Source organism: Arvicola amphibius, chromosome 3, assembly GCF_903992535.2.
Source record: "Arvicola amphibius chromosome 3, mArvAmp1.2, whole genome shotgun sequence".
In the NCBI taxonomy this organism is placed as follows: Eukaryota; Metazoa; Chordata; class Mammalia; order Rodentia; family Cricetidae; genus Arvicola; species Arvicola amphibius.
Genome location: NC_052049.1, coordinates 103,630,252 through 103,761,886, shown reverse-complemented (window position 1 = coordinate 103,761,886; position 131,635 = coordinate 103,630,252). Strand labels below are relative to the sequence as shown.

General features: G+C 43.8%; 2 protein-coding genes and 1 non-coding gene across 4 annotated transcripts; 1 reads left to right on the top strand and 2 right to left on the bottom strand.

Moving 5' to 3' along the window:
* Positions 1-21,444: 21,444 nt before the first annotated feature.
* On the top strand, positions 21,445-30,422 carry Vsig10l2 (V-set and immunoglobulin domain containing 10 like 2). Its single transcript, XM_038322157.1, has 12 exons — positions 21,445-21,526; positions 22,515-22,865; positions 23,091-23,366; positions 24,893-25,168; positions 25,685-25,933; positions 26,511-26,771; positions 28,082-28,372; positions 28,713-29,009; positions 29,620-29,742; positions 30,001-30,025; positions 30,133-30,185; positions 30,316-30,422. The coding sequence occupies exons 1-12, from the start codon at positions 21,445-21,447 to the stop codon at positions 30,420-30,422; spliced, it is 2,391 nt and encodes a 796-aa protein (XP_038178085.1).
* An 880-nt stretch (positions 30,423-31,302) lies between these two features.
* On the bottom strand, positions 31,303-119,517 carry Cdon (cell adhesion associated, oncogene regulated). Of its 2 annotated transcripts, none has more exons than XM_038323213.2 (20): positions 119,487-119,517; positions 89,418-89,550; positions 88,759-89,031; positions 87,024-87,170; positions 86,082-86,225; positions 85,124-85,414; positions 83,114-83,383; positions 77,315-77,668; positions 71,155-71,444; positions 70,224-70,398; positions 67,392-67,523; positions 64,269-64,472; positions 63,337-63,518; positions 62,742-62,847; positions 58,255-58,377; positions 54,746-54,967; positions 52,677-52,942; positions 50,140-50,219; positions 35,942-36,201; positions 31,303-35,368 (listed from the first exon to the last, which is right to left on the bottom strand). In XM_038323213.2, exons 2-20 carry the CDS (start codon positions 89,488-89,490, stop codon positions 35,208-35,210), a joined length of 3,753 nt encoding a protein of 1,250 aa, XP_038179141.1. In that variant the 5' UTR covers positions 89,491-89,550; positions 119,487-119,517; the 3' UTR covers positions 31,303-35,207. The 2 variants fall into 2 exon arrangements, with proteins under 2 accessions (XP_038179141.1, XP_038179140.1); XM_038323212.2 differs by lacking the exon at positions 119,487-119,517 and adding an exon at positions 119,277-119,439.
* On the bottom strand, positions 66,197-66,355 carry LOC119810965. The gene has a single exon (XR_005284895.1). It is a non-coding gene; the product is annotated as a U1 spliceosomal RNA (small nuclear RNA).
* Positions 119,518-131,635: the final 12,118 nt, after the last annotated feature.

Here is a 131,635-nt window from a genome sequence, read left to right as displayed (position 1 = left end):
ATGTTTCTGCGACCACACAAAGAAGCAACACACATGACGAATATAAGCTATGGAGGCTTTGTACAGACCGTTGCTTACAAATGAGAGGGGCATTGGCTTCTATGCTCTCAGATCCGCTGGATTCTTCCTCAAGTGGTCATGCCTTTACACCGTGCTCCCTCAGCTTATGCAGAATATGGGCTATTTTAGTTTGATATTTCTATTATAAAAGCAATAAAAAGCAAGCGCTGGTAACGAAACTCTCCCCCGCTGTAGCAGTTGCTGCCTTGATGTACCCTTCTCGTCTTGACATAAGCACAGTTCACCATAGTGCATGTCTGATAGTAAAATAATGAAGTGTGTCTTTGCCTGTTGTTACCAGTCTTTGGGATTGTTATTTAATCAAATAATTGACTAGATTATCTTGTCTGGAAATATGCACATAAATCTTTGCTCATGATCATGTAGTACCCAGCTTTCCAACATTATAAGTAATACTGTACTGTAAGTAATACTGTCTGGATTATTTCTTAGGATTTAAGATGTTAAGTTTGAATGCCAAGCTGAAGGATTCTTATGACTGTAAACAGACGGCAGCAAGCTGCTTCCCGAGAGCAAAGTCTACCATCGGTCTAGCCTCAGCTTGCTGTCAGGGGAGAGTTTCATTTTCAAACTACAGGCTCACTGGGTTTGATTGACATTTTCTCCGTGCAAATGGGATTACTTATTTGTATGTGATTTACCATTTGGAAAGCATCTGTAGTACCATTTGTCTTGTAAGATCATGCTATCAAGTTGTATGAAATACCTGCGTGATTTTTTTTCCCCAGATACAATAAAGATACTAACCTTATTATTGAGAATATATTTACCCCCCCCATGCCTGCCTTTTTAAATTTTAGGTTACAGTCCAATATAAAATGATGTGGCTCAGAGGTTAAGAGCATAGACTGCTCTTGCAGAGGACCTAAGTTCGACTCTCAGCACCCACATCAGGTAATTCCTAACTGCCTGTGACTTCAGTTCCTAGGGTTTCAAAGCCTCTGGCCTCCTCAGGCACTTGCACTGAAATATATAAACTCACATTTGTGCACGCACGCACGCACGCACACGCGCACGCACACACATACCACACAATTAAAAATAACTTTTAATCTTGTAATGAAATAGGTTCATAATCCTGTAATATGTTTTTTATTTATTGGTGCTAAATGTTAATAATACTCTAGAAACATTTCAATTTTATGCTACGCTATTTTGTGGTTTTAATATTTGATTCCACCTATTTGTTTAGTGTCTGTGTGTTTTCCATGCCATGGTATGGACGAGGAGGTCAGAAGAGAATCTTCAGGAGTCAGTTCTCCCCGTCAACCATGTGGGAGCCAAACTAAGTTTACCAGCTTGGCAGCCAGTGCCTGCACTCCTCTTTAACCCACCAGAAGCATCTTCCCACCTTTTTCTGCTTAAGAAACAGTGACTGTGGGGCTCTAGGCTTAGCCCAGTGGTAGAGCACTTGCCTAGCGTGTGTGAAGCCCTTGAGCCACTGTCCTGCAGCTAGGGTGGGACAAGTCTAACCTCTTCGGTGGAGAAATCTGTTCTGCATTTTCTTCTGCTATCTCCTTTTGTCATAATACATTTCTATATCCTGAACACATAGGATTCTGGGATTTGGTTTTTTTTTTCTAGTACCAGTTGAAAGATTAACCATTACAGATTGTATTTTGAATATGTATTTTTCCCTCTAGGTTACTCTGTTTCATTTTTTTTAAACAAAATCCTCACCCATTCTTCAAGATTAACTTTAGAATTTATTAATCAAACCCTCTGGGTTTTGGCTGCACCATTTGGCTCTAATAATTAATGTAATCCATATATCACTCTACAGAGAATCTGTTTCTTGTTGCGTCTGGGTTTTGTTTTGTGTTTTGAGACAAAGTCTCATTACATAGATACAGTTGGTCTCACACCTGTAATCCTGCCACAGCCTCCGAGGCTGTTGAGGTTACAGCCAGGCACCACCACATTTTGATTTCTTTACACGTTTTGACCAAGTGCTGCATACGTCAGTCCTGTCTTAAGGAAAACACCAAGAGCCATGCTGGGTATAAAGATTCACAGACACCAGCTCAAGAACCCGTGGCTGTTGATCGGACAGGTTCAGGGATGAGGTAGTCCTCAGAGGGCCATGCTCAAGTAGAGGCCCCAGCAGAAGCTCCAGGCTTGATGAAGGCTCTTTACCGGTCCTGTCCATCTCTGCGTTCCTTTTCATTAGTGATGCCTCTGTGCCCTGAGCTTCAACCTCTGCTTCAGCTTCCCTGGCTTAGAGACAGCAGAGCCATGTCTCCTGTATTTCCTCCTCTTTGGGACCAATGACCTTCCCAGGGCTGGGCACCCAACATGTGTTCCCCAGACATGGGGAGAGAGTAGAAAGTGGAGAGGGAAAGTAGGCAGCCCCTGCGTGGAGAAGAGGTTCGTGTGGGTCACTGCATTTTGCAGCACTGACTCCAGTATAAAATCAGGTCTCTTGGGGGTTGGGTAAGCTTCTGGACCACAGGTTCAGTTTCAGAATGTTTGCCTAGGTAATACTGCCAAAGAGAGAAGGAGCTTGCTGATGGAGGATTCTCATTGGCTAATAAACAAACTGCCGTGGCTTTTTGATAGGGCAAGATTTAGATAGGTGGAGTAGACAGAACAGGAAAAAGGAAGTGAGGTAGATGGCTCAGACAATTGCCCCACCTCTCCTCTGAGACAATCGCCATGACTCTCCTCAGTGAGTGAGACGCCATGGAACCAGCTACCAGGTCAGACATGCTGAATCTTTCCCGGTAAGACACCGCTCGTGGTGTTACACAGATTATTAGATATGGGTTAGTCACGATGTGAGTAAGAGGCTGAAACTAATGGGCCAGGCAGTGTTTAAAAGAATATAATTTGTGTGTTGTTATTTCGGGGCATAAGCTAGCCAGTCAGCTGAAAGCCAGGCGGCGGGAATGCAGCCCGCTCCCATCACTACAGCTTGCTTCAGTATTGGTCACAACTATACTTGAAGCCTATATAAATCTGGGTGTGGACAAGCTTAGAAACATAAAACTACTTGACACATTATGGAAGTTGTAAGGCTATGGGTGACTTCCTGTATGTTTGTTGCTGTCTACTGCAAAGAACAGAAATGTTGAAGAAAGAGCTTTGTCAAAGGGGAGGAAACAGTAGCTCCTACAGCGTCATGAAGCCTGTGTGACATAGCACTCTCCAGCCTGTTCTGAGCTGCTCTGTGCACCCAGGGGAAAGCCTCTCTTGATCTATGAAGTTTCAAAATGTTTGCGAATAGTATGCTTGACTTTTACTACAGTTTGGAAGCACTGTCGGGCGATGGCAGTGCACACCTTCAATTCCAGTACTTGGGAGGCAGAGGCAGGCAAATCTCTGTGAGCTCGAGGTCAACATGGTCTATGTTAATGAGTTCCAGGATACTCAGGGCTACACAGACCCTGTCTCAAACAAAACAACAAACAAACAAACACAAAAGAATATGATCATAGCCCAGAGGGTGACATATGACACGCTGTCCCAGTAGTAGAAGAAGCCATGAAGAAAGAAAAAAAGTTGCCAGAGCAGCTGACCAGTACTGCCTCGATACCTTTCAAGGGCATCATTTTTAAAGATCTGACTACTGGGCCTACGTTCACGCAGGCCTGCAATCCTACCTACTCAAGAGCACAAGGCAGGAGGAGCACAAGTTCAATGCCAACCTTGGCAGTTAGTGAGACCTTATCCCAAAGAAAAAGGAGAACCAGAGATTAGCTCAGGAGTAGAGCCTACCATGTCCGATGCCCTACCTTCAATATCCAGGAGCACACCAGTGTCTACACACACACACACACACACACAGACACACAGACACACACACACACAGACACACACACACACGCACGCGTGAGCGCGCGCGCGTGCGTGCCTCTAAATTGAGCATGGTAGCACACACTTGTAATCCTAACACTCAGGATGTTGAGGCAGGAGGATCATGAATTTAAGGCCAGCCTGGGCTCCATAGAGAGACCTTGTCAAAAAGAGAGAATGCCCCTGAGGAGTAGGATTCAGTGGTTGAGCCCCGGGTCGATCCTCAGCACCATGAGGAAAGTTTTGTTTTTCCTTTCTTACTAGAAGAATCTTTACGAGACTAAAGTGTTGACAACTGTGTTATTCCCAGAACCTGCTAGCACCGCCGCTCCACCCCATCCCCACGGCCTTAGAGTTTTAGCATTTTTCCCTCCTCACTTTTAAGGGGGTGGGAAAACTGTCTTGAGCAAGCAGAAAGTTTTACCCAAGGTGTTTGGCAACGAAGCTGGGTTCTAGGAAAGATTTATGTCTTGGTCTTTTGGCACTGCTTCGTGTTAGCTCACTTAAAATAACTGAATAAATGAGTTCACTTTATCCTGTCGAAGTGGAGCCTAGGGCGGCTTGGTACCCAGCTGGGGTCCGCGGGGACCTGAGGCAATGTTCATGTCTCAGTCACTTACTCTGAGCTCAGCCGGTTTTATGTCTATCTGAGGTCATTAAATCGAGGTGGGCAGGGGGCAGAGAGACCCAGGACCAAATGGCGTGATGGAAACTCCAACTGAAGTCAAGGGGACACAGCCAAGAGCTTGGATATGGGGGTTCACTTAGAAGGCTGTTTGCCTCTACCCTGTCTCTCCCTGTCACGAGTCTTTAGGACATGAGCAAGGATGGTTGCTTTGAGTTTTAGCTAAGGGATAGCTCTTCCAGAAAGTTCTTGCTAGCTGGGCACTGTGGCACACATTTGTAGTAACAGCACATGAGATGCAGAAGCAGGGGGATGGTCACAAGTTCCAGGGTAGCTACACAGGGTAACTTAAGAGTAGCTTACTGTCTACACAGTAAGCTGCAAACTGGCCTAGTCTTCATCATGTGATCTACCTCAGGAAGAAAACAAAACGAGGAAGTTCTCTTTGTTTGCTAATCTTTAGAATATGTGAATATTCCTTTCTGTGTAAGCTTTATCTTTTCTCCTTTCCCCTGACCTGTTACCTTTGTATCACTGAATGCTGGGACAACGTCAGTCTCTCCAGAAAAAGGAATACGAATTCCTCCTGGATGGACTTTTGGGGCCTCACCAAGCCCCATCCCTCTCATGCCGGTTGGCAAGCTGGCTCAGGAAGAAAAGGTGCCTGTCACCAATTCTGATGGTCTGAGGTCCATCCCCGGAACCTACAAGGTAGGAGAGAAATGACTCCTGCAAGTTGTCCTCTGACTCTCGCTTGCTGCCAGTGGCACTGGTGAATTCATGTGCACACACAGACACACACAAGAAATAAATTAAAATGTAAAATAAGCAGAAAAGGACTAGCCAGGCAGCTTTGCTGTCTGTCATCTGAAGGGAGCAGAACTAGAAAAACAGAGAGATGGGGTCGGAGAGATGACTCAGCCCTTGAGTCCTGTCTACTCTTCCAGAGCCGGGGTGGGTTCCCAGTACCCACATGGTAGACCTCAACCATCTGTAACTCTAGTTCCTGGGGGATCTGACACCCTCTTCTGGCATCAGAGGGCACTGGGTATGGATATAGTACACAGGCATAGGCAAAGGCACATTAGAACAAAGAGCAAGTTGGAGGTCAGGTTCTATACCTGCCCATTCAAGGACACACCTGAATAACCTTCCATTCTTCCCCCATGCTGAGCCTGGTTCCCCTTTACAGAATCTTCCGTGGAGGCTTGCCGGGGGAGGAGGTCCTGGTACTGTTACAGTTGCTAGCATTTGGGTAACTGAGCATGTGCCCATGACTGTGAGAAGGGTCCAAGAGAAAGAATGGTGCCAGTTTAGAAGAAAATGAGTTTTGAGAAGCACTATGGGCACATTGTGCCACCTTACAAATGAAGTTGGGGCAATGAGTGTCCCTCATGTGGACTGTGGCCCACTCAGGTCTCTCCTGCATCAGTACTACCCAAACCTCCATCACTCCTCAGCTGCTTGGCCATATTTGCTGGTCTTCCTACTGCGTGTCCAGGTAAACGTATCCACACACCAGCATGCATTAAATCCGTAAGAGATAGAACTTCTTTTTTGAGTGACCTGGTCTCTGAACACAGGTCAGACTCTGGCAGTGGCTTTCCGTGTGGACTCCAGAGCAGAGCTCCAGAGCCAGGAAACAGAAATTCTGGAACTGGAAGATGGCTCGGTGGTTAAGTGCTTGTTGGTGCTTGCCTCTCCAACATGAAGATCTGAGTTCAGCTCTCCAAGGACCCAAACAAAAGCTAGGCGTGGCTCCCAGCCTCTGGAGTCCCAACAACAAAGGGCAGAAACTTGTCCTAGAGACTGAGGGTGGGGGTGGGGAGCTCATTTACCTAGCCAGTTTAAAGGGTGAACTGCTGGTTCGCTGAAAAGATGATGACGTCACTAAATTCATCTTCTGGCCTCCATGTGTATACAAGTGCGCACACACAGCAGATATGCATACACACAAGGAAATACAAAACCATGGACCTCAGCACATACCACCTCAATCAGAAACCTTGGGTGAGGGCTAACCGTCTTTTCTCTCAAACCCTACAGCTGATCGGTGTACCTACTGAGAACCTCTTAGCCAGTACTGACCGCTTTAGAGAGACTGGGTGTTTTCTCTGTGTGTGCCAGCAGCTCCAGCCTCCTCTGCTGATCCTCTCTCTGAGTGTTTGTCAACGCTGTTGACCTTTTCCTGCACAGCTCAGGCCCCTGCCCCTTCTCTCGGGGTCATCAAGCTCATGAAATCAGACGCAGCCTTTTATTGTTTGAATGAGAAAGAGAAAGCACATGTAATGGCCTCTTCATCAGGGCAAACATCCTGCAGCCTACGCACGGCAGGGCATAATACCTGCTTACTTTTCCTACTTACCTGTGACTTCTTGGGCCAGAACTCAGAGGTGAGAGGAGAATGCAAAAACTAAATGAGCTCCCCACACCTACATCAGTGCTCTCAAGAACATTCTACAATGATGGAAAAGCTCTAAACCTGCACTGTGTTGAGGAACAATTCTCTACAGGTCTCTTACATACCTATAATTTTCTAAAAGCAGAAGCCCTGACTGTATTCTGAATGCCTGAAGGAGAATTACTGTAACTGGCAGCCTTAGAAGACAAATTTTCCATTTTTTTAGTTTGCAATTGGGGTAAAACAAAAGACCCTTCCTATTTCTCTTTTTGTGTGTGTTGATTTTTCAAAACTGGTTCTTACTGTATAGCTCTGACTGTCCTAGAACTCACTATGTAGACCAGGCTGGGCCTCAAACTCACAAATATCCACTTGCCTCTGCCTTCTGAGTGCTGGATTAAAAGTATGCACCACCATTCCCTGCTTGCATCCGTAGACAGACATTTCTGTCCCACCTGGCCTCGCAGCCATTCAGTCCCAAAGAAACACACAGAGGCTTATATTAATTACAAACTGTTTGCCCTAATTAGCTCAGGCTTATTATTAACTAGCTCTTACAACTTAGATTAACCAATATTCTTGTCTATGTTTAGCCACGTGACTTGGTACCTTTTTGCAATAAGGCATTCTCATCTTTTTTCCTCTGCATCTGGCTGGTGACTGCATCTCTGCCTTTCCTCTTCCCAGAATTCTCCTTGTCTGGTGGCCCTGCCTCTGGCTACTGGCCAAACCAGCATTTTATTGAGCCAATACGAGTGACAGATCTTTACAGTAAACAAGGACAGTATCCCACAGCATGCATCTGTTTCTTGACTCATCACTACACTGCAGCAACTGAGCATTTGAAATGTGCTGATCATTTGGAGAGGATCTACCATTTACAACAGCATGGTATGGAACGCCCTTGCATAAATGAGAGTAGCCACTGGTCAGGGACACTGATCAGGGAACAGCCACTTTGAGATGTAAGGATGCATTGTTAGAATACAGCCCGTGCTCAGGCCACAGTCCCTCCACAGCAGTCTTTTGCCTTCCACAGATACTGTGATGGACATGAATCTGGCTAACAGACATCCATGTGCCAAGGTTTCTCACCAGGGGAAGTGAGTTACATCAAAGGCAGCATTGGTGCTTACACCCTGTAACATGAGGGCCTGCTTGTTGGGGTTTCTGTCCTACCCATTTCCCACAGTCAGCAAGTCCCAAAGAAAATCACACAGAAGTCTCCATAAGATTATAAACTGATTGGCCCATTAGCTCAGGCTTCTTATTAGCTCTTGTAGCTTATATTAACCCATTATTCTTATCTATGTTAGTCACATGGCTCAGTACCTTTTTCAGTGAGGCAGGTCACATCCTGCTTTTTTGGTATATGGGCCAGGACTGGGAGGAATGGGCTTCCTCCTTCCCAGAATTCTCCTGTTCTCATTGCCCCACCTCTGCTTCCTATCTGGTTGGCCTGCCTATACTTCCTGCCTAGCCAATCAGCATTTCTTTAAAACATGATTGACAGAATACAGACAATTCGCCTGCATCAACACCCTCCTGCTCCCATCTTACCTGCTTCCTGCCTGGGAAGCGGAGAACCTGGCTACAGGATTCTTTTGTGAAACTACCCCCATACACAGGAAGATATAAGAAATCCCCCTACTTCTGCCACATGGGTCCTAATCTCCTCCCTTAAGTGCCCCCTATATGTCGTCTGTCTGTGCCATTGATAACTCTTCCAATGAACTCTATACTCTCAACAATCTGCCCCAGTGTCCCCTAGAACATATCCTTTGATTTTCTAGGTTATTTTCAGCATTTGAGTGGAATCCTGGAGAGGCCAAACAGAGAAATATATCCTTCCTTATATGTCCATGAAGGAGGTCTGGCAGAGCATCGCACTGAAGGCAAAGAGTAGGCAACACTGTCTGGAAGTGGAAGATGCTGCTGACATAGGAAATGCCTTTTGAAAGAGGTTAGGAGGCCAGTAAGGAAAAACATGGCCAGAGAGGAGAAGCCACCATGCTGTGCCCCTTAATTGCCTCAACCCCACCATGTCTTTCTCCCCTCAGTCTGAGAATCACCCATCCTTCCCTGGCTGCCTGGGAACCCCTTTGGGTCCTCCTCAACTCCCCAGACTTCTGCCCCTCTCACCTCCAGGCTCAGAACAATCTCCTCTTTGATGGCTGGCTCCACCCACTGCTTGTCCGGTCATCTGCACCTAATCAGGAGGAGCTGGGCCTGAGGGATGATAAACGGGGCTTCTCATTTCAATAAAGTTTGTGTAGAATATTGGAAACAGCTGTGGGCCTCCACTGGCCCTGTAGAGCCTGTGGGGGCCTAGCGTGGGGGGGAGGGATTTGAGATGAAGGTAGGAGACTGTTTAAAAAGGTGCTTAGCCACCAAAGCTGACAGAGCTATCAGCAAGCTCAGGTCAGCTTCAGCTTCTGCCTGGAGCACCAGGCTGTGAGGGGAGTAGAGAGGACATCTTCAAGGCTGGCGGGTCTCTATTAGCCTGCAGGCATTTCATTACACTTATTGTCAGTTATTTAATCAATGCCACATAGTTGGTTTCTCACCAAAAAAAAAAAAAAAAAAAAAAAAAAAAACACTTCAATTTGCTCTTTTAAAAAATTGTGATATGCATATAAAGTAAAATTTGCTGTCTTGCACAGACTTTTTGGAGACAGGATTGTTGCAAGTATAGTCACATGGCTGTATAACCCATCTCTAGACTGTTTCCTTGTTGCAAAACTGAAATTCTCTCTCAGTTAAACAATTCCCTGCTGCCTCTTCTTCCTAGCCCTGGCAAGCGCCGCTCTATTTTCCACATCTGTGATTGTGACTGCCCCAGGGACTTCATATCAGGGAATCCATACAGCACTTTCCTTTCTGTGACGACTTATTGTTTTCATAACTGCCCAATAGTATTTTCTATGGAGTTAGAGAGATAGCTTAGTCAGCAAAACGCTTGTGGCACAAACACAAGAACCTGAGTTTGGAATGCCCAGAATCCACGGGAAAAGCTGCACTTTTAATCCACCTCTGGGGATGCAGTCACGACACAGATCCTTGGAGCTCTGACACTAGACAGTCCAACCTCCTCTGTGAGTCTCAGGTCAGCAAGAAACAATGCTTCAGAAAACAAGGGGCTCTCACATCTACATGCATGTGCTCACACATGGACACATGCACACACATGTGTATGCCCATGTGAACATGCATACACATATCATTCTGCCATTACTATTCTGTGAAATCACACACACACATACATATTATTTTGCTTTTTTTTCTCCGTATGGCTTAATTTCCAGACTGTGTAAATGGCCAAAGAGATTCATATTCTCAGTTTTCACATTCCTTTCTCAAAAGGTTGAGACACTACCCATAACTTCTAAGAGTGCTGTTTCTCCCTCAGCTTCCCCAGCACCACATATGACCATTCTGAAGTTTCAGCCTACTTGCAGATGAGAAGCAGTTCACATTTTTAAAAAATTTGCATTGACTATTCATGAGGTAGAGCATCTTTTCATAAATTCATTGGCCATTTGGGTTTTCTTTTCTTTAAATCACCTATTTGTGTCTGTTGCCCTTCTTCCCTGCTAGGTTATAGCTTTTCTTACTGATGTGTCCGGGGACTGCTTGGTGTGGTGCAGATGCTCACCCTTTACTCACGATACACAATGGATATTTCCTCTCTCCTTTTTTAAAAATATATATTATTATGTATACAATATTCTGTCTGTGTGTATGCCTGAAGGCCAGAAGAGGGCACCAGACCTCATGACAGATGGTTGTGAGCCGCCATGTGGTTGCTGGGAATTGAACTCAGGACCTTTGGAAGAGCAGGCAATGCTCTTAACCTCTAAGCCATCTCTCCAGCCCTCCTCTCTCCTCTTTATATCTGCTATCTGGATTTTGCTCTATAGATCCCAGATTTTCTAGTTTGTTTAGGAAAAAAAATCTCAAACTCTAGTTTATATAGTCGCCTACCATCATTTTCTCATGAAAATGCCTTAAATGTTACATTTAAATCTTGCATCTCTTTAAAATAAGGTGAGGTAGAAGGCTCAACTGTTTTTTCATTGCAGACATAGTAAATTGTGTTTGCATACATTTTTAATAAACTGTGGTTGAAATATCACCTTTATTGTTCCCTATGATCTATATGCATTGGTATGTACTTCTGGACTTGGTTCTATTTCTATCCTGAGTTGTTATTTATTTTATCTTTTCCTTTTTTCCTTTACTTTTAATGTATGATTTGTTCAAAGTGATTTTATTGTTTTCCTAAGGCCATTCTTGCCTCGGGGAGAGTATCTGGCTGCTGTTATTTTTTATCATTACTATTAAAAAAAATTCTTGGACCGGCAAGATAACTCAGAGGATAAACTCGCGACCAAGCCTGATAACCAGACTCACAAAAATCCTCTTAACTTCACACACCGTAGTGCAGGCATGTGTGAACACATAGACACATAGACACAGAAACACACACATGTGGTGTGTACAGGTGGGGCTCCACAAACTTCTTGCTCTTCCATGGGACTCAGGTTCAGTTTCCAGCACCCACGGGAGGCAGCTCACAATTCCTTATAGCTCCAGTTCCAGGCGAAGCTCATACCTCTAATCTTTGAGGGCACCTGTAGGCAGGCTCTCTCTCTCTCTCTCTCTCCCTTCCTCCCTCCCCCCCCCCCCCTTCCTTTCTCTCTGTCTCTCTGTCTCTCCGTCTCTCTCTCCGTCTCTCTCTCTCTCTCTCTCTCTCTCTCTCTCTCTCTCTCTCTCTCTCTCTCTCACACACACACACACACACACACACACACACACAATTTAAAATAAATTTTTAAAAAATGTAAAGACAGCATAAATTCTTCCCAGCTTTCAGAGCCTGTGAATGCCAGTAACCCTTCAAAACAATCCAGGCTGGACAGGGCTGCCCACACTTCACGTGGTTCCTCAGGAATCAACACCTACAAAGCACAGCATTGCTCTTTCTATAAGCAACAAGGCTGGAAGATCCAACTTTCCCGGCCATGATCCATAATAGCTCAAGCTTATATTCTTCCACACTCAGCTTTGTAACACAGGCCTCGGGCCCTGAAAATCTATTTCTGCTTTGCCACGGCTCCTTACTCGTCTCAGCCACTAGAGGGAGTGTGTAGGCTGGAGCGGAAGGCAGGACGAGCTCCTACTAGTGCTGGCAGCAAATAGGACGCAAACGGTGCCTTCTTTACCCCAGCAGCTCAGGCCCACCTAACAGAGTCAGGTGAACCCAGTTTGCAGATTTTCCACATTTGTGTCTTCATCATCTACCTCACCGCCCACGACCACCCTATCCGCCTACCCAAGAGACCCCAGCACCAGCTGGCAGCTACTCAAAGGTCTGGGCATGCAAGCCCTTCCTTCCCAGACCCCACCACCAACCGGGTAGAGCCCCCTCTTCAGACACCCCTTTCTTGAGAACTTCTCCTCTGGTTTTCCCAGCCCTGAGAGGGAGGCCCGCTTGCAGGTGTGGCTTCCCTATACCCTAGTCTTTTCTTGTTACCCTCCCCTTACCTAATTAACCTTAGGCCTCGTTATCAGTTCCTTATGTTAAATGTTCTTTTTCAGCGAATGCATGGTTTCTGTCTCCCGACAGGACCCAATTGGCACAAGTAATGAGGAATTGAAGTTTTCTGGGGCTGAGGGCTGCTTCTCTTGGCTGCCCTGCACACAGCTCCCCTCCCTCCTCCATTCCCAGAATTATTTGGCTGCTAGTTGCCAAGGAGACGGCTGACAATTTCCAGTTGCCAAGCCTCCCCCTGAAGCCTGCAGAGACATTCTGGGAACTCCCTAGTCCTTCCTGAACCCCAGCCAGAAAACTTGGAACACCGGGCCAGGTTGGGGTGGACGGCTTTGGAAGGAGGCAAGGGAAGCCAGCCAGTACTGAAAGATGGAGAGAGACGGGAGGTTTATGTGGTCTCTGGTTTTCTCCACAGATCCCAGGTGCCTGGCTTGCAGTCAAAGGCAAAGGGCTGGCCTTGATGGATGCCCTCTGTTTTGTGTGGACACATATTTGTCAGAATCTGTTCAGGTGTCAACTGTGTCCTCTAGACAGGTCTCTTACCACACACACAAACAGTCCCTACACTGTCACCTCAGGTCTAAGAGAAGCCCCTGCCGCTTCTTTCTAGGGAAAATCCAGGGAAGAGTCTGGCAACTGAAGGCTGGAGAGGGAAACTTGAACATTTTGTTGGCACCAAACAGCATTTAACACCCTTTGAGACCTAATGTCACAGCCCATGCTGTTTGACGGTAATGACAGCAGTGCCAATCACAACAATGAAGAATCTTACTCTAAAAACTTATATGCACGAAAATGCACATTCCTTTCTTTCATTAGAATCAGAGTTGATGGCAGGGGCTTCCTCTCCCTTCCCATGGCCACCAGAATCCAGGAGGTGTATTGCTATACTTTGAAGAGGTCTGCAAAACTTACGTGTTTCTGGGGCAACGTCATTAGGAGGTGGGCTTATCAGAAGCAGTTAGACTCCTTCACTGGGAATGGGTTGGGTGCCCTTATAAAGGGGCTTGGTACACGGAGTTTATTCCTTTTTGCCCTTCTGCCTTCTGCCACATTAGGACACGGCGCTCATCTCCTCCAGAGACATAGCATCAGGCACAGTCTTAGAAAGCAGAGAGCAGCCCTCACCAGACAACCAAGCCACCCAGCACCTGATCTTAAACATCCCTGAACTGCTCCTTCTAAATTACCAACTCTGTTCTTCTGTGATAACAGACACCACAGACGATTGAGAGACACCATAAACAGGAGCAGCCCTCTGCTCCCCTCATTCCAGGCCGCTGACATTGTCCTTGTCCCTGACTGGAGTGGGCCTGGGCATCAAAGGTGGCATTCATTTCTCTGCCCTGGGCCATTCTTTCCTAGGTGCCTCCTGACCTCCTCATCTCTGTTCTAACCATCCCCACAGGCCTTGCTCCTTACTGGCTCCCAACACACTTTACACACCTATTCCATAAATTCAGACTTCTAAAAAATTAGGAAAATTTTAGCTTCTGTTCATAATCTCTGTGGGGATGTGGGAGGGTCTTCTGTTTGAGTTGATTTCATTGGTTAATAAAGAAACTGCCTTGGCCCACTTGATAGGCCAGCCCTTAGGTGGGTGGAGTAGACAGAACAGAATGCTGGGAAGAGAGAAGTGAGGCAGATGCTTCAAGCAATTGTCATCGCTCTCCTCTCTGAGACAGTCACCATGAAGCCAGCCACCAGGTCAGAAGTGCTGAATCTTTCCCGGTAAGCCACCACCTTGTGGTGCTACACAGATTATTAGAAATAGGTTAAAGCAAAATGTGAGAATTAGCTAAGAGGCTAATTCTAATAAGAGGCTGAAACTAATGGGCCAGACAGTATTTAAAAGAATGCAGTTTCCGTGTAATTATTTGGGGGCATAGGCTAGCCAGGCGGCCGGGAGCTGGGCGGCAGGAACACAGCCTGCCGCATCTCACTACAGAATGGCGCCCATGTGGATAACTGGATCCACAGAAAGCCTGAGAAAGCTTGGGAAAGACTAGAGTAAAGCATGTTTTCTTGGTGGCAGCAATTTCTCGGGTTTGCTCTGCTTGCTAGAGGCAAGCAAGCGCTCTCATCTAAGAGAGGCTTCCTGACTCAGCTTTAGCTGCAAAACCTTGCAGCTCTTTTAAGAGGTCCTGCCACGAAACACTTAAACGGTGTTGATAAAAAGCTGAGCGGATGCTTTTCGGTTTTCAGCTGTAGCAGGAAAAAAGCTGTTCTGTTTTAAAATGCCGGCTTTCTGGGCCATCCTGCCAGGGAAAACTCTGACTCTTTCAGACAGGCAGTCTGAATGAGTGTGGTCTGTGAGCAGAATGTTGCAGCTTGCTTGCCGGCAGGGACCTTGAAATGCCATAGAGTTGTGGCAATAAAAATGGCTACAGCTGGTACCTCCGCCATGAGGCTGGAAAGCTAAGGAATGGGCTGGATCCAGCCGCCAAAGTCACGGCTTTAGTCCTACCGATATTGTTTCGTAAATTAAAGACTCATGTGGACACAAAAAGAGAGATTATACAGTAAAAGAAAGATTCAAAGTCGAAGAAAATGTCTAAATGGTTTACTATGTGTTAAAAATATATGCAGGCTAAAGGTTAAAGTTCTTAAAAGTAAAAAAGAAAACAAGGAAGTAGTTGGGTGTGGTAGTACACACCTTTAATCCCAACACGTGGGAGGTAGAGGTAGATTGACCTCTATGACCTGAAGGTGTGGTAGCACACACCTTTAATCCCAATGCCTGGGAGGCAGAGACAGGAGGATCTGGAAATTCAAGGACAGCCTGGTCTACAGAGTTATTCCAGGACAAAGATATACTGAAAATCTGTTTCGAAAAGTAAAAATAAAAGAAATAGAGGTTAAAACAAAGCTGCACAAAGATGGAAGATACACAGAGAATCTTGATGCTGTATGCTATTGTGCTCTCTTTGAATTGTTTGAATGCTGAGGAAGGAGCAACAACTGCTAAAAGATATTTGTTTATAAAATGCTGCTGAACTAATCCAACATAGATATTTTGAAAATACCTTGACTTCAGAATTTGGATCTAAGGATATGATACTTTGGAAAAGAGATTCTTCTTTTGTTTTTACAGAAAATGAGACCCTGTGGATTTCTTCTACCCCAATATGGCATGATAGACCATGCCCTCCAGAAAGGTTGCTGTGAACACCTTCAGAAAATTACTTCACCCAACTGATGACTGAGATGAACCTGGCACACAGGTTACACCATGAAAGATCTGATTAACAGCATCCCCATTCAGCAGGAAGCAGTTTGGAGAGATAACTATGTCCATATTCCCAAAATTGTTTATAAATGTTCTTTTACATTTAAGGGGGGGATATGATATAGATATGAATAATTTGCATTGATATGGATTTTGCTTTAGTGATTTAAATTTAAGGTCAATTTTGTTATATGTATTTCTTGATTAAGGTATTGTGATTGTGTAGTTCATTTAAAAATGTAATGTATAATCAGGAAATATAGGTTGTTAATGGATAATCAACGATAATAGTCAAGCTTGTAGTCATGTTAGTTAGATTTTCTAGATATATAGAGATATTTCAGTTAAATAGGCATTCTTCATATCTTTCAAAGACTACAGGATATGGCATTTTAAATGTTTTAATAATTTAGGGATTTTCATGACAATGAGACACATCTGCTCCTGGCAGCACCAGCTACTTCAAGAGGATGATGGGCATTGAAGAGGCTCCTTATGGAAATTGATAGCAATTTGGGCAAGAAACTGCTCTTGCCTGGACTGTTGCATAAACTGGACACAAAGAACGCACAGAAAGAGGACTGCTGAACTTGCTTAAAGGTGAGATGATCTTTCATGGTTCCTGATTCATGAAAGAGTCTGCGAGACATTCTGCAGGACACAGCAGATACTGACTGAACTGACTTTGAAATTCCCTGCTTCATGGAAATGTCTGCTGGAAACTATGGGCCTGTAGGGTGAATATGGCTGCCCCAATGGTACAGAGGAACTTTGGGTGACTGTCCAGGCAGCGAGATGTCTCTGTGATTTCTAGAGTTTTATAAGTTGCTTACTTCTCATTTACTTAGGTAATATTATATACTTCTGGTGTCTTTGATAGAGTTAAAGAATAGATGATAGTTATAGTTGTTTTCCTTTGTTATGATAAAAGATAAAATAGATATAAATATTGTAACTATAATTCTTACTTGATAACTGTTTTGTTATATGTAATTTTGCTATGTTAAAGTTGAAGCCTTCCTTTTTTTTGTTTAAACAGAAAGGGGGAAATGATGTGGGAGGGTCTTCTGTTTGAGTTGATTTCATTGGTTAATAAAGAAACTGCCTTGGCCCATTTGATAGGCCAGCCCTTAGGTGGGTGGAATAGACAGAACAGAATGCTGGGAAGAGGGAAGTGAGGCAGATGCTTCAGGCAATCGTCATCCCTCTCCTCTCTGAGACAGTCACCATGAAGCCAGCCACCAGGTCAGAAGTGCTGAATCTTTCCCGATAAGCCACCACCTTGTGGTGCTACACAGATTATTAGAAATGGGTTAAAGCAAAATGTGAGAATTAGCTAATAAGAGGCTGAAACTAATGGGCCAGACAGTATTTAAAAGAATACAGTTTCCGTGTAATATTTGGGGGCATAGGCTAGCCAGGCGGCCGGGAGCTGGGCGGCAGGAACACAGCCTGCTGCATCTCACTACACTGTGGCAGTGTAGAACTGGACACATGGTAGTTCTACACCAATTTTATTTTATTTTTTTATTTTTGCTGATGTATTTAAGGTACATAAAATACATTATTATGTTTCATCAATGAATACTTAAATATTTATTTTAAAATAGAAACACAATGCATAGTTATGAAAGTATTCATGTAATTAAATTAACAATAATTTTCTGATATTATCTAATAAATGATTAATCCCATGTTATAGAAGAAAAACTAAGACTCAAAATGAATAAGTAAAGCGTGTGTCTATGTGTGTGCATTTGTGTGTGTGTGTGTGTGTGTTTTACTGAGGACAGAACCTAAAACCTTGAATATGCTAAACATACTCTCTGACTTACCTGCCAGTTCTTTAACCACATTTTTAACCTACTAGGAAACGGGGATAGAGAAAGGAAAGGTTTTACACAAAGTGGCCCAGGAAAGGCCTGATGTGAAGAGGTCATTTCCAGACCTTTTGGCCCCAGAAACAAGACCGTCTTTCCCGTGGCCCCAGCAGGTGTGCTAGCTCCTGTCACACCCTCCACTTCTCTGTCTCTTCCTTCCTCCCCTGACACCCTCATTTCCCTTCCCCAGCTACTCCAACAGGGCTTCCTTCATTTCCTCTCCAGTCCCCAAGGTGCAGTTTACAAAGTGACTGATCGCTGACCCTAGCTGGTCCTCTGTCCCTCTTGTCCTTCTTTCCATTTTGAGCATAGCCAAGGATGCGCCGAGCGTGGAGCCTCTGACCCATGTCCTTTCCAGCTCCTCAGCTCATCTCCTGCTGGCGTCCCGAGGGGCTCATGCTGGCCTCCAAAAGGTGCATATGGAAAAGCTATTAACTTCCAGAAGCATCTGCTGCTCCAGCTCCAGCTGTCCCCATCCTTCCGCACTCCGCTTCTCTCTAAAGCCCTGATACTGCAGAGTCAAGTTCCAAAATGGTTACAACAGTCCCGTGGCTGGAACAGAGCACAGAGCTCAAAAGGCCCAGCCTGCAGTTGTCTCTAGGAAGCAGAAAGGCGAGAGTAAGACAAGAGGCAAAAGCACAAGTGTCACCTGGCTCTGAGTTTGACTAGCAGCCAGGTTGCTGTAGCTTTTGCGGGTGGAAGGGTAGGGGAGGAATGGGAGGCAGTTATAGGAAACCTGGGTGCCTGTGTCACCCGCATGGATACAGACATGGTCAAGAGACACGTGAAGCGCTGGGATGTCCTTGTAGATGGAAGAAGGTTTTCCCAGCCTTCCTCACAGGCCTGGGTAAGGGCTCAGGATGTAGGGGCCATCACTTCAACACAGGTTACCTAAGAGGAGCAACAACGGCCTCACACTGTAGATGGCCAAAAGGATTTTGAGTAGCCCCATCAGAAGAGAAGGAATTTACCACTTCTGCAGGCCCCTGGCTGGGCAGCATGAACCACTGTGTCAGAGCGAACAGAGACATACTGGAAGGTATCCAGAGCCGGAGAGCAATAGGGCCCATGGAAAACAAAAGTGGAGAGGATTGGGCATATTTAGAAAATGTGCCGGGGCTGGAGAGATGGCTCAGAGGTTAAGAGCATTGCCTGCTCTTCCAAAGGTCCTGAGTTCGATTCCCAGCAACCACTTGGTGGCTCACAACCATCTCTAATGGGGTCTGGTGCCCTCTTCTGGTGTGCAGGCATACACACAGACAGAATATTGTATACATAATAAATAAATAAACAAATAAATAAATAAATAAAAGAAAATGTGCCGAGCAGAACTTTCTCATGGTGTTGCTGCAAATTCTTACGCCATCCATCTTTTCCTGCCTTCAGATTCCCAGTGAAAAACTAGCTCTCTAGGGTACCACAACTTACCAAGCTGCAGTATCACATGAGCGGAGAGTCCTTAGAACAAACCTCTTCCTGAGGGGCTTGGGTGTGCATCAGTGCTCAGGTGCTTGCTTACCATGTGTAAGGTCCAGCACAACAAAAAGTTAAAATAAAAAAAAAAAAACTTTTGTGATATACCCATACATCCTGTTGGTTCTAGTTCCCTGGAGAAAACTAATGAATAGGCCTCTTTCCCTGACTTCCTTTCCTCCCATATCCCTTATTTAAAAAAAAAAGTGTGAACTGAGAAGCCCTCCTGAGTCTTCTGTGATCCCGCTGCCCATAGATCAGAAAGAGATATAGGGGTTAATTGCATAGAGTAACTTCTGCCACAGAGCAAACCCATCTCAAGGGCAGAAGCATCCTGTAAAAGTTTTGTAATTCACACTGCCTCGGCTCTATACTCTCTCCAGAGACAGGCTAGTGAATACCGTGAGGCAGAAGGCAGTACGAGGTTCTCCACTCAATGTCCCCAAATCTACTTGAGTTTCTTTTTCCATTTTGGTTGCATGTGTGCATCTATGGGAGCATTTGTGGGAGCACACATGTAGGAGGCAGTGCCTGTGCATGTGGAAGTCTGAGGTCTTCTACATGATCAAGAAGGAAGAACATCTCTATCAAACTTGTCTCACCAGCCGACTTGCTCTGGGGATCCCCGTCTCTGCTTTCTGAGGTTGGAATTACAGATGTAGCTGGAAGTTTTTGTTCTGCCTGGTCCCACAGTCATTCAGTCCCAAAGAAATACACAGAAGCTTATAGTAATTATAAACTATTTGCCCTATTAGCTCAGTCTTATTATTGCTTATTATTAGCTAGCTCTTACAACTTACATTAACCCATAATTCTTGTCTATGTTTAGCCACGTGGCTTGGTACCTTTTATAGATGTAGCATTCTCATCTTGCTTCATCTGTGTCTGGGTGGCAACTGTCTGGCCTTTCCTCTTCCCAGAATTCTCTTAGTCTGGTTGCCCCACCTCTACTTCCTGCCTGGCTACTGGCCAATCAGTATTTTATTAAACCAATACAAGTGACAAATCTTTGCAGTGTACAAAAACATTGTCCCACAGCATACAGGTGGACTGGCATGCCCATGTAGCATTTACATGGGTTCGGTAAATCCAAATTCCAGGCCTCAGGCTTACATGGCAGGTGCTTAGTCACTGCGCAGTCTCTTCAGCAGCATCTAATGGGGTTCTGAAGAATCCTGCTTTGAGAAACATGTCGGAGATTAAAACAAGTGATTCATACAAACTAGTCTCTAGGGTCAGGCACACTTGCCTTCACTACAAGGATGGAATCAGATTTTCAAGGACCACCTGGGCTAAGGGAGTGGGGGATAAGAAACCTTGGCTATGGGAGGAGGCAGGGTCTGTTCACAGGGCTACTCTCCTAGGGCAAAATTACAAAGGTCAGAGTATCTCTGAACCCAACTGCCTAGCAGTTGCCTCTGACAGCGATCCTGTCACCAGAACCTGACACCAGACATCAGATCTCCCTTCTCATTGGGGTCCAGAAATCTCACCCTCCCCTCAACCCTGCCATGGAGGATGGAAAAATCCGACCCCATCTCAGACTGTCATTCAAGCAGGATGGGTTAGGAGACACACAAGAGGGGGAATCAGAGAACCCTGAAGAACAAATGCTGAGTTCTACTCTAGCTCTAGACAATGGTTCACCTACTGCATGCTAGGCAGGATTCACCTGTATATGTGTACATGTATATATACATGTATATATACATACACCTGTATATGTATACAGGTGTGAATCATATCAAACATAAAGTGCATAAAATTTTAAGGCTCTGTGAACTGTGACCCTACCCAAATCAAGAAATTGGATGTTACTGGCATCCAAATGTCCACCACACACTGATATAAATTTCATGTAATATATACAATATGTTGTAACTTAGAGTGCAGCCCCATTTATCTATGAAGTTACCAAAGTTCCAAGAAGCTGGAAACGTCCTGAAATCCCATAGTCCTTCACCTCTGTTTGACTCCTCCTCCTACACCTCTAGCTTCCCACAAAATATGGGGACAACCCAGGAAGGGATGAATGGCATTCATTAACATGTTAAACCTTAGGCGTCCTTCCTTGGAAGCCCAACATGGAGCAGTTGGCAGGTTCTGAGGCTGGAGGCTTCATTCACCACCGCATTCGGTGACACTCTGGTACCACTCAGCTGGAAATGCAGGGGCCATGGGCCTCTCCGTCATGCCTGCCCCTCGCCAACCTTGCGCTATGGATAGGGTGAATTATCAGGTAAATAATTCATGGGTTATCAGGGCAGTCAGGGTAATAGGAGAGCAGGGGTATCAAGAGGGCTGAGGTTGGCAACCTGAGCCTGATCTCCATCCTCCCAGGACTCCTGTGCCCTGAAGAGAGGGATTCAAGAGTTAGGCAGGAGCTGCAAGTGGCCTGATAGGGCCATGGTGGGTTTGAGTGCCCATCACAGACCTTTCTGCTGTCAGCTCCTGGTACTCTTCTGCCTACTGCATCCAGGAGCCTCAGGTGAGTGACGCTCAGACCTTCTCCTATCCCCTTTTCACATCTCATTATTTCTTCCCTTTTGCACACACGTGGTCATTTGATGGCATTCATTCACGTCATCCATCTGCTAGACATTTAATTAACATGTACTAACTATAATCCTTAATGCGCTGCACCATGATTGGTTGACAAATTGATGGAGCTCGGTGGACTGGCAAAGGCTGCTCTCCTTTCCCTGGGCCACAGTAGGATCTGAGGAAGCTAGAGTCCTAGCCTGGAATCCTTACAGAGAAACTTCCAGACCCTGTCTAGCTCTCTTGTGTCCCCAGGATTGCCATTGCCATCAGGCTAATCAGACTGACCTTAGGATGCTTGTTGAAAACCCTGTTTTGGAGATGGAGAAATGGGTTGCTGGTTAAGCAATCATAAGCTTGAATTCTGGGGCCCATGTAACAAACTGGGCATCCCTGCCAGCATCTGTCTCTCCAACTCTGAGGGATCCAATACCCTCTTCTGGTTCCCGCATGTGCACCTGCAAACACACAAGTGCACACATATGCACACAGACACGTGTGCACACACACAAATAAATACAATAAATCTGAAAACAAACAAACAAAAAACAACCTCCTGGTCTTTGACCCCTTCTCAGACTCTGGGATTCCTACTCATTGGTCTGAGGTAGAGTCCATAAATTTGTATTTTCAACAGATGGTTTGATGGATGGATGTGAGGGTAGACAGGCTGGGAGGAAGGTCGGGGGGAGACTGCTCCAGGATGCCCCTCTATGTCAGTTAAACTCCCTTCCAAGCATCTAAACAGGGAACCCCACAGATTCCCTCAGGCACTGTCTCTTAGCTAGTAGCCCCATAAAAAGCCCCACAGTCTCCCGGAAGCCCATTGGGCTCCCTGAGCCTACAGAGCAAGAAACAGACTTCAGACAATGGGGTGGAGTACACCCTGGAATCTAGGACAACAAAGACATTATGATTGTCTCTTATGTCCCCAGACCAACCCCACTCAACCTCCAACAACCCTGGAGAGGAGGCTTTGTCTATCCAAGGAGTGCGGGGCAGCTCTGTGGAATTAGACTGCCGTCCTGGGCCCACCCCGGTGGCAGTCCTCTGGAGCTTCACTCCTCCCGGTTCCCTGGCTCTTCGACCTGTGGCGGTCACCAACGGAGCCTCTTCGAGGGTGGAGTCTGGGGCGAAAGCTCTGGGAGTCGTGAGTCTGAGGAACAGCAGCCTGGTGATAGAGGAGCTCCGAGAGGGTGCCCGTGGCCACTTCCTATGCCAGACCCTGCTTGTATCTGGTGGCCAGGTCCACACCACCTATTTGTATCTTACACTGGCCGTACTGGGTGAGGCGCCAAGGCTGTTGTCGCCAGCCTTCAGCTTCTATGCATGCACTTCTTTGCGCGTGGTGCGCTCCAGATTTAATGACTCTTCCCGTGAGTGGGGAATCCTGGGATTTGGAGGAAGGGGTGTTCCAAATCAAGTGACCAGAAAAGCCCACGGACAGCAGGGCACGGGCTGTTGGACAAGGGTCCATGTAACAAACCCAAGGTTTCTCTTTCTCTAATCAGTGCCTGTGTCCAAGCCCCGGGTGCACCTGAGTGACCCATCCCCAATAGAAGGCGTCTCCGTGGTGGCCACTTGTGCCGTGAGGGAGGGCACAGAGCCATTGACCTTCTCCTGGCGCCATCACACACCCCAAAGATCTGAGGAGGTCCTGGTGGGTCTTTCAGAGCCCAGGCTCCAGCTAGATCCAGTCAACAGGACCCACCTCGGCTGGTACAGGTGCAGCGCCAGCAATGCAATCAACCAGCTGAGCAGCGATGGGGCCTTCCTAGATGTCATCTGTGAGTAGAACTAACTTGGGACCCTGGCTGGCCCCTACCTACCCAAATTTGGCCTCTGGTCCCATGTTACAGCTTCCCAAATTCTTTCACAAGAGTGTTCCAGCCCCCACCCCTGAAGACGCCAAACATTAGAGGGTGCTTTTCCCATTGGGGCCAAATGTGTCTCTCACGTCAAGGTTGTTAACCTTTGAAAGTAATGAGTTTGTTTTTGCAGGAAAAGGGGCATCTGTTTGCATTCATGATCTTACAACTTGGGGACTGACCTGAAAAGTTGGTCTTTGTTTTGAGTGTGTGGGGCTCTAACTGATCAGCAGACCCCTGGGGGGAGCAGGGAGAAAGGCCATAGAACAAAGAGGACAGCAAGCTGGTCCACGAGCTGCCAGTCAGAAACCAGAAAGTGAAGGCCGGAGGAAAACAAAAAGCCACTTCAGTGCCTGTTTTGGTGGCCACAGGTGTCTCTGATTACTTGAGAATGTGGCCAATTTGAGCTCTAAGAATAAGGGGGAAATGCACCCAAGATTTTAAAAACCCATTTGAAGTGAGAAAATATAAAACAGCACAGTGCTAACTTTCAAATTAAGTAGATATTGAAATAATGTTCTCGATATATCTGCTTGACATAAATATTAAAGTAAAAACTGGTGTGTGGTTTGCTTGATTGAATTTGGTTGTTTTTGCTAAGATTTGATTATCATAAACCTAAATCCGCAACACAGTGACCCCCACAGCGGTGGTCTAGAGAGAGAGAGAGCTATTCATTTGTTTGCTTTTTTTTTTTTTTTTTTTTTTTTTTTGACAAGGTCTTAGTTAGTCTAGGCTTGCCTCAAACACTGTAGCCCAGGCTGGTCTTGAGCTCCTGACCCTCTTCCACTACCTCTGGAGACTGATATTCTTAAGTATGCCACCTTGCCCACTGGTCCAGAGACCTTAAGGAGTGGGGACTGATGGCATCCTTCCAGTAACCTAGATAGTGTGTGGGGATTACAGACTGAAGGCGGGGTGCAGTAGAGTGAGCAGGAGAGCTGGGAAAAGAAGTGGAAGCAGAGTGGAGGAGGCAGGCAGACTTCTTTCCCTTCTGGAAGGTGGAAAGAATGTCAGGAGTGGAGATCCCCATTTTGGAAATCCAGAGAAGGGAGGGCAGGCACTCAATGAGGTGAATAGTGTTGCCTGTAGGTTTTTTGCTCAGAATGTTGTTCCTTTGTTTCCTTCTTTCTGGAGTCTGGAGTGGTCAACCATTCCTGATCATCTGCCTAGTAGGCCCCTTGCTTCAACCCAACCCTATTGGCCAAGCTCAGTTCCTACAATATGAAGCTCCTGCCTCCAGGAGACTTGTCCCCTCTGTGCTGTACTGTGCCTATGTCCCAGTCTTCCCAGTCTCCGGAGGCTCTAACACAGGGCACCAGGCTTACAGCTAACCAGTGTGTACTACGTGCTCCCGGGATGGGTGAAGACAATCAGCAGCAACAGCATGAGCGAACGGAAGGACAAAGGATGGAGAGGTGTGACGGACCTTCCTTGTCCTCCAGATGGTCCAGACAAGCCTGTGATCACTGTGGAGCCCCTGGGATTCACTGAGGACGGGTTCTGGGCCAGTGAGAGAGAAGAGGTGACCCTGAGCTGCCTTGCTGTATCCAATCCTCCTAGTCACTACGTGTGGTTCCGCGATGACTCTCAGGTCCACCTTGGGCCCACCTACATCATTGCCAGAGCTAGCCGCACCCACACAGGCCTGTACACCTGCCTGGCCCACAACAGCCACCTAGATACCCACACCCAGTCCACTGTCCAGCTCACCATCTACTGTGAGTGTTGAGTGGGGAGGGCACCCACATCTGGAGCTTACCCAGGCTTCTGCTCAGGCAGCCTCCAGCCACCTTGGGGGGGGCATGATGTCAAAGTTATTGGAGTTGGGGAAGGTGTGTCTGGAGAAAGGCCAAGGGGGGCGATGGGAAGAGCCGGGAGACAGGAAGCTCCTAGACTTCCCTAGTCCGCTCTCCAAGTCATTACTCCCATGGTCCCAAGGCCTGGACTGAGGCACAGAGAAGGGCACTGCAATGACAGAGAAGCAAGATGCCAGGGGCAAACATGAAGACCAAAGGCCTTTCATGGAGCCTCTGGGATCTCACAGGAGCTCCTAACTGCCTACCCCTTAAACTCCTGTTCCTTGACCCAAAGGCCTATATTTTCTTTACCAACCCCCTCTTTCCAATTTCTTCCCCTTTGTCACCCCGGTTCTCCAAGCTCCCACCTGGGCCAGGCCTGCTGGGCACTAACAGGGGGAGCCATTTCAGCTCCTTCTCACCCACCTCTCTACCTAGATCCCCCCAAAGGACAGCCCTCCTGTGCTGTGCTCCCCACCCTTGGGGTTGTGACTCTGCTCTGCACCTGGTCTGGGGGTTTTCCAAAAGCGCAGCTTCACTGGGAAGGGCCGCAAGGGATTGGCCCGACTGCCCCCAGCAATGTCACCTGGAGCTATAAAGCCGCTGGACTTCCGAATGGCAGCATCTTCACCTGCATGGGACAGCACCCAACCTTGGCCATGCCCATCCTCTGCAGGGTCACTCTCTGTAAGTAGACACAGCCAACACCCACAACCCTGGTAGTGCTGGCTCCAGGAAGTGTGGCCATGAATCATAGGATACCCAGAAGGACCTGGGGTCCAGGATTAAGCTCTGGATCTCCTGCTCCCAGGCATTTCAGGGAACACGGAGATGGTAACATTCCGTTCTCAGCTTCCTGTTCATCATGTTCTCTGCCCTCCTCGATTTCTGCTTAGAGCCTCCACCTGTGACACCCTCAGTCTTACACTCTACTTCTGCCTGTTACATGTTGATCTGGAAATAGACTTCAAGGCTTTCTTTGCCAAATGTTCTATTCTGTGTCCTCCTCTGTACAACCATGCCCAAGTCAGGGTTGCAATGTGTTTCTGTCTCAAAGACCACCCATAGCCCAAGACTGTTTTCTCCCTATAATCTAGTGCTCACCAACTTTAATAGCTGCTCAGCGTCTGCTCCCACCTTTGTCCTCTCACACGGTCAGCCCTGGATAAATGACAAGGAACTCGACAGAGTAGAGGGAAAGGTGGGGAGGAGTGTGTCCACCAGGCCCTTCCCCTGCCCACAAGATCCCATCTCTCCTTTCCAGGGGAACCTCCCAGGACCCCCACCTGTGGGACCACAGCCACAGTAGGTGACCAGTTCATCATGCTGAGCTGTGAGTGGCCTGGAGGTGAACCTCCTGCCATGCTGAGCTGGCTGGACGGACATCAGCAGTCCCTGGGTGACCCCAGCTCTTCTCGGGCTGCCTACCTCCTACAGGCTCGGAGCGATCTGGCAGGCAGAGAGTTCACCTGCCAGGGCTCTCACCCTCTCAAAGTCCCCGGTTCCCACTGCCGGCTAAGGCTAGGTGAGCAGGGACGGGTCATGGTGCTGGGGTTTGGGCAGGGGGCTCTGGAGGTGCACAGTGCTGGGATGGGAAGTGAGTCAAGAGAGGGACTGGTTCACGTTCTCTCCGGGAGTTCAGACTATTTACGTGAGTGTGTGTACGTGTGTGTGTGTGTGTGTGTGTGTACCCTTGCCACTCTGTGCCTGTTGAAGACAGAGGACGATGTGTGGGAGTCAGTGTTCTCCGTCTCCCATGTGGATTCCGTGTGAACTCAGGTTTTCAGGCTTGGGGCAAGTTCCTTCACACAGAGCCATTTTTTGCCATCCCCCCTCCCTTTTTAATCCATAAAATGAGAGAACTTGGTCAAGATCAGTGTTGTCCAATAAACATATAATATGAGCTATATATAATTTTAGTTGCCACATTAAAACATTAAGAGGTAAGACATTTAATTATTTAAAATTCATTCCCATGCAATAATGTTATTTATGAGTTAATTAACATTTTTCACACTATATTGAAAATGCAGCATATTTGTAATTTACTGTACATCTGGCCTCATTTCAAGTGCTCAGTGGACATGTGTGGCTGCCGGCTATGGTTTGGGATGGGGCAGCACTGGACTAGATGGTGTGGGTCCATTGATTGCATTTCTCACTTTATCGTTTGCACAAGGGAGGTGCCTGGCCATATTCTTGACTTTCAGTGCCTCAGGCATCAAAGACCTCTCTTCTTGTGTCCCTTGCTTTATCTACAGTTTGGTCCCCCACGCCCCGTCTTCTCCCACCCCTTCCCAGTCTATGAACAAATGAAAACAAGATTTCAAAACTGAAAGATTTAAAAGGTGGGGAAAGCAAACAGGAGCTATTGCATGCATCAGGTCTCACAAAATGGTTCTCCACTTGCCCTCCAAAGTCTTTGAGACTACTGCACCTTAGGGGGCTTTAAGGAGAGCCTCAACTCAAAATATTTCCTTCCTGATGACTCGGTCTCGGAAATCCCACTCCAAGAGATCCTTTGGCACCTGACTGTCAGGGGCCTTCAGGAGCAGAATCCCTCCTATGACTCTGCACAATGCCAGCTGGGAGATGTTAGGTGTTGGGGATGGGGCTGAGTAAGCAGGACCCCTGCCTGAAGTAACAGAGGCTGGGATGGGAGGGTGGAGGATCCACTCAGGAACACTGCAATGACCAGCAGAACCCAGAGTGGACCATATCGGAAGTCTGAACAGGAGGGCCGAGATGCTTAGGAAAAGCTGCCTTCTCTATTCACTCAGGCTTCTCAACAGCTGGGGGCAGCTACTTTTTACATCATCTTCTCTGTTTCTGCAGAAGCTCCACAGCTGGCAGTGGCTGAACCCCGCGTGTCGGTGCTAGAGGGAGAAGAGGCCTGGCTGGGCTGTGCTCTCCAGCAGGGCACACCACCTGCTCAGCTCCTCTGGCTCGGACCCCAGCAACAGCCTTTGGAACAAAGTACTTATAGATTCACGCTACACCCTGAGGGTACCCACCTGCGCCTTCAAGTCCGAGATGCTGACCCAGCGCACCACAGGGGCACTTACCAGTGTGTGGCCCACAATGCCGTGGGCAATAGCAGCCAGAGTGTGCTGCTGGAGGTCCTGAGTGAGTGGAAAGGGTGTGTGTGCTCCTGTGGCAAGGGACATAGGTGACCGATGGCTGCAGAGGGCTCTGCAGGAGGCTTTGGAAATCACCTTCTCCAAAATTTAGGCAGCTTCCAGAACGTGACCAGAGTGGTTATGGGAGTATGAATCTGGTGGAATCTCAAATACAGGCACATAGAACTCCACTCATTTTACCAATGGGAGAGTGGAGATTACAGATGCCTAGGGATACACACACCATCCTGTCTCTCTTCTCTGCAGACTCTCCATCCATGGGGGAAACCCACATAGCTGTTGCTAGGCAGATGCCTGTATGTATCCCCATCTTCACTCACCTCCAGGGTATCCAGCCCCTCCCAATGTCACCATCAGCCGCCTGACCTACAGGCGACAACGGAGAGAGGTGCAGCTGCAGTGGACCATCTACGGCCCCGGAAACCTGACGGGCTTCCTGGTGCAGCAGAGGGCCAGTGTCCCCAGCTCAGAGGCTGGTGCTTGGGAGATAGCGGCTAGTGACATTGAGCCAGAGAGCAGGGGCCGGCGTCTGGGAGGGCTGGACCCCGGAGTCCTTTACGCCTTCCGCATCCTGGCTATGAACCACCACACCCCAGGACATCCTTCGGAGGTGAAGACGCCAGGTGCTGGGCTGGCAGCAGGGAGGAACTTGCCTTTTTCCCAAAGAACTGAAACTTGACCTAGCCTCCTCTTCACAGGGTACCCTGCTCCAGTCCTTTGCCTCCATCCTGACGGGTCCCTTAGCCTATGTATGCAACCATTCTTTCTTTCCTACTGTCCTTTACCATCTCTCTGGGCAGCTCAGGAGAACCCAGGCATAGGAGCAGACCTCTGCTCCAGCTTCATTCTGGAGAAACTGGAGAATGATGTTTAGTGGTTAAGAGGAGCCCATTCTGTGCCTCAGTCTTACCTCTCAAGGAGCAGGAGAGCTCAGCTTCCTGTTGCTCCCTCTGACCTGGGAATTCCTTATTTCATGGCCTATATATATTATCCCTTCAGGCCTGATGCATCAAGATAAGTAGCCTTATGTATCTTCTGCCAGAATTGGCTGGGAATCAAACCATCAGCACCAGGCAGCCAGATCACCTCTTTCAATGGGAAGGAACTGAACTCCACCACATTCCCTGGGCCTCCCACAATAGGCAGCAGAGACTTTGGGATATCCAGGGTACCATCTTTGTACCCTGTGGGTCACTGTTGCTAATTAATACAACCCATGCTCTCATCTCCTAGTGGACCCTGCCTTCAGTGCGTACCCCGCTGTACTGGGTGCTGCAGGCACAGGAATGGTGGTGGCGTTGGCGGTCTCTCTGCTGGTGTTCCAGTATGCTGCCCGGCACCCACACACTTTCCCCTGTGAGTGGGGAAAAGGAAAGGATGGGCTGTTTGACCCCATAGGGCAGCCGGGTGTAGACCTACCCAAAGGAGACTCTAGTCTCTTCCCTTGTTAGGATGTCATCCTTTGACGGTCAAGACCCCAGCCAGCCTCAAGCGCTGGGGCCATTCCCCCCAGGTTTCTGAGACTCTGCATGAAGCCCATTAGGAAGGGAAGGGCCATTCTCCCGGGGTCTACACTGCATTGGGCAAGTAACATTCTTTCATTTCTTCCCACAGGCCTCAGCCGCTTGCTTGTTCCCATGTGAGTGTAGAGCCTATCTTTTGGGGGTCTGGACTTTTCTGAATTGGGAAGGAAGGCTAGGAAGGTACAGAATCCTCTGACATTCCTCCCTCCCTTGCCCGCCGCAGGGAGCACAGGCACCATCAGAGGAGATCCAGGGAAAGCACTGAGGTACCAGCAGGTAGGCAGTGCCTGTGCCAATGGCTACACAGAGACCAGGGCTGGGTTCCACGCATGTGGTCTGTGTTGTCCCGAGAGTGGCCTCAGCACCCCTGTGCTTGCTCTTCTCTGCCCACCTGTGCTCTTTCCAGGCACCGAAACAGCAACTACCACCTCAAATTCAGACCCTGTGCAAGAATCCACAGAGGCGCCAGTGAAAGTCACCCTCACAGTGACTGCAACACCAGGAGTTCAATGACGGTGCAAACAGGCTGAGAGAAGGCAAGGAGGGTGGAATGATCCCATCAGATTGTGGTCTTAAAAGCAAGGAGGCAACTCTCCCTTCCCCATCCAACACGCAGATACCAACTACCTCCCATTCAGTATCCCAACTGGGGAAGTGGATGTGGCCCAGCTGCAGCGCCTCACGTGACAAAAGTAACCCTGAGTCGGCTTGTGACAGAGAGAGGAAACTACACAACTGAAGAAAACATGGAAGGCATCTGAGAGTAGCTGAATATGGTACAGGGAATGTCCCTGGTGCCAGGACACTAAGAGACAGCTAAGCTCTTTCTAGAAGGAAAGGAGGGAGGCACTGGATTGAGCAATTCCTAGCGCAATTATATCTATGTCTTGCAGCATCATTTCAATTACAAACTTCTGAGTTGGTTGCCTGGACCTGGTTTTACTGCTGGCAGGAAGAACCAGGTGCCTAGGTATGGGTTTCTTTGCTGAAACGCAGCTTAGGGACACCTCTGACCCAGCAGTGGTCAGACTTCTGGAATCTGCGCCAGCAGAGTGTTCCACAACACTCCAGCCACCAGGCCTGGGGGAGCTGGCTGACAGAAAGTGAGGGTTGTTCCAAAGTCACACTCTGCTAGCTGCCAGCGTGAGTCACTGGCTCCGAGTGTGTGTGTGTGTGTGTGTGTGTGTGTGTGTGTGTGTGTGTGTGTGTGAGAGAGAGAGATCTGGGTGAAACACAAGCGAGTGCTTGTTTGGCTGACTGGAAGAATCGGGACTCAGAGCTGCCTCCGCAGAGGATTCAGATGAGAAGAAAACAGCAGCGAAGCCAAGGCTGATCTGCCAGCAACAAGGAAAGTGGCGCCTGACGGGAGACAGAAAACTGGGAGAAACTTCAGTTTCTTTGGTTCTCACACACTTCGACTTTAGACTTTATTAGAAAGGGTTTCAGCTTTCCTCATAGCTCTCAGGACTGCGCCTAAGAGTAAAATGTAGTTTATTTAAGTATGGGAAATGAAGTACAAAACGGCGGCCACACCCGATGGGGAGGGTTCTGTTGTTTTTCTGGTCAGGGAAGATGAACCACTTCCACTATTCAAAGTGGTGAAGCAAGTTTATTCGGAGGCGCTGCATCCATCCTGGAGTTCACGCTCCAGGATCCTGAGGTTGCAGTAACAGATACTCCAGGGAAGAAGGGCTTCCTCTCACCTCGCTTCTCCCATCCGCCTGTCTATCTGACGCTATCTTCCCCAGCAAACAGCTGCTCATGATTCTGCTCCCTCCCAACCTCGATAGGACAAGTGAGAGGTGGCTGGGCCCTTGGGTGTTCACAGGGGATTTGCAGAGCAACAAGGTGGAGATTCTGAAAAGTCTCCGAACAGGACATTACATACCCTAGAAACAAGCCACAGGGCTACTGTGTGCACACACAAGTGCACGAGTACCCCTCTTCACAGGCTGTGTGTGAAAGCAGCATTCTCTTTTAATATAAAATCATATCAACAAAATAAAACCTGTCAAAGCTACATCACTTAAAGTATGTACAATTTCAAACATAATATCACAACTTTAAGGAAAATAAAACATTTTTTCAATATAGTACAAAACGTGCATCTCAGAGTCAAGGCTGTAAGAGCGAGCAATACAGATAAAGACAACAGTTTCTTGGCAGCACTGAAGCTGGCGGAGAGAAGGGATATGATCAGCCTGGTACGATGCCTTGGTCTTCGGAGATTCAGTCTATACAAAGAGAATCCAGCAAACCACTTGATGATGAGATCACACCAACAGTTTCAATAATGCAATTAACCTGTACCCTATACAGCACCTATCCCCAGAGTCAGCACATAACTGAAGAACACAACCAGGGAGTGGCGACATGATTCACTAGGACTCTGGTAAGTTTAATGCTAAACAGTCACCCAAAACATGAAGAGGCCCTACCAACTTCACAGCCATCAGGCCAGTTGAAGGTCAAACCTCCATGGGGGGAGGGAGAGGGACGGGGTAGGAGTGGGGTGAGGGCTAGGGCAGGATGCCAATGTGAGACTCCTGAAAATAGAGTACTTGGCTCTACTCTGCCAGTTTAGGATGAGGCTGGACCAGGGGGAAGCCCCACTAGCTGCGGCGGGTGGCGGGAGACTTGCAGAGGAAGAGCGCAGCAGGGATCCGACAGCCCACATTCTGGACTGGTCCCACGGAGAGTGTAACGCTTCCAGAGAGTGGGGGAAATGGGAACACGGGTGACGGACAGGGGAAATGGCTCCAGTGCAGGCTCTTGTTCGCGCGTGAGCTGGGAATTTCATGCCTGCTCTGCTTGTTGTAGGGGCTGGATAACACTAACGAACGGAGTCTAAAGCACAGTAGTTCCTCCACAAAGGCGTGCCACCCCCATATTTTCCTATGGCCTCTTAATTCCTGGGGGAAGTGACACTTGCTAGGACCACTTTTGGTGACTGTGCAGGGCCTGAAAGTTCAGAGAAACTCACACTGAGGAGAATTCAAACTCCTAAATATAAAAGCAATTATATAGATTTATATTTATATTTATATATCTCAATATATAAAGCCATTTTTATAAATAAAATACAATAAAACGGATAACACTTAAAACAGCGTTACTATCATAAATAAAGCAGTCCACAATGAGATTGCCCTAAAGGTAAAGTCATTTTCTCTTCATCATGGGCAAGCCCCATGTCAAATTCAATCTTTAAAAGCAGTTTCTGCCCTAAAGTTCATGCTTCACGAGTCATGATGAACTGACCGCCCACAGACATCTGCTTCCTGCTTTCCTAACCCCCCACTCCGAGACGAGACAGCTTTGTTCTAACTCGACTGGCAAGACACACAGTATGTCTCTATGTCACGTGGACTAGGACTTTGTCCTTGGCTAGTCACAGATGTAAGGGCTGCAGCTAACTATCTCCAAAACCAACTACAGATCTCATATACTACAGAAAGGAACCCCGAGATCACAGAACTTGCTTCTCTAGCAGCCCCACTACCCAGCTGTGGAATTCTAGCCGCTGCATTCTACCAGGAGTAACCTGCATAGCGCCCTTGCTGAAACAGCCCGTACCCACTAACAGCTCTGTTTATAAAAGATACAAAAGCATGAAAGGGAACACTGGCGCACCTACACAGAGCTGATTAGCACAGAGTCTGATTCTCTTCCACTGCGATTTGTGGGCAACTAGAACAAAACGTATCCTGCAATTGTTGGATTCCACAAAAGAATAATTTTCTGTCGTTTCCCCTCCCCGCCCCCCACCCCAAGGGATACACCATTCAAAAACAGAGCAGTGCTCCATCAGGGCCTGGTTTGAGCTATGAAGTGCATTTGTAGTGCCTGGGGTTTCTGCTCTACACATGGAGAAAAGCCTTCCAAAGGTAGCTGCAATGTTCTTGCCACTCAGAAAACAGTAACTGTGATGCACAGACCCTGTGGACCAAAGACTGAGTTCACAATGATGGCGGCCAGAGAAATGTCAGAAAATGCCCCTAAACCTTTTTCTCGAGCTTAGCCTTCCCTGCCATCTGCTATAGTTGGGCTCCATTTCCTGAGGCCTGGTGCCCAGGGTGGCGGTAGAGGCTTGAACAGGGGACGAGTGTGAGGGCTCCAGACCTAGAGGCACGCTCTCGGAGGGCGTGTGTCCACTCTGCTCCTCTTCCCTTTCTCCCCGTGCCGCAGGCTCATGGCATAAGCTATCTTGCTCCACCATGCATGCCCATCACAATGTGCTCCCTCAGCACTGGCCCAGAGCCACAGGTCCATTCAATCACAAACTGGAACTTCTGAAACTGTGAGCCAAGAGAACCTTTTCCTGAGTAAGATAATCATCTCAGGTAATTTGCCATAGTGGCAGAAGGCTGACCCAACATGCTTGCTGCTATCATCCAAGACACTGTGCGTGCTAGAAGTGACAGAACTGACCGTCTTCAAGTGGTGTGGCACTACGAGCACTACAGAAGAAAGAGCTCACTTTAGGTCCGTTCTTCCTGAGGCGCCTGACAGCTTTCTTTGCAAGCTATCCCTTTACAAGTCTGATTTTGCACACACCCTTGCAAACATGGCGCCCATCCTGTGAACTGGCACAATTAAAGCGATGGACCATGAAGGCGCTATGCCATTTCCCTTTTGAACTTGGCTCCCCTTCTACACAATCAAACAATCCAACCAGGTCTTATATGCGTCTATGTTCATAGCACTGGCTAATTTGCTACCCAGAAAGTTGATCATTCTTTGTACCCAGGTAGATAGAGAAACTAAGTCAGTATTAGTACTCTTCTGGAAGGCAGCCATAAAATTTGTCAGTTGGATTTGCTATTATAAAAATAAGATCACAACTATGGTTGATTTTACAAGTTCTCCGGAAGTCTGGTAACATGGGATAAGTGACAGCTTTCTATCTGGGGGCGACGGTGGCAAACTTCAAATGGTTTGGGCAATCCTCCTCCCTACAACTGAATAGGCCAGAAGATGAGACCCAGCCCAAGTTCCTACTGCCACTGAAGGTTCTGGAAAACACAATGATCTCTCTGATTCCCAATTATTGAAACTATATAAAATAGGTGGTAGTGGGGTCCTATTGAAGGGGAAGAAGAAATGAAAAGGGCATACTTAAGACATAAATAATATAAAAGGGCACACATTTTTAAGATACATTCATGACATTACTACTACAAAAAATAAATAACGGTTTTCTCTGGTTTGAATTAATGTCCTTCACGCAGTTTGTCCCCGGCCTGTGTTGTACAGTCACTGGCTTACGGTGGGAACATGAGGAGGCCTGTGTACTTCTCAGGTCTCCTGGGCTTGCCGAAGGACCACCGGCAGCCCGTTGAGAGGAAGGCCAGGAGACCATGTTGTCTTCTCCGTGCAGTCCTCCACGACAGCTGACAAGATAAGAGGGTCCCAACTTAAAACTCTGTCCTCTGCTTCTGAAGGGCCGTTGCTATCTCCTGAAAAACACGAGATTTGGGCACATTATAGACTAATAGATGTCTTCACACAGCAAGCAGTCCTGAAAACAGTAGGTTGAATAATAAAAAAACACGAAGAAGCAAGTCCCACGTAAGTGTGGTTTGAATCCAAGGAAGAATACATTAAAAAAACAATTCTCTTGAGTTACTTACTATATAAGTTATTTGAGATTAAAATGATCCTCTTAAGAGCCCCTAAAAATAGTACTTTAAAGAAAGATTATAGTTCCTTCAGCTGAGCCAGAGAAAAAGCAATGGAATGAGCAGCCTGAGCTATCTGTTGCTATCCATCCCTGAATGTGAGTGCGCTCATCTGATTCCACAAGCTAGGCAGGGTCAGTTTTGGTTAGTGCTCGGATGGAAGAGACAACACAAGCTACTGGAGGTAATAGCAGAATTTCCCAGAGTCTCTTATCCATCCTTATCTTTTCTTGAAGTTCCCAATGCTCCCACCCAGTCTTCTAAGCAAACAGTAAGCTGATGGGATGGTAGAAAACTTCCTGATAAGGTTCTCAGCCCACTGGAGACCAGAAACTAAACGCCTCCCCGTACCTCTGCTGAACTCAGCTGTATCTTCTGTGGAATCAGAATTGATGTCCCCGAGAGTGTCCTGACAGCAGGTGTGCTGGGTGGGTGCTGGTGCCACGCTGTCCTTGACGCTCTCCTCAGGTAACTGGCCACAGTCAGGAACTGTGGAAGCTGGACACACGGGTACCTTCACGGCACTGAGGGGCTTCATTTCCAGACCATCCTGAGGATAAGACGCAACCACTGGGACCACAGGAAGGGGAGCGCTGGTTTTGGTGAAACACCTGCAGAGTTTGAGTCAAAAGAAACAGAACTGAGTGTTGAGGGACATCAATAATTATAATGACTTCATTTAAAAGAATAATGAATATTTTAAATTCACAAACTCTTAAGAATTATGCTTAAAAATAACTAATCAGCTCATTACGATTTGAAATAGCAAAACTCTGAAAGCTAGCAATAGCGGACAAGGATAGGACATGCACCGAAGGCAAACCTAAGGACAGAACCTTCTGTGATGACCCAGCCTATGTACTTCCTTCCAATTCACTGCCAGCAGACATCCCCCATTTCATTAACTACTTCCCATATAAAGCACACAGGAGCAAGAAACACCAGCTACCGCAAGGAACGAGGGAGAGAAAGGAAGGATGGAAAGCTAAGACACGTGGCCACATAAGAGGGATGACCTTATGATGGTCAGCATAAAAAACGCACGGCTTTGAACGACGGTCAGAATAAAAACGCACGGCTTTGAACCCAGAAGGCGCATCAGTTCCTTTCCTCTTTGCTGTGACACACACCCAACAAAAGCGACTTAATAAGGAAAGGTTTACTCCAGCTCCGAGTCCAAGGGGACAATGCACCACGGTGTGGAAGGCGTGGCAGCAGGAGCTGGAGGCAGCTGGTCCACTGCATCTGCAACCAAGAAGCTGGTGTTTCATTTGCTTTCTCTCTTTTATTCAGCTGGGACTCCAGTCCACAGGACAGTGCTGCCCACATTCAGGGTCCTTCCACCTCCATTAACCTAAACCAGGAACTCCCTCACAGCCGCGCCTGAGAGGTTTGTCTCCTAGGTAATGCTACACCCTGTCAAGCTGACAGTCAGTATTAACCATCACAGGTGGCTTTCCTCTCCGCCTTGGAGGAAACCGGACAGAGACTAGCCACTTAGGTGCCAGGAGTTTTAAGATCGTTTTTCTCCATTGTAGAATTAAGTGGCTGGAATTTACCAGCATTGAACATTTCACTTCAATTCCACTCGACCATTATTCCCTGCCTCCAGCTAAGAAGTGTCTTTTCAAATGGGGTAGAGCCTGACTCAGCCTTTTCGTTCTTCAGTTCTTCTGTTGTTTCCTGCAATGGCTGCCATGTTCACCCTGCACATTTGCCATTCAACTTGCTGTGCCTTTTCAGCCCTGAGGTTTCCATTTGGATTTTTTTTTTTTCACAGCTGAAACATCCACACATTCATTTCCTGAGTATTTGTTCTCCTGTAAATCTTTGAACATATTTATAATATTTGCTTAATGCCATTGTTTGCTAGCGGTGATGCCCGGGCCATCTCAGGATCTGCTTCTACTGTCTAGTGTTTTCCCCAAGAAGCACCACAGCCCTGTTTCCTTAGGTGTACCCTAATTCTTCTTCATTTCCCCTTGAATTTTCTGGTTGTTTTACTGCCGTTGAACTCAGTCTTCTGACATGTTCTTTCTTGGGCCCTTACCCCAGAACTGGAGAATGCCTTCTGGAGAAGCTCAGACTGCCTTTGAAGGGTGGGTTCTAGTTCAGCTTCCGCCTGCTCCCATTACTCCCTGACAGTGGTAAATTGTCTACATTTTATCATCGCCACCTGTAAGATCAAGCTGCTCCTCTGTTCCTGGTACATTTTTCGTAATTTCTAAAATTGGGACTAAGAAGCCGGGCGGTACGAAAAGTTTGAAAACGATGGGCTTTTATGTAAGGAAAACAGAAGAAAACAGCAATGTGCTAGAAATAGGTCATTTGAAATAATAAAGGTCAGAATTCTTTATTTTCATTTTTTACACATAAGAGGGCAGGTTTCTGGGACAAAAAAATTAGGAAAGAGTCCAGTTCTGTTGGCTCAAGTCATTGGAAAGAGCAGTTCTGAGCAAGATGATGCAGACAAGCCTGAAAGAGAACAGAAGCATGTCAGTAAATCAAGTCCTTAACTTAAATAAACCCAACTTCTATTTTAAAAAAATACACTAACACTGCACAGTTAAAGGACACTAGGGATCTAATTAACTTTTGAAAATATGGCAAAAATATGAATATGACCCACATTTTCCCCTGCAGGTCTACAACTGGTCCAAATTACAAGCAGGTATAGACATGGATGTACTAGAGTCGGAACCAGAGCCCTGGCTTGGACAAGTCACCTCTCAAAAGAGTATGATATTAATTCTGATTTGCTCTCTTGGCTACTTGACTCAACTCAGAACTTTAACAGTGTCCATGTGCATGTCTTCCTCCCACAGTGCATTATGTTGTTAACCTCCAGCTCTCATACTCAGTGGACCCCAAAGTGGATTATTGAGCGGTACATGGTACATGGTACCCACAGATTCTGAATATGTTAAAACATGGGGTGATGTCGAGGGGAACAAAATCTTTCTAGCTTCAAACTACTATGAGAGAATTTAATGGGCATGAGGGTCTCCTGCAGAAGATCCCTCCAACTGTGATGCACTGTGGTAGACATTGTGAATAACAAGGTCAAAACAGCAGAGGTCCTGTTCCCAGCACAGCAGAGGAGATAAACAAGCAAACCAGAGTTGCAGCTGAATGTTGGGATGTGAAAGGAAGTGCTGCTGTTGCTGCCGCTGCTGCCGACGCTGCTGCATGTACTTCCCAGGCTGTATCTAACTCTACTGACTTCACAGCTGAGGACCTGGCATTAGGTTCAACTATGGAACCAGGGAATTTAAAAAACTCAGAAATATCTCTGGTTAGGGGAATCAGTATGGCTGCTGTGACTAATTGGAAGTATTTCTTCTCTCTCTCTCTCTCTCTCTCTCTCTCTCTCTCTCTCTCTCTCTCTCTCTCTCTCTCTCTCTCTCTCTTTCTCTCTCTCTCTCTCTCTCTCTCCAGGATTTCTCTGTATTTATTACCCTGGCCATCCTGGAACTCTCTCCGTAGACGAGGCTGCTCTTGAACTCAGAGCTCCACCTGCCTCTGCCTCCCAAAGACCAGGATTAAAGGCATGTGCCACCACCACCTGGTTTGAAAGGATTTCTTAAAATTTAAATTCTAGGCTCCCAACTCTGGCTGCTTAGTTTATATCAGAATATCTGTCCTGCTATGAACCACTAAAAGGATGAAGGAATTTTACTTTAAATCTGCTCAAGGTCTCGGGAGTTATTAAAGCATTTGTATGGCCAAGGGTAGGAGAAGTGAGTGTGAACCTGACCTTCAGCCTTCCTTTGCTCTTGAGGCACCTGCTCAACTGAGTGCAGATGAAGCTTTGCAGATCAAGAATAGAGAAGCTAAGGAGCTGAGCTGAGCTTTCAGAAGCATCGTTGGGACTAGGAAGACAATATTGGAGCTCAGAGCCTGCCAAGAAGAAAAGACCTGGAAATGCACATAGGCTTTTACATGGGATTCTCAAAGGACCATCTCCTAAAAGTAAGGGTGAATCAGGAATAGACTGGGCCTACTGTGTGTGTGTGTGTGAAACAGTGTGGTATATGTATGTGTGGTGTATGCTCCCACGTCTGTGTGGCACATATGGCCCTGCGTGCATGTGGAGACCAGAGGAGGATGTTCTGTGTCTGCTCCATCACTTTCCACCTTTTCTACTGATACAAGGTCTCTCACAGAATCTGGAGCTGGGCTGGCGGCCAGCGAACCACAGCAATCCTCCTGTCTCCACCTTCCATAGCACTGGGGTCATAAGTACACTTGCAACTGTGTCCAGCTTTTTGCATGGGTGCTTGGGGTTTGAACTCAGGTCCACACAAGCCTGTGTGGACAACACCCTTCCTTGCTGGGTCATCTCCCAGCCCTTAGACTAAGTTTTTTACAAAGCCTAAAACTTAGCATTGGATCTGATCAACCCGAGCTGGGCTTCAAGTGATTTGGCCCTCATCCAACTATATGGCCAAACATAAAAGTAAATCTTTTCTGGAAGAAAACTTTTTCTAGAGTTTATACCAGTTATATGGCATATATGAAAAAAATATTGTCAAGCATTAAACAAGAACTAGAGAAAACAAGTTGGGGTTGGAGAGATAGTGCAGCCCTTAAAAGCACTTGTTACTCTTGCAGAGGACCTGTGCTCAGTTCCCAGCGCCAACATTGTGGCCCACAACCAACCCATAACATCAATTCAAGGGGATCTGAGCCCTCTTTCCACCCTTGGCTGACAGTGACAATACAATGGTGTTGAAGGTCTCCAGGTTGAAGTAAAATGAGTGTCAACACACAGAAGAAAGAAAATGCAGAGTGGAACAAGTAGCAGCAGAAGGGTAGTGTAGCTAAAGTCATAAAGCCCAGTGCCAAGCACATGGTAAATGCAGTAAGGAAGGACTTTAAAAACGTAAAATAAATAATAATTAACATTAGAAAATTGGGCTTTTGTATATGCCTTTTCTCAAGCAAGTAAGCTCTTAAGGAACATCATCAGGCTCATTAGAAGCTGGTGCTCACAGTCCACACCTCATGAGGTAAGAAGAAATGGATATCAAGGCAGGAAGAACCCAGCACACTGATCCTCCGGCTGTTTGCATCACAATACTAATTGTCCATCCTTGTTCAACAGATAGCTATTTGTTGGCTAGATACTTTTCTACTATCTGTTGACACCAGAGTTGTCTAGAGGTCAGGCAATGACTATCCTCAAATGTCACAGGAGACAGCTACGGATAATAAGACAAAAAGCACAGCCAGGCACTTGACCTTGATTGTGTCACAGCTGCTAAGTAAACTTTAGGTTCCTGTTTCCCTTTCTCTGCAGGAATCTGAAAATTAATGAAAGGTACCAGGAACTTAGACAATAAAGAGAGATCAGAAAGAGACATTCATTTTAAAGAAGTCAAATTAAATTGAGGGAAAAAGAAAAGCCATACTTGCCAGAATCTGAAAAAACCAAGGCAGTTTCCTGTAAATAAACATTACAAATATTAATTAATTTGCAGAGCTAATGTGAATGTATTGCATCATGCTGAAGTAACAAAATGCCAGGGACTCACCAGACAATGAGAGGCCTTCTTTCTTCCTTTTGGCTTCTTTCCAGTGCTCTTCTTGAATTTAAAACAGGTTGTAGATGGGATTCTAAGGGCTTTTCCACACCATGATTTCTAAAGATGCTCTGCCAGAGTGGCAGGAAATTACACTCATAGGGCAGGACCGGGGGCCAGTGAGACAGATGAACAGGGTCAGCTTCTACAGGAACGGTCATCAATGGCAGTGTGCCGCAAGCAGGTATTAAAGAAATATTCAAAAACAAGATTCTCAGCAGGAGAAAGGTACAACTCCCTTAGCTTATGCTGTCCAGGTAAGTAACAGGAACTTACAAACTCCATCCTGAACGCTCCTTCATCAGAGGGAGTGACAGTAATATAATACACATTTGTAAAGTAGCTAGGATCCAGATTTCACCATGATAAACCACACTGACTTAAAATTTTCTAGTACATTGAATCTTAACTCAGAATCAGCAATTAGCCACTTAGCTAACCAAATGTAAGCAATTCCATCGCTTTTCCGTTAGTGTACTTCCAGATGTCTGTGTGTCGGCACAAAACCAGCTGGGACTTAGGCTAGGCAGGCGGAGATAAAAGCATATGGGCCATAGAGGGATACGACCTCTCTCCTGAATGTGATCATGAGCAGCGTGAGGAGGCGAGTCTGTCACTGAGCATGCTCTCAGACATTTTCTAATGCAATCAAAACCCAGAGTAGCTGGGAATATGTAAATTAGCAGGCCAAATCTCCATGGGGTGAAAAAGAACAGAACGTTTGCTGAGACTCTTACAAGGCACTTTATAGTTCACACAGCTCAGCAACGTTTACACTCTGAGGCTCCACAGCCTTCCAATGTAGTGCAGCCGATCGTGGAGTTGATGCTTCTGCAGAGCTGTTTCCAGCTCGTGAAACTCCGAGTCTTAATTGTATCAGCACCAAGTAAAGGGAACTCTGAGTGTCCTGTCTGTACAAAGTCTGGGTTACCCAGTAGTGCCCAGGTGGTCTAGGACTCGCCAGTTTACAAGACAACCTTTCCACCTGTCTGAGGGTTTAGGAGAAAGAAAAATGACTATTGTAGGAATCACATGAACAATGAAATACTCTGTAATCAGCCACATGAGCAGCACAGATGGAATGAAAAAAGAGAAGAGACCAGTAGCATAAGCTTGCATTTGGAAGATAAGGCATGTGAGTTAGTTAAACATAATTTGGCTATTTCTGTAAAACTATACACACAAGTATCTTCTAAAGAAGTATTTCACTTCTGATTACAAGGCTGGATATAATTAAGCATAATCATGACAGTTACTCTGGCCAGATGACAGGACAAGTTTTACATAAAGCCCTTTTCCCAAGTTCTTCGCAGTCCTGGGGATTGAACCCAGGATCTCAGGCATGCTAAGCAAGTATTCTGCCACTAAGCCAGTCAGGCACACCCTCTTGATTATCCTTGAAGGCAAGGAGTAAAGACTCATGAATCCTTGAATAGTCAACCTTTATTTCCACACCCATGCTCTGAAGACTTCCATAATAATATCTTGGTGACGGTTCGTCTCATATTTAGTTCACCTTTGCTGTTTCCTCTCGTCGCTGCGAGCTCTCTTACTTGCTGTTCTCCTCCTGGATTGTGGGAGCAGATGAGCTGCTGTACAACAGCGCTCTGATGACCTCCTCCAGGGCCATGACGCCTGTCACTCTCACTGTCTACACTGCTGGGTACTGGTGGGACGTTCCTTTAGAAGTTAATTTGTCAGCTACGTTTACACAAAAGGTGACAATAGGTGCTGGGAGACAGTAAATGATGGAGCGCACTAAAGAACAGGGCAGAGAGACTCACAAACGGCTTATAATTTAAGGACCAAGAAACAATGCAATACTCCATGACAACAGGCTCTCAGCCTCCATATTAGAAGAGGCAAAGTGGGGAGACATACAATTTTTCCAAAAAGGTATTGAGCAGTTAGAGATGTATCAGCGGTTAAGAACATTGCTGCTGTTCCATTCCCAGCATCAAATCATATGGCTCACATCTGCCTGTAACCCCAGCTCCAGGCAATCCAACACTCTCTTCTGACTTCTAAAGAAACACGTGGAGCTGGGAGGACCTTGGACTTAACATAGTGAAGGGAACCCTGATGGCTCTTTGTCTTGGAGAGGGGTGGAGTGGGGGTATGGGTGGAAGGGAGGGGAGGGAAGGGGGAGGAGGAGGAGAGGAGATGGAAATTTTTAATAAAAAAAATAAATAAAAATAAATTAAAAATCATAAAAAAGAAACACGTGGCACACATTCACAAAGACACATACACATGAATAAAAGCAAATCTTAAAGAAAATATATGACTTTTTTTTCTCCTCAAAGTGGACAGATTACCATAGGTGAAGGAAAAGCTGAATTTTGGACTTTTGTGTTTTCTTCTTTAGCATTATGGATAGTTCTCAAGTTGCTAAGTGGTCAAATATAGAAGAAGGGCTGGGTTATAAAAAATTACCCACTAAGAGGAAGAGTTTAAGTATGCTAGACAATTAACAACCACCTGGGTCCATCAAACCTCGCCGGAGACTCCTTCTATAACTTAATATCCTCGCTTCATCTCTGCATCGCATTTCCATCTGAGCACAGCTGACAGCAGTTGTGGAAGGGTACTCCCAGACCGAGAACACACAGACATTCAGGATTATCACTACATAAAAACTTGGCAGCCATCTGCAATATCTGATTTTCTAGGCATTATCCCCAGTGACTTGCTTTCTCTTGATTATCAGCCATTCAGCCTGGACTTTTTTTTTTCCCCCAGATGAATTATAGACATTTTTCCGCGCTGATTTTTTACTTCCTGCCCATTTCCAGTCTCTCTAGGACCCTTAAAGTTAATCTCTCCTTCTTTCCTGCTGGGACCTCTATTCGCTCATCTGTGGATTTCATCACTGTCTCCTCTACTCTCTCCTAAGATGATCAAGACTGATGGCAAATGGGCCCAATTTAATGTCAGTTCCTTCCCATTAAACCAGCCAAGCAGCTAACAAACCACATTTGATTGCATATCCAGAACTGTACTCTTCTGTCTGAACTGAGGAGAAGAGAAGGGCAGAAAGAATTTGATTTATTTGATTACAATCTGTTTAACTCTTGAAACGCTGAACAGCACAATGGTTTCTCAATTTTGTCTTCAGCAGAGGGGATACGAATGGCACAGTGGTTTCTCAGTTACATTTTCAGTGGAGGAAACCAGCTCCCTGTAAGGCTGCATTTAACAGGGCCTCTTTCTACACAGCACTAAAATCCAGAAAAGGTTGAGTCAAGAGAACACAGGAGAGCCAACGGTCATTTACATGCCACAGAAGCCCTGGGACAGTTTTCCCACAGATGGCAAGGGTCCCTTCCCTCTTATTTGTTCCATTGTGTTGTTGTTGTTGTTGTTATTTGTTTATTTGATACAGGGTTTCTCTATGTAGCCCTGGCTATTCTGGAATTCACTGTGTAGACCAGGTTGGCTTCAGATTCACAGAGCTCTTCCTGCCCCTGCCTCTGAGTGCAAGCATTAAAAGCATGTGTTTCTACACCTGGTTTGCTCCCAGATATTTTTCTATCGGTACTCCGGTTATGTCAATAGTGTCACCCTTGCTCCTCTGAGTCACTGCTAAAATAGAGGTTTGAGAAAAGGGACTGACTGAGGGTTACTAACAACCGGTTTCTTAAAAGCCCTTCTCTAAGAAATGCATTCAGGTTTTTAACCCTGAGAAGGCAGAGGAAAAGGAAGATTAAGCTGCAGGGCAGGTGAGATGCTACACAGAGAGACTCCGAATGAGCCCTGCCTGGTTCTTAAATGCCCGTGAAACAGAGAAGACACCACCAGGGCTAACCCCAGGTGTCCTGTAGCACACTGCCGGACAAGGAGCCTTCGTCAACGCTGTCTCCTGGGGAGATGACTGCAACTGGTGACCAAGACTCACCCGTCCCCAGCCTCTTCAACAAACTCGTGTCTCATTTATGAAGTCCCATACCCACTCTCTGCCTCTCACTTCACACACTGCGCCTACAGTGTTCCTGATGGCTGTAGGTCTAGCTGGTGACGATCTGTTTAAAAATCTTTCGCGAACCTGCTGTGGCTCTGGATGACGTGGTTTCATTAACCTTTCTCCTCTGACCCTTTTTAAAAATAGTTTCTGGGAACATCAACCTTCCTTCAGTTATGTGGAGGATGTGGGCATCCTGATTTAGAGATTCCACATAAATAGTACTCTCTGCCTGGAAAGCTTCAAACCTAACCTGTCCCCTTTACCTCATTTTGTAAGTTCTTCATCGTTAACAAAATGCTTTCCGCTTAGGGAGCTCTAATATCTCTTTCTTTTTAGAAGACCTAATTTCACTATATATTAATCTTTATGATGTCATTTTGAAAAACACCAGACCATGAGCCCTGTGTACGCAGGGATGAGCCCGTTGGCTTAGTCCTGTATCCCTGCACCTCTGGCTCACTGCAGACCTACAGCAAATGTCTACCAGATGAACACATCTTCTTTGTCCTTTCTCACTCTCCGTTCCTCATTTCTTTTATTTTTTTGACAATATTACCAAGGTGGTGAGCAAAAAAATAATAAGCAACATCTTAGAAAAAGAACGAATAATTCAATTCCAAAATAAATAAAAACAAATCAATGACTCAAGCAATGGGTTAAAATTAGCCAGTCAATGTTATTGTCTCCTTTGAAAATATCAAACTGCAACTATAGGTGCAGCTTGGAAAACTTTGCAACAGATGTTACTACATCTGTATTGCAGTCCCAGTATCTCCACCCAAACAACAGTATCCTTGCCTGTCTCTCTGGATCAGCAACCACTGGTACTAGAACCCAAATTCATCACTTTTCTCAATGAATTGCTTTATTAGGTTGCTTATTTCTACATCCATCACCCTGGCAACTACCAACAGGGTCATTCGCATTTGAAAAATGTTTACATATTTGGAATCTTCATTTAAAAAAAACTTATTAAAATGTTTGTTTAGTCGGTGTGGTATGCATACGTGGGACATGGCACATGTGTGGAGGTCAGAGGACACCTTGTGGGAGTCCGTTCTCTCCTCCTACCAAGTGGGTCCTAGTTACTGAACTCAGGTAGTTAGGCCTGGCAGCAAGTACCTTAGCCAGTGGAGCCATCTCACCAGTCCTAATTTAAATTTTTTGGGCCCTTATCAGACAACGGCAGAGTCATGATGACGGCAACTCTAGAAATTCATCCTCTGCTTCCTCATTCCTGGGACGAAAGCTAAGTTTGCTTACAACAATGTCTAACAGTCTCCCCTCTCCAACACCTTTGCACACTACTATGTGTCAAGCAGAAACCCATCCCTGAATACACGACACTCTTCAGAAACCTTCATACGAGGTAATCCACTTGCACTGTGTTTCCCAACATTTCACACTGCCTCCTCCTCTAACACATATCCTTCTGTAGTTTACACTACAGAATCAAAGGTTTGCTTCTGCTCTTTAAACAATACGGCTGTAAGATGCACAATGCTACCGCTGATACTACTACTACTACTGTGTGTGTGTGTGTGTGTGTGTGTGTGTGTTTTGCCTTAAACAAGTGGACTTTAAGCAAGCAAGAAGCACAGGTGAAGAGAATTCTCTTGTTTCCAGATAGCAGAGAAATAAACTTGAAATGCAGAAAGCTATTAACCTCAAAATTAAAAGAAATACATTATATAATTTATAATAAACCTCCTCCTAATTCTCCACAGATAAACATGCAGATGACCAAATTGAAGTTGGCAGAGGTCATTTAAGTTCTTTTAAAGAAATGGGATCTCAGCTGGGCAGTAGTGGCACATGCCTTTGATACCAGCACTTGGGAGGCAGAGGCAGTTGGATTTCTGTGAGTTCGAGGCCAGCCTGCTCTACAGAGTAAGTTCCAGGAAAGCCAAGACTACATGGAGAAACCCTGTCTTGACGAACCAAAAAGGAAGCAAGGAGGGAGGGAGAGAGGGAGAGAGGGATGAAGGGAGAGAGAGAGAGAGAGGGAGAGAGAGAGAGGGAGAGAGAGAGAGAGAGAGAGAGAAGGAAGGAAGGAAAGAAGGAAGGAAGGAAGGAAAGAAGGAAAGAAAGAAAGAAAGAAAGAAAGAAAGAAAGAAAGAAAGAAAGAAAGAAAGAAGGAGGGAGAGAGGGAGATCTATTTTGGGCATAAGATGGAATCTATCATCAAGACATTTTATTAAATTCTATATTGTATTGTGTTCAGATCAGTCTTCTACTACTGAGAATAACTCTTTACTTTTCAGGTAAGTGTGCTAACTCAGATACTATGTAAATCTCCCAAGATCACAAACCTAAGCAGTGCCAAGGCACAGGACTACTTATTCGTAGACCAATGGGCCCCTCATTACAACATTCTTAACAGTCAAGATCTGCAACGACCACAGAACCACACAAGGACAACACGAGACATAAAAACTCTCGTGACCACTTGTTAAATTAACCCAGTTTATTACTGCCAAGTGTGTGAGCCAGCTTTGTTAACTTCTTCCTCCTCCTCTGTAGTTTTTGGAGACACAGTCTTGCTCTGCAGCCCAAGCTGGCCTTAGACTTACGGCAATCTGACCACCTCAGCCTCTCAAGCACTGAAATTACTGGCAAAAGCCACAGCACCTAGGTTTTTAAGTTCCTTCCCATGTTTTCTTAACCAACTGTGATGAGAGTCTGTGGAAAATCTCTGAGCAAAAATGTGTGGCTTTGATATACGCACATTTTCAAAATGAGTGTCACAGAGTTGAAACATGTAACTCTTAGTATACAAACTAGGCGAGACAGCTCTGGCTAATACATAAGTCTTTACAAGTCAGGTAAGGAACAAAAAGCAACTATGATTTGTTGCTCTGTTCTGAGAATTGCTAAAACAATGTACTGTTTGTTTTCTGAGATAGGTCTCACTATGTAGTCCAGGCTTGCTTTCATTCCAGTACAAACCCAGCTCTCCTGCCTTGAAAAGATGTACTTTTGATTTATGGTTAGCTAGGTCTTTCTGGTGCCACTGATTCCTAGGGATAACTCTTAACCTTTTATTTCATTGAAAAGCAACAAATGAAACCCTTCTCTGTAGATGGAAGTTTCTGTCCCACCTGGTCCCACAGCCATTTATTCGGTCCCAAATAAACACACTGAGGCTTATATTAATTATAAACTATTTGCCCTATTAGCTCAGGCTTATTATTAACTAGCTCTTACAACTTAAATTAACCCATAATTGTTGTCTATGTTTAGCCATGTGGCTTGTTACCTTTTATCAGTGCAGCATTCTCATCTTGCTTCCTCTGTGTCTGGCTGGTGACTGCTACTTAGCCTTTCCTCTTCCTAGAATTCTCTTAGTCTGGTTGCCCCACTTCTATTTCCTGCCTGGCTACTTGCCAATCGGCACTTTATTAAACCAGTATGAGTCACAAATCTTTTCAGTGGACAAAATTTATCCCACAAAAAAATTATCCCACAGCGCTTCTCAATAATGCATGGTCCAAACTTCAAGCTACACTCCAGCTATCCAAGGTACTAAGTTTTCTAGTTGCAGAATTTCAGAAGTGGGATGGATTTTTTTAGTATTATGTAACTCAATACAATCATTATAGAAAAGAACTAAGATTTCTGATGTAACTTCAATAATCCTTTAGAACTGATACATACAGCAATACATGGAAGAACTAAGAGCCTCTACCCCATGTCAGGCTGGCTTTGAACCTACATTTCTCCTGCCTCAGCCTCCAAAATAGCTATGATTAAAGGCTTGTACTATCAGACCCAACTAAAATTCAAGTTTCTTAGCAAACTGTCTACTAGTTCTTTGCAATTAATATTTAATATTTAATATTTAATTAATATATATAGAAATAGTATGAAAGCTTTCTTATATTCAGTGTGTCAAAGTTGGTACATTTTGTTTGCTTGTGCTGGTCTTACCATGTAGCCCAGGCTGATCTTGAATTTGTAAGACTATACTCCCCAGTTTAGGGATTACAGGTTACCGAGGTTATAGACAGAGATGTGCCACCATGCCAGTTTCTTGTGTGTCAAGACTTAAGTATACATATTATTCTATAGAATTTTATCTTATTTAAACTATTGTACATATCACTTTTACAATTGAAAAACTGTAGATTTGAAAAACAAGGTTTGGGCAGGGGAGGGAGCTATGGACCCTGGTCTGTGGTGTGTGTCTGCAACCCCAGTGCTGGGAAGGCAGAGAGGGCAGATCCTCAGGGCTTGAAATCCAGCTCAGACTATTAGGTGTGCTCCAGGTCAACGAGAGATCTTGTCTCAACAAACAAGGCAGACCTAAGGAAGGGCATCTGAGGTCATCCTTAAGTTCCACATGCGCACATGTGTACCATACTCGTGTACACACATGTACATGCATGGACATACATATGCAAAATTTCTTGTGGTTTTTGTTTTGTTTTGAGACAGGGTCTCTCTATGTAGCCTGGCTGTCCTGGAACTCACTATGTAGACCAGGCTAGCCTCAAACTCACAGAGATCACCTGCTTCTGCCTGCTGAGTGCTAGGACTAAAGACACACACCACATAGCCCAAGTGAATATTTTCTTAAGTATCTTAAGATTTTAAGAATTAAAGAAAAAAGAGACAAGAAACATTGCATAGTCTAAAAAAAAACATTCCAGCAATATTATTGTGGAAAAGCCACTCTACAGATAGGAGATGTTTTTGTTTTGTGTGCTGCTTAAACATGATCAACTGTGTTTATACTCATTCCATCATAGACATGCAAATAAGAAATGGGAAAAGACAAAAACTGCAATATAGCGAAGAACCCTACCTTTAACAACACTCTATTCAAAAACAAAGCCTTTAATATTATCACTCCATGCCTAAAGAAACTGAGGCACAGAAACTTGAAAATTGCAGCCTTACACTAAGGACAGTGGAGTTTCGTGTTAAGTAGAGGAAAACAAGAAGGTGGCACAGAATGTGTTGGTCACAGCAATGTGGCTGGGCCCACACTAACATACCTATTGTTGTTCCGGCAATTCCGACAATTAATGCATTCCAGTGGGTCAATCTGAGGCACCGCTGTGTACACTCCTCCACCCTGGTCAGGACAACATCCAAGGAAAAAGAAAAGAAGAAGCTGAAGGGGCAGAGACCATTTGCTAAATAAACACAAATACACACCACTAACCAATGGAGGTAGTACAGTTTCACACACTGCATAGCAATGGGATGCTTGCTACTCATTCACAAGTGAGCCCTGTGCAACGGTACCGTGCACCCCTAAAGCTGAGCTGTCACATTCTTCCAGGTACTTTTGTACTGGAAAAACAGCAAATAAATGGAGGGAGGTTAGTCACTTCCTTTCAGTATTTCAAATTTACGCCTTAAAATAGATTATACATCATAAGCGCCTACTCGTGTTTTCTTTTCTAGCAGTCATGGAAAGAGCTCATGTGACGCCTCTTAGAGAGACAGGGTGTAAAGTTTGTTTGAATGATGTCACAAGATCAACCCATCTTCATTTTCCCGTAATTATTTCGATTAGGTCTGTTCACTTGACTGTACTGTTTTAAAACGTCATATTTTTCCAGATGGAGCAGACTCTCAGCCAGCAATGACTTGGAGGGAATATTAATATTTTGATGTTGCTTTTGGCGGGAACTGCTCTGCAATTAAGGAAAATGCCCAGATTAACACATACCTCATTGTAAAATGTTCACTTGACATACAGAATGGCAAACAGGAAGTTAAAGATTGACTGGCCTTAGAATCAGAGTTCTGCTTTCTGGAGAAAAACAGCGGGGCTGAACTGGGAGGGGAGGGGCTGTCACACAGCACTCAAAGCCCAGGCAGGCCTTCGAGGTTAGAGAAGGTCCAGGCAGCTTTTGCTACACTTTCCACGTCCCTATCCTAACAAGCGCCAAACAAACCAAGACTAGACATTTCTCTCAGTAACCCTAATCCACCTAACAACAGAACAACTGAGAAAGCAGAGGAAGCACATCCCTAGACTACATCGAGTCCATGAGGGCAAACTCCAGAAGTTCAGAAGAATGGTGTCGTTTCTGAGAATTGCTGAACTGTTAGAGTCAAATCAGTGATTTTCACGATCCCAGGTAAGGTTTTAATTTCTTTATGTCTGCCCTTTCAGAAGGGTAAAAAGATGAAAAGTTTACAGACACACTGACGACCTCATTTAAATGGCAAGTCGGTTCTGAAAAGCCAGAGTTCTGAGTTGGTCTTCCACAGGGCTCCTTCTAGAAACAGCCTGTGATATTCCAAGTGAAATGCTTTCTCCATCAGCTTTCTCTGCTCCTCAGCTGAGGTGAGGAGTGGACTGGGGATGGTGACTTCCTCCACAGAATAATGAAATTACTACCTTTTGGTGACGGTACACTTTGTAGAACATACAAAAATTCAGTCACACAAAAGCTATAGGTTTTTAACTTTATGGTACAAATGGACCTTCTAGCCTTTGTGTTGCAAACCTAATATTTCAGTATCTTTACTAAATTAAAGATGAAAAAGGAAAACTAACTTTTCCAGATTGTAGCAAAGGTCTTGGTAATCAGAATAATAGTAAAAATGAAATAAGTGTTTAATTTGATAAACTGAACAATTATCTGATTAAAAGGGAATATGGTTGCACAGGCCAGAAATAAATCAAACTCCCTCATACGAGAACCCGTTAAGCAGTATTACCTAAGCTGTGCCGGTCACTCCAGTCCATTCAGAAGGGAGGAAACTGTCTCAGAAATAAGGAAATTTCAAGGTTTTGCAATTGAACTCCTTGTGGCTAAAAAATGCTAATATTTTAAAACCCAAAATTCTTATATGCTACAGGGTTTAAAAAAACCACTGGGCAAAACAAAGTCCTGATGTGGCAGCCCGTGGAGCTCTCTTACACGGTCTTCATAAAGCTAGGGGTGCTGCTTGTCAGGGGAGCACTTGCCTACTAGAGGAGAAGCCCCAGGTTCCAGCTCTAGCACAGAAGGGAAAAGATCTCAGTACTGTCCTAGCATCTATATTCACAAGTGTCCTGAATGGTCAAAAAGTTAAGCAGCACCAGGTCCTGCACTGTGCACGACAACAGCAGGCAGGGAACTGAAATTGCTTCTTCAATGAGGAGCGCTGGCCACCACCTCCTTCTACCACAGCACCCCAGTGTGCTGTAGAACGTTCCTCTGTGTGCCAGGCTCCACAGCATTGCAGTTCTCAGACTCGCTCCAAGTAAATGAAATGTGAACCATCTGGCCTGGTCTTTGCTCAGCACTATTTCCATTTCGTCTCAAGAATAACCTCCCAATGTGTTCTTTCCTGCATTCCACTTTGTGGTAAATAATTTAAAGCTAGACCAAGCTGACAACTACAGCTATTATTGATGACAGAAAACTGTTGAAGATTCCTCTAATTCTGGAGCTGCTGGCGACACATGCCATGCCCACATCCAATACTTACAGGGTGCCTACGGTGAAAGAGATCGAGTGACCACCAGTCCTTGTACCCCACCACACTGAGGCGCAGAGAAGCTATTATTTATAATGAGGTCTCTTACATTCAGTAGATGGTGGGGATGCTCAAACTCGACCCGTGTCCTGGCTAACGAGTTGGTGTGTGCAGAATCAAGCCCTCTGTTGATGCTTCCATTCAGGATCCCATTGACTCCATTGGGGCCTTTATGGTGGGGATGAGAACAGCCATTGCTGAGGAAGCCTCCATGGACACTCCCATTGATCCGGGCTGTTCCTGAGAGCGTGGCATACTCTACCATCTGCCCATTAATCTCTGACCCTTGATAGAGGTATCCTGGAGGATCGTATTCTGTCGAAAAGAATAAACAAGCCCAGAAGAAAAAGCAAAGTCAGATACTGAAGGAAAAATCTTCCTGCTGAGAAATGTTATTAATGAGATCACTAAGACACTACAAACAAGGCTAAAATAAAACACATTAAACTGTTCTCACAACACTCTGGTAGAGTTGCTGCTATTGTTTCTTTAGAGTGAAGAGAAGCTTGGAATGCCGAGTTAACTCAGACTCTGCTAATAGAAGGAAAATTTTATCAGGGAGAATTACTCCCAAGGGAATAATGTGCAAAAGGAAATCATCCAAGCAACGGCAACGCTTAAGTAGAAGTGCTTAGACTCCCACGTACTGCAGAGAGCTGAAAACAACTGTCAGAATACTGAGTCAAGAACGATTTAAACAGCAGTAAGCAGCACTTTTAGGTAAAAAAGGATGATGACATGTGTCCATTTGCTGCCTATTCAATAGCTCCTCCTGTCATTGTGCATGCCAAGGGTGTGAGGTTCCAAAGGCAAAAAGGCGATTTTATTCCGTATATTAAAAACACTTGTGAAAATTCAGATTTCCAGAGGCACATCTGCCAAAAACATTTAGAAAAAGCAAAGCTATTCCTATGAATCCTAGCAATGAAACTCTACAGATCTGGTGCCAGGCTCTTGCTAGGTGCTCTCCAAGTTTCTCCTGGGCTTGCTTTCCCCACAGGTGCGCTCCCTCCTGCACTGGTAATCCTGCTCCTTCAGAGCGGGTCCTGGTCATCCTATCAGTTGATCTCCATTGTTTAGCAAAGTGTCTGACAGGCAGAAGACAATGAGTTTCTTCTGGTGGCATAAATGGCTGAATAAATACTCATGATAATTTTCCATTTTGTAAAGATATTATCATCACAAAGGAAAATGACTTCTTATCAGATCAGTCTTGCTCAGATAACCAGAACAATGCTTTCCTATTCAACACACACACAATTAGTAAAACTTTAGAACCATTTAAAAGCCCAATCAAAAGGTCACAAGCTTTGCAGCCTGATGTCATCAATCCAGTCATGCCTCTTTTAGAAGGCACTGTCCAATCAAAATAGATTATTTTTTTCCCCAAGAGTTACTAACTTCAAGGGAGAGAATCTGACAATGATCCCTGCAAGTACTTATCACTATGGGTTTCCCTTTGCTTTTCTTTTATTTCTTTATTCTTGGGCCAAACAGGAAAACCTTCCCTCCCTGATGTCTGATAACCCTGCTTGACTTGGTTTTAGTGTTTCAAAGGGTTGAGGACAGGAACAACAGTGCCATCATCAACTTAAAATCATGCCTCTTACTTGATGTATCTGGGAGGCAGTATGCAGAGTCATGCAGGTATAGCAGTTTGAGACAGGGCCACGCTATCCCCGCTCATGACACCTACTGACACCTACTGACGGTTCTAACAGGCTTCATTGTGCTCCTTTCCGTCAGGCATTCCCTGTTGACCAGACTTGCACCAGCACGAAGATGTTCCTACAGTGATTCCAGAACCGATGCTTCAAGCACTCATCCTCTTTGGTGGTCCAACAAAGTCAGGCTTTCCCAGCACCAAGACGGCTATTTACTCAGAAACCTGCTTAGCTTGGGCTTTGGTGTTTATTTCTATTGGGCAATTTAATTTGATGCTCCACTTACTTTGGCTGGCAGCATGAATGGTTCTAAAGTCACCCCCTCTGAGTGGAGAGTCTCTAACAGCTTTCATTCCAGGGCACAAATACATGCAAGTGTTAGGAATCAATATTTATTCTGACAATATTTTTCTGCCCATCTTTAGAAAAACACAAGGAAATACTTATGACTCACTCTGTATGGCACTCTGCTGGCGACTCTTCCACAAACACAGCGCAATGAAAACCATAAGAATGAGGACCATAACACCAAGCACACAGCCAACGATGAGGTACAACATATCACTGCTCCTGGCAGCGGTGCTCACAGGCCCCACATGCCCTCCGTTTCCTGAAGAACTGGGAGGGGTACTCAAGTCTCTCACGGGATACTCTGAAGCTCCAGGAACACGTTTTACTGGATGAAATATTAAAAAAAAATGAAGTCAGAGTGATACAGAGTTTATGAAATGGACTCTCCGAAGGAGGTCTGGCTGGGGAGGCAGGCTGGTCTGTTTACACTCCTCTGGGAGATGATATGACCACCAGGGAGTCACAAGGAGAGATCCAGAATTTGAAATTCTGATCAGCCAGAGTTTTAGTCCTCAAATTTTTGAGCAATGCTAAGAGCCAAGAAACATACAAATTGGGTCGACCCAACCAGCTGTATGATGATCTGCTGGGCTGGGCTCACAGAAGACTCCCCAGGTTGAACTAAAATACTTCAGCTTATGGACAGAAAACAAAACAAAAACAAAAGAAACACACAAAACAAGACTAAGTCTGTGTGATATCTTTTCCTCTAAATTAGACTTGGAGTTAGTGTTTTATTCTCCTACCACTGAAAAAAGGAACATTAGATAATTAACTTTGATATAAGATAGCAACTGCATAACCCAAAACACCTCATGTATCCTTTAAGCGCCCCCAACAAGGCCACTAGAGTCCATGTAAACACGGTCCTCTTTTCTACTTCACGGGTATTCTGGGCAACTGTGATCACAAACTTATTTAACAAATGGGACACAAACTCCATTCTCCCCATCTGCAAGTCACATGTTCTTACAGCTCTAAATGTCAGAAAAGTCCCACTCCGTCATAAGCAGAGTATAGTAGCTGACGGTCCATTCTCTGGAGCCAGGATCCCCAGGTTTAAACTCAACCCTCCCACTTATATCACGTTCACCTCCACGAACCTGTTCTGTGTTCAGAAAATGGGAGATAAAAAAGAGCTCCATCTTAAGGCTGTAACAAAAAGTGCTATGGTCTAAATTTGGCTGTCTCCAAACTCATATAGAAATGTAACCACAAGATAACAACATTAAAAAATGAAATTGGTGATTAGGTAGTAAGGACCTTATCCCCACCAATGGATCAACACCATTATTACAGGAGTGGGCTTAAATGAGGACCCTTTTTGTCTTGTCTAATCCACTTGCTCTTCCACCATGCTATGACACAGACCAGAGGCCCTGGCAGACTGTCAGCACTATGTCTGACTTCCCAGCCTCCAGTCAATAAACTCCCACTGGCTGTAACCTGCAGCTGATAATGAGGGGTCCTTTCTGAACACAGCCACATGACCATAAAACACACTATGATACCACCTCAGTCCCTTCCTTCTTTGCAGGGCTGGGGACAGAACACACCTCCACTTTGTACATGCTATGCAGGTGCCTTCTCTCTGAGCTACAACCCTAGACCAGCATTGTTTCATCTGGTGTCTGCTAAGATATATATATATATATATATATATATATATATATATATATATATATCTTTGTATGTATATATGCACATGTGTGTTCTGGCACCCTTAGAAGTCAGAAGAGCATCGGATCCTCTGGAGCTAGAGTTATGGCACGTGTGAACCACCCAGCATAGGTGCTGGGAACCAACTGCTGTGCTCTGCAAGAACAGTCAACCTCTCCAGCCCTGCCTGGCAAGATTTTTAATGTTTGGGGTAGAGATGACACACTTCATTTGATTATTCTGAGTGTCACAGCAGTCTAGAAACAAGCAAGAATTCCTAAGTGCATCACAATGCTGCCTTCAGAAAGGTACTCAGACATATAGGATCCAAATGAAATTCAAGATAAGGTCCAGGTGGACAGATGGCTAATGCAGATTTCACAGGAGAGCTTTTCAGCAGAAAGACACATGACTGAGAATTTCTAAGCAGGAACTTAGCCTTAAGCCTGGCTTTGCAATTCAATCTTGAGTCTTTGTTTCCTTGTTTCGTTCCTTTCCTCATCATCAAATAAAAACAACTGTAGCCGACACTAATGGCTAGTTGGAATATTCAACTTCCTTCTTCCACACTACCCAAGCCTTCTTAAAAAGATACTTCTTAAGGACTGGGGATGTGGCAGAACGCAAAGCCCTGGGTTTGAGCCCAACACCACATAAACTGAATATGAGGCTGTATGCCCATAATCTCAGCATTCAGGAAAGGCTGGGAGTTCAAGGCTACATAGGAAAACATGAGACACTGTGTAAAATAATGATGATAATAAACTTAATAATGATTATTATTATCTTCTAAAATAGGCACTACCAACTGTCAGCATGCCTACATGACTAGATGCAAAGCCAGATCCCTGGCTGGCTATGAGCAGTGCTGCACTCTGGGCCCCACTGACACCTACGAGAAAGCAAAGAGGAAGGAGAAGACGCAGAACTTCCTAAATGATCTCAAAGCTGGTTCCCTACTCCTCACTAAGCAATGGGACAACAGAGATCAGCAGCGGAGACATTTGTGTTACAGACCATTGAGAAGAGTCCAAAAGAGGTATAAAGACTTCCACTTCTACTTTATGAACAACCAGATTTAACCATTTCTTCTGTCCCCATGTGGTGTCTCCTCCTTTTAAAGATCCCCCTATTCTCTGTGTGCAGGCAGAGTTGAGAATGACAACTTAAAACCTGTGACTGCTATCTCAGACTTAACACAACACATTATTAAACATGTAGCTAGTACATGCATCCGTCACTCAAGACACTGCTTTCAGCAGGTTGCCATGACCTCAGTGCATCCTCCAGTCTTGGTCCCCAGTGTGGCCATGTTTTAAAGAGGTGGGGCCTAGAGGGGACTCCCAGGGTTCCTGACTCAGACGGAACTGCTTACATTCTTGTGAGGTCCTAATAGTTCTCATGGGAGAGATGTATAAAGAGGAGGCCTGCCCGTCTGACCTTCCTGGCTTTCTGTCTTGCCAGCTGACCAGTTCCTCTTGTGTGCACTCCTATCCCTGTGATGCCGCCTGTCACAGGTCCTCACAGACCTGAAGAGCTATGAGCTCAACACACCCCCTTTCCTTATGCAGTCCCCAGCCTCAGACATTGCGTTATCATAACTGTAAACACAGGTGTAGTACTTTCCCTTAACCTTCTATAGTTTTAATTATATTTCAATTTTCATAGAAAGTAGCAAATATTTCTACTCTCTTTATGAAGAATAAGAAAAAAGAAGTGATGTATATATGGTCACATGGAAAGTAATGGGCACCATTACATAGACAATATTTTACATAAGTGTTCTATCCAATGCAATGTACTTCTACGGGGGCAGTATAAATGCATGCATCTAGAAAGGTGTCCAAAGCAGAATTTGCACGTAGAAATATCCCCATAGTTCTAAGATGTGATCTAGTGTTTGGGATTCTAACACTGGCCAGGAAGGAATGCAGGCTTCCCCACGTGTCCTACCTTTGGTCTCGCAGATCATCACATTGCTGAACTCGCTCTCCCCACCTTCGTTAAAGCACTGCATCTTAATGTCATAGGAGGTTTCCGGCTGCAGGTGACCAATCGTGTGCCACTGCTTTGAACCTGGAAAAGAGATGCGAGAGGCAAGCTGAGGACACCACGCAAGCTTGTGACACAAATGTGCGCATTCCGTGTTTTCAGAATGAGATTTATCAGCAGCGCTCACCATTTCACACAGCCTGTGAGATAAAAAAAAATCCTCCATGTGAGCCCTTGTCACTGCATCAGGGATGAACAGCATTTCTACTAAGTGGCACGTAAAACAGGTGGAGAGATAAACTCAAAGGGTATCTGGGGTGTTGGTAGCAATACTGGTTGTTATTAAAAATTACTGGCAAGCCTTTAATAAAAATACATGCATGGGGGAAAAGCATCTCAAATCCTCATTTTAGTCCCGCAAGTCTGGCCACTATGCTCGCGCCCACTAAAACTCAGCAAACAGTGCATGCCCGACCCTGCGGTTGCAGAGAAGCCTTTCACAGAACCTTCGTCCATTGCCATAGACATATCACCGGCTGCCGAGGAGCCACAAAAGGCAAACAGCCGCTGTGCCCAAGACCGCTGTCCTTTTGAGTCAGAGCCCCAGAACTGCACAAGTGTCTCAACTATTAGGACTTGTTATCTGTGGCATGCAGCCAACATTTCATCTAGAAATACTACCAAACTGAGCACGCCAGTGTAAATCAGCCCCGTTCTCACTTTCATGGATCTGTGACAAACTTTCATAAACAGGGACACTTTTGCCAGATCTAATTAACTCTTCAAGTACTCTTAATCCCATTTAGAAATTGACTCTTCAAACTGTTTCCAGTGTTTCCTAGAAATTCAAGCATACCACCGACCGATTTAAGAATTAATTAAAGGGATAGGAAAAAAAACGCACCACATGCATAAGTCAAATCTGCTTGGCTGACAGGACCAGGATCACAGGCTCCTTTCTAATTCAACACAGACAAAAACACTTCAGCCCCTTTCCAAGTCACCACACAAAAACCCCTCATTCACACAGACTTGCATTTTCTAGGGGAGAAATCTGCTTGTCTAAGATCAAGTGTCTCTGAGAAGCTTTAGGAGTAGGCTCTAGACTTGTAAAGAGATAACTCCCCTCACACCCCAATTTTTTTTTTAAACGACAAACTGGTTAAAGCTGGAATGGGCCAATTTCTAAAATGCAGAAATTCCCCTAAGACTATTTTCACTCTAGCCTTTTGACTTTTCTGATTCTATGCCCAACTATAAACATCTCCTTAGACCCAGGGCACGCCCTTCAGAGAACTAGTAATGGGATTCAGCTTCTAGCAATGCTTCTACTAATTGGGTTCTGGTTTTTAGGAGAAAACATTTATAATAGACACCTTCTTGGATTTGTATTTCACCGTTATAGCCAATCTTTCCAATAGCAAAAACTATAGGTTGGCAAACAGAAGTCATTTTTATCTTTGACAAGTAAGATAGCTATGTGCACTATTGTGTCTAAACCCAACCAGTGAGTGTACACCCTCTGCTAAGCCTCACGCTTAGAACTACAGCACACAATGAGCTTTATACACGGAGATCTGGAACTCCTCTTAACAAGACAAAAGGACTCCAACAAAAACGCTGGCAGGCTGACAACATTTGTAGTTTACCCAAATGTGGCAAAGAATTTAGAAGATCTGATAATGTAAGAAATGCAATGTTCTTATTGTAGTCTGTGTCACTAAAGAGAGAAAGAGGGAAATTTTGGATCAATACACACATAAGTAGCCAAAATCTTTTTTTTTTTTTTTTTTTTTTTTTTTTTTTTTTGGTTTTTTTCGAGACAAGGTTTCCCTGTAGTTTCTAGAGCCTGTCCTGGAACTAGCTCTTGTAGACCAAGCTGGCCTCGAACTCAGAGATCCGCCTGCCTCTGCCTCCCGAGTGCTGGGATTAAAGGCGTGCGCCACCACCGCCCGGCCAGTAGCCAAAATCTTTAAAGAAAAGTGTAAGTACATATTGTAAACAAACATTTTGTTCCTGGATTTCAGAGAATAGACCAATAGCTCCAGTTGCCACAGGAAGAATTTCAAATGAATAAACTTGAAAATAAGGAATAAGCAAATTACACAGCACACTGGATCCCGCTTAAACATCCAACTGCTCAGTGTGCTACATTTATAAACAAGCTGGCCAGGAACCGGGGAACTCCATCTGCGAGCGCTGCAAGACCTGGTGTGCCGGTAAACGCTCTTCGTGTCCCAGGCTCACATCAGGTCAAAGATTCCTCTGAGAGCACAGTTAAAACCTGTTAACCCACAGGGATTCCTAGAAAGTACAAGGGGGAAGGTGAGGAAGAGGGAGAGGGACCCAGAGAGCTATTCATGCCACTTAACGCCGCCTTTGTTTAGAGCCGTCGTATGCCAAATGTTTAACCAATGTCAAAAGTTTTCAAAATAAAAATCTGATATCCCCATTCTTCTAAATCATCTAAACTAAAACAAAGACTTGGACAGAACAAAATGCAGAAGTCATAATTATCTTTCTGTTTTTTCTAACAGCCTTTTGATTGACGGAAAGTATGCAAACTCAAGAGCCACACACTATGTACGGCACACTGAATGTTCACAAGCCAAACACACCCAAGGCACGGATGTCTAGACCACCAAAGAATGCTGCTGGCTTCCCACTGTCTCCTAATGTTCCTTAGGTTCACGACTCTCCCTCAAGATGGCTACTGATGACTTCTGAGAGCAGAGAATAAAAGTGCCACTAACCTTACAGCAGAAAAGAAAGAACTGTTCCTTCATTCAAAATACAGTCATGTGCAGCTACCCTACTAAGCATAAAAATCCAGACTGCAAAGATTTTTACTATGTTACAAAAATGATTCCACTGAATAAGCACTAAAAGAAATCCTACAGGAGCTGGAAAGAGTGAGGAGCGCTTGGCTATTTTGTAGAGGACATGGTTTGGTCCCAGCACCTACATGGCTGCAGCTCCAGGAGATCTGACTCCCTCTTCTGACCTCCGAAGGCAACAGGCACACACCTGATACACATAACTACATGTGGGGAAATACTGATACATGTAAGACAAAAACATAAAATCTCAAAAGAATCTGTAATATTTGATATTATATAGCATATTTAAACTAATTTTTAAAAAACCTATGCATTTAATGGCAGGAAATGGTAAAACCTAGGCCTAGGACAATTTTCTGACAAGATTTGCTACATGTATATGTATTTATGTATACAGGGATGTATGTATGTGTACATGAGCTATAACTCACAGCCCAGCACATACTAAGAACATGTGCTACCTCTGAACTACTATACATCCAATCAAGACAGTCAGTATTTGAAAAGGTCAGAATCTGCACTGAAGACAGAGCTTGGAAGAAGTTTTCCTCTCAAATCAAGAAACCCATCTACAATACTACCAAGAATCGAGCATCTGGTTTATACCTGATGCTTCCAGACCCCAGGAACCTGTGAGGGAACCTAGACAGTTATGTCAGAAAGCTCTTCCCTATATCATTCCTTAGAACCACCCTTCTCGACTGAAGCAGCTCCCACCCCACAGGAAGGTCTGCTGTTCGCCAGCTCTCATGCTGCTCCCTGTCCCAGCCCGTGTCACCAGACACCCCACTACTCTTCCTCTGGACAAGTTCATCAATGCCAAATGCATCACCACAGAAGGTACAGGGAACACAGCAGAGGGAACAGAGATTCCATGTCCAAAGGAAGTTACTATTTGTAAGAGAAACATATAATTCCAAACACTGGTGCTCACATATCTAGACTTTGATAAAGTGTTATGAAATAAACACAAAGGGTTTATTTTGGTTAGAACTCCAGGGAAGACCTGATCTGAGGAAGAGGCATGTAAAGTCCCAACAGAGAAGAGTGAGAATACCCATGCAGAGGGTTAGGAAAAGGGGACGGTAGGAGCAGAATGGTTCCTACCACCAAAGGTTTGCAGCACACTTAAGATGTGATCACCCTAGTACAGAGATACTGAGGAGACTTTCCTTTACTATGTAGTAACAAGTTGCAGCTGATTTATACGTTCAGGTCACTGGTAACTAAAAAAAAAAAGTCAAAAATTTTTTTCAAGTCATCTTCTCTCATACTTTTATACCTGTCTGTAAAACAAAATCAGGTCACTATAATATATATTACATATAGGTGTGCATATGTAACATACACACATATGTGTAAATGTGTAAATATATGCACATATACCCACACACATGTATGTACTGTATACATACACACACACACGCGCGCGTGTATGTGTGTGTGTGTGTGTGTGTATTGAGAAATTGGGTTTCATTGAAACAAACTTAATAGCATAAACCAGATCATTTCTAACTCTCGGTCTCAGCCTGTGATGACGGGTCATGATGTTTAGCCCCTCCCCACAAAATCACTTATGCAGGGGCTCCGGCTTACCAAGGGACTCACCTTCAACAACATCCCTCTTGTAATCGCTGTCATTGTCACTGTCTGTCGGCCGATAATAGATATAAAATCCTTGAATGGGAGTGTTATTATTACTTGATGGAATATACTAGAAAACAGAAGCAAAGAGTTGTCAAAGGAAAAAATAAAAGTAACAACCAAATTTCCTTATGTGTACAGTAATGTTTCTCTAGCTTTGTTTTGCAATATATGTAGTGGCCATTTTTTAACCTGATGCAGAGATATTTAAAGTATATGAGCATTTAGCTTACTACAGAACTAGAGAAAACTAAAACAGTATACACTTCACTAGCTCCAAAAAGAAAATACCATATACTTCACTAGCTTCCAAAATAAACGTACACTTGATTCAAAAAGAATAAATCATAAAGTATCAATTAGGTTAATATCCGAATGAGAGCAGAAGAAACAATAATTTCACTTGAACCCTGTCTCTTAGAATATGTGCTTTAGGCGAACATGAGTACCCTTCCGTTTCCCCACAGTTAGGAGTCCAACAACTGGCTGCTCATAACATCACGTCACAAGGGCATTACAATGACAGGAACTGTCACTAAGAAGACATCCATCCACCTACCGTCCACTTGAGCATGATCTGAGTGTCGCTGACAGCCTCTGTGTATGCGATGTGAGGCCCAGTCACTGGGCGGTTGGAAAAGCGATTTGGGAAGCCAGCCACCTGGTAAGGACGGGACGCTGAGCTCCGGAAACTCTCACCATAATGGTTGATAGCAATGACTCGAAATTTGTACGTCGAACCTTAGAAGAATGGGCAAACACAAAACGTTTACAATAAGAACCTATAATGATATTATGTTGCATCTAAAGAATAAATTAAAATCTTAAAGCGAGTGTCCTCACCACTCAAATACAGTCACTGAATATTTTCAGCCTGGAATGTGTCACTTGGGTTCCCCATATCTAAAGCTGCTGTCTTTTCCCAACTAACTACACTGTTCCCCATGGCAGAGTTAGACACTGACACCTGCTACATCTGTGCATATTTAAAATTCCAGGAGCAGACGTGGTCATGAGCCCAAACAAAAGTATAAGTTTATTCTCACTTTTTTAAAAGTCTCAAGGTTTGGGGGTGAATGGGATTAGAATAACAACTTAAAATCCAGAAATGAAATGGTTAAGGGGTGGGGGGGATAAAGCTCAGTGGTAGAGCGCTTGCTTAGCATGGGCAAGGGGTTGACTTCTATTTCTACCACTGAAACATCAACAACAACAAAAGTAGTTAAGCAAAGCACGACACACTTAAAAAGTTAGATATAAAATGAGGGATGCAGCGCTGTATTTATACCAAGATTCCAGGGCATATAAAGACACAGAGAAGAAATATGCCAAAACATATACACTGCCTATGGATGGGTATAATTCAGACAACTTATTCTCTTCTTCATATTTACCTTCTTTTCAAATTTTTCCACAGTAAGCATTTGTTACCTCAAAAAATAGCCAATATATATATATACACACACACATATATATATATATATATATTACCTGGTTCTAAACTACGAACTTCGACAGAAAGTTTGGAAGGAGGGATATCTTCGGCGGCCACCAGCCAATCACTGGTCCTCATCCGTTTATACTCCACCTTGAAGGCAGTGATGGGCGAGCCACCATTTGCCCGGGGAATCCAAGTAACATAGACGGAGGTCTCTGACGCTGTAGAGATAGTAGGCCGATCCGGCGCCTCTGGGACTGAAAATTGAACATTCATTTCACCATCACCATGGTGTCAAGACAGGAATAAGCTAAAAACACTATGAGGGATAAAGCCCAAACCCTGTGTTAAAGGTCCCTCACCAACTTTTTTGTCATAGCTAATAATATTGCAGCCTGTTTCCCTGTCCTCTTTAAAAGCTAATGGGAAAGAAAATGTACAGGAAAGGAAATACAGGAAACTGGAAGGAAGGAAAGTTGAATGATTACAGATATAATAATTAACTCACAAAGAAAGAGCACTAATGAACATGAGAGTTTCTGGCATTCTATGTTAGAATTATGACTAAAGCCACGTACAAGCAATTATTTGATTTTGGTTATGGTATATTAACAATTTTCATAAATGTTTTCTTATTTGAAACCTTTTCAGAATTCCGTAAAAGAAACCCCAGAACCTATTGATGGTTACGCTAACTGTAACTCTTAACCCTCCTTGAATACACCTCAAGGCTTCAGGAATTGCTGCTCTGAAACAGTCTGTCAGCACATGCACAGATAAACCAGGACAAAACCAACACTGGCATGGTAATGAGGGAAGAAGAGGATGTGAGGGAGACAGGAGCAGTGCCACAGAGAGACGATGGCACTAACTAAAGTGGGCCAGAAAGCTCATGCACAACGGCTTGCTGTGGGCATGACCACGAGACACAGGTTAGGACTAGACCTTGTGGCAGATGGAAACATCGGGAGTGAGGTCTCCAGCATTTAAACCAAGGACCTAACTTCCCTTGCTGAACAAGCAAGCCAGTGGTTGTAACTGGCTTCCTTCGTGACTCCTACAAGGATGGCCCACAACAGTTACCCCGAACCCCATTAAACTGCCATTCTGCTTTCACATCAGCCGCCTGTGAATTCTGTGGACATCCGGCTTTCAAAGCCAGTGGGTCCTCTGGAGAGCTGGTAGTAAGTTGCTAAAGCTGGACACAGAAGGCTGACCTGGGCCATGGTATTGGTGCAGCCACTAAAGAAGCCTTATCTTTCTCTGAGGCCATGCTTCTCAAGCAACTTGTTACATCTCAGCGTTGATTCAACCCTCATTTCCAAGGCAAACGAAGGAAGTCACATTGAACATGGCACTTGTATGCAGAAAACCAGGGTGTTTTACAAGACAGATGGCTTGCGGGATAAACAGACGGGGGCATTAGCAGACAACTGTGGGCGGTACTTACTGTATTCCTTTCCAGTAGAAAGCAATGGAAAGAAACGGAATGAGCAGAAATGTTAATGCGGTCTTTACCGAAAACCAAGCGACTTTCTCAGGGTGACTGCGCAAGGTTCAAACTCACCAAGTGCCACAGGTCAGACAGGAAGGAGAGCCACTGAGGAGAGCATGTCTACAGGGAAGAGCACACTGTCCCTTTCACACAGCAGCTCCACTGGCCAGCACACAGAAACCTCAGAGCCTGTTACCTCCTCTGAAGAGCACACAAGCTCTCCTCCTCCAGAAGCAGCTATACACAACAAACGAATCATTTCATATGTGTATTTCAGTTTGGAGGACTCCAAACTCAGAAGCTTCACCTACAATCCTTTGAAATGGCTCCTTGTGCCCATTTCCCAACCTTCCTCCCTCTCTTTCAGCACAGACTCCATTACTCTGACCTCGGCTCCACCCTCCCTCCCTCTCCTTCATCCAGTGGTGTCATCTTCCTACTTCTCTTTTGCATTTCTTCCTCTTTAAAATCCTTTAGGGCTTTTTTGAGGGGGTAGCATGCATGCAGTCCCCTACTACCACAAATTATAAAGTTTCTAGAATTTGGGGTAATCACAGGGGTCAACACATCCCAAGTAGAGTAAAAGAACCTCGCCCTGAGAAAACCACTTCATGATCCTGGAATCTCCCTTGTCAGGTTGAGTACTAGGACTCTTCGTAGCTCCCAGGAAAAGATTAAATTTTTATAATGTCTTATTACAGTTTATTTATATATTTATTCATGTATGTATGTATGGATTGTGGAGGTCAGAGGACAATTTGCACAATCCACTTCTCGTCTTCTTTCACTGTGTATGTCGCAGAGGTCAAACTTGGGCTGTCAGGCAATAAGTGTCCTTACCCACCGGCCAAGATTATACCTTTAAGTGTATCCTAAAATACCTACCTGCTTCCTTACACTACCATCATCCCTGACAGCAATAAGCCGCACTAACAGAACACAACACGTCATCTGCCCATTTGCATAAGCTATCTTGGCCTGTCCTGCTCCTTCATCTGAGGCATCATGCTTGTCTCCTGAGGCTCAGCTCAAGTTGCCGAGCAGCCGTGTGAACCACCATGTTCCCTCCTTTGTATCGAGGTGAGTTGCGTACTCTCCTGAGGTTCCAAATCACCAGGAGTATAATAAGCACGGGCGGAATGGACAAACTGGTTGTGACTGGGGTGCCTGTGTATCTCCACTCTACTGCTATAGGCTGAGCTGTCTCTTCATTTTCTAGCAGTTTACTGGTGCGTGTGCTCTGCTGTCTGTAGCACCCACTACACTTTAAATCCTTGAAAGCAAGGATTATTTTATCTCTGCTGTACTGGCAGTCAGTAACTTCTACAGGTTGGGTTAAGTAAACAGTAAGATATTCGCCTATGAGGTGCAGTCTTAACTCTTATAAAGATGATATTCACATAAGTAGTGTGCTTAAAGTAACTGAAAAGTAGCTCTGAAGTGAAAGTCCTTGGGTAAGTAAGGTTTGACTTCAGGCCTAAACAAGCACACACACACACATGTCCCCAAATACATGCACCATGCACACATGTACATCACAAACACACACACACACACATACACACACAAGTAGCTATGCAGCATAGAACATAACCTAAATAACAAATGTCCCATTCTATCCTATTTCCCCAAGTGAAAAAGGACATTGACATTATAAACAAACAAGATGAAGATTCTTTACCTCCGCTATGCCTAGATGAATCCGTAAGCACAACTCCAAAATTGCTGTTGGAAGCCTCTGAAATAACAGGACGCTTAGGGATGCCCACAGGTAGAAAGGATGCCTGGGTGTTTTTTGACGATGTCATTTTTTCTGTAAAATATTTTTTAAAAGAAGCAATAAGCCAATAAGCTTATATATGTAAAATAAAACCAAAACAAAAAATTATGAAACATAACCAGCTATAAAGATGTCTGTGTCTGTGTCTAAACACAATACCTCCCTTTTATTTAGCTCATGTCAAGAACTGGGGCAAAATTGCTTTGTCTTTCTCTAGTATCATTAAAAGAAAACTAAATGTCTTTCTTCATGGTACTACTTGAATTGACATGTGGAAGAAACAACTGTGATGTTTGGCTTTGATGTAAGCTTTCCACAAGTTAGGGTCACCCGAGAAGAGAGCCTTGAGTGAAGAACTGCCCTGCTGTCCTCACTGGTGTGGAAGACCCACCCCAGGCCTTCCGGTAGCAGACCAGATCTGCTCGCTTGGCTTCCCTTTGCAGCCGAGTAGACTCATCCAGCTGCTGCTTCTGCTCATTCCAGTGTTTCCAGTCTCATTGCTGACTGAGGACAAACGCTCTCCAGGAATCTTCCAGGTTTTCAGCAGCCGACTGGGACTGCTGAGGCAGCAAGCCTCCTGGCTGAGAAAGTACCAGGTTGTGGGCTCTCCGGTGAGAGTCAGCCCTGTGAGGCTGCTCCAACTGCTGAGCCACTGGGCCTCCAGGACCAAGAGCCACCCGAGGTTCTCAGCCCAGAGACACTGGTGTCACCACTTAATGTGAGCTAGTTTAACACAGTCTACATCATGTCTATGTCCTTCTATGACTATATATGTCTATGTCTATGTACGTCTCTGCCTTTGTCTGTCTATGTCTATGTATATGTATGTGTATGTCTGTTTATCTATGCATGTCTATGTCCATCTTTGCAAGTTTGTCTATGTGTATGTGTATATCTATGTCTATGTACTTGTACTGGTTCTGTTCTAGAGAACCTTGACTAATACAACAACATGAGAAAGAAGCCATATAAGGACTTGAACAAAGGTTCTGACTAGCCCATTTTCCTTTTTGTTGCATGTATTCATTCCAAAATAATATTTATAATTAAGGAGCTTCTGTTGTTTTTCCACAGAAAAATGCCACACTGACTTTTAATGTTTCAACAAGTAAAAGTGAAATTGGGTTTTTGATATTTTTTAGTTTTTAAACAGGAACATCTAGCTATTCAGTGGTTATAGGCCAGACTATAAATAACTAGGACCAAGTGGTGAAAACTAACTGAAGATTCATTTAAAATGAGAAATACTCATTTCTATCCAACAGTGAATAAACAAAAGTCTTTCCCCAAAGCCACTGGATGCGTCCTTCCCAATCCTCAGAGGCCAGTTCTTTTACAGCACTGTGTTGTGAAATATTTGTTTAACTATGGAAAGATGTGTTGCTGTTTTACTTTGCCTGCGTAAGGCACCTGATGGGTCTAATAAAAAGTTGAGTGGTCAATAGCGAAAGAAGAGGTATAGGCAGGACTTCCAGGCAGGAGAGTAAGAAGGAGGAATTTAGAGTCAGGAAGAAGCAAAGATGATAAGGAGACAGCAGGGGCCAGACAGACAGACAGAGAAAGCAGAAAAGTAGGACATACAGAACAAATGGTAAAGAGCCCTGAGGCAAAATGTAGATAAATTAGGAACAGGTTAAATTAAGTTTAAAAAGCTAGTGGGACAAGCCTAAGCGAAGGCTGAGCATTCATAATTAATAATAAATCTCCATGTCTTTATTTGGGAGCTGGTTGGTGGCTCAAATTCCACCTACTACACTGGGGTAGAGCATGCTTCTTTGGGGTTCCCCTCTCTACCTCTGAATTATTTCCCTGTATTTGGGCCACTCCAGCATGGCCTCTTCTACCTGGACTCCCCTCATGAGATGCTCATCAGGACGGTCCTTCTGGAATTCTGTCATGGTGCCGTTCACATTGTCTTTTCCCCACCCTACCCTCCTCCATTACACCTGACTCCATGACTCCAGCCCCAATATTCCAGCTCCTCCTAGCTCACTGGGCATCGCCAGCAAAGACTGGTCAAGTTCCACAGAGTGCAGTGTGACTCAACCACACTGTCACACACAGGGACAGACATTGTCCCTCTTTGCTCCATCACAGTGGCCCTTCGGCCCTTTGGTATTTTTGGTATGCACACCAAGCACTTCGTTTCCCCTGATGTGTAAGGGTTTTCTACTTCCCCTTCTCTAAACAACTCACTGCGGACTAATCCTGCCCATATCCCTGGCCAACTGTTTACAATAACTGAGACACTTCCCAAGTCCATCCCCGAAGTTACTTCTTTGTCAACACCACCCCCAAAGTGCTTAGAACGTGAGCACGTGCCCCTCCCACCAAGCACGTAAACTCTGTAAGATGAGCTTTATTGATTTTCTGTACTGCCCAAGGCACGGACAGCATTTCCTAAGTCCCGGAACCACACGGGACTTTGTCTGGAACGTGAGCTGAGTGTGCGCTTCACCTTCTTCATCAGAGTGTAAGCTGCACCGGGCCGGATCTGACTACCTTTGATACACCTGCCTTGCCCATCCTAATGCTGCTGAGCATGAACTGCAAAAATGTGTGTAGACTTTTACAATGGGATAAATAATACAACCCCTTAAGTGTAGCCCCCAAAAGGTGCTGCAGCATGCATGCACAATGGATTTGTATCTTAGTATTTCTACTATCCAACAGGATTCTTCCTAAGAAACTGACATGAAGTAGCCAGTTCACTCTATGGAGGAGGACACTCACCTTTGCTGGTCCGGAAGGTAAGCATGGCAGGCTGGCCCTCACCAGCTGCACTTCTGGCCACCATCAAAACTTCATACAGACTTGAAGGCTCCAGTTCAGTTAGATGCAGCTCGTTTTCACTTCCTGGGACACGAACCGTGTGCCAGATGCCCGCTGCACCAGTGCCGTCATCCAGCTGCTCAAGAGAGACCCAGAAGAGTGAGATATGGAGAACAAGAAACCTTCTCCCTAATTGCAAAACTCTAGTATTCATTTGCAGAAGCGATGCACTGCTGTCAGCAGCAGATAAAATGCCATTTGTCTTATGAAAGGTATTACTGTCATTAAATAAGAGGAGTTGTTAGATTTTGCTTTAATACAATCCTGCCTGCAAAAAGAAAAAAATCACCCAAAGAATCAACAGATAGGGAGGGCCAAGCACTACCAAAATAAATAACCAAACCATTTAAAATTTGACTCCCAAGAGGCCAGACTGCAACACGATGGTCACAGACAAGGCCCGAGGGCCTTGCTCCAGCGGGTATCCTTTATTTGATGAGTATTCTACAGTCTTAGCAAAGGACAGAATTAAGGCCCAGTGGGTTAAAACAAGAGATTTGATAAAAGATGATTACGTGGTAAGGCTAGAGCCAGAGCTCAGTGGTAATCACTGGCCTCGAGTTCCGTCCCCAGCACAGGGTGGGAAGGAGGGAAAGACAGGGAAATGTTATGGTTACTTTGGATTCATACTTCGATTTGGGGGTATTTATACTTCATTCATACTGGTTTTCTAAGATCTGTCAATCCAGCCTGACTGGTGGAGATACCGCCAACAAACTTACTCTAGAACACTCACCTTTCTACCCTCCCACAAACGTAAAACATAAGCAAATGTCTCACACATACACAGGGTTAAGGAATGAGAAATTAAGAATGAATGGGAAGGCTTTACCTTTCGGTACTTCACAAAATAGGCATTGATGGGCAGTCCGCCATCCCTCCCTGCCCTCCACACCAGGTTGTACGTGTCTGGCATGTGGGTCTGTGGGGGGCTCAGGATGTTGGGAGCATCGGGGACAGAGGCGTTTTTCTCTGCTGGCAGTTCCACTCCACTGGAATGCACCTTCACTGGAAACAAGTGCAGCAAGCTAGACTCCGGAGCGTCTCTTAGGTCTCGTTCATCGTTCTGAGTCGCTTCAGAAGGTGTGACCGACTCTGCTTTTGTATTTGTTTCAAAAGGAACTGCATACAGGGGGAAAGGAATAAGGGAAGACGGCTTGAAGAAGTTCACTTTTCCAGCATCTTCTACAAAGTTAATATCAGTGCTTATGCTGACATTCTAAGCACAACTTGAATCCGAGACATTAAAACAAGTACCATTTCCCAGCACTCAGGAGTCAGAGGCAGGCAGAGCTCTGTGAATTCGAAGTCAACCTGATCTACAAAGTGAGAACCAGGACAGCCAGGATTGTTACAAAGAAACCTTGTCTCAAAAAAAAAAAAACAAAACAAAAAAAAAAAAAAAAACAAGCCACATTTTACTGTTTCAGAGTGACATCTAACTTCTATTATCAATCTGTCTACTCATGGGAAAGCAGAGGGATTGTCTGGGGAACCAATAGCAGGGCACAATAGTTGACTAGTGAAAATATTTTCATTTTTACTTAGCTTTGTATTAATATTCAGTTTTTTCAGTAACAATTTAGTAACTCAGTTTAAAAGAACCTAGTGAGTCCAACACAACAGATGATGCATTCTGCTGGGAACAAAGTGACCAAAAAGATCATCAGGAGAGTGAGATGACTCCATCAAAGGCACAGGCCTGACAACCTGGGTTTCATCTCTAGAACCCACATAGTAGATGAGAAACAACTCTTACAAGTTGCCCTCTGACCCCCACATGTGCACCATGGCATGCACACCCATCTCCACATACACAATAAATAAATGTGGTAGGAGTTTTCTTTGGTTTTTAATGATCAGCATTGTTCTCTCACCATCTGGGAAGCTAGCTCCCAAAGTTACTTCCCAGAATTCCCACATAAGCAGTGCCTTTCAGCCCTGAATCTCAGCTTAAGCTTTAGGGATCCCTAGCCCTTCTGTTTTTACTTTTGTTCTCAGGGTTTGGCTGCCCCACAGACACGAGCCAGCTGGTCTCGTGCAGAGATTTCACGGACAACAGAGATGGAGATGAGGGTCCACTTCCACAAAAGTCCACAGGAGAGTGAAGCTACTTTGGCTGTGTCCTCTTATAGCCAAGTTACAAATCGCTGACACCAAGCAAGGCAAAAGAAAGAACACCCCAGTTGCATCTAGCTAACTAACAGAACAGAGCAGAGTGGGAAGGAACAGCAAAGGGGCTGTGCCACTAATCAGTCAGTACTCATTAACAGGTATCGCACTTATGAGGTTTAATCTTAATGAGATCCGGAACCTTCACAGAAGTAAACCTCTGGGCATGCTCATGGGGAGTTTCCAGGCTGAATTAACTGAAGTAGGGAGACCCGTCCCCAACATGGGTAGCACCATTCTATGGGCTGGACCCATAGAATGCCAGCCGGGTACCAGCATTCCCACACACCCCTTCTTGGCTGAAGATGAAATGTGACCAGATAAAATCCCAGCACAGAGGAAGTAAGGTGGGCACAAAATCCCACCACTAGCCAGGAGCTGGAGCCAGGATAGCTGCTGGGAGAGGAAGACTCAGGTGGGTTTTTTTTTTTATGTTAATCACATAGCAGGGTGGGCCCCACTCCCAAAACTAGCGAGGCAACACAAACTGGACTCGATAGGGGGGAAAAAAATCTCAAAGTTGGGCAGAAAGTTATGGGAGGGTAGAGGGTCATCATGGGAATAGTTGGAGAAGGGAGGGTGAATATGTCCAAAAACCGTGCTATGAAAGTCTCAAAGAACTAATAAAAATATCATTTAAAAATTGACAGTCTAAAGCTTAGCGTCTACAACCAACAGAATTTGTAACATATAAAACAAGGTAAAAATAATAATTTCTATACACACAAAGGGGCATATATCCAAAACGACTGAGACCATTTTGGAGCCAAGAATTGTACAAGGTATTTAACATGAACTATCTCATTTAATTCTCAGGTAGAGAGGAGAACTCCCCCTGCTTTAGACGGGAGGAGCTGGAGTTCTGAAACCCTAGGGAAGGGCTGTGGGAAGGCTGTGGTAGGGTCCTGTGAGGAGAACAGGGGGAGTGTGAGTGCAATCTGCAGGAAAAACGGCTGTCAGTGTAATAAACCCAAGGACCGACAGCTTGGCTTCTCTCCAGTGCTGCTGATACTGACAACAAAAGATGCCGTTATTCACTCCCTTGAGAAGGGAGTGAGCAGAGGAAATAGTTACCCCTACAATGAAGTCAGAGTCCTCACCAAAGGTGGGTGTGATTTTAGAACCACACACACACAAAGAACCGAGAAAAGACACAGACTTACAGTGTTAGTATAAGAGAGAAAGGATGTCCTAGAATCATCTCCATCGGAGAAAATAAGAAGCTAGTGTGAAAGGCTGCAGAAGAAAACTGATTATGCTCACTGAGACAACTTGAAAATATTGCTCCTGGAAGGAGCATGTTTACCTAGTGAGTCAGAACGGAGTGGACATTCAGGGTGGATGTGGTGCCTGCCAGTGCAGAGAAGACGGCTCTGACGGGAGGGGATTAGCTGTGGCTTGGGTGGTGGGGAAGGACTCTTGTTTCATTAGGATCCTCCAGGCAGCTGACCACTGGGAAGTGGTACCTGGCCACAAAAGCGTTTCCCTACCACAAACCTCAGTTTATGCAGAAGCATAAGAGAAACGCTCTTCTGCAGCCTGTCCACTGCAAGAGCATCACAATTCGGTTTCTGTTACTCCAAGCGCAGTGCAGCCTGCCACGACTTTTAAAATGGGGGTGGGGGACTAACTAGCATCTACTATTGCAGAGAATATACTTTGAGTAGTTAAAAGGTTATATTAGGTATTGTCTGAAGATTAGCCATACAGACGCTTTTCATTTTATCCCAATAAACTCATCATAAATTAAAAATATTAAGTTGAAAAGGTACATGTATACTCCTACCCATCGGACACCATCACTTAGCAACAGCACACTACAGTATTCATGTCTCCCTCGCCTGGAATGGCTGACAGGGAAGAACAGTTCACTGTACTGCCCAGGGTCAGAGTACCACACTCGTCCTGCCAGCCCAGGAAAAGGCCTAAATCCAATTTTTTTTTTTTTTTTTTTTTTTTTTTTTTTTTTTTTTTGGTTTTTCAAGACAGGGTTTCTCTGTAACTTTGGAGCCTATCCTGGAACTTGCTCTTGTAGACCAGGCTGGCCTCGAACTCACAGAGCTCCACCTGCCTCTGCCTCCCAAGTGCTGGGATTAAAGGCGTGCGCCACCACCGCCTGGCAAATGTTTTTTTCTACTGAAAGTGTACCACTGTTTCTTGAAAAACTGTAGATAAAATCACTGTAAGTTAAGGACAGGTACTTGAAAGTGCTCATCGCAATTATTATCTCAGTTTATCTTCAAACAACTCTGTAAAGTGGGCAGAATTCTATTTCTGTATTTAAAAAATAATGTTTATTCTTTGTAAATTTCACACATTCATACTTTGCATTTTGATCATATCTGCCCATCACTACCTCCCTCCATTTCTCCTGAGCACCCCACCCCAGTCTCCCATTTTCATGCCCTTTTTTTGGACAGATTTGCTTTGGTTTGGTCCTTTGAGACAGGTTCTCACTCCACAGTCTGGTCTAGCCTTGAACTTGTAGCACTACTCCTGCCCCAGTTTCCCAGTTGATGATTAGAAGCATGAACCCCCTCCTCAGCTTAAAGGCAGACTGCTTTTGAATTAGGAAATTATAGGCATGTCAGTGAATTCAACGAGTCTACACAGAAACTAATGAAACACAGGACACAACCACACCTGACCAAGGCGTTCCCGTGGTGACCACTCACATTCACACCACACTGCAGGACACCCAGGCCAGCCCCCATTCCAGTTACAGATACAACTCACTCTGTAATAGTCTACATCCAAGACCTCAAAAGCTCAAGGTCTCTGGACAGAGAAGAGAGGGAGGTGTCACCTTGCTTCCAGACCCTGCATTCCCTCTCTACACTAAACAAAGTAACCGACAGTTAATGCTGGAGCTGAACGGGGCTCAGGTTTCTATGCAAAGAAGTGCGTTAACATGCAGTGTTTGAGCTTTAGGAAACTCAGCTGGGTTGTAATAATTCTCTGGGGCATGGAAAGCCCAGGTGGATGAGATGTAACTGACGGGGTTACTGCTCATTAAAATGGCATTTACCGGGACAGGATCTGGAACCAAGGAGACTGTGAAAGATCTAGTCTAAGCAAGTTAGGTTATGAAATTTAAGTGTTTCAGATTTCACATATTTAAAGTGAGAAAAACAAAATATCTAGTTCCAGTAGCTATACTCATAACATCTACATCTCCTTATGCCGCTGTACATTTACATAAAATAATCATGCCTGCCACATTCTACCCAGGCAGCTCCTGTAGACCTATCAGCAGCTAATAATTCTAAGCTGTGCCACTCTATTTTGCCCAGTGGAATATGTATATACAAATACATATACATATGTGCACATGCATACTCATATGCCCGAATGTATGTAACATTCAACTGCCTCTACTTAAGATTACTAAAATAAATAACTACCTTTTCCTGCAACAAATATCACAATGAATAACTACAATTTATGAGTAATTAGACAGCAATAACTGTAACCTGTTCTATTGTAACACTGTGGCACCTGATGTTCTATTGTAACACTGCAGCACCTGATGTTCTATTCTAACACTGCGGCACCTGATGTTCTATTCTAACACTGCGGCACCTGATGTTCTATTCTAACACTGCGGCACCTGATGTTCTATTCTAACACTGAGGCACTTGCGGCACCTGATGCTCTATTGCAACACTGAGGCACTTGCGGCACCATTCTAACAGCGTTCCTGGCCTCTTAGACTTGCATGTGAACCCTAGGAACAGGACTTCAGTGACACAGATCGGGAAGCTAGCGGAGCTGAGCAGCCAGTCCACCTCTCACAGCCATGGACAGCCATGGGAGGGAGAGTGCAGGGCCCTAGCTTTCCACACTTCTCTTCTAGCCTCCGGGTTTACCCAGAGCTGGAGATCCCGCTTACATGAGAAACAGCAATGCTAACCCCCAAACTCTAGCACCAGTGCTTTTCTGCCAGGACCACCCTAAGGTTCCTCCTCTGTCTTAAGGACATGAAAGACAAGAGAGGCAAGAACACCCATGAAAACCTGGACTGGGAACTAATTAAAACGGGGAATTCTGGAGCCCCACAGCCACTATCTGCAGAGAACACAAACTCCAGGATAAACACTGAACTGGATCCTACTTTATGACCAGAAAAGACATCAGAGGATCCAGGCAGGAAAAGGTCAAATGAAACCGTAAAAGGAGTGTGTGCCGAGGGCAGGAACCTGTGTCCCTGTAACTAGCAGTACTGGATATCCTACAGTGTCTCAGCAAACACAGCAACAACCTACTCATCTGACTTGAAGGCTTAACAAACCAACTCAGCCATCTGCTGACTGAACCCTGGGGAGCATTGCTTTACGTGCCCATTGGAGTAAGGTCAGAGTTTGAGTACTTCAAAAGTCATGTGAAACCACTAAGTCACCATCATCATGACAAACCGAGAGCACAGAAATACTATTAATCATCCCATTAGGAAAATAACTTACATAGCCACATATGGGCATTTGATAGCACCAGAAGTTTACATACAAGCCAACCCTTCATACCTTAATCTTGCTTCTCAGATCGCCTCTGAAAACTACATGAAATAACCTCCTCAGTACCTCACAACCCAAAGCCATTAGTCACAAAGACTGCATTTTGAGCTCATTCCCAAGTAAGACTTAAATAAGAAATGGAGACCCAGGCCCACCTGGTTCCTATACAGCAAAACACCCCCAAACACAGCCCTATATTTCATTGCCACAGGGAAAACACACATTCATTAAAATAACATCTCAAATCATCTTTTCCCTACTATAAAAGGCAGTGTTGTACTGGGGAAATCGCTGAAAGCGACTCACCGACTGTGAGGAATGCTTCGGACCGTGTAGCGCCGTGTTCGTTTGTGGCTTCGCAGGTGTATTTCCCAGCATGTTCCTGAGTAACTGCCTGAATAGACAGAGAGCTTGAGCCAGCTCGGGACATGATGAAGTAGACAGACTCCAGGTTCGGGTCCCTATGTCGGAGCAGGTGGGACTTTCGGGATTTGGACCTAAGGACCTGAGATGGATGGCTGGTTATCAATCCATGGCGGCCATACCAATGAATGACTGGGACAGGCACTCCAGTGGCATTGCAAGACAAGGTCACAAAGTCTCCATCCGTCACCTCTACATTTGCCGGTGCTGTGACTATAACAGGCTTCAGTCCACTGTCTATGAGAAACACAATTCACAGAATCAAAGCCAGGAACACGATAATATCTGCCCTTTAAAGTAATTTCATCCAGTCGCTAAAACGATACTGCAAAGATATTCCCTCCAATTGGCTCCCTTCTCAACTTTCACCTCGGAAAATTGACAGCAAAAAATACAATGTTTCAGAGCCAGGAGAGGCACTCACCACCAAGCCTGACAACCTGAGCTGGATCCCTGAAACCCACATGGTTGGAAGAGAGCTAACTTACACAAGCTGTCCTCTGACCTCCACGTATGTATACCGCCGCCCCCCCCCCCCTACACACACACAAATCAACACAACTGAGGAGTACAGAGGAAGCCCCAAGTAAATGTGTAAGGACAGGATGGAATCCTGAGTGAATGTGTATTATTGACAAGAACCTCCACGCCTCAAACCCATAGGAACTGGCAAAGCCTTGCTCCGGTCCCTGAGCGAAGGCTGAGTGTGTTCAAAGAACAAAGAACTGCAGCTGTGTCCTCCTGGATGCCTGCAGCCTGAGATTGCTCCCCTACAGAGCCTCCTGCTGAGAGCAGCTAACCCTCCTGCTGTGCTGTATAAATAAAGGCACTGAGTTTCTGGGTTATTGCACTTTAGGGGTCCTCTATCAGAGCACACACAGCCCATCCAATGCCAGCTTTTCTGTCTGTGTGTCCGTCTGCCCTTTCTCCATTCCCTCGCCACCCGTCAGGCTTCCAGTACCAGGTCATGCATGATGTTGTGTGTAATTTGGGGGAGAGCAGTTTAAAGACAGGTTTCTCTGTGTATCCCTGGCTGTCCTGGAACTTGCTCTGTAGACCAGGCTGGCCTCAAACTTAGAGATCCACCTTCTGAATGCTGGGATTAAAGGCATAAGCCATCACACCAGGCTTGCAGTGTATAATTTTTAAAAAGTATAAGCTTTCATAATTGTAGGTTCCTCAAATTCCCCACACAGATTCCCTGTTCCTTCTTAAAGGAATGTATATAAACAAATCTACTAAGATTCCAATAGATACACAATGCCTACTTGACTGCGGTAAAGACAGAAGAGGTGAAGCCAGAACCTCAGACCGTAATGTGAAAAAAGTAAAGAAGGATAAACTACATAATACTGCTTCAAGAAAATAGATAGTTCTGCTGAAATCCGATTAGAGAAAATCTGAGAGAGAGAAAACCTATTTTAAGTGGAAACTGGCATACTATTTATCATGGACACGAACAGCATTTTTGTTGTTTCTAAGTCTTCCCTTCTAGTTCTGGATTTTTCTGAAGAGATTTTTAAGTGAGACCACAATAAAATATTGGTCATCACAGAAGACATTTTCTCCCAGCATGCTTCTTTTTCTCCAGACTTACTTACTTACCATGTCTGACAAAACTAAAGACACCCAATCTTCACAGATTTCTGAATTTTTGCCAAGTGAATGAGTATAAGCGCTCTGACTAGCCCTAACATGCATGTCCCTGAGGACCGATGAAGCTGAACATCTCCTGGCAGGTTTATGTGCCATTCATAAATGCTTTACATGACTTGCTAAAACGTTTGACTCATAGATCATACAAATACCCTCCAACATAGTCCTCAAAAACTTTCCCTTATGAATTTATCTTTATGTACCAAGTGAGTTAGAGATTCAATTTTTGCTTTCTGTTTTCATTTTGATAATTACCGCAAGTCAAAACTTGAAGCAAATATCCCCCATGGGGTGTACAATACCAGTTCAGTCAGGTCCTTCCAAGTAAATATATTTTTGTCAGTCTCTGCCATGTCCAAGAGTCTATTTGTTCCTGTAGCAATCTAACTTTTGAAAACTGTACTGGCTTTTTATGCTTACAGCAAGTGCCCCATGCTTTTAGAGTTTTATAATCATTTTCTCAAGGGTACACACACGCACACACACGCATATATACTCTCATGTAATCCAAGGTGGACTCAAATTCCTTATGCAGTCAAGGATGACCCTGAACTCCTGATCCACCTGCCTCTCTACCTTCCAAGTGCTAGTGTTACAGGCAGATGCCATTAAAGCCCAGCTAAAGCCTTCAAACTATCCTGATAAGATTTCATTTGAAGCAGCATAAATCTACAGAAAAGTCTGAAAAGACCAGATAACTGTATAACTCCAAGTTTTGCTACCCATGACCTAGAATGTCTTTCTATGAAACTTTGTTACTAATATAAAAGTGATATTTAAATAATATTTTCTGTTTGTTGCTAGTATACAGGAAGGCAAATGATTTGTGCTTATTTAGGTCTACACCTACTTTCTTCCTAAATGTTAATATTTTAATCAGAAAATGTATAATAAGAGCTAGCAAGCACTGTGCATATTATACAATGGCAATGTTGGTTATAAATTAATAACTATTTGGATTATTTCCTTCTAATTTCTTTGTCTTGGCTTGGTTTTTGGTTTTTCAAGACAGGGTTTCTCTGTAGCTTTGAAGCCTGTCCTGGAACTCGCTCTGTAGACTATGCGGGCCTCGAACTCACAGAGTTCCGCCTGCCTCTGCCTCCCAAGTGCTGCCTGCAAGAGCACTTACTCTTTTTTTCTTTGGGGTTTTTTTTTTTGTTTTTTTTTGTTTTTTTTTTTTTTGAGACAGGGTTTCTCTTTGGAGCCTGTCCTTCTGATTTCTTTTGTTTCTTTCAGTACTGGCTGAACTCTCTTTTACACGGAGACCTAGAGTGAACATCTTCATGGTAAGAGATGTTTCTTCTGAGTCCTTGTAAGATATCTTTTTATCAAGTTCTACTCTCATTTTTCTGACTGTCAATTTCATCTAATTTTCCCTACTCTTTATGAAATAATCACGGTTTTTCTCCTTTATACAGTAAACAAGGTGAACAATACATTTTATGGTAGACTTCTGAAACAGTTGCTTCCTGGCTTGCTGATATTTTATTTATGATTCTTATACCTGTGTTCACACATAAGACCTGATTTAGCTCACTTTATTATCCCATCCTGCTGTGATTTGAGACTCAAGACTGTACTAACTGGAAGTTTTCCATTGCCCCCTTTCTCTGGGAGAGTTGTGCAATATCTGGAAAGGTCTATTCCTTGCAAATTGGTAGAATCTACAAAACCATCTGGCCTGGTGTTTTCTTTGTGGGAAGAATTTAACTCCTAATTCAATTTCTGTCATAGCTGGAGAACTACTCAGGCTTTTTATTTACTTAAAGTCAGAGCCTTGCTAAGTTCTAGTTTCCCTTAGCTTTCACCCATGTTATAGTCTGAATCCACAAAAGCCCGTGAGTTGAAAGTTTAGTCACTAGCCTGCCATGCTACTGAGTGACAATGAAATCTGAACAAGATGAGGCCTAGTTGAAAAGAAGTTAGGATGCTGAGGGTGTGTCCTTTGAGGGAAGACTGGGAACCTGCCCACGTCTGTCTCTCTGCTTCCCAGCCAGGAGGTAAGCAGGTCTGTGCCAGCACTTCCTTCAGCCATGACCTACTCACTTTGCTGCCTGCCATAAGCCCAGAGCAACAGGCCCAAGCGACCAAGTCTGCAGCTATGAGCTACCATAAAGCCTTCTTCTCTTTAAACTGATCATCTCAAGTATTCTGTCACAGTGGTAGGAAGCTAACACCACAGCTCTGCTTATATTTGTAATCTACTGCCCTAACAATTACTTTATTACTTTTAATCTCTATAGTGAGATTTACAACTCCCCCCCCCCATACTGTCCTTTTATACCTATTTTTTTACTTAGTTTTGCCAACTATTGGTCCACTTTATTAGACTTTACAAAGAACCAATTTCTATGCCTATTAATCTTGTACTTCACCTTTCTTTGATGCTTCCTGCTCTTGGCTCTGTTTCTCTCGTCCTCTGCTTTCTTTGAACCCACTCTAATGTTCCTTTGATTTACTTAATGATTTTCAACCGCACTCGTTTTCTTTGGTAAGCACACTGACTATAACAGCCCTAAGTTCCATGCTGGCCGTCTTCCCCAGGACATGATTGATTGTGCTGGCTAGGCTTACGTTAATGTGACACAAGCTAGAGTCATCTGAAAGGAGGGAACCTCAATTGAGAAAATGCCTCCAAAAGATCCAACTGTAAGGCATTTTCTTAACTAGTGATTGGTGAGGAGGGGCCCAGCTCATTGGGGGTGGTGACACCATGGGCTGGTTGTCCTGGTTCTATAAGAGGGTGGACTGAGCAAGCCATAGGGAATAAGCAGCTCCCCTCCATGGCCTTTGCATCATGAGTATGAACTCATGATGATTATGAAGGGAAATTTGGTAATATCATCTATTAAAATTTCCAACATATATATAGCCTTATTCTGCAAGCTCACTTCTAGGAATTTCTTTTAGAGATACTCACACATATGCAAAAGAATTAAGACACTCATTACACCTCAAACAGCTATCAAGAAGATGCTAGTCAAATTATTGCAACTATAAAATGGAATCGTAAGCAGCCAATTTTCTTAAAGAATAAAAATATGCTTTGATGTACCGTGTGAGAAGAAATTCAAACAATAGGTGAAAGAATTCTACTGCTATTTATGTTTTTAAAAAACAATAAAAACATATATACACACGCACACACCTGTGGTATATAACTGCTTGCATATGCACATAGAAGGCTATTCAAGAAACTAATAAAACCAGTTGATTCTAAAGAAAAGACTTACTGACCGTTAGATGCTGGTAGGAATGGGGAGAGCAAGAGAGACTGTAGGTTTTAACATATATCTTTATAAACTATGTAGAAACTATTGAAATGAGTGTTTCACAACAGTTTATTATTTAGAGCCTACGGGAACGCAGGAAATCACACATTCTACTTCATTTGAGCTAAATTTCCATCCTAGAAACAACTTTTGGGGGTTGGGCAGGGAGGCTTTTTCAAGACAGGGTTTCTGTGTAGCCCTGGCTGTCCTGGAACTCACTCTGGCCTTGAACTCACCTGCCTCTTCCTCCCTATCTTTGGGAATAAAGGGGTGTACCACCACCTGGCAGAAACAACTTTTAAATTTTTTTTATGTTTTTGGGTGTTTTGTCTGCATGTTTGTTGTTGTATCACTTGTGTGCCTGGTGCCCACATAACCCAGAAGAGGGCAGTGGATCCTCTGAGGCTGGAGTTACAAATGGTGATGATCGCTCATGGGGTGCTGAGTGCTGGGTGCTGAGTAGTGCTGGGTGCTGAGTGCTGAGTGCTGGGTGCTGAGAGCTGAGCCTGGGCCCCCTTGGAAGGGCAGCTGTTAACCAAACAATTTATTACAAAACAATTTTCTAAATGAACTTGGTTAAATAAGACAGCTTTATCATGGAAATGCCAGTCTACCACTGCAAAGATCATGGAAAACATGGCTCTTATATGGTAGCAGGACTATTTTCTTTCAATAACATAACCTCATTTCTAATTACTGAGGAAGCCTACCTATGAAGTAAAATTGCTTGTGATTACACAACCTAAAAGCACACCTTGTTCAATTTGAAGTCTTCCAGTAGACTGCATGAATCCAATCCCATTGTCTGCTACACACTGATACAGCCCAGAGTCTTCCATGGTAACCCCGGTGATCTTCAGTCCATTTCCTTCGGCTAGGTGCCGTGAGGAGGGGCGAATAGGCTGTGCGTTATGAAACCAGGTGCGGTTGGGGGCTGGGTTCCCGTGGACATCACAGGTAAAATGCACAGTGGCCCCCAGAGACACTTTCTGATCTTGTAGTCCTTTAGAAATTGAAGCATGCTCTGTAAATAAAGCAGGCAAGCTTAACTATCACACAAGTCATGGAGCACCTGTCTGTAGCACTGAGTAGTGAAATCCCTCAGTGTCCTTTACTGACATGCATTCTTCCATCTGTGTGGTCATCAAGAAACAGTGAGAAATCCACTTTAACTTTCGCCAGCAGAGTAACTATGGTGCTACTAAGTTAGAATCTTTTTTATATTGGCCCACTGCGCGCACGCACACACACACACACACACACACACACACACACACTTCTACCCTGCTTGTCTCTTAACATTTATCATTAGGTAATAGTTTCTCTAGATCGTACACCAAACAGGAGACAACAAAGCTTTATTCAAAATGAGAATCTTTTAAATGCATCAAATAATCTTTTTGTCTTAAATTCTTTTGACGGGGCTGTTGCGGCCACCACTAAAGAGCAGCAGCCGTGGCCCTGGGTTAGCCTCTATGGGTCTTAACAGGGGCCAAAATGGATAAAGAACATCAGCAAGCCAAGCTATAGCTGGTGCATCAGGGACCTCACCAAACACAACCAATTTGTAGGCCACATTATCCAGGACATGTGTGGTATCCTGTTAGCTGCATGGCCATGACATTTCCCAAGGTCCCCAAGCCAAGGCTTTCAAGTTCATTCAGAAGAGGTTAGAGGTGCATATCCCCATGAAGAGGAAGCACTAAGTGGACTAAACCTACCCCATCTCACTATATAAATACATAAATTCTGTCTGCAGTCAATTCTACTTTGAGGCTATATGAATAACAGGCAAAATACTTTAGTTTCCACGGAGCCTTGCTCTGAGACAGTGCTGCCTCTATGTGCTGGCACTTGTCATGGAGACTAGGCCAGCTTCAAGATCACCTGTCACTGGCTCCTGTGCTGAGATTAAAGGTGCGAGTTGGGACTCCCGGCTTAAAGTCACTTCTTAGTCTTGGAAGTACATCTTTCACCAACACTTTCAGTATCTGCCCCAAATAAGCAGTGATCGTATTAATCCAGTTCCGATTACCACTGGGTTTAGAGTTTTGGGGGGATTTTCTGTTTGGTTGTTTGGTCGGTTTTTCTGGCACTGGCAATCAAAGCCAAAGTCATGCATGTGTTAGGCTACTCTAACACTGAACTGTACACCCAGCCCCAGCACCAATTTTTAAAGCTCACTTGCCATATTTACATTAATCCCAGTATCACTAACCTACATCAGGCTATGAATATAAATCAAATGTAAAAAAAAATTACAAAAGTCATATTTAACAAGACCATTTCCTATTCATTTCTTTCTAGTTTTCAGAAGACTCTGTTTTGATGAAGGAAACATTTTCCACTGCTACAGGATAATGATATCAGCTGCTGACAGAAATGGTTCTAAAATAAAGACTATCTACAGAAATGGGGCGAAGATTTTATCAGCCAAACATAACAAAAAGGTAAGAAGTAAACAGCTGGATTTCTTTGTGAAGTGATACCTCTAGTCATCTTAGGTATCTTAGCTGCCACTGAAGAACCACATGCACACATGTGCATACACCCATGCACAAACACATACGTGCACACACACACACACACACACACACACACACACACGTATGCACACCAAGCTCTCCCCATGTTCCAGCTACCAGTGTAGATATTTCTTAATACGCTGTGTCTCATTTTTAGCTCACAAATATCCTTCAAACATCTATTAGACCAGGAAAATTATGTGACTTGAAATCTCTATATTGAATAAGTAAGACCTTACCCAGAACATTGACCATGTAAGTGACATGTTTTACATCTCCGGACTTGTTGCCCACCACACACGAATAGTTTCCAGAGTCTGCTGGGTCAATGCTAGCCGTGGCAAGATGAGAGTAAAGCCTCCTCCAGTTGCTTCCTGACACAGCATCCTGCCCATCCTTCAGCCAATATACTTGTGAGGCCGGGACCCCACTCACCACACACTCCAAGGTAACAGGGCTGTGAGGGAGGACAGATAATGCCTGAGAAAGAGCAGGGTGAAGAATGTGAAAACCATCTGCTGAGGAAGGGCCTGGAAAAGGAAGGGAACACAAAACGGTATTAGAAATTACTATTAGAAATCCACCTTCTCCCTTAGCTGATCTGTGAACACCCCGGGAAGCTGCTTCCATTTCAAGCAAGTACATGGGGGCTAGAGAGATGGCTCAGTAGCTAAGAGTACTTGTTACTTTTGCAGAGGACCCAGGTTCAGTTCTCAGCACACACATGGTGGCTCACAACCATCCATAAATCTAGTGCCAGGGAATCTGATATACCCCTTGGGCATCAGGCACACATGCGGTGCATATACATATTTATGTAGGCAAAACTCTCATATGCATAAAATAAATAATCTTTAAAAATAAAAGCAAGTACAGTCCTGTTAAGGGCACTGGCTGCTTTTCCAAAGGTCTCAGGTTCTATTCCTAGCACTCACATTAAGGTTTACAACCATCTATAACTTTATTTCCAGAGGATTTGATGCCCTCTTGTGGCCTCTTGAAGACCAGGTGTGCACATGGTGCACAGGCATACATGAGGGAAAACACCCATGCAATAATAATAATAATAATAATAATAATAATAATAATAAAACCAGTGTTGAAAAACATGCTGAGCTCTCCTCTTCCAAGGCTTCCTGAGCCACACTTGTGAGGACTCTTCCTTCCCTAGCCACCATCATTCTTCCAGATACTTACGACTCACAAGGAGCTTCCGGCCAATGGGTTCGACTTTCAATTCGCTGGTGACAGGATTATAAGCAGCACATTTGTACGATCCCTTATCCTTCGAGGACACATTCAAAATCTGAAGATTTCCCGAGGGGAGGATTATGTAGTTCCCTGGGGAAGGTAGAGGGATGCAGTCAGGGGCTACAGATGCAGCTCAGTTTGTAGAATCCTTGCCTGGCACAAAGCTGGGCTCAACCCCAGCGCCCATCATATAAAATCAGGCACAGTGGCACATGTCTATAATTCCAGCACGAGGGAGGTGGAGGAAGGAGGACCAGAAGGCCAAGGTCATCCTCACCTACAGAGTCCAGGCTCTGCAGACCCCTGGCACGCACCTGGAATTAGCAGAGACTGCTGAGATTCACACAGAAGACTGGCAGCCAAAGAAACATTATTACCCAAAAAAGGAAAGTCACGCCTAACCGTGCTCATACAGCAAAACCTTCAGCAGACAGAATCTGAAACACCAGAACTTCATTTGGACAGAGACACAGTAAACACATCTGGACCTATGACCACCACAGTGTTCAGTCACCAGCTACTCATCGTGCTTCTCAATAAATGCACACGGAGTAGCTATTCTGTGCCAGGCTATGCCATGGCAATGAGGAAAGCAAAATCCCTGCATTGATGCATTTGACATTCCAATAGGCAGTACGAGGTGGCAGATAAAGGGGTGAGACTAACAAACAAAGCATACCCAGTATACACCAGGTGTGGTAAGTTCTACCAAAGAAAGGGGAAGAAGGTGACAGAGCATCTTGTTTATACACATCCATGTGGGCCATCTCCTCTAAGAAGTAGGGTTTAAAAATGGCCCTAAGTGGTTGAGGAGCGAGCCTTTGGGGTCAGTTTTCTAATGTAACCACATGCCCTGGCCTCTGAGAGCACATCCCAAACAGGACTCACCTGTGGAATACTTCAGCCACTTTCCCCTGATCTTATAGCGCACCTCGGCTTTGGGGTTGCTCTCTGGTACCCTACAGCCAATGAAACCCGTGTTTTTCTCTTCTGCAGTAATAACATGCATTGTTGAGGAATCGAAGTCACCAAGAGCTGAAATAAACAAGAAAAAAAAGGAATGCAAAAATAATTTAAAGGAAACTTAAAACTTAGAGAATGGCCTTTTGCGGCAGCTGATACCAGTTCCCAAAATAGCAAGAATAGAAGGATCTTTTGTTGTTGTTGTTGTTGTTGTTGTTGTTGTTTGTTTTTCAAGACAGGGTTTCTGTGTAGCTCTGTCCTGGAACTGCTTTTGTAGATCAGGCTGGCCTCAAACTCACAGAATCTGTCTGTGCTGGGATTAATCCCAGATATCTGCATGCCTCTGCCTCCTGAGTTCTGGGACTAAAAGCATGCACCACCATGCTTTTAACCAAAAAAATCTACTTTTTGGCAGGTCTCATTATACAACACTATGCAGCTTACGCTAGCCTTGAACTTGTGATCCTCCTGCCTCAGTCTCCCAGCTGCTAGGATTACAGGTGGTGTGCACCACCACACGCAGCAATGAGAGTTTCTCCTCTGAGAAAAGTGCTGCAGCAGAGGTGAGTGGTTGAGGGACGGCAGCTAAGTCAGGGTACACAGGTTTTTCCTTCAGGGAACTGTAAGGAAAACAAACTGACCCAAAACACCAAGGAGAACTGCAGAGCACAATTACTCAGACTCTGTCAAGATGAATTCTTCCCTGTCCAGAGGGGTCTTCATCAAAACTCACTTTCCCTGCAATAAAGCGGCTTCTGGGAATGAACCCAGGGCATTATAAAACACAGAAGCCCACAGAGCCTGGATGCATCGGCTCAGTATTGATTCCTTTCAGTTTAGACAGTTCCCTGTGGACTGAGCGGGCCCTTTATTATCCCCACCGCCCAAGGACGCCAGCTGCCGGCCTCCAGGAAATCAACCCTCCAGTGTGTGTCTTGGAACTGCGCATGGGTCACAGCTCTACAAAAACATTTACTCTTCTCAGTTATGACAAACTCTCTACTCCAGGGGAATCCAGATTTGTTCTGTAAATAGGGGTGCCCTCACAAAGCCGTTTTCCATTACTGGAAGCCATCGCCACTCGAAAGGCAGATGGCTCAAACTTACTAGGGAAAACCACACGTTCCAGATTTTCCAGAAGTTCAATTCCCCACATTCCTTTCTCTACAGTCAGTGTCTCCCCTCCCCCACCCAGCTTCTTTAGCCTGGCTTCAATTACATAAATTAAAATCCCCTGGTAAGCAAGGGAAATAAAACAATTAGATGTGAAAGAAAGATAAAGGACTGTATGAAATAAATGAGTGTCAAACGTCGACTTTTTTTTTTTTTTTTTGGCCTGTACTGATATTAAGGACTTTAAAATAGATTCACAAGGATACTGCCCGTAATTCACAATAGAAAACTGCCCTGTGCTAATTTTTAAAACAAAAATCACTTCCACACTATTAATACAGATTAAGTAACAAGGCTGGGGTACAGAGGTTCCAGCATCTTTCCCCAACTATTCAAAATCAAGAGGAGGTTAGGATAAGAACTCTCAGACCCCTACATGTATGGCATCGGTGCCCAAGGTTTTCCCACTACAGAAATTGCAAGAACGAATAGAAAACCCATAGATTTCAAGACAAACAACAGGTAACAAGGTTCACTCTAAACTCACCTGCAGTGGACACTGTTGCAGGGCCACTCACAATAGCACCAATGCTGTTGTTGGCAATGCATCGATAGCAACCAGAAAGGGAAGGGTTAAGAGACAGAATTGTCAAAGTCCCCCGATGAATCTTAATCTGTTCTGTGTTTCTGTCCAATTGTTTCCCATTGTGCAACCATGAGATGCGGGCAGTAACTGGTTTAGCAGAACAATGTAGGACCACGGGTTTACCAAGCTTCTGGACCGCAGAGAGTGGTTCAGAAATAAAATAAGGTGCCAAGTCTGCAAGGGAACATTCCCATGTGCAAAAGAAAGAAGGAGAAAGGGGGAGAAAGCAGAACAAGAAAGTACATTAATACATTTCATCTGAGTCTATAACTAAGGCAGTCTCTTATCTCTATATGTGATAGGTAGTTCTTAATGCTTATTATAAAATCATAAGCCCATCTTAATCTCAAACTCACAGAGATCCTCCTACCTCTGCCTTTCAAGTGCTGGGATTAAAAGTGTGCCGCTATGCCAGGCCCCTACAGTACTTTTAATACGTAATAAATGCTACACAATGATTACAAATTACTATACATATATATCCACCATCACATAAGTATAAAGCCAAAAGATTGAGCAGAAGAAAGACTTCACCCAAAGCTCCATCATTCTCCTCTTACCTGAACTCACAGAAGAACACAGAATCACAAGAACATACAACAGTGTCCATAAGGGTTCGAGGTCTGGATGCATAGCGCCCAATTACAGAAGTATGCAGGGATGACTTCCAGAGAAAGCCCAGGCCTCAGCTCACTGGAAAACATGAAGGAAGACAATCTAACCACAAGAACCACTGAACCCTTTATCTTAGACTCTTCATGATCCATGTCTTCTCGACCCACACACACATCTAGACACTAAACTAGGGTTAGAAGCTCTGTTTTTTCTTCCAAGGGACTAGGATACTTTTTACTAGGGATGACTCAGAACTGATGGATAACACACTGGAGTGGGTCAAGATGGAAGATGAAGAGCCATCAGGAGACACTGAATCCTTGGGAGACCGATGAGGGCATGGTGAGTTGTGAACTGTGACAATGACAAGCGGATTCAGGACAGTCTGAGCACGGCCAAAGAAAGCACAGGCATGGAGATGAAGTATGAGTGTGGTGCAGATATGTCCAGGATAACACTTGGGTTGGGGTGTAGAAGAGGAAAGAATGCCTGTTTACTAAAGAAGAAAAATCCAGAGGGGGGATACAAAGTGAGGAAGGGGGGAGTCTACTGGATATCCAGCTGCTCCCAGGAGGTCCAGAGTTGCTTAAATGAGTCTGGAGTCATAGGGAGAAGTTAGAGCTGAGAATGTAGATTTCAGATGTAAGAAAGTCAGGCACGAGCTCAGACTTTTCTATGAAACATATGCTTAGAGCACAAGACATGTCCACCAAGGACCTTTAGAGCAGTGGGAGCGCTAAGCAACGAAGGGGATGGAATCTAGGAGAAAGCTCTTTCCAGTCATCGCTGTCTCAAACCAGGTGAAAAGCAGAGCAAGTCCAGCTGCCATCCGAAAGGTGCATGGCAGACGGCTCATAATGCTGATAAGAGTGGGTCGGCAGAGAAAGGCTAACTTAGCGGGAACCATAAGGGAGCAGGCAACAATGGGGAAAGAGGAGAAAGACTCCCCAAGTTTTGCCATGCAGAAGAAAAACAGGAAGAAAATAGTGGCAGACAAATGAACAGGTCTGACAGACGCCACCCGAGGGAAGGGTTGCTTCTGGCTTGTATTGTTTTTCTTTTCCCTTTCTTTTCCTTTTCTTTTCCTTTCTTTTCCTTCTCTTTCCTTTCGGCTGGAGACAGTACAGTACACTTAGAAGACGTTTAAGAAATCCATAAATCTCAGGACTGGCAAGGACATGGAGACAAATCACCATGCATATGATGAGTGGAGGAAAAAATAATGAGTTCTTTTTGGAGACAATATATATGTATGTATGCATATGTGTGTATGTATGTATGTATTATCATTTATTTATGCAACAAATATTTTTGATTATTATGCAGCAGATATCATCCTAAGGGCTAGACATGGAGCAGTTTCCATTACAAAAATAAAAATAAATAATACAGACATAAATTTAAGCTTTACATTCTAATGGGAGGAGTGGACAATGAGCAAGATAAGTTTTAAAATGTCTGTGCATCCTCCAGATATTGCTAAGTTCCTACTTTGCTCTCACTTTTCCATGTAACATTCTGTATCCTCCTTAAAAACAAGCATATTCAATAATATAAAATTCTACTTTCTAGAAACAACTCTATAATGTCCTTTAAAATGAAAGTACTACTTTAAGATAATGAAATTCCCATATGTGCAATCAGTTGATAAAAACTGACTTCTGAGCTTAGTACAATGCTAGCTACACCATTTGTTCCTTCATTTAGTCACTCATGCATCTAATTTTAAAACCGGCATAAATCTACAGACCTCTTCCCACACGCGCACCATGCTAGGTATTATGCTAGGCAAGGTTATCAGTAATCACTGCAGATCCTGCCCTACGTCCCTGCTTGGCCAGGATTGTAAACAGAGTCTACAACTCTGGAGCACAAGACATAATGACCAGCTGTATTAACAACCCATTAGGAATATAAATCAAAGCGCTGAGGCTTCTGGAGTCGGTGTCTACGTGCACTCCTCTCTGTTTCTCCTACTCTAGAGTCTAGAAGCTTACAAACCTAAGCTTGTCTAGATCCCTAGCACACTCATTGGCAAAAGGGTCAGTTGTGTGGAAACCTTTGGTTTTATTTGAATTCTCCTAGTTTAAGGCTAAGGACAGACACAGCAGCAGTATGAAAGCAAAGTAAACATTCATAAGACTTGGTAACAGGAGACACTTTGTGAAAATGTGGACACGGAGGATGGCTTCTTACTTTTGTCAAATCTTTCTCCGACTATTTATTTATTTAAAGGCAGCAACGTGGATTTTACAATGAACTTTAACCCCCACTCATGACCTAATTTCCAGCTGCTCTTTGAAGTTTCACAGCTCATTATTTCTACCTAAACACGACCACACAGAAGTCTCCCTGATAGAGCCTATGGGCTGCTCTTTTACACTTCAGAAGGGCTCTCACTGTGCACTCAGGGCTAGCTCTAACTACGTAACCCAGGCTAGTCTCAAACTTGCAGTGATCCTCTGTATCTACCTCCTTGGCGCTGGGATTACAGACAAGATCTCAGTTGATCTTGGAAGTTAGAAAGACGCTATATCCGTAAGAGGCACTTACTAAACATCGGTGGGCTTGACTTCTGTGTACACACAGCTCAGTGGTAGAGGACTGTGGTGGTGATGTCATCTATGGGTCCGGTGACTTGTACTCTGCAGCAATGGATTCTCACAACCTCATCACTACACATGTGTGTGCGCACACACACATGTATAATCTAACTAAATTACCCTTTTTGGATAGTTATTTTTAATATAGACTGTACATGTATATACACACGTATATATCCCATGAGTACATGTGCACATACATTTCATGCGTATGAATGAGTATCATCCATAAAATGTTTAGATACTCTTTTAATTATGTGTCCTGAGGTTATATTCTTGGAAGCAGAATTCCTACATCCAGGATAGAAACATTTTAAAGATTTTTACATGCATATCATCAAGGCGTTTTCTAAGAAGCCACAGAGTACAGCACCATTTCCAAAAGCCACCATCAGCACAGGAAGGTGACTCCTCCCTCAGTTTAAGGTGTACTATGTAAACCAAATGTAAATATAAAACATAACTGCTCTACTCATTAAAGTATATGACATTCCAGCCACATTAGTCACACTGTTTACCTTTGACCTTCCAATGACAAAAATATCATGGTATAAAAATTTTATTTTTACCCTAAATCCATAAAAAAAGGAGGATAAGGAGTCACTGTAGTTACTGTGTGGTTTTAATTTATAACATGTATTCCTCTAAAAATAAATTTATAAGTAAAAATTAACTGCTGGCATTTAAAATGTTAAGCTTCTGTTCAAGAATATATTCTTAGACTGGAGAGATGGCTCAGTGGTCAAGAGCACTGTTGCTCTTCCAGAGGACATAGGTTCAATCCTCAGCACCCACATGGCAGCTCACACCTATCTATAACTGTCCCAGGGTTTTTGACACACTCATACAGACATACACGCAGGCAAAACACCAATGAACATAAAATAAAAATAAAATTTTATAGCTATACATACCTATATAGAGACACATTTGTACGTATACATGTATGTGTGTGTGTATCCTCCCTCTCAGTGTTTTTTTAAGTCCATCCACCATATATGCATATACAAGAGAAGTACACAGACACGTATTTTCCTAACTTAGGGAGGTAGTAAACTAAACAAGGCTCAATTAATTAGGCAGCCGACACACACACACACACACGCACGCACACATGCACGCACGCACGCATGCAGAGATACATGCACACCCGCCAAGGCTCCTCTAACTCACTGGTCTCAGAAGGAACTGAAGGACCATGAGAAAGCCCTTCTACTGAGTTCTTTCCAGTGTAATCACATGCTTCCACTGCAATCCTGAAGAGACACTTCCCAGCCACTGTGCTCCCAGGAAAGGCTCTGGTGGTGCAGATGCTCCCACAGACGAGTGCCAGAAAGAAGGGAAAGCAGCTACAAGAAACAGGCCCATCTGTCTACAAATCAGGTTGACTCTTTCCTCCATACTGCCATCTGGCAGAGTCCTGCTCCTTGAGTCTCGAGGTCAGAGAAGAGCCGTTAGTTCCTAAGTAACCAAGACCGAAGCCTCTCCCTTCCCTGCACAGGTAACTGTGTGCGCCACACTTGGCTCAGCAGAGGTTCTGCTGGCAGCAGGAGGCTAGAGGTATGCCTCTTCTTAGCTCGGAAAGGAAACACTTCCCTAACGTTTGCTTAACTCATTGTTTGGGTTGTGAACTTACTGCTTTTATAACCCCTCTTCAACACGCTGCCAGAACAGTCCTTTGGGGAAAGCCCTTCCTGAGTTTTTAGGTTTGATTTCTTTGTTTTTGAAGCATCTTTTTTGCTTTCCTAAGGCTGATCAAGGCTCTCTTTCTGAATTACAACCCTCCCCAGCAGCCTCCATCTCCCCCAAGGCTGTTCAAGGCTCTCTTTCTGAATTACACCCTTCCCCAGCCCTCCCTTCCTCTCGTCCTCTAATTGTGAACAAAAACTTGGCTTTGGGATCAGTGTAGTTCTTCAAAATAGGGAAAGTTTTAAGCTAGTTTGCATTTTAAAGGGATCCTCTTCTTCATGAAATGTAATCTTTAAAAAAGAAAACTGATTCCCATTTTCAATCAATTTCAAAATGTGCCATTTAGCAACTGTTGGGAAAAAAATATTTTTCTGCAGTAACTAAAACCTAGGATATGCTTAGAGAAAAAAACTTAGTTATGTGATGTAAGATTAATCTAGTACTGTTACAATCATGGAAGTCAAACAGAAGACATTTGAAAAACAAAAAGAGCACATTTAAACTACCAGAATATTAATCATATACAACTTTGAGTCTCCTGTCAAGTCTTTTCTCATTCAAAATACTTAAATAGTTTAGTGAAGAAGCTAACATCGTTTCCTGTGAATCCTTCCCTCTCTTGCAGCAGCATCCTCTGAACTGTAGTCAGCACACAGGACTTTGGGTGAGACACTCTGAGAAGCACAAAGATGAGGAAGGAGTAAGCCCTGAACTGAAGCAAATCACAGCTCAACTAAGGAAAACGAACATGGACACAAGCCCAGGAAAAAATGCTTGTGCACGCAGCACAGGGATGTACTTTTCACTCAGCAGGTCCTGGATGCATGCTTACTGTTGCCAGGTGCTAGGCTACTGAGGACAGTATGGTGTCTTCCCTGTGGGCTTGGGGTGGTCAGATGGGGGACGATGGTGCAGAAGCAATTACAGCGCTGACTTCTATAACAGCCCTGTCCAGAGAGCCACTTTCTGTCAGAGCAGCTATTCAACAACTTTACACTTGGTGGATGACTTCTTTCTATGCAGTATAACTTTTCAGAGGCTAAAGAAAAACCTTCAGAAAGTTGTGTCTTGGTTCTAAAGATACAATCACCAGTTACGATTCATTTAGTCAGAAGCGTCATACTAAAAAAATTGAATTGCATGTTGATTAGATGGTTCCCCAAACAGGGGACTCTGTGGACAGATGCCAAGTAGGAAGGTGGTAAGGATGTTCTCCTAATCTGTCTAAAGCCATGGCCCCATTTCCAAGGGTGAGGAAACATTCATATTTCATCTTTATTTTGCTGTAGAGCCTTTTTTTTTCCCTGCCGGAACTTTAAGTGCACTTTGAAAACAAGACAACTAAGAGTCATTACAAAAAAAGAAAGAAAGAAAAACTTTCAAAGAACCTCTTCTTAGTTCCTATTGTCTATCGCCTCTAGAAATCTGTTTTCATTGCTCAACAGGTATTTTTTCTTATGTACAAAAGCTGGCTCGTATTGACTGGAGCCTAACCTAACGTTCCCACCACAATCAATGAAGATCACTTTCACTTAGTGACTGAGTTTTCAGAGAGTAAAGCAGTTGCGTGTGGAAGAGATGGATGAGCAACGGAATCAATATGTACAAGTCACAGGAAGGACTTATTTCGCCTAGACCTGGGGGCTAAGTTTTCTCAGAGGAAGCAGGAGAATTACTGCAAGTTCAAAGCCAGCCTAGGCTACATATATGTAAGGAGACTCTGTCTCTTCACAGAAAGAAAAGATACATAAATGAAATCAAGTTAATAAATCAGAGAATGCAAGGGAGAAAATGGTAAGGGAGAGAGAAGGAATGGAAGGGACAGATTCTAGAAAGAACGGGCAGTGTGTATAGAATCTGTAGAATCTACATACAGAGTAAGGAAGTACATGGGCTGGAGTACAATAATATATATATATATCACATTAAGGTATTCGGCTTTTATCCTGAGAGAATGACTATTTTCTACAGGAGAGGGCAAGCTCAGACCTGCACCTCTGCAAAGCCATTGGCACTGGAATGTGGAGGAAGGCTGAAGACGAGTAAGAGGCTGCTGTGCAAGAAAGAAACTCGCACTAGAGAAACTGTCAGAAATTAAAGATTTGAAATCCCCAAGGCCTGACATATTTAAGTGATGCAAACGGCAGAACTGATAGGATGCAGTCCACAGAGCTCAGGTCTGGGAGAGAACGCACTGCTCAGACATCACGGGAACCCATTTGTCTATCCACTTCCTGTTTCCTGGCTGCTCTGATTGTCAAGAAGGAACTGAAGTGACTGTCTATATTTCTGACTAAGACAAGTGACCGTCCAGGTCGTCTGCGCTTTCTCCGACAGGAAATCCATGAGAAACAGCAGGCCTTTGTGCATTGTCTGGAAGGTGCGCAGGGAACCGGGTACTTGTACAGATGCTGAGTCCGACGGAAGTGGGGGGAGTGAGAGAGAGGATGGCCCCACAGAACAGGATTTGTGGAGGCCAACAGCTAACAGAACTGCTGGCCCCACAGAGGAGGGTACCTCAGGCTGGATCCTAAAAAAGGCACCTCATTTGTAGAAGCAGGAACTCCCCACTCAAAACTATGGATCCCAACAAAGCTGCTGCTGGGAGAACTTAAAAAGGGAGGCAGAACCGATTATCCAGGGATGAGACTGAACAGGCTTGATGGAAAAATCAGTCCTGAAACGACACTAATCAATCTCAATCCCCCCACTCCAGTCTCTAATATACTTTTCAAAGGTGCTATGAGCTAGGTAATCAAATACGTCCCACACCCCCAAACTGTCACTCCTTCATAATTACTAATGGCTTTGATGGATGAGTCTCCTTGCTGTGTGCACGAGGGCTCCCAAAATGAGAGAACAGCTGGTATTCATCTTTCAGTGATTTCACAGGAGGGACTGCAAGAGGGTGAGGCAAGAAGAAGCAAAGAACATAACATCACTATGAGCCACAACAAATATGTTACCTAACAGTCTGCCATTCTGGCTCGGGGGACGCACTGACAAACTAAAGCATCCCTCAAACAGCCGTGTGCAACTGACAAGGACGTATTTATCCTCTGGCCTGCTGTGTAGCCTGAGGTGAGAGAAGGAATCTGTCGGTCTCGCCGGAGAGTGGCAAGCTATTGAACTCCCAAGTCCTGCTCCTCTCTCTAAGGAAGCCCTCCCGGTGTGAAATACAGACAGTGTCATTTGTGCACACTTATTAATAACCTTGCCATCATTCAGGTCAACCTTCTTCTTCTGAAAGGCTGGCACCCACAGATTTTTCAACCTTTCCCCCCACCTCCCTGTGTTTCAGTAGAGCCAGCCAAACATACAACCGATCCTGCTGCCTGCAAAAGTGTTTCCTTTCACTGACGACCAGCAAGAGTGGAGGAAGAAAATGGAAATGACGTGGGAGTTGTGGCACCAAAAAGGCCAAGTGAGCAAAGAAATAATCAACTCCACATGAGCCACTCCAGGACTGACACAATAGAAAGGGCCTAGGACTAACCCTAGAAAAGGTCACAGGGATCAAGGGTCACAAGAAAAAAAAGGCAACAGCCAAGGGCTGCCAGCTGCAACAGGCATCAATGTGGTCCTAATTAGACACCAAAAGAAGCTCTGAGTGCAGGGTTAGGCTCTATTCACAATATTTGTGTGCTTTTTAAAAAAGACACATCAAGAGTTCCTTTCCACTCTTCCTAACAGATGACTTCTTCCTGCTCTTGAACAAAGGAAACCAAAAATCATGGAGACCAGATAATTCTGGCAACCACCAGGAATTGTTCAGGAGGGTTATGAACATTTAAGAGCATAGCTGTATGCAAATCATGAAAAACACACAAAAAAAAATCTTGGGAAAGATTACTATAAAGATAAAATACAGCAAAGCTCAAGGAATTACTGAGCAATACTACAGAGTCAACACTTGCCACAAATGCACCACTCCATGGATTTGGGTTTATTGTTGGCAGTGACTTCGTGGGAAAAAATAACAGAATTATGGTAACCACAAAACAAATGCTCAAAGAGAAGATTTTTGTTTTTTTTTAAGTTCGCTAAAAACTAGCTAAACTAGAACAGACTGGTGTTGTAATGATGCCATCAGACACTTGGCTAGCTTTCCTTGGTGGGGGATGAGAAGAAGGAATATGGAAAGAGTTGAAAAAGAAGTGGTTAGGTAATATTATTAATATTGCTGTTTAAAAGTGCAGAGCTTCACTGAGACCAAACGATGCACTGAGCCAACAGTTTCCCTGGACAGTTACAAAACACGACCCTCACTGGGTTTAGATTTCATTTTAATAACTGGGGGAAGGGCTTAAGGAGAAACTAACGTCCATGAAGTGTATACTAATATATACAGTCAAGCACTGATGGAAGAGCAAATGAGGGGAAAACATCAGAATTCTAAGAAGAGTACCTTTGCTGCATATAAACTCAGATCAGTGCCCATTAATGATGGCTCGGTCTTGGTGACTTTTACACCTCTCTACCTGTTGAATTATAAGTTTCCTATAATCTAGAACATACTGATTTTAGTTTCAGATTATCTATTCACCTTTAAACTTACTATACAAAAGAACTGAAGAACCCTAGATTTCTTTGCTGCGTTTAGTGATGAGAATGTGGTCAGACACGGCTTCATCAAACCTGCCATTCTACCATGGATGAGCAGCTGTACACTGACAATAGGGCTCTCCAGGCTCATTCAAAAGTTGACATACAAGTCAATCACAGACTACCACCTAGTCAGCACATAGCAGGCCCAACATGACTGATAAGTCTAAATATAAATAAAAGCTCACAATGGTCCATACCAAGAAAACCTGCACTTCAGAAAACCTTACATCACCACAAGCAGTTAAAAACAAAGTAATGATCAGGCTACAATGTGCTGGTGAACAAGGAACTAGGAAAACAACCAATTAAATTCACAGTGTCTTTACACACATAGCACTTTACACCATGAAGCCTGATCTAATCAGAAAAGCCGAGAAGTCATCAATGGCATAGGACCAGTCTGTCTACAAGAAACAAGGCATAATTTGCTAGAACAACATTTTTAGGCTCAACCTAAACCAACCAAGGGCTATTGCATTGTAATAATACACTGTGTGCGAATAAGCACAGTAACCAAAGCATACAGAGACAAGATACAGGGGCCAGCATGGAAGACAAACACTCCAATGATGCTTCTTGGTGCGAAACTTTTCTAAAAAGTCTCTACTGTTTACAGCATCGATGTAGAAATGAAGTACAAAATAACTCTCATTATTATACCTCTGTTTAACCTCATAAAGTCTCAACTTCAATATCATGATCCAATATTTTCATTAATAGTTATTTCAAACACAATCAAAAAAAATAAAAAGTTTCAACATCCTATAGTCAGTAAATAGTAAACAAACCCTAAGTTTCTAGAGCAGTAACAGCAATATGAGAGTAAATCTAACTCTGAAATTATCATCCAGTACTGGATCAGGCGTGCCTTGCATTTGGAGAATATACTTCCACATGCCAGTATACGTTAAGTCTTGTGGGCTCTGACTCCTCTTGTCACTCCTGACTTTCATGTATAACATCAAGGGGTTTTGTTTTGTAGTGAGGTTTTTTTTTTTAACTCACAAAGTTTTTGTTTGTTTGTTTGTTTGTTTATAAAAGCAAGAAAGCTGTAGATTTGATTGATAATCTAACTTTTTCAATCTCTTGATGCAACCTATTATTTTAAGTACAGGTATGAATGGGGTGGCAATGTGTAGACTAAAAACCACACAGAGGGACAGAGTGAGAGAGACGGCTCTGCAGGTAAAGGGAGTCGCATCACAAGCATGACGGCTTAAGTCCAATGGACCCTGGAACCCACAGCGAGGTCCAAAGAGAGAACAGACCCATAAAGTCATCCTCTGATCCTCACATGCACACCATGACATGTGTGCCCCGGCATGAACACATAACGCGCACACATACACGCACACAAATAAACATTAAGTTGCTTTAACTCATAAAGAGTAATAATTTTCACTAACTTTTATAACAAAAAGGCTGTTTTTGCTGCTATGACAAAATACCTGAGGACTGGGTAATCGGTAAAGAGCAGGGCTCTGTTTGGCTCTCAAGGTGTTGAAGTCTAGAAGTTGAAGAGATCAGTGTGGTATCTGATGGGGTCTTTGTGCTGTATCATTCTGTGACAGAAAACAAGACAGCAGGGGAGCAACAGATGCAGTCTGCATCATTGTCTGAAACCCAAACTCGTGATAGCTCACACCTATGGTGGCATTAGTCCATCACGAAGAGAGGGCTTTCACACATCTGCCCTCCCATTAGAGAGCCCACTCTCAACACTACTGCCCTGGAAATTAAGTTCCCAGCAAGTGAGCTCTGAGCATATATTGAAGACATATCAAGCAGTCAAAGGAGCTCAGAAATAAAGGATGGGTAAAGGGTGGGGCAATAAAGTAGAAGGTAATAGAGACCCTGTTTCCTAGAATGCTACATCTCTCACATTAACACTCATAATCAATTTCAAACATTTCCAGTGTTAAACAACAACCAAAGAGACAAAATTTCATTTGTAAATATTTTTAAAACAAAATTACTGGTCAGTAATCTAAGCTGATATGATTCCCTTGCCTTAATTACGTTCAGGCAGGGACTGGCAAAATGGCTCAGAGAGGAAAGGCACCTGCTACCAAGCCTGACAACTTGAGTTCAAATCCCCAGGTCCCAGATCCCTCATAGTGGAAGTAGAGAACTGACCCTCAAAGGTTGTTCCCTGACCTAGAGGTGGACATAAAGCACATGCATATTCTCATTCTTGATAAATAACAGATAGATAGATAGATAGATAGATAGATAGATAGATAGATAGATGATAGATAGATAGATAGATAGATGATAGATAGATAGATAGATGATAGATGATAGATAAATGATAGATAGATAGATAGATAGATAGATAGATAGATAGATAGATAGATAGATAGATAGATAGATAGATAGATAGATAGGAGAGAGATGAAATAAATAATTTTATAAACAAAGCAACAAAAGAATGTTCAGACAGGGACCAGTAACATGCCCCAGTTGGTAAAGGCAGTTGCTACATGGCCAGGCCGCCTGAGTTCAATCCTGGAATCTAAGCAAAGGTGGAGGAGACAACCAACCACATACATGCCACAGCATGCACGTCCATATGCATACACCACTTACAGACATATATGATTTATTTTTTTAAAAAAAAAGACCTTTCAGAGGGAACATTGCCTAACTTAGTGTGGCGTGAGTTCTCTCCACAAGAAAAAAATTCCCAGCCTTAGAATTCTATAACAAGCATTTTACAACTGCTCTCCTTAAATGAAAAGAAGACACAGAAGTCTGCATGCACCTCTCACGTTATAGCTTGCCTCATCCTTGGCAGATGCCAGACACCACATTTACAAAAGGAAAAAGGGAGAGAAGCCAAAGCTACCATAGCCTCAGCCCTAAAACTGAAGCACAGTGCTTCCACGAACAAGAGAACGAGTATATGTGTCCACTCATGAAACAAATAATAGGCTTTGTGCCTTTTTTTTAAAGAGACATGACGTTCATGGATTCACTGCAAGAACTTAAGCGAAGGGGTTCCCTTGTTCTGCAAAAGCGCCTACCACCTCACAGTCAACCCACCCATGAGGCAGTCCCAGGATTCTGCAGACTGTCAGAAATGTGCAGGTAGTGGAAAGAAAGCTCTTTTCATGATGGGAGACTTATCATTAAAGGGGGAAATACTGAATAAAAGAACATTACCCACTCGAAAACTACTCAGGTGTGAGAAAGCAAGCTGGATTTATCCATGCATGCCACATGTGTGTATGGAAATACCACCTAGAACCACATTAATAAATGCAATGAATACAACTAACACACGCTAATAAGGGAAGTCAAAACAAATGACATTAGTTTTTGAAATGAAGGTCAGAGAGGAAAACACTGAGGTACCACGCTCTCAGGGATCTACCTTTGAAGCATCTCATCACACCACAATCACCTCCTTCCTCCCTGCTGCCTGCACTGCCAACACAAGCAGCTCAGGGGTGAAGGCCAGATGGCAGGTGTGGGTGTTCCAGAACATCAGATATTGTTTTGTTTATCTGAATTACAATCTTTGCTCAAATGGCCTGTGGGTGCAAATAAAACATACTGCTAATTAAAATAACCAGCAGCAGTACTAATAAAACATCTAAAAAGCAACTATTTTATAGAGAGAGGCTTTTTAGGAGCTTGCCTCCCAACCTCAGGATACAGAACAACCAGCACGCTGTTAAAACTAAATGAGTTGTCCCAGTTTCTGCTGGAGGATAAAAAGCAACTTAAACCTGGGGCCAGGCAGAATCAGACTTGACACTGAGGCATCATACGTTCTTGGCATGCATCTCCTATGTGGACAAACACCTAGCCTAGGTATCAGCCAAGAAACCACATCCTAACATCAACAACTATGCTCATGACCTGCTGAATTTACACAACAGCCATACATCCCAGGCTTCCGGTTGATGGTGATCGAATTTAAAAAGGAGGTGCCTGGATGTTGATACTGTAGCTGTCTTAGGACAGTCTCCTAACATGGACATGGTCATGGGTTCAGCACTGCAGGAGATAATGATAGTGGAGGAGGGAGGGAGAAATGTTTAAACCACCTGTGTCCTATGTATGACTGTCAAAATCTGCCAGGCACCAATATTAGCGTTTTTTAAATTAAGAACTGCTACCTGTGATAACTGTTCCACTCGAACCGGACAGAAAAGCCAGTGGGAAGTAATTCCACAAAGAACGGAGTTTCAGAAGCAATGTTTTACCTCTTGGCTATTTGTTTTGTTTCTCATTTTACTCCAGGTTAGTATAAAATTATCTCAATTATCTCAATGCTAAGATACAACTAAAGACTTGGTTTCTCACTGTCTTAAATTGGTGTACTTTTAACAGATCACTCTTTATGAATCAGGTTTCCCTTCTTCCCTCTAGATTCTCAGACCTTTGTCCTCATGCCAGAACCACTGCTTTCCTTGGCAGACCAGGTCTCTGCTACTCACAAAGAACCAGCCACACCAGAAGCCCACCTACACCATCATGATTACCTTGGCCAAACATTTCCCTGCAGGGATGTGTCATGCCCAAGCCTACATTCAGCTCAAGGAAGGCCCTGCTGCCCTCTTCATCTCTCTACGCACTGCTCTAAAACCTGGAGGTTTTAAACTTTCTTTCCTCAACAATGGTCTTGACTCTCATTTTAATGACTTCCCATGTGTAAAAACTGTGGCTGACAGCCAGGCAGTGATGGTGTACGACTTTAATCCCAGTACTCGAGAGGCAGAGGCAGGTGGATCTCTGAGTTCAAGGCCAGCCTGGTCTACAGAGCAAGTTCCAGAACAGTCAAGGCTACACAGAGAAACCCTGTAGCTAAACAGATGTCACAAGGGGAAAGCACAGGCCTCGCTTTACCTGCCCTGCCATACTACAAGGGAAATGAAGAACCTGAGCTAGATTATTTTCAGTCACGGGTAAGGTTAAAGATGAGAGTACATGAGAAGCCCTTATCCCTTCCACTCACCTGCACACGAACCTGTTCTAAAAACCAAAGAGTCTTTAAGAACCATTTCCTCGTGGGCCCAGTTTAACCACTTGATCAGCTCCATGCTAGAGAAGTCCCCATCTGTTTAGCTCACCACCGTGAGCCCAACGCGGGGAGCAGCTGTCACGAAGCAGGTCTTCACACACTTGACAAATGAATAAGCCCACACTGCAAGAACCCCAGCAGTATTTTCTGAAAATGGCATAGTTGACAAACTACTGAATTCCTGTGCTAAAACATTCTGCTAAGCCAGCAGAAAAAGTAAAAAAAAACGGTTGAACATTATCGGACATCTGCTTTGTGAGACCCAGCATTCATGCTCTCTGACCTGGCCACCGAACTCTGTCTTCTAGTGAGGAGCCGTATTTTCGTCTTCCCTTATTCGTATGCCAGTGCTTACTTATCTGTTTTATATCAGTCTTTAAAACTTCATACCCAGCATTTTCATTACATATAATTTAAGACAGGTTCAAGGGGATTATTAGTGAAGCACATAGTATGGAACTGAGGAAGTCCAGAAGGCAGAGTGAAAACGGCTTGAAGGGGAACTGTCTTTACAAGGTGCGTTAAGCCTGAGGAAGAGACTCAACAACAAAGCACCCGAATCGCTAGTCTAAAACGCAGTCACCAGAAGGCTAAGGGACAGTGGTGGATAAATGGACACTCAACAGTAGGATTACTCCATAAAGCCTTGCAGCCAAACACACACAGGACATGCGTGATTACCTTTATGTGGGTATTTCTGACAGAGAACATCAGTACAGGCTAAATAGCAGGATTTGATCACACATGATGGCCAGGTGTCGTATAATATATGAACTATAGTCAGAGTCCCAAAGCAGCAAGACATGGTACGTCAAGGGCTCTGGAATAGTGACACTAGTCTGTATGAGGGAGGTGAATCAGCACAGAAAATTCCAACGACAGAAAACCCTAAAATCATTAGGTGGATCTTTCTATTTCTTGCCAACACCTTGAATGTGGTAAAAATCTAAGGGAAATCAAGTACATTTATTAAGCAATCTGCTACAATGCCAAATTCACTTACAAGAGAAGAAGTAGTTATTTCCCGTCAGTGCAGGCAATATCAATTTGATGATCTGTTTACATAAACAAACTTCACCTTCATTAGTAGGTATGAAATCAGTAGTTAAAATGCTGTATTTAGATCAGAGCTAAAAAAGAAAGACTCGACTGTAGTCCATAATTATTGGTTGGTTTTTATGGCACATCCCCAGTGGTAGGTTATTGATGGAGGGGGTAGGGCTACCACACACATCTTTACAAATTTGGGTTAAGAATGGTGCTAGGAGATGAAGCAAGAATTATATTTTCAAAAATGCAAGATGTACATTCCCTAAGATTATAAACGCTAAAATAATCTTGTAAATGCTACCCAACTCCAAAGCCACAAGACCACCACCCTATGAAAACTCTATAAATGCAATACAGCCAAACTTTATCCTCTTTTTATAGGCCCCAAATGGGATATCTTAAAGCCCGTGCATTGGTAGAATTGCGGTACAATGTTTTCTCCAGAGTACAAGTTCAATACCACTACAAAAATTACCATGCTTCCCTGAAAGCCTGGATTTCTGTGTGTGGTGGGGAGGGGGAGGGGAAGCTCTTCCTTAGCTAGACCCAACTCTCTTGGCAGACAAATGCAGGTAGAACATTTGGCACATTCCGGTCACACGGTGTCAGTGGGAATGAGACATGGAACCCAGAGGCCAGCACAGAGGCCAGCAGCTACACGCCATCGTCCAGATAAGCTATTACAAAGGTCAAGTCGGTTTCTTATAATTGGAAAGCAAGGAACTGAAAATGCCTTAGAGCCAAACATTTCCAAATTGATTTAATTTCATTAGAAAATGAAGAGGATTTTTTTCTTTTTAGGCTAATCCCATTATATTAAAAAAATATATAATATCAAAGCAATCCATGTTAAAAATGTTATGCTAGGGAAGCAGGACCTCAAGTAAGAGACAGAAGATACATGGAGTGCAGAATACAAGCCTACCATGCACAGGGCACCAGAAACAGTTATTAACCTGCACGTTACCCTGCAGACAAAAACTAAGACACTATTGTTCTAAAACCATTTAACTGTCACCTAAGAAACACATGTTACTATAGAAAATTATATCAGACAGTTTATACTTGGCAAATACAAATCAGAATTATTATTCATTCTTGTTCAGTGTTTTTTTTTTCAAATTAAAAAAATAATAATAATACAAAAACCAAAAAACCTCACAGCCCAGAGTCATCAATCACCAGGAGGGTCTGGTTCTGATATTATACGAGCTCTGTCAGCCTTAATCAAATTGCCTGCCAGATCGTAGATAAGTAATGACTTGCTTAGGTTAAGCCAGGCCAGAGTTTTCCTTCTGCAGTATATACATCTCCGGAGTGAAAATAAACAACCTCACACCTCGCTCTGGGAGCCGCAGTGCAATGAGATTACAACTCAGCCTTCTCCAATAGAGGAGGAGGGCAACTTCCAGTCCAAAGGATATCTACTTTTCCCTGCTTCTCAATCTGACCACCAACTATTCTAAACCATGTCACTAAGCACTTAATGAGTATTTTGATGATCTACCCTAAATTAACACAAATTAGACATGGTAAGGTACTTCAACTCTGACTTTCGGCTTAGCCAGCATTACTGTGATAGAAAACAAAACAGGAATAGTTAACAATTGACCAAAGTAATACTGAATCACTTAAAACCCACAAAACTTGAAACCCTCCCCTCACATGAAAATAAAAAACAAAATTTGGTCTCAATATCACCAGTCACATTTCAGAAACAAGGAATACCAGAGAATAACCAGTAAGACTGGAGACAGAATGCATCAATTTGGAGATTGCATTTGTTCTATAACCAAAAACATAAAGGAAAAAGTGAACTTTACTTCTAAAATATCCCCTTCGCTTTTTGCTTTTATTATAACTAAGAAAACCTTTCAAGCTGCACATTCTGCCAAGATAACAGTGTAAAATAGTGTCGAAACATCCAAGTATTTTTCTCTGTTCCAAAGAAAAAAGTCAGAAAGCCAGGATCTAGTAACTAGGCGAGGAAATGGAATAAGACACCAGGGATTCATCTCAGTGTTTTCCATTAGGTCAATCGGCTATAGAATGTAGAAATTGTGGTTTAGAATTATCAAAGACAAAAGAAAAGCACAGAATTTAGCAATTCTCATCTATTACTAAGCACATACAAATGTGCACTTGCGACCTAAAGTAAGTCCTAAAATAAAGCTAGAAATTCCAAATAACACTTTCCCCGCACTCAACAGGGAGACTTTGAAAGGCCACCTGACTTTGAACTAGATTAAAACCTTTGCATCTGATACCAGTGCTCATAGATTCCTTGCTCACAAAAACTTTATTAGCTCATGCATTTCTTATAAGTAGAGGAGGGGAAAAAAGAGCTGTGAGACACTGTGAAAGCAGAAAGGGCTCTGCAGAGGTTATTTAAGAAACCATCAGGGCAGGAGAAATGCATTCTATATAAGGAATAAAAAGAACCACAAAACAAGAGTTTGTAATTGCTCAGCAGGGGGACCGAGGACAGGGTGTCTGTGGCTCCTCCTCAGCCTGTCTTGCATGCAAGGCCCAGACTAGGTCAGGACTTCTGTTTCCCAATCTCCTGGAGGCACCATTCTTATAAGTCTGCAGGGCACCCCAACAGACAAGAGCCTCGCTCTGCAAAGGCAATGCTTCACTCTTTTGTCAGACTCCCCAAGCGCACAGGCAGCATTCTCTCTAGGTGAATGAACACACAAAAGACGCTAGTATTTCTCGGTGAATGAGAAAGAACCTTTACAAGCAAATGGGGACCTTGTTTGCCTACTAAATGTTAAAGCCCACCCCCCCCACCCCGTCCCAAAAACTCACATTTCAACATGGAGAGAAAACAGAACTGTATTTTTACAAATGAACAGCTCAAAACAGTTTCTCACTCTGGGCTGTTGAAGAACTACAGAATTTTATACGTGGGACCTCCTGGTTTGATTTCATGCTTGCTAACATCTATAATTCCAACTAGTAAAATATGCTTTCCCTATCTCTCTCTCTCTCTCTCTCTCTCTCTCTCTCTCTCTCTCTCTCTCTCTCTCTCTCTCTCTCTCTCATGTGTGTGTGTGTGTATGTGTGTGTATACACATATATACAGCAGGCTAAGAAAACAAGAACCTAACCTATGTCCTAGTGTTTACTTACAGGGTTAACCACTTTATCTTTTCTCTAGTAATCTACTATATATTGGGAAGAAAATCTCAAACTAAGAAGCACCACACTGAACGGGCCCTTTAAATAATGTTTACGCTCATTTCCAAGGGTTGGGGAGGACACATTTGTCTGGACTTCCCCGAAGTTCACACTCAGGAAACCCACTTTGGGAGTTAACTAAAAGATTCCTATTAACATTGGTAATATGCACATAGGCAAATCCCTGAGCTAAAATTTATTTGATACCACAAAGACCAGATAGCAAACCTCTGCAAGCTGCATTATATTATTTAAAACCCCACTGTGGCTGCTGTCATAGCAACAAATGTGAAATTATTCTAAGACCTAACCACTACGACAATAGTTCTTTTTAAAATACATCCTCAAACACAAAAGAAATAACAAATCATGACAACTGTGTTTGCCAGCTTCATAGGCAACCATGGGTAACAACCAGTCTCAAAATGACTCAAAATGAACTTCAGCTAGCCAGGATAGCAGGGAAAAAGAGCTTAGCTCAAACACATGATGAAATTTATATGAAAGACCTATAGATAATGGCAATCAAAGCGAGACTAATACAACTTATTTTAAGGGAAAAATCCAACTAAAATACAAAATAATTTAAAATATGATAACTAGAGCTTGGAATCAGGACTGGGGAGAAAATGGATGTTTATTTTTGTTATAACCTTGAAAGGGACGTATGTGTCTTTTTAAAGTACTGTTTTTCAGTAAATATAAATAAAACTATACCAATTTAGAATTTAGGGTAAATCCAATCAGAATATAGCTTGAAAAAATTAAGATGTCCATGAGTAGAACTGATTTAGAAAGACAACCTATCTGCATCATCAAATGTGTGCTTCTCTACACAAAACAATGTGCATTTCCTTCTGCATGGGCTTCCTAGGCTTAAAGACTCAACAACTGCTTTGAAATGGAATCCTAGAGACCCCAGTATCGGTACCACTCGGGAGAAGATGGGAGAGCCGCTCCAAGTAAAGGCTAGCCTAGTATATAGGAAGACCCCCATCTCAAAAACAGCAGGCCAGCAGTTCAGCCAGCAGAGGTGTCTGTACACAGGCCTGAAGACCTGAGTTCAACCCTAGATCCCACAAGGTAGAAGATAATAGGCTCCTGAGAGTTGCCCTCTGCCTCCATGCATGCCACAGACATGGCTCATGCATACCTCAACACAAAGACACACACACATACACATGGCACACGCAAGCACACATACACACAGACACATGCCCACACACGCACACATGAAATTAACAAACACTGTGATAATAAAATAGGACGGCAACCACGCAGAAGGATGTACCGATGAGGTAAGTCATGGACACGGTACAGTAGTAAGCCTTCAGTGCGGTTCCACTCGAGTTTCTAAAGCTACTAAGTACTTAAAATTTTCTTTGTGGAATTTCCTGGTGCCAAGGTTGACTGAAGCTACAGCTCAGACCCTGGGATGCCAACGACTGAAGTCATTTCCGTCACTGCGCTCAGACCCCCTCAACATTGTCTCATGAGGTCACCAAATGTTTTCAAGCCCCGAGCTACAGAATGTTGAGCCATGAGGGGGAGCCCCTTTTATGAATGAGGGTTTATCACGGCTACCCTCCTGCCCTCCAATCTCCATCATGACAGGAAGTGCGCACTGACACACAGGTGAGTGGGACTTCTATTCCAGCTAAAACCGCTCGCTCCCGAGTTCCTAAGCTTGCGGCTCACTTTGTTGCTATTTTATTATACATACTCCCTGAGGCCAAAATCAGAAAGAGAAACCAAAAGAAAGGGCAGGGGAAAATGTCTCCTCCCCAGAGCATGATGCCTTTTTTTTCTTTTTATTGGACTAAAAAGGGCTGCCAAACTCTGATGTCACTTGAGTAATCTCAGGGCCTGATAAAGGTAGTATTTTACCCATTAAACATTCATTTCCCTTGCCAATTTTACCTCCAGCCAGGCGATGTGTACAATTACTCACTGTACAGATACCAAATTATTATAAAACAGAGAATACTAATTACAGTAATTCTGATACCACAAAAGCCCAATAACTGTCAGAAATTTCCCTGGCAAAGAGACAGAAGCCAGGATGTATTTTTTAGTATTTACACACTCGAGGGAACCCCTGTAATAATAGCCAGTTAAAACACAAACAAGCAAAACATGACCTCAACTCCCTAGGCACTAATGCTACACAGAACAAAAACATATTTAAAATTGCTAAACTATTCATGCATCAGAGTACCAGTGGTTGACATTTCACCGTTCTTAGCCTTAAGCTCTGTTTCATTATTTTCTGAAACTTCTTCGAGCTTCATGATTAGGAGCTATGTGATATTTCCCTGAACCTGACACTGAAAATCTATTATTTCACTTGATTTTTATAAGTAACACTGTGTGTTGAGATCACTCGAGGATCTAGAAGAAAGAGCCGAGTATCCCACTGTGCCCTGTGCTCCACCTAACTGTTTAACATTGTGTTCCTCACCAGTAAGACAAAAGACCTCAGAAAACAAGGCAGAAAGATTCACTTCGGCACGTTGACTTCAGAAGTTTCAGACCATAGTGCCAGCTCAACCTCCACAGGCCTGCGGTGAGGGAGGACATCATGACAGTGGACGCCCATGGCTCAAGAGGGTACTGACCTCCTAGCGACCAGGAAGCAGGGAAAGAGAGACAAGTAGACGCCAAGAACTCCATTCTTCAAAGGCATGTCCCAGCAACCCCCTTTCCTCCAACTAGGCCCCGCCTCCTCATAGCCTATAGGAACCCATTATGAATTAACCCATTATAATAAAGTTAGCTTCCTCACAATCCCATCAAGCCTTCAACTCATGAATTTACGGTGGAGAGCACACTCCAGATCCCAACCATAACAAGCATGTAGAAGTTTGTTAGAAAGGAAAAAATGTTGACTTCTGCCCATCCTAAACACTTGAACATTCTCCCAAGAATTCAAACGTCCATCAGGGTCCTCAAGGCATTTTAGTGTCAGACAATCAGTAGGGTAAAAATGGAAGATGGTGGGGGAAACTCCATTTTGTCAGAGTTTGGCAGAGGTGGATACAATTATGACATAACTGTTCAAAGAGAGTCACGTTCCCAGCTTGAAAGGGAGAAACACGAAGCTGAGAACAGAGTGCTTGCCTGGAGAACATAGAGCCCTAAGCTCCATCCTTAGAACCCCATTAACCAGACATAGTAGCACATACCTGGAGTTCTACCACTTGGCAGGTGAAGGCAGGAAAATCAGAAGTTTGTGAGTTGGACGCCAGTCTAGGCCACAAGAGACTCTAGCTCAAATAAAAGTGGGGGTGCGGGAGGAGACTGAAGCATGGTGTTCACAGAATGCCCATCTGGGGATGGCATAAGCAATGGGTATACAACTGATCTTGTACACTCCCCCAAAAAAGGATCGAAGCACTGGGGACCATAGCTCAGTGGTAGAACATTGGCTTAGTGTATATGGGACCCAAGGTTCAATCCCTAGTGCAACAAATGAAATTTAAGGGGCTGGAGGGACGGCTCAGCAGTTAGGAGAAGTCACTGCTCTCGCAGAGGACCTGAGTGGCTCCCAACACTCCTTCAGGAGTGTAGCTCCAGCTCCAGGAGATCTGACGTTGTCTTCTGTCCACTTGCACTCACACGCATATACCCACCCCTAACCAAAATAAGATGCATAATTAGAATAAAGGAATCATAAAAATGTCAGAGAGATGAGGACTTATGGGGAGCAGGCACATGATCAGACTTAGGGCTAAGGAACATCATTACTCAGGCAAACGATGGACAGTTTGGGAGACAAGAGCATGGAGAAGACTTAGCTGTTTACGTGGAGTTTATTTATTTGGGGATTTTATTTTCGGGGGAGTCCCCACATACTTTTCATCCCTCCTCTTAAATTCTGAAATGGAAGCTGCAGAGATAAGGCAATAGCCATAGAGAAAAGACAATGAGCAAGATCTGCTTTCAGGAGAGGAGGGAGAGCAGCTATGTGCACATATAAATATGGAACAGTAACCACTTGGGCCGGAGTCAGCTCAGCAGGTCAAAGAGCTGGCAGCGGAAGCCTTCTGATTAAAGTTCCACCCCAGAATCCATTCTCTCTCTCTCTCTCTCTCTCTCTCTCTCTCTCTCTCTCTCTCTCTCTCTCTCTCTCTTTCTCTTTCTCTCTCACATATGCTATCACACACACATACGATAATAATTAAATTTAAAAGTGGCAAAAAACAAAATATTCTTTTTATAATTTTTTTTTTTTTTTTTTTTTTTTGTTTTTCGAGACAGGGTTTCTCTGTGGCTTTGGAGCCTGTCCTGGAACTAGCTCTTGTAGACCAGGCTGGTCTCAAACTCACAGAGATCTGCCTGCCTCTGCCTCCCGAGTGCTGGGATTAAAGGCGTGCGCCACCACCGCCCGGCATAATTTTTAAAAAAAAAAAAAATTAGAAGAGATAAAAAATACTTCTTTGATGATTCAGGATCACACAGTGCCGCCAACTATTCTGAACACCAGTTACTAATATACAATGTCATTTTGCAGACAGGAGTTACGCACACAGCTACAAGTGGAGCCCAGACCAACCCCAGACAGTGTTTGTTAAGTCACTGGCATTGGTCTTTCTCCCTCTATGAGTTTTCCTCTCTCTTGACTCGGAGTTTAGAAAAGTCTGTATGATGGAAAGACAAGAGGAGTATTCGATACTCTCTGCACCTAATTTGTAGAAGCAAGTGAATAATAACTAGATTGACAGAAATATTATACATACCAAGTACCACCATTTCTGATACTGATAAATCCAGCTATTAGAAAAATCCATTTTTGTTTTGTTTTGCTTTTAAAGACAGCATTTCACTATGTAGCCTAGGCTGACTTACAGCTGTATACCACCATATTTGGCTCCTGATTCTCCCTTATCATAAAAATTTTGAAAGACAGGCAGAATAACTAACATAATGGTTACAAGTAAATTAGGAATCGTACTTAAAATGCAAAGAGCAGGCCAAGTAGAAGCAGTCTCCAATTTTAAGCCAGGGTTAATTTAGGGGAAATGCACGTATTTGGAAACAGGACACATTTTCTTCCTTTGGAATTATGCTATGATGGGTATGGGACCTAGCTACAGCATGAAAACCTATTTCATGGAACCTTGGCACTTCCACAAAGGCCGTTGGAGGTCAATGGGCCAGTCTCTTATACACAGGTGAGATTCTTTACACATCATCCTTGGCAAATACCATCAGAATAGTCCAGAAGGACTCACAGTCTTTCAAACAGCACGACCTTACATGAGGCGTCTCCATTTGTTGGACTGTTCTTTCCTCTGTAACATAGTCTGCATCTACAAGTGCCCTACAGAACAAAAGATGCAGTTTGGAGAGACAGCTCAGCAGTAAGAACACTTGCTCTTGCAGAGATTTGTCCAGCACCCACATGGTAGCTCACAACCATTAGTGATGCCAATTCAAAGATCTGACAATCTCTCCTGAAAGCACACACTTACAAGCAGAATAGTCATACCCCCAAAAGATAAATCTAAACATAATTTTAAAAAAAAAGAGTCACAAATAGCCACTGCAGCTGTCCCCACATCTAATGACATCCTGGCCATAACAGGCTCCTTGGAGTCAGGAGGACCCCTTTCATACCCATGGCTGTGTGTGAAAAATGACCTGTGTCAAAGAGCTATGAATAGAAAGATTTAATAAACTCACAAATGCTGAAAATTACAATGTCTCCTGAGGGGAAAAAAATGGCTAATGTCCAAGCAAAACATCCAGAAAACCTTCAGCTAACATTTCTAATAACACAGGATAAGCTACCCATCTCAACTATAGTCCCCTACAAATTCTGAAAAAGAAAAACTTCATATCCATCGCTATCACTTTGTTTTTTGTTTTACTGCTTCTGAGATAAATTTCATTCCCCATATTAAGGAATTTCAAAAAGCCAAACAGAGATTCTCAATGTACGGCGATTGTTCAGACAGTGGGTAAAACTCTCTACAACAAAAGTGTGTGGCCTTGCTCTTCAAAGTCTTCCTAGACCATAACATCTTAGCTCTACTCTCCCCAATTTTTGATCAACTTTTTTAAAATAAAAAAACAGTATATGCATACAAAAACACATGTATGTGTCTATGAACATTCTGCAGCTACAGTTTCAACTCAAAGAACAGGACACTCTAGTTGAGCTGGTGGTTATTTCTGCCAAATTCTAAGTATTGATCAAGGTGCTTAATCCTGAACATGAAGATAATAGACTATCTCACATACTCCTTTCCTTCTATCTTGAAGCTCCTTCCTTTACCTCCTAAAACACAAACAGAAAATAAATGCATTATCAGAGGATTTATAAGGAATTGAAAAAGAAGGTAAATAAATTATTTTCAACTCTGTTTTACATTTTTTTTAAAAAAATGATGTCATGGTTATTTTTTCTAAAATAGCCTCTGAGATCTGGTTTTCTAAAAATTCGTGAAGAAATGTTATTTTTCTTTTCTCTGCCAATGACCATATACCCATGAGGCAATAAAATAAATTTCAAAATACACAAAAGACTCTGTAACAGCTTTAAAAGCATGAATAAGTACTGCCCACAATAGCATGGATAAACTGTACAAGCATAAGGAGCTGTGCAGGAATGCAGTCACTGTATGACTCTTCCACCAAGTTCAAGAACAGGTGAAATTACACTATGGCAAGATTCATCAGCACAGTTGTTGCCTTCAGGGAGAGAGGAAGGCTAAGAGCAACAAGGAGCCTTCCCAGGCCAAAGACACACAACTGGACTAGCTAATGATGGAACAGGTGAGTGTTGACCTAACCATTCCTTTGTTGCTCACTGCCTACAGGGGTGACCCTTGTGCAGACCTCTGCCTAGATGGGAAAAGACTCCACACATTGCTTCCAAACACTTTCTAAGTTTCAACTGGAAATTTAAGAAAATTTTAACAGATCAAGTTGTAGTAACTACATGGGACACATTGTTACAAACTTCCAAGGCTTCCTCCTTATTTAGAACTTGAAAGGAATAGCTCACAGGAGGAATCAATAAAAATAACAGCAGCTAACATTTATAGACACTTTACTATCTGCCAAATGTTTTACTTTCATTAACTCATTTAATCCCACAGTGGGGAGATATCCTATCCATTTAATCCCCATTTTACAGATAAGGATCCAAGGCTAGGTCAAGATCGTTGTTCTACAAGAGCTCACATAAATTAATGAGAGTAGCTAAAGAGCAAATTCTATGTCAACCTCTTAATTCAATTTCTATTACAGTAACATAAAAATAAAAGTCAACACACAGCTTTAAGCAAGGAAACATGGGCAGATTATGTAAGGCAAGTTCAATAATATAAGAAGCATACACATTTTTTCTCTATTAAAAGGCACATCCTTGGCATCCAAGAGTTGAAGCGCCTACTCATATTCCAACACACATACAGTAGAACAAAATGTTCTATAAAAGTGTTTTGTTTGTTTCTAAGTATCTCTGTCCATCAAAAGATATTACACAGTAACTAAACTATTAATTCAGACAGAAGTTGACTTCGGAGTTTAATCTACTTCTTAGAAGGCATATCCTGGATGAAAGAGGAAAATAAGTAAACATATTCTCAAAGGCGGCTCTTTATATTCTAAACATGTATTGTGAGAACCTGGTACAGCACTACACGGGAACAGGAAGAAAAGGACTGCACTATCTACATGATTTTAGTTAGCAATAAAATATATCACAGCAGCCATCAAACATGCTGCCACATTCTACGCAAGCTGAAAACTGCTCACACCGTGATTCACGTTCTCAAAAGATGAAAATCAATTAGCAATACCACCCACAAACCCCATGCTGTCCTCTGTGAAAAGTATACAAGAAGTGAACTGGGTTAGTACTCTGAAAAATAAATATGTTTCCAACTATACGGAGGACAGAGGAAGAGGGAACAGAAGGAAACACACCAATGTGTCTCCACAAATCTGCTCAAGAAACTGCCCAGAATGTTTTTGGAAATTATGTTTTCATTTACTTGGGGCTGCTGGCAAGTCTGCGGAGCAATGGCTCCAAATACTAGAGAGTCAACAGAATTCCGTAAAATGCCAACAGAAAAGAATGACAAAATGAATTTAAATTCTATAAGAAGAAACATAACAAGCTCAGATGGCAACCAAGGTATAAACTAAACTATGTTTATTCAAACAAGCATTTCATTTTTGCACAGGCAATCGACATGTCATAAAAGCCTGACTTTGCTCTCAAATGTTAAGTCATTACACAATATACCAGCCCTTACAGGCAAGAGAACACTGTAATACAATTTCACATATTTATCCAAAGATCATTCAAAGAAAACTTACCAAGTCTGCAAACGTGTATCTGCTTGCGCTCAGAGAGAAAGCAGAGCAGCTCTCTGTACTTACACTAGGGTTCGCTTCAGTGCTAAAAGTACATCACCACAGCCCTGCCTGCAATAAAGTCCGCACTAGCAGTCCGCCTTTGGGTTGGGCTTTTCTCTTACAAGATAAGCTGTTAAGTCATGCCTTGATTTTAGAGCTGCTAACATATGGAGCCTTCTAATGCAGCCTGCTCTCCCCCCTCCCCCTCCCCCCCCCATCACTACTCAGCTCCACTCCCTCTCCACACATACACATACACACATACAAAAAAGGCACTGCAGGGCAGAAATTCCTCAGGTGCTCGCTAATGGAATTCCCAGGGTCTAGGAGCCGCTTCGGGGATCAAGAGATCTCACAGCCCCTGCTGGGGTAAGGAGCAGCGAGTCTGTTCCATTTAATCAAATACAGAATGAATTTTCAGCTCTATTCACTAGCTTGTCTCCAGGGCTCTCAAAAGGCACCAGGCAGCTAGAATCACACACATGTGGCTCTTTTAGGCAAGTATAATTAGTTTGATTTTAAAAAGCCACATTAATAATATCACCTCAGGACCATTATTCAGGGGACAGACGACAATGATACTGTATGTTTTAAGCCTGACAATGGAGGGAAAGTGCACAAACAATGGGGAAAGCTTGAAGGATTTTTTTTTAAAGAAAAAAAAAAAACACCCGCAGCTTTTCGTTTCAGTGTAGAGCAGTATTTTAAAGTGACATTAAGTATACTCTTGTATACTACCCCTTAATTTTAACAATAAATACAGCCTTCCCCTCCTAGGCATAGCCCTTCCATGCCACCTACACAATAAAAATTTAGCACACAGAGTGTTTAGATACAATGTAAAAGTGTAAATAAAAACAATGTAAAAATTTCTAATTCAATGTAGGTGAGTAAAAAATCTCTTGAAAAAAAGCACCAGTCAAAAACAAATAAAATAGCGTGTGGCACACACACACACACACACACACACACACACACACACGGGGGAAAAAAATCTCCTTCAAAGCAGTACAGTTAGCAACCAGACTCCAAATTCCTATTTTAATTAGTTTGTATTAAGATCATTAAGCTAAAGAAAGTCTACCTGTAGGCAATTCATCTACACTTCTAATGTACTGTCCTAGCTATAATTCTACACAGTAGAGATGCTGACCACCTGATGTTAACTGATAACACACATTAAAACAGCAAATTTTCCAATTCATTATCTTTGATAATTTTGATTCCTTCCCTGATTTCACAAAGGCGTTTAATTCCTGAAATCGCTTCCCTAGTATTTTAGTTAAAAGCATCCATCAGATTTTAGTCTACATGTTCACAAGAAAAACATCTCCAGGGAAGAAGAAACCTCCTACTGTCATTAAAAAAGAAACAAAGCGAAATTGTCTGGAGAACCAAGAGAGCATGCAGACCAAGAGGAAACACAAGAGGAAAGCATAAGAACAAGTTATTAAATTTTACCTGACCTTTGAGGAGCACCACCCTATGACACAAGGTCCTATCCCTCGGCACTCCTCTATATAAGCCTTGATGATGAGGGAGGGTCCTATCTTAAAGTGAAGTTAACGCCTTCCACAAAAAAAAAAAAAGTCAAGCCACCTGCAAAACCTGCCAGAAGTAAGGGAGATGCAGGAAGCAACCTACACAGATTAGCTCAGGAGTGTTTGTCAGGTCCTCAGATTCTTCATACTTGGGCTCGAAAGTCGCTGCTGTTTTAAGTACTTGGCATGGTAGAAGCTGATGAGAACCGCAGCAGTCCATCAAAGCATCCCAAGTGAGTTACTACACAAACAATAGCACAGCACCTCTAGTGACTGATTTTGCTAGGTGATTAAACTATTCAAAGAAAGACTTCCCAAATGCTGTACCCGAGGTTGTGCAAGAAAGTTAAACAATATACATTTGTGTATTTTATAGAAATATAAACGTTTCTCCTTGCCAAACACACACCCCAGGCTCGTCTTTACAAAATGAAACAGGTTTTCTCCATCCTTCTCATAGAACTTAAAGCACGTAGCAATTTAATATTTCCACATGTGCGTAACAGAGACTACAGTATTCAGTGCCTCTTTCGAGTTTCTAAGAATTCTTTCGAGTTCAACACTAAACTAAGATCCCCAGAAAAATTCTGAAGAGTTTCTTTGTCTTATCCTAAAAGTTAAACTATCCGTATCCCACATTTTCATCTATAAGTAGACTGGAAAGGACGAGTTAGAAAAACGTAACAGAATATGTAGAATCATATTAAAAAAAAATAAGGCACCTCTTCTGCAGCCCCCTGCCACCTCCTCTGGCAGACAGCCCTTGAGCTATGCCAACCATCCACTGGGAATCCGAGGGGTATGGTATCAGGGAGGCATGGACTCTGAATTCACTTAGCCTCTTTCATCATTCCTGGCATTGGCCGGAGACCAAATCTCACATTACCTTTTAGTCCAACCTCCCGTTTCCCAAGGTGTCTGATTAAGGACACAAAGGCTGGCTTTCTGTTAATGAGGTTCCCTAAATTCGACAGCCCAACTGGGGAGCAGCCTGCCCTTAAAACACCTGCCACCCTCTGTGGTCCCCATGAGGAAAGGCAGGCATTCTGTGGAAAGTTCCTTTCTCGAGTGCCTTCCACCTGATTTGGTGGGGTTAGGGAGAACAATGAAGCCAAGGGCAAGGGAGTCTATCTATCCCCCTCAGTGATTTATTACTGAAATTCCTAAAAGTGGAGAGAAGGCAACAAAGGTCTGAAGCTGCAGGCTGAAATAAATAGCGATGTATTTAAAGTATTTAGTAGATGATAATGCGAGTCACAGAAAGCTTTACAGAAGAGAAGGAAAAATACACTCCCTGGGGCTGGGAAGTCACTGAGTCTGTGAAGGCAGAGAAAGATACATTGTGCAGGAAATTTCTCTTGCTTTTCCCTACACATAAATCACTGTCTTTCCCCGGCATTCTGCGGGGATGGAGAGGGGAGACAGAGTTGGCTCCCTTGGGAAAAGCGCCGGCGCCCTCGGCTAAGCGGCATCCCACCTGCCCTGGCAGATCTCGGAAGAAGACCTCAGCATGTCACTGACACCTCACCCCGCCTCCTCCTGCGAGGTGGCTCCAAGCGCCCTAGGATGCGGCGGCGAGCCGGTTGCGGGGCATCCCTCAGCTGCCCTTCCACCCGGACCCCTTGCATCCTGAGGGCAAGCTGGCCTCCGCTTCCCCAGGACCCCCCGCTCCCGAGCCCGCGACCCGGGGCCACCCTCGGGGACCCTGCAGCAGGACCCCCGCACCTCTCCGCAGGGCTGGCTAAGCCCCCAGACCTCCTGCTCGGCAGCCGGCTCCGAGAGCCACCCCCAGGTCATCCCCCCGCGCGCTGGCGGCGGCGGCGGCGGCTGCGATCCGAACGGGCCCCTCCATGCACCGGGCAGGGCGGCCGGAGGGCGCGGCGCCTCACACGCGGGGCGGGGGCGCTGGGGCGGCGCGAGGTCCCCGTCTCGTACCGAGCCGCGCGAGCCGGGCACCCGGGCTCCGGGAGGGGAGCTGGGGGGCGGAGTCCCGGGGCGCGCCCCCGCGGCCGCGCTCCTCCCCCGCGGAGCGCGCGGACGCCCGGCACCAGAGCCCAGAGAGGAGGGCACCGGCGGAGACGGAGGCGGGCCGCAGAGGCCGGGACTCCCCGGCCCGCGCACCGCCGCGGGGTGCGCGCGCAGCCTGCCAGATCAGCGGCGGGCAGGGCCGTACCACTCCTCCGGGGGTGGGGGAAACGATCCGCTCGCTGGCTCCCGCTCGCCTCCTGTCCGCTCGCTCCGCACCGACACCCCCACGGGCAAATGCATCTGAAGCTTCGGGTGCTGCAGACCCAGTGAGGACGAGCTGCCTAGGCGAGACACGGAGGCGCCCATAGGGTCTGCACTCACTCTCCCCTCACCTTCGCTCGCCCCGGAGAGGCGGCATTTCTGGCCGGTGCACCTCACAGCACGTTCCCGGTTCCCGCCCAGGCCCCGCCCCGCCTGCCTACCTTTGGAGGAGCTACCTAGTATTGCTGTTCCCTGGTGACCCTGTGATTGCGATTCAACCACTTCCCTTTGCCTTTCCACGACTCCTAGGCTTCCTTTGATTCCCCAGCTCACCCACTCTCCCTTCACTGGGGCAAGTGACAAAATTCTGAGAGATCGGGAAAGGCTCAGGGTCGCCTGGTGCAAGCATCTTGCCTTTTGGCCCTACAGTCTTCTCAACTCATCCGGTGGACCTGCCCCCAAATTATTCAAGCTCAATGAACATTAGAGAGAAAAAGAAGGAAAACAATTCCTACTTAGGAGGTGGCTGTGAGAAGCGTAATTATGATATTCCGTGAGAAGTACCTGCCACTCATTGAGCATCCTGGGATTGTAACTTTTTGTGATGATGATGTTGTTGTTGATGATGATGATGATGATGATGATAATTTTAACCCCATAACCATTATTATTAGTTTAACTTCAAAAACAGTTTTAATGATAATGATACTTGGTGGTCACAGCTACTCTATACTGAGCTTCAGAAGAATACCTACCTTTTTGCTTCAGTTAGAATGTAGTCTTTCTGAATACCTTGGAAAGAAAATCAGTATAAGAAAGGAAAAAAAGAAAAAAGCTTTAAATCTGGCTTGCCCTCCTATGTTCCGTATTTTTTAAGTTATAGGGGCAAGATATAGAAAAAATATTTTTATTCAGCAAAGATACCTTCCTATAGATAAGATTTAACTGAAATAAATTTTGTGCACATGGAGTAGAAGTCTAGTGACATTGTAAAGAACCCTCTATATCCCTAGATACCAACTCCCCACAAACACTTCCAGCGTCTTCTTTGAGGGCTCCGTTGATTCAGGGCACCTCCCAATCCCTAAATCTAACACTGCTATTTAAATATCACTAGGCCTAATGTTGCTCAGTATGAAACTTGTAGATCAGATTCTTCCTCTAATGACTAGTTGTAAATTGGACGTTTGCAGATGCAAAATGGTTTTTCATTAATGAATCCGTGTTCATTTGTTCAACGTGTAGGTTTAAATTACGGTACTTCATGCCACTAGTAGACACAGGAGTACATAGAAAAATATTACATATCTCAAGCTTCAGAGAACTTACAATTGCACCAGGGTTTTTATTAGGGCCACCAACCAGCTCCCAAATCATGACATGAAGACTTACTAGTTTTGAATGCTTTCAGGCTTGTTTCTGGCTAACTCTTTTAATTAACCTGTTTCTCTTTATCTACCTTTTGCCTCAGGATATTTTAGCTTTCTTTCCTTCTGTATATCTTAATTCCACTGCTTCTCACGTCTTGCTGATAGGTGACTGCTCAGCTTCTTGCCCCAGACATGTCCCTCTCACCCTCATTCTCTCCTCTCATCTTCTCTTGTTCTTGCCTCTCATTCTCCTCAAACCTAGCTTTCTCCTCCTACTTATTCTCTCTGTCTGGAAGCCCCACCCATCCCTCTCCTGCCTAGCTGTTGGCCATTCATCTTTTTATTCCACCAATCAGGTGCCTTAGGCAGGCAAGGTGAAACAAATGCACCTTTACAAAATTAAACAGATGCAGCACAAACAAAAGTAACACATCTTTACATCCTTAACAAAGGCAGGAGAAACAAATGTAACACATCTTTACACAATTAAAGTAATATTCCATAGCATAAACGAATGTAACACATTTTTACATGGCTAAAATAATTTTGCACAACATAATCTCATACACAGCCAAGTACACTGTGACATCATCTTCCATGAAATGAACTGTGATGCATAAGGCCAGTAAGGCCACCTCTGTCCAGAGTTTAAAAGTGTGGCTCTTTCTAAAAAAGAATTCCCAAAAGAAGTGATTCTTGGACCTAGACTTAAAGGAGAGAAGGAATTGGCTGGTTAAAAGTGGTAAAGAGTACGAAGATGGTCTGGACAGGGAGCACAGTGTCCAGGCAATAAATAAATAGGTGAAGGAATGAAGCTCAAAGGAAGTTCAAGCTCTCTTTTGTGGCTAATGTTTAAGGAACAGGCAGGAATTAGCCAATGCAGGCTGGGCAGAAAGACACACAAGCCAGGCCACAGAAACCCGTGTGGATAATATGAAGGACACAGGCCTTCCAGGTCAGGGAATCAGTGCAGGGTTTAGAGTAGGAGAGAGATGTAATATAACCATATTTAGAACAATCATCTAGAATCAATACAAGAATGGGTTTGAGGGATTTCGGAAGCTTCCTGTTGTGGTATAAGTGTACCCCCGAGGTTTTATGTGTTGTAATTTAATCCCTATTCTGAGGCATCAGAATGTGTAACATGAGGGCCAGCTGTGGGGATTTCTGTCCTGCCCGGTTCCCACAGCCAGCAAGTCCCAAAGAAAATCACACAAAGGTCTCCATAAAATTATAAACTGATTGGCCCATTAGCTCAGACTTCTTATTAGCTCTTATCACGTGTATTAACCCATTATTCTTATCTCTGTTAGCCACATGGCTCGGTACCTTTCTCGGCCGGGTAGATTACATCTTGCTTCATTCGTGGTCTAGGCAGGACTAGGGAATGGGCTTCCTCCTTCCTAGAATGCTCCTGTTTTGATCACCCTGCCTCTACTTCCTGTCTGGTTGACCCACCTATACTTCCTGCCTACATTCCTGATGTGGGATTCCTCTCTGTATGCTGTTAATATGGTCTATTGCCATTGGTTAATAAAGAAGGTGCTTTCGGCCAGTGGCTTAACAGAATATAGCCAGGCTGGAAAAGATATAGAGAGAGAGTAGGTGGAGTCAAAGAGAAGCCATGTAGCCACCACAGGAGGCAGACACCGGACTCCAGACAGAACCTAACCAGAAGGCCGCAACCACGTAGCAATACACAGATTAATAGAAATGGGTTAATTTAAGATGTAAGAACGATCTAGAAATATGCATAAGCTAATAGGCTGAGCAGTGTTGTAAATAATACAGTTTCTATGTGACTATTTCGGGTCTAGGCAGGCAGGAAACAAGCAAGCAGCCTCCAACGATAGATTGGCATGCTAACATGGGGCTGACTACATCCATATAAACCTGAGAAAGCTTGGAAAACAATTCTAGACACAAAAAAAAAAAAAAAAAAAACAGAGTTAAGCATGGTTTCCTGATAAGCGGCATTTTTTTTCCAGATGAGCTTTGTTTGCTGGTGGCGAGCTGGGGCGCCACAGCTCCTTTAAGAGAGGTCTTACTGATTCAGCATTAGCAGCAAAAACAAACAAACAACCCTTGCAGCTTCTTTAAGAAACAGCAGTTTCCTAGTTCGTGATAGTTGCAGGAACAGGTATGGCTCTTTCAGGAGGCTGAGCACTTGAATGGGGTGTGTGGGCCCAGATGCTTATATGCCCACTTGGGGTTAGGAGGAAAGTAGCTGAGAGCATGCCTGTCACTCAGCACCCCTGGCCTGGGAAGGCAGCAGGATCAGGTCTGCTAGGAGTGCACAGGCAGGAGAGCATGGCGGATTCCTGCTGCCATAAACAGAGATATTTCCAGGCTATGCAGTGCGCTGCATGGCAGATTTAGCTTTTACTCAGGTAAAAAAGATCTATATGCCACACAGTGCTACCCAGAGTTGAGTTGGTAAGGATAGCTCCCACCTGGCCATCTCAGAGGCAGTGAACAGACTCTCACCATGTTAGACTAGGCAGAGCCAAAAGGCAAAAGCAGCCTTAGTCCTAACCAAGCCGCTTAGCATTTTTTTAATTTATTGGATTTTTTTAAAAGAATACCAATCCAAGTTCCTACTCCCTCCCCTCCTACCATTCCCTCTACATAACCTCCCATCCCACCCTCTCTAATCCTAAGAGAGGGTAAGGCACATTGCCTTGTGGAAGGTCCAAGGCTCTTCCTACTATATCTAGGCTGAGCAAGGTAACATCCAAAGAGAATAGGATCCCAAAAAGCCAGTACATACAGTAGGGATAAATCCTGGTGCCACTTCCAGTGGCCCATCAGTCTGCCCCAGCCATGCAACTGTCAACCACATTCAGAGGGACTTGTTTGGTCCTATGCTTGTTCCTTCCCAGTCTGGCTGGAGTTGGTTCACTCCTATTAGCTCAAGTAAACTATTTCAGTGGGTGAATCTATCATGGTCTTGACCTTTTTGCTCATATTCTTATTCCTTCCACTCTTCAACTGGACTTTGGGAGCTCAGTCCAGTGCTGCAATGGGGGTCTCTGCCTCTGTTTCCATCAGTTGCTGGATGAAGATTCTATGATGATATTTAAGATAATCATCAGTCTGATTACAGGGCAAGTCAAGATCGGGGCTTCTCTCCTCTATTGCTTAGGGGCTTAGGCAGGTTCATCCTTGTGGAGCTGCTTAGCATTTTTAAGAAGCAGTCCTGGTATGAAAATTGTTACAGATACTCAATAAAGACAAATTAAGATGGAAAAGACCTCTAAGTGGGTCACAGTGTTGGATAAATAAATGTACATAGGCTTGAGAGAGGAAAAAGGATATAGACAGTTATAAAAAAAAGTAAATGGTTTAAAAAATAAAACAAAGTCTTTAAAGAGATAGTATAGACAGTCAGAGATTAAAGGAGTAAAAAAATAACTCATGTAAAGATGGAACAGAGAGTCTGGTTTATGTTTATTTTTTTTATTTGAATTTTTTGACTGTGAACGAGCTAAGTACAGAGAGACATTTCATACATGAACCAACATGTATAGTTTAAAGGCATCTTGACTTCAAAATTTGGGTCTAAAGATACGTTGTTTTGAAAAAGAGGTTTGCTTTTGTTTCTACAGAAGATGAGAAACTGTGAATTCCTTCAAGAACAATGTGGTTTGATGGAACAAGATCCCCTCAAAAGGTCTCCATGAACCCCCTAAAATTACTCCACCCAACAAAAAGCAGGAAGCAGTTTGGAGAGAACTATGCCCAAATTCCCAAATATTGTTTATAAATGTTTGTTTACATTTAAAGGGGGATATGATATAGAGATGAATACTTTGCATTGGTATAGATCTTGATTTATTGATACAAATTTAAGGTCAATTTTGTTATATCTATATTTTTGCTCTAGATTAAGATATTGTGTTTGTGCGTCTCATTTAAAAATGTAATGTATAATTAAGAAATACAGGTTAATAAATATCATCTATAATAGTCAAGCTTGTAGTCATGTTAGTTAGGTTTTCTAGATGTACAGAGATATATTTCAGATAGATAGGCATTATTCAAACCTGTCAAAGACTAACAGAATATGGCATTTAAAATGTTTTAGGAATTTAGGACTTTTCATGACAATGAGACATCTGCTCCTGGCAGCATCAATGTACTTCAAGAGGAAGATGAGCATTAAAGAGATTCCTTATAGAATTTACTAGCCATTTGGGCAAGAAATTGCTCTTGCCTGGAGTGCTTGGTTTATGCTCTATGAACTGGACATGCAGGACCCACAGAAAAATGACTGCTGAACTTGCCTAAAGGTGAGACAGTCCTTTGGGGTTCCTGCTTCATAAAAGAATCTGCCAGGCATTCTGCAGGACACAGAAGAAAGTGACTAACAAATTGCCAATATAGGTAAAACTGTTTTTGAAATTTCCTGCTTCATGGAAAAGTCTGCCAGATGCTATGGGCCTGTAGGCTGAAGATGGATGCCCCAATGTTACAGAAGAACTTTGGGTGACTGTCCAGGCAGCAAGATGTGTCTGTTAATTATAGAGTTTTGGAAGTTGCTTACAATGCATTTCCTGTTAACTTAGGTAATATTATATCCTTCTAGAGTCTTTAATGGAGTTGAAGAATAGATAGTTATAGTTTTTCTTAGTTATGATAAAAGATAAAGTAGATATAAATATTGGAACTGTAATTCTTGCTTGTTTTGCATATGTAATTTTGCTATGTTAAAGTTAAAACCTTCCTTTTTAATTAGACAAAAAAGGGGAGGTGATGTGGGATTCCCCTCTGTGTGCTGTTAATATGTTTTATTGCCATTAGTTAATAAAGAAGTTGCTTTCTGCCAATGACTTAACAGAATATAGCCAGACTGGAAAAGATATAGAGAGAGAGTAGGCTGAGTCAAAGAGAAGCCATGAAGATGCTGAATGAAAACTTATTGGTAGGCAACAACCACTTGGTGATACGCAGATTAATAGAAATAGGTTAATTTAAGATGTAAGAGCCAGCTAGAAATATGTATAAACTAATAGGCCAAGCAGCATTGTAAATAATGCAGTGAAGACCATAATAATAATGGGAAACTAAGATGAAACTCAAAAAGCCCTTAATATAGAACTTAGCCAATAAAATCTAGACATACCAGTAACATCCTCAAAAGCTAGATATACTCATTATGATACTCATATACTTCTTGGTAGGTGGCAAGTGTTAGCTTAAATTTTAGTGCCACATAAGATTGAAAAACAAGCACCAAAATGTGAGGTCCCTTAAGTAGATATCACAGTTAGTCAGTGTCAGAGCTGGTATACAGATCTAGGAAATCAGGATCTGGAGGCTGGCCTCCTAACAAAGAATGTTTTTGCTATCAATTCAATTGAATTGCTTTATTAAAAAATTTTATTGACTATGAAAAAAATGTTCAACATTATTAGCCATTAGGGATCTACAAATCCAAACTGCATTGAAATTCCATCTCATCCCAGTAACAATAATAATTGTCAAGAAAACAGATGAGAGCAAATGTCATTGAGGAGCAGGGGGAAAGCTGTAGAAATGCAACCATTGTGGAAGGGTGTGTGGAAGGTCCCCCAAAGAGTAAAAACAGAACTGCCACACAGTCCAACCTTAGCACTATCGGGAGCATACTTACAGCCACCTAACCCCATAGCAGGGAAAACTGCACACTAGTGAATGTGTGCTGTTCACAATAGCTGTAGACCAGATGGATGAATAAACAATGCCTCCCCCATTTTATACACACACAAATGCTGTTTTATGCAACCATAAAAAGAAATACTGTCTCACTTTCACGAAAATGCATTGAAACTGGAGGCCATTGTATGAAGCAAAACAAGCCACACTCAGAAATATAAATATTGCAAATTTTCCTCTCATATGCATTATCAAGTTCATCATCAAGAGAACTTGGGGCAAGAACTCAAGACAGGAACCCGGAAGCAGGAGCTGAAGCAGAGACCATGATGGAAGGATGCTTCCTGGCTTGCCCTCCATGGCTTGCTCAGGCTGCTTTCTGATGTACTGCAGGACTACCCGTCCAGGGGAGGTACCTCCACAGTGGGCTGGACCATTCCACATCAATCATTAATCAAGAAAATGTCCCATAGACTTGCCTACAGGTCAGACTGATGGATGCACTGCTTCAGTGCAGGTTTCCACTTCTCAGGAACCTCAACTAGTTCGTGTCAAACTGGAAAACAAACAAACAAACAGAAACTAACCAGCACAGAGGGATGAGTATGATCAAAGTCTGTGGAATGTAATATAAAAACATCAGAATGAAACAATGAATTTTATACAATAAATAGACATGTAATGAAAAATAAATACAATTTATGGGACTCCCTTTAGGTGTAAAGGGAGGTAGAAGAGAATGTTTTTTATTAAACTTGCCTTTGGGGGCAAGACTTGCAAGTTTTTGTGGTAGCCTGACCTGTCTGGGACTCTCAGCTGCTTTAGGCACCACCTTTCCTTTCCTTTTATTTTCAGACAGTGTCCCACTGTGTAGCCCTGGTCAGCTGGCCTGGAACTCACAGAGACCTACCCTGCCTCTGCCTTAGCAGTGCTAAGATTAAAGGCACACACCACCATGTCTGCCTTGCCCATCACCATTTCTAGACACTAAAGAACTTAGGGTCTGGCTTTCTAGGATCTACTGCAAGGGCCAAAAGACGTCACTCAAATGTATAAGTGTTCTCTCCCCATAAAACATAAGAAGGGCAACAGTTCAATTATTTTTCCCTTCCTCAAGGCATGGGTTTCTTTGCAGCTTGTCTGGAAACACTTTCTCATGGCTGAGCGGAAGAACCCACCACAAGGTCGGTCATGGCTCCAATGGCCACACCGCTTTATATTTGATTTTCCATTTTTCCTCTACTGCTTCTCTTTTTCCTCACTGATACCTGTGGTTAACTGAATTCTTGCCTCAGTGTCTGTTCATTAGAAAGTTTTTGAGCACAGAGAGCTTGTAATAGAGCGGTGGAAGGTTTAGGTCTATTTATATGTATAAAATAGGTAGCATCAATCATCTATACCAAGCGAATGGAACATGCTGGTATGTCAGCCTGAGTATCATCAGCATTTTCCATGCCTCAGTTTCCTCTTTCATAAAATGAAAATAGCAATATCTACACTGTATCTCATGCATTGTCACTAGGAGGATAATATGACATAACCCTTGAGGGAAGAAAAAAGTAGTAATATGTACCAAATGAGGCATGCTTCTATACTTTGATCCAACAGTCACTGCCATTTCAGCTTGGAAAGTCATCTTGCAAATTCCACTCACGTGATAAGTGCATTGTCTACATTATTGATCAGAACCAATCTAAGCATCCACTGTTTAAAAGCAACACGATTTTAAAACCAAGCAAGGACACTGGAAGGGCAAAGCTGCTGCAGGTTAATACTCCTGGTAAACACAAATGCAGAAATCCTCAGCACAATAACAGTGTTATAGTTAGGCTAGGCAATGTGCTCCCACAAGGGCCATGTATCGAAGGCTTGGCCCCTGTCTGGTGGAGCAAGCACTGAGGTAGTTGTATCGTGAGGGCCTGACCCAGCTAAGAGATGAATCTGCTGATGGACTCACAACTTGATGGTGTTATTGTTAGTGGAAAGTTGGAAGTAGGGCCTGATTGGAGGACATAGACCATGGGGAGTGACTCTTGGAAGAGAATCTTTTGTCCTTAGCCCTGTGTCTCTTTCTTTGCTTCCTGGCCCCCATGAATTGGACTTCCTCCTCCAGTCACTGCCACTGCCATGGTATTCTGCCTTGCCTTAAGCCGAAATAATGGAGCCAGCTGACCATGTGCTAGAACCTCTGAAACAATGAACCAAAATAGACCTTCCTTTTTTAAAATCATTTTTCTCAAGTATTTTCTCACAATAATTAAATGCTAAATAGCACAACTAGCAAACAGATCATTCATTATGATTGAGTTGATCAAGTGAGATGTATTGTAAAGAAGATGCAAGAATGACTTCATAGATATAAATCAGTTATGATATGTCATAATGACAAAGGACAAAAACCACAGGATTATTTTAATTCATGCAAAAATAAAGCATCCAAGAAATTCAGCACTCAACCTGTGATTTAAAAACTATTTTCTTTTTTAAAAAATATTTATTTATTTATTATGTATACAACATTCTGCCTCCATGTATGCGCACACGCCAGAAGAGGGCATCAGATCTCATTACAGATAGTTGTGAGCCACCAGGGGTTGCGGGAAATTGAACTCATGACCTCTGGAAGAGCATTCAGTGCTCTTAACCACTGAGCCATCTCTCCAGCCCCTAAAAACTATTTTCAATAGGTAGAGAAAGATGTTGGTAGACTTTTCTTTCCTGCCCACCAGTTCTCAGATAACTGACACAGAGATTCAAGATTTATTATGGAAGCTTGACCAATAGCTCAGGCTCATTACTAGCTAATTCTCATATTTAAATTAACTCATATTTCTTATCTATGCTTTTCCACATGGCTTGGTATTTTCTCAATACGACATGTCCATCTTGTTTCCCCCTCCATCTGTTGGCAACTCCTGACTCTGCCCTTCCTCTTCCCAGCATCCTCTCAATGTTGTTGTAGGAGCCCGCTTGTTAGTTCCCAGCTGCTCAGCCTTAAAATAACCACACAGAAACTGTATTAATTAAATCACTGTTTGGCCTATTAGTTCTTACTTCTTATTGGCTAGCTTTTACATCTTAATTTAACCCATCTCCATTAATCTGTGCACCACCTCGAGGTCGTGGCCTACCAGCAAAGCTTCGGTGTGTCTGTCTCCAGTTGTGGCTCCATGACTTCTCCCTGACTCTGGCTCCTTTCCCCCAGCATTCAGCTTAGTTTTCCCTGCCTACCTACGTTCTGCCTTGCTATAGGTCCAAAGCAGTTCCTTTATTTATCAATAGTAATCACAGCATACAGAGGGAAATCCCACATCACTATGTCAGGCTGTCTCTCCCAATCTCTTCCTGCCCAATTATCAGCCAATCATCTTATTAACAAAGAGAACAACACAAATTCACAGTGTACAAAGATTGTTCCACAGCAGAAGGACCATAAGAGCAGCATATATGACAAGTCCACAGTTAACATGGTCAGTGGGAACAGGTTGAATTTTTCCTCCTAAGATTCTCACCACATCTATTCAATATAATACTAGAAGTCCTAACTAGAGGATAGGGCAGGGCATATAGAAAAGGAGAAGCAAAATTACCTCTTTGCTGTATGTACATCTGTGTCTGTGTGTTTCTGTATGTCTTTCTGTGTGTATATATTCTCCTGTTAGAACTTATAAACAAATTAAGTAAAGTTGAAGTTTATAAAATTAATATTAAAAGATTGGACGGGTGAGATGCCTCAGAGAATAAAATCACTTGCTGTGCAAGCCTAATGAACAAAGTTCAAATCCCCGATGTCTCTGTTGAAGGAGAGACCAGACTCCTAAAAGATGTGGGAGGAAAGAACTGAGAGCCAACTCCTGAAACTTTTCTCCACATCCATACTGTGTACAGGCACAACCAGACTCACATATACACACAAATAATAATAATAAAGTAATAAAGTGAATTATTTATAGTATTTACAAAGCTAGAAAAGACCCTACATGGCCTAAATAATCATTAGGAAAAAAAACTAGAATCATCATAGATCCCAATTTCAAGATATGTGTAAAGATATTGTAATTGGTACAGTGTGGCGCTGGCAATAAAGACAAAAACATCAGCCAATGAACAAGACAAAAGTCCTAAAAATATCCCAGGTATTCTGCTAAAAACCCAATTAGTTTTTAACAAAGATGCTCTGGACTTGGAGTTAGATTAGAAAAGAACTCAGCAACAAGTGATGTCAGAGACGGGCTCTCCACCTGCAGAAGGAAACTGAACTATCTCTCATCGTGAATAGCGATCAACTCAAAGTGGATGGAATACAAAGCTGAAGAAAGGCCATGACTTTGGTCTGTGAGATGATTTCCTGAATACCAAAAGCACAAGTAGACAAAGAGAATGGCCTCAAACCGAAGAACTGCACAACCCAGGAAACACTGTAAAGATGACGGCTCATGGGTCAGAGGAAGTCTTAGCAACCATACACCTGACAAAGGGCCATAGATCCAAAATACAACTCAAGAAATCAAATAATCTGGTTAAAAAAAAAATAAAAACTTAGAAATTTCTCAGAAGAGATATGAGTGACCAACAGATTAAACTGTTTTTAATGTTAATAAAACCTCAGTGACATATCAGCCTACAGCTGTTAGGATGCATGTTACCAAGAAGACAAATGGCAATGCTGGCAAGCGTGGGACAAAAAGAGAACCCTGCGTACTGCTGGTGAGGGCGGGAGCAGATGCGAAACCATTGTGGAGAAGAGTGCGGAGATTCCCTGCAAAAACAAATGTATGGTCGTTCTCAGGAAAATAGATAGAGCTGGAGATGGCCGTGTTAACTGTCTTAGCCAAATACAGAAGGGCG

What these genes read in the sequence shown, in the direction of transcription:
- Vsig10l2 (XM_038322157.1), top strand. Translation starts at nt 21,445, where the DNA reads ATGGTGGGTTTGAGTGCCCATCACAGACCTTTCTGCTGTCAGCTCCTG. An exon ending in CCTCTGCAGGGTCACTCTCT is followed by an intron (nt 25,934 to 26,510) that starts GTAAGTAGACAC and finishes TCTCCTTTCCAG; the next exon opens with GGGAACCTCCCAGGACCCCC. An exon ending in AAGCACTGAGGTACCAGCAG is followed by an intron (nt 30,186 to 30,315) that starts GTAGGCAGTGCC and finishes TGCTCTTTCCAG; the next exon opens with GCACCGAAACAGCAACTACC.
- Cdon (XM_038323213.2), bottom strand. Translation starts at nt 89,490, where the DNA reads ATGCATCCAGACCTCGAACCCTTATGGACACTGTTGTATGTTCTTGTG. An exon ending in TACCTTCCGGACCAGCAAAG is followed by an intron (nt 67,524 to 70,223) that starts GTGAGTGTCCTC and finishes AATATTTTACAG; the next exon opens with AAAAAATGACATCGTCAAAA. An exon ending in GATGATCTGCGAGACCAAAG is followed by an intron (nt 54,968 to 58,254) that starts GTAGGACACGTG and finishes TATTTCATCCAG; the next exon opens with TAAAACGTGTTCCTGGAGCT.